The 144,179-nt window shown below is 33.9% G+C and overlaps 1 protein-coding gene across 2 annotated transcripts; it reads left to right on the top strand.

Moving 5' to 3' along the window:
• The first annotated feature begins 81,912 nt into the window (after nt 1-81,912).
• Nucleotides 81,913-142,460, top strand: LOC146997133 (uncharacterized). Of its 2 annotated transcripts, XM_085816742.1 has the most exons (10): nt 81,950-82,119; nt 106,529-106,571; nt 108,835-108,885; nt 111,970-112,036; nt 116,337-116,374; nt 118,927-118,981; nt 133,440-133,468; nt 134,268-134,300; nt 135,542-135,607; nt 140,610-142,460. In XM_085816742.1, exons 1-10 carry the CDS (start codon nt 82,070-82,072, stop codon nt 140,622-140,624), a joined length of 447 nt encoding a protein of 148 aa, XP_085672868.1. In that variant the 5' UTR covers nt 81,950-82,069; the 3' UTR covers nt 140,625-142,460. The 2 variants fall into 2 exon arrangements, with proteins under 2 accessions (XP_085672866.1, XP_085672868.1); XM_085816740.1 differs by lacking the exon at nt 140,610-142,460 and having other exon boundaries at nt 81,913-82,119; nt 135,542-135,805.
• The last annotated feature ends 1,719 nt before the right edge of the window (nt 142,461-144,179 follow it).

Here is a 144,179-nt window from a genome sequence, read left to right as displayed (position 1 = left end):
AATGAAGAATTTTCACTCTTACAATGGCTTTTACAACAATATACAATAGAATCTAATTTCTAAACTAAGTGTTCATTGTTACACCATATTTCATTTTTTGGGGAATCTTTCATGGTTGTTCAGTAATTCTAACTGTTTACTTGTTTAAATAGAATTATGATTTCATATATATGCACAGACTTATATATGTATATATTAATACGTATCTGTAGTAACATACATCCTATTATTATATGTAGGCGTATAATTCTAAATTAATTATACTAGTCAACAGAATTTATATATTGATAGCATCAGACTTTTAAAATTATTTATTACTCTCTGCTTGCTAACGATTAGATAATTACGTACAGTGGTACCTCGACATACGTGTTTAATTCGTTTCGTAACCTTGCTCGTATGTCAAATTGCTCGTATCTCAAAGCAATTTTCCACATTGAAATTAATCGAAATGCCATTAATCCGTTCCAGATCCCAAAACACGACCTCAGTTGTTTTTAAGTGTTTTTAAATAAGAATCAAAAACAAGAAGAAACATTTATTTATAAATAACAAATACATATTCTATAAAAACATAATTAAAAGAAAAAGTGAAGTGCCTACGGAAGAGCTTAATTTTTGTCACTGGTCTTCGCTTTTTTCGTCATGATCTGCTTATTTCCACCCGCAGATCGTTTAAAAAAACTTTCCAAGGAAGTTTGTTTCTTCCTCCGTGTCAAGGATGCACGACTAGTTGCAACGTTTTCGCGGCGATGTTTATCCACGAACTCTACAACTTTCTCCCACATTCCCAAGACCTGTTTTATATCTCTTGTAGGGATAACCTTGTCCACCTCTAGCTCCTCTTCAAAACTAATTTTTCGTTAACCCAACGTATGCTGCTGCAAATACAGATCGTGTAACTAATCGGTTGTCAGCTCCTGAGACTGTTGTTCGACGAGTTCGTTCATATCTCTCCCATCCACCTCCAGACTCATGGATTTTCCCAGAGAAACAAGCTCCACTACCTATGCGACTTTGGGTTCCAATCCTTCGAAGGCCCTTTCAGCAACAGCCTCAGGCCACAGCTTCTTCCGTGCAGAGGTTAAGGTCCTCGTTGTAACACCCAGCCAGGCCTGATCAATAATTCCTAGGCATATGACGATCTTAAAGTGGCCTTTCCAGAACTCTCGAAGGGTAAGGTTTGTGTTCTCCGTCACCTCAAAGCAGCCCCAAAAAATGTGCTTGGTGTACAATTTCTTAAAATTAGAAATCACCTGCTGATCCATCGTCTGCAGGATAGGAGTGGTGTTGGGTGGTAGGTAGGGAACTTTTATATACTTGAACTATTAGAGTAAATCAACTTCGTGATTTGGTGGGTGAGTAGGGGCATTGTCGAGGAAGAGAAGGGCTTGCATGGGTAGGTTGTTTTTCTGTGGGTATTTTTTAACAGAAGGGCCAAACACCAGGTTTATCCACTCCGCAAAGAATTTCCTGGTGACCCACGCCTTCGGATTTGTCCTCCACATAACTGGCAGATTTTCTTTTGAAATATTATATGACTTAAAGACTCTGGGATTTTCCGAATGGTATACTAGCAGAGGCTTGATTTTACAGTCGCCAATCTCATTGGCGCAAATTGCTAGAGTTAATCTATCCTTCATGGGTTTGAGACCTGGCATCGTCTTCTCCTCTGCCGTTATGTAAGTTCTATTCGCCATCCTTTTCCAGAAAAGCACTGTCTCGTCACAGTTGAAGACTTGCTGGGGGGATGTATCCTTTGGCTAGTATCAGTTCGGAAAACATTTTGATGTAAACCTCAGCTGCCTCACCATGTCTGACGACGGAGTGAATGCCGGTCCTTTTCCTAAAGATGTCAAGCCAGCCCTACTGGATTTAAACAAGTCTTCCGATTCCTCATTTTTAGAAGTGTGTGGGATCTTCTTTAGCAAATAACCGTAAATTGCTCGTGCCTTCTCACATATGATGCTTTATGTTAAGGTTCCTCCTTGAAGCTGCTTCTCTCTCACCCACCCCATCAGTAGTTTCTCCATCTATTCACGGAGAGAGGTCCAGAGTTTAGACATTATTTTATCGGCCTTAGATGGCGTTATACCCTTTATCAACTCCTTTTGTTTAAGCACAGTACATATCATTGATGTGCTACGACCGTACATCATCGCCAAGTCAATTACTTGCACTCCTTGCTCATGGTTTTCTATGATTTCACGCTGTAATTCAATAGACATCATCTTCTTCTTTGTACCCATGGTTGTAAAAATAAATATGATAATGTTTTCTAAATGTACAAAAAGCAAAAAGCGCCAACCCAGCTTATCAAAGATGCTTCCAAAACGAGGGAAACAAGCACACAGACTGAGATCTTGTCTGAGGTGGGAGAAACTGTTAGACGCTGCATCTAAATATAAATAACCATCGTCTTCACTGCCGAAACCCTCTAAACTATTCTATAAATCACTATCAAAAAAGTTATTACGTATAACAAAATTACCATGAAATAAGCAATATCCCTTAATTCAAATATTAATGATCCTAATAAATAAATTAACCAATTTCCCTTTGCAAAATCTTAAGAACTCAAATGATATAAAGGAGGTTAAGAACTTTGTTTCCAAAAAAATCACTCAAAACTTTTCAGTATCTTAAAATCAGTGAAATGAGCAACAAAGAACACAAAAGAATACAAAAAAAAAAAAATTCTGGAAAGCAAAGTATAATTAATGATAATGCAAAGTATAATTAATGATATCCCTTGTAATGTTGCGCGCTTCCAACCTGCACGCAACAATAGTGGTGACTGCAAAGAACTGGAAAGTAGACAAATTCTTGAGAAGGGTTTAAATCCCTTTTCATTCAACTTTAGAAATTACAAATGCGTGCTCTTGACGCTCGCAAACTACGCCGACCCGGAGGTAAAATAAAAATATGAAACTAAAAAAAGAATAATAACAAGTGACTAGCTACGAGGCTATCTAAACGTAACTAACCTCACCGCGTTCTAAGATACCGCTGATAATTCAGCAAACTTCTGAATATTACGTTGAAAAATTAACAATCTGCCGAGGCAAGCACACAGGCCTAAACGCGTGGTTCTTCAATTTCTAACTAGCCACCTCCACGCTCGTGCAGCAAGAAAGCACACTTTCGAACTCGTTTCCCTTCTATTTAACTCAGATTACTTCCGCTGACAATTCGAATCCTTTGCGCGTTCTACTAGAATTTACATACTCTGGCATTGGCAATTCCAGGGGAAAGTAAGGTTTAACAGAAAAGATAGTTTAAACTTAAAATAAATGTTAGTTAAAATAAATATAAACCCTACATTTGCCGCTGCCAGAATTTGGTAAACTTGGAAGCAGGTCCTAGAAACGACCTGTTGGAAAGTTTCCACAATTCTGATCTAAATTTTAAGAGCCTCGTTGACATAAAAAAAAAATCTGTTATCTCATAAAAGGTAGAACAAATTTCTGTAGATACTTATTTAATTCTCTCTTCTTACAGCAACCTTTCCTGGACTTCAGCAATCAATCTGTTCTCTTCCTTCCAGTATCTGGAAGGAATAAGTATCAGTATCTTTCTAAATACATTATAATTTATACTTTCTTGACACTGAATAAGTTTTTGTTTTTGAACGATTTATTTTCCTTAGTTACTGCTTAATGCACATACATTCAAGTATTCAAACATGAATTTAACTTTACCCTGGCTCTCCACCATGTGTGGTGTCAAACGAGAATATTCGTGTTTTAGTATTGCAACACTTCTCCTAACCACAATGATTTGTTAGAATTCAACGACCAAATAGACACACCTTACTCGACATTCTACAACTCGATGAGCTACTTTAACATTCTTAAAATTCAAGTCTAGGTGGAGAACCCTGCAAAGCACATTCATTCTAACTTCCCTCTCATTTATCCTTAGACATGCAGGCTTTCGCTCTAAAGCATGATTTTATCTACAGTTTAATACTTAAATTTGAATTCATTGCTATTGAGCCTTTACTTTTAGCATTTAAAGTTTTATGCTTCTAGACTAAATTCTACTTTTACATAACTTTCAAGCATTTACGTATCTTTACAAAATTCTAATAAATATGATTTTTACAATTTACCATAAAATGAATAAGAGAAAAATAAATTTTTACTTTACTCATTCTTCGCCAAGCTGGAGGCACTGAAACTAAAGTAGTTATTAATACAAGAATACGAAGTTATTTTTATCTTCGGCCAAATTTTGGCTTTAAAATAACAGAATTAGTCTTTCGACCAACAGAAACTACTTGTTCCTAGATTTTATACTTAAAGAAAATAATACTTTTGCCTTAGCTAAATAAAGAAAAGAAAACTAAATCTCAACCGAGACACATTGACTTCCGTCAAAACATAGAACTTTGTATTTACGCATAACAAAAGAAAAAAATGTTATAGAAGATTTTTAACTTATCTTTGATTTTTCGATGATTGTAACTCCGACATCCTCTTCTGGCAGAACTGCTCCCACGTTATAGATTTCATCGACGTCAGTCGTCTCCTTAGGGTCCTTCGAGTGTCGTCCACGTTGCTTCTTCTTTTTTGCCCTGAGCATGCTGGCCTCTTGGAGTGGTAGTCGTCGGGTTGCTGTCTTTTCCGTTCTGCCCCTGGACGGCTGGTCTTGGCGTCCTCCCGTCTGGAATCGTGCTTGGATTTCTTCTGTTGGTGGTGGTCTTTTCGTTCCTCCTGCTGTGTTTTTGTTCTCGGGAACGGCGGCCTTGTTTGCACCTGACTCTCTGGCCCTGGAAGCGTTCTACTCGATGTAGAATTTCTACTGCGATACGTTGTAAGTAGCATTTTCCTCTTTACCAAAGTGTCTTTACGCGGCGGCTTTGCTTTCTTGTATTTCTTAAATGCTGGAGTCTGACGTTTTCATTTCTTGTTTTCGGTACCGCCGCATGACTTATAGAAGGGCTAGGTTTCTCTTCAGTTCTCTGCTTCTTGGGTTGTGGAACGGGTGACGTTACTTCTGGACCTTCTACTTCATTTACGCTTGAGTCCTGCAAGAAACTTCTAAGGATTTCAAAATCATTTTGATTATAATATTTTTCACCTGGTCGGGACTTGCTTTACAGATTTCCCCTCTCTCGTTCTTAAGGTACAATACGACTCCCTTGATTTCCTGAATTACATATGGGCCTTCAAATTTTGGAGCTAACTTTGCAGTAAAATTATCTGGGGCACTTGATAAAGAAAATTTCCGCTTCAACACTTTATCTCCAACTTTAAAATCTGCTTCACGGCGTTTTCTATCATAGTATAACTTTTGCCTATTTCTTGCCGTATCCGATCTTTTAACCGCCTGGTCAATAAGTGTTTGCACATCTTTCTGTTTAAATTCTTGCTCTCTTTGTTGTACAAAGAATAATTTATCTAATGGCGAAATTAACTTTCGTCCTAAAAATAATTCTGCTGGGGTTTTCCCGTAGTATTGTGATTTGCCGTTTAGTTGCCTTGAACTAAAAAGCATCAGCTTTGTATAATAAACTTTATTCTTATTCTAAAACATAAAATTCTTTAAGAGAAATATTGCCTGCAGCGCAGTGCGGCTAAGAACGCTATTCTACTGAAACATAAACATGAACAACTGTTGCAATTCACACAAACTTTATAGTAAAATAAAGCACGTTGCCAGTAACAAGATTATTGCAAAAATCATAACATAAAATTAAGCAGTGAGGAAATAAAATATACAAAAAAAAAAGAAAAGCAAATATTAAATATGCATCCAACATTAACTCCCACCCTTGCCATTGCATTAACATAGATCATTCCCGATGCAATGGCAACGGTAAAAGTTTTACTACGGGTATTTTAAAATAACCATTAACAGTTTTCACTGTAACAACTCTAATATTGCCATTAATTGATTATTAGATGACAATTTATATCTGTGACAAACAATACATTTATGGATAAAGGACTGAATAAGTTTCTTACCATTTACAATCCAATAGCTTTGCTTTAAAATGTTAGCTAGTAAACTGGGCCCTGCATGCATATAAGTTACATGATATTGTTTAACAAGCAACAAAGCAATCCTGTGTTGACCTGGTATAATTATGGGATGCTTAGCATTGAATGACAAGTCAGAATTTTGCAGCCTACCTCCCACCCGTAAAACACCACCATCATCTAGAAAAGGAAAAAGTGAACTTAAAACACTTTTAGGACTTAAAGATGAATTATTTTTGAGATCCTTTATATCTTTATGGAAGTGCACAAACTGGATCCATTTAATGATCAACTTCATAGCTGCTTGCCTTTCATTAGATGAAGGTACTACTGCAGGACTTTTTAACCTATTATCTTCAGAACCAAAGACCCGTTCTTTGCACCTAGAAATAAATCTTAAACAAAAAGAAATTACATTAACTATTTTAGATAAAGAAGAACAGTTCTGAAATAAATTGTCCAGAGTGTCATTAGTCAAATAAGCTGTTGTACAAAAAAATGATTTTGTCCTTTGTTCAGTTAAGACAGTTGCATCGCTGTTAGTCTCATTACTGACAGAACATTGTAGAGGCCACTTTGAACTGTCGAACGCTAAGAATGATGGCCCATGCCACCATAGGGATATGTTCGGTAGAACTTTAGGATCGATTCCTCTAGAAGGAAGATCGGCAGGATTCTGTTTCGACGAAATATAGCTCCACTGTTGATAGGGAACAGCATCTAATATTTCTGAAGTCCTGTTTGCCACAAAAAGCTTCCATTTTAGAGGATGAGCTGCTAACCAACAGAGAACAACCTTAGAGTCAGTCCAAGCGTGAAAGGAAATTTCAGTGGTGGAGAAGGCTTTACGAACAGCTTTGATTAATCTGGCAAGGAGCAATGCACCTAGGAGTTCCAGTCTAGGTATGGACACTTGTTTAATGGGAGCAACTTTGGTTTTAGCAACCACCAAATTGACTTCATTTCTGTCGTGAGATGTTGGTTGAACACAGTAGATAACAGCAGCGTAAGCAGATTCTGACGCGTCACAAAAACCATGCAGATAGATGTGGTTAGACGTAGTTTGAAGCCACCTCGAAATTTTAACATTTTTGAGAGCCTTAAGATCTTTTTGAAGTCGCTGCAACTTCTCTTCCCATTCTTTAGGCAGTGGGGCATCCCAGTCAAGTTTTAAAAACCACAATTGCTGATAAAACATTTTCAACTTGACTGTACATGGTAATAGCAAGCCAAGAGGATCAAAGATTTTAGAAGATTGAGAAATGAACCTTCTTTTAGTAATTTCAGTCCCAAAATCCATAGAAATGTTAAATAAAAATACTTCTTCTGTAGAGTTCCAAAACAGCCCTAAAGCCTTGGCACATTCATCTGAGTGAACTTCCAGGTCATCTTCTTCATGATTATCAATGGATAAATTTTCGAGAAGCTTTGAGCAGTTTGACCTCCATTTCCTTAAATTAAATCCACGTTTCTGTAAAGCTGTGAAAGCTTAGAGCATAGGTCAACTGCTTCCTCTAAACTGTTTGCTCCAGATAAACAATCATCTACATAGAAATCATTTTTAAGAACGGAGGATACATGAGGATGATCCTGTTCTGCATCCAAAGCAATTTGCCACAAACAGCGTGTTGCTAAAAATGGTGCAGATGCAGTGCCATAACTAACTGTACATAATTTATATGTCTGCATTTTTGAATTAATAGATTCTCTCCAAACAATTCTTTGTAAATGTTGATCCTCATTATCTACTAAAATCTGGCGGTACATTTTTTCTATGTCAGCAGAAAAAGCTATTTTATGTATACAAAAGTTGAGCAATATTGAAAATATATCTCGTTGTAGTGTTGCACCTACCCCTAAAACAGAGTTCAAAGAAACTGAATTTTTAGGTTTACATGAACCGTCAAATACTACACGAAGTTTAGTGGTAGAGCTACTTGGTTTAACAACAGCATGATGCGGTAGATAATATACTTGCTTATTTTCTTCATTCTCAACAACTGGAACCAATATGATTTAAAGTTTCGTATTCTTGCATGAACTCCTATTATTGCCTACCAAGTTCTTTATCTAAATCAAATTTTCTTTCCATGGATAGAAGACGAGAAATAGCCAAAGGTTTGGAGTCGCCTAACTCTTCAGCATTACTGAAAACGGGCAGTCGGACAACAAATCTGCCATTTCCGTTTACTCGATAATTTTCTTTAAAATGCTTCTCACAAAACTCTTCTTCAATCGTTGATTTCTGATTTTGGAACGTTAATTCTTCCAACTCCCAAAAACGCTTAAGTGTTGCATCGACGTTATCCTCAATATGTAAACTAATGCGATTAACACTAATGGGATGCGGAGTATTGCCTTCTGTTTTAATTTTGCCTGATACAACCCAACCAAAAATAGTATTTTGCGCAATTACATTTTTATAGCCAAAAATCTGCCCTGGCTGAAGCAGAGAAAAGAAATAGTCAGCTCCAATTATCATGTCTATTTGTTTGGGCGTACTGAAATTTGGATCTGCAAGATTAATTGAATTCAAATAATCAAGGTCCTTGCTATCAATCTTTACTGAAAGCAAATGCGAAGTTAATTTTTTAAGAATATATGCTTGTATTAAAACACCATTTTTTTTCAACTCAGATTTGGGAAACATTTACATAACCACGAGTCAAAGCTGCTTCAGAATCACCAAGTCCCTTTACGCAAATACGGGCATTTTGTCTGCGTATATTTAATTGTCGAATAAATGATTCACTGATAAAAGAAGCTTCACTTCCACTGTCAAAAAGAATGATACATTCGTGACCTTGACCAGCAGAATCGTAAATTATTACTGCCGCCGTTGGTAAAAATGAAGTACTCTGACCCTGAATAGAAAAACTCGAAATATTATTTTGTTCGTCTGAATTAGAAATTTGTTCATCAGATGGAGATGAATTTGACACAACTACGTTAACACTTTTAATATCTTCATGCAGTAAAGTATGGTGTTTTGCTTTGCAAATAGAACACACATTCTGCGATGAACAAAATTTTAATTGATGATTTCCGAAACAATTGAAGCATAATAAATTCTTGCGAATGATATTTTTCCTAGTCGTAATATCTGCACCTTTAAATTTATAACACTTTGATAAAAAAATGAGAACCATTGCAATGCTGACATTTTAGAACAGAATTTTTATTATTATGTGAAACATTCTTCGAAACAGAGCACTGATTTTTATGCGATACTCGCTTTTCATTATTATGAGTGTTTAACATTTCAAGTGAAACACATCTTGAGTTTAAGAATTCCAAAAAACATTCTAAGGTAGGAAATTCTTCTTCACCATTTTTTTGTGACCATAAATGGCGCGTTTCTGGATCGACTTTTTCTAACAAAAAATAAATTAGCCAAACATCTCTAGACGAAGCCTTTTCGCCAAGAGATTTTAATCCACGGATAACTTCATCAGATGTATCAGATAGTTTTCTTAGATTAACAGAATCAGCGCTAGTAATTTTTGGTTGCTCAAGAAATGTTCTGACAAGCGACATTACAATTTGATTTTTTCTATCATAACGATTCATCAATTTGTCCCAAGCCTCATCGTATGTAGTTTCGGAAATCGGAATATGCTTAATAATAGCAGCTGGTTCGTCTTTTAAAAGTCCTATCAAATATTGGAATTTCTGAATTTTCGCTAATGACTGATTGGTATGAACTGTCGCCATGTACAGATCTTTAAAATTAAGCCAATCAGTATATTTACCATTGAAACTCGGAATGTTTAACCGCGGAAGTTTAACACCCCGAGCGTTACGGGTTTTTTCAGGAAACGACGTAAAAATAATCGTGTTTTGTTACCATGTCTGTCGCAAAAGCGGCAAGCATTTTTACTCAAACTGCTTCAAAAGCGGACCCCCTTACCATTGGGATATAATTAAGCTAATTCTCCCCTCCGTTGAATTTAGCGAGTGAAATTATTTTTTCTCCCTATGGTATCTTCGTCACGAGACTGGTTGCTAAAATAGTATTTTATCTCCTATTTGGCTACTTTATAATTTGCACACTAACACATATTACTGTATATTACTCGTACCTTAAAATCAAGATATGTGCCGAATACAGAAAGTTAGTCAATATACATCAGTAAGAGAAACTACGTAAAATGCTTTAAATTTCCAGTTTCTTTAAGGAATTGCTTCGATAATGGTGAAAAATTAATCTTGCATTTTTTTATCCTTATTTTCTGAGGAAATATTTTTTAATATACAAAGGGATTTTGTGAGAATTTTTTTCTCTCGTGTTCCAATTTTTCGAATACAAATTATTCGCAACTTATTTTAGTATTATGTTTGTATTTAATTTTCAAATATTATAAGTTTATTCCAGTTTAAAGTGTTAGATTTAAATAATTCTTTAGATTGCACCATAAATTTATTAGTAGTTAGTTATTTATGACACCGTTTTGACTTGTGAGAAATAAATAAAGTATTGTAATCGCGAAACATTTCGATTTTCATATTTCAAAGGAAATTTCCATTTTGAATAGTTCCATCATGACGTTTAAACGTACGTATGTCGCATAACTTAACATAAAATGTTGAAATTTTATATTTGGGACTTATGACTAGTTTTAGCGCGACGTATGTATGCATGTATATCGCATAACTCAACAGCAGAATAGATGAAGTGGCTGATGAATGAGATCAGGCAATTCGGCTTTCATAGAGTAAAATCACTTTGGGGGTAGAAAACAAGTAAACAGCTTGGACAAAGGAGCTTCTTGAGAAAATAAATGTATTTTCGAGTTACAATGCAATTTCCTTGTAATTAGCTATATATGAGTTACAATGCAAGTATTTATATACTACGTGCATTATCGAGATGTTAATAGAAACCAAAAAAAAAAAAAATTCTTTGTAGCAAAATTGTTAACGATATTATTTCTCCAAGACATTTACGCAGATGTGTATTCTTTTCATGAAGGATGAAAAATAAGTTAACAGTTTTTCGAGCAGATGCTCCAAATTATACAGCTTTGAAGATTAAGTAATGAAAACATAAACTCTTATTTCTGGTTATGTGCTGAAAAAGATATTACCCTTTTCAAAGAAAACACCTAATAGCGGAATCTCCAAGTTGACTTCAACGTAAATATACCTCCAGGGGTATATTTTAGTTTACTGAACTAAAAGCTTACCACCTTTGTACATTTTCTACTTTATATGGGAGACCATTACCTTTGTGCAAGGACAAAAAAGCATCCGCTATCTATTTTTCTCAGTTCTTTCATTTTGTTAACTATGACGAGAAATGGAGCTGCCGAAAATTCTAAATTTATTGCTTCTTCCAAAGACTCTGATTTCAAGTTGTGTATTTGCCGTCTGTTAGTAATTTAAGGCCTTAAATTCAGAAACATCCTTTCATCAGTAATTACAGTACATATAAACACAATATCATTATTTAAATTCAGACTTTAAAAACTTCATTTATGTTAATCTATGGAAAGCGCAATATATATATATATATATATATATATATATATGTAGTAAGCTCGCATAAAAGTTACCAAGAGCTGTTGCTCCAAAAATTGCACAAGATGTTTTCTAGACCAAAATTAGTTTTTCAAAATTGTAATTACTACCTTGCTTGATATATATATATAAATTTAAGCAGTTTATTTCGTGAAAATTTATCACACTTTTCGTAGGAATTATTAAAACTGTTTTGCTGTTAAAATTATTAAAACTGTTATATGTAAACTATATATATATATATATATATGTAAACACACAATACAAAACACTGTGTATACATATGGTGATGTAAGTTTGTGAGCATGTGTGCGCGTGTATGTTATATTTCCCTATTATATATCATATCAGTATTTTATTGAAAGTAGTTGTAGACAACATTTAATAGAAAAAACTGAAAAGTATAGTAAATCTCAAAATGATAGTGCAATTATGAAACTGAATATTACATAAAATCGAAAATTTATGTGAAGCAACTATGGAATGAAAATAAATTCTAGTTAGGTTTCACAGCATACAAAATAACACTTTACTCAAGTGGTTAACTTGAGTAAAACGAATGCCAAGAAAATATCCTGAAAATGTATATCGGGAAAAAAAATTCTCCGGAAAATGCCTCACGGAAAATATGCACCTGGTTAAAAATATCTCTAGAATAATAAACAATGTAAATATTTTTATCAGGTACATATACACATGCACCTTGAAAAATATTTGTAATTTTTATACTTTGTAGAGATATATAGAGGATTCTTTAATATTAAATATATTTTTCAATTATTTATTACAAAATATTCTTTCTTACTAAAAATATGCTTAATGATTACATCGTTTATATATCCTAATTAATTATGAATATTTTTTTTAGCTTTTTGTTATTTGTGTTTCGTTTCTGAGAATTATTAAAATTCAAGCAATCTGAATTTTACACAAAAATAAATTCTTTCCTTAGTGACAAGTATAACTTTTGCATTAGAAATTATTCATGATAAATGCAATCTTGCTTTTTTGCCAACAGAATGTTTTGGCTTATTTGACTACATCAAAGCATACTAGAGCTGTCTGCCTAAGAGGAGGGTCTCTTCGTGGAGGACTTTTTAAAGGTTAGGTTATTTAATTACGGCAAAGCCTCGAGGGCTATCTGCCTAAGGGGAGGGATGGCGTCGTGGAGGACTTTCTAAGGGAAACTGGCTCGTATACACGTTACACATGATGAAAACCACGAAAACACCCATGCAGCCAGCCCGTTCGCGGGATTCGAACCTCGGACCGAACTACCAGTGTTCAGCGACTTTATCGCTCGGCCGCTGGTGGGCCCCAGGACTTTTTAAAGAAACTGCTCGTATATATGTTATATATACGGAAAACTATGAAAACTCCCATGCAGCCAGCCCGGTCTCTTAGAATCGAACTTAAGTCAGAACTCGGTATTCTGCGACTATTCAGCGACTTTACCGTTCGGCTGACAGTGACAGAATGTCTGCTACCTATACATTAATATACTACATAGGTAGATTTGTTTCCGAGAAAGAGATGCGAAACAGAAAAGATATGAGAATCATATCCATCTCACTGAGATGAATATGATCATTTTCAATGTGCCATTTGGTAGTGCTCTATTTAAATGGTCAACGTGTAAGTTAAGTGGGTGGCCAAATACCAGACAAGACATTTTTTAAAGCATAAAGATAATTAAATGTATTTTAAAAATTGAGTTTGTAATCAAGCTTCGCTATCTAGGAATAAGACATAGCTTGCAGTTAAGTTATATTCTTTCTTAAAAAAATATTTCTTTTGTTCACCTATTAAAAATAACAATCAGCAGCGTGTGTTTTTGAAAATATCCCTAAATGCAACATAAATACACGGCAGATTTCTTTAGGGAATTCTTTACGAAGACATTTTACCACTTAGGTGGAAAACGTTTTGCTAAATTAAACTCTAAATTTACAAAGGCGATTTTATGAGAAAACAGAAGGAGGACTCTACATTGGACTAATAATTAGCAAGTTGCTCATCAGTGAAACATGATGACAATCTTGTATAAAATGAAAATCAGAACGATATTATTGCAAATTCTTCAATAAAGCATCTAACGTATTGCAAATTAAAAATTTATAAAAGCGTTCTTTATTTTGTGAGTTTATTTGTGAAACTATTTGAGAAATAACCTCATTTTATCTTGTAATATTGGAAAATATTTTCAGCTGTCATTATCTATCACAAATTAAATACTTTGAAAGTAGATTCATTTTAAGCTGTTTAAAATATGATTTGTGTTCGTGCTTAGGGTGAAGAAATGTTTGTGTGCTGTGTTCATTCATAAGTATATGTATTTCGCCAGGATTTTGATTTTGCACTTCCCAGTTTTTATCAAATAATATAAAATTAGCATTTCATGGGGAAAAAACAACATTTTTTGTTTATCTTTAATTTAAACTACAAAGGGATTAGAATTTTTGTTACTTTGCAAAAAGTACTTAGATAAAAGATAGATTTCGAATTTGAAATGTTTTTGCTATTTGGTTAGTAAATTAATTAATATAATGTAGTATACTACTCAGTTAACTATGTTTTTATTGGGAACCATTTAAGGACATATTATAACGGTGGAAATTACTTTTGTTCTGTTTTAAATTCCTCTATACATTATAAAATTAACCAATTGATAAAAATTTGCATTATACAATAAAATAAGTACTATAACACAACAACGATAAATAGCCTTCTTATATAACAGCCTCAATTAAAATTACTAACTAAAAACAACGAACGTGGAGACATTTCTATTATGTAGTAAAGTAAGCTTTAAAATATTTTGGAAGAACTGGTCAGAAATTATGTGAAAGAAAGTGAATCCAATTTTCATTTTAAAAAATTTTCTTATAATGTGTGAGCTTATTTTAAGCCATTTTACCTAGTAATAACAACTTGATATTGTTTCAGATTAAAAATAATGAATGCAATATCATCCATATTTCAAAATGGGCTTATTTAGTTATGCTGTTATAACTACTAATAACTGTTGATGAAACATTTCCACAGCAACATAATTTTGATCTGCTATGCAAGTTTATTTATGTGTTTATTTTTTAAACAAATATTGAATCGTCGAATGTAAAAAAAAAAAAAAAAAAAAAAAAAAGCATTAATAAAATCTTTAAATGCCCGTCTTTGAATTTGAGTTCGAATACAGCATATTTAAAACAAGAGACTATTACAAGACTTTGCTAGGATCCTGCTAGCCGCCCAAGACGCTTTGTTAGAAGGAAACAACTGATTGAAAGCATGTGTTCAAATTATCACATCTGTCATTTATCTGTCGAACAAAAGGTAGGACTTTTGTATGAGTATGTTTCAAAGCTTGTTTTTCCGTTCCGTAAGTACGCCAATCCCCAGGGGTGTAATTAGTCTTTTACAACAAATCTGAACTACTACAGTTCTTCCGAAACGTGAAGAGAATATACTTACGATGACCTTACTGAATGATCTGAAAACCATCTGCTATTCTGAACTATTTTGTACTTTCTTTAAAAATGCAGAAGTTTATAAGTACAGGTTTTTTTCGCATCTACAGTTATTGTTTTCTAATTACTGTCATGTAACATAAATGCAAAAGCATTTAATATTACTGTCATGTAATATTGTTGTGTTATAGTACTTATTAATCTTTCACATAATATGTCAAAACAAATTTCTCTTAAGTCATCTGTTTATGGCTGAAGTTGCTATGTGTATTTCTTTAATTTATGCTATGGAAGTTAAAAGTACAGCGATCAATAAAAAATATAAAAATTCTGCACATGTGAAAATAAAATTATGATGCTTGAACACCATCTCCAAAACAAGAGACTAAATTTTGAAAAAATCATGTTTGAGCTAAAATATTAATGTCTTGCAAAATCTTTCTAACATACGTGACAATTTTCGATAGAGGGACAGGCTTTCTTTTACTGCTTAGACCTAGAGTACTTTTTTTTACTTCTTACTAAACAATCATAGATCCTTTCCCAGATTTACTAATCAGGTCTTGCTGGCCTAAGATGTAATACTTTGATAAAAAAATTCTAAAAAGTTTAGCTTTTTTTATTTCAGTAACTCTGAATACTTATAAAAATTCGGACTACTACAAATTTTAGTAAAACTCATCCTATGATTCAAAAAGTTGCTTCAGACCGCTGGCGAAGTTTTTAAATTAAAAAGAAACTGTATTTGATATGGTAATGAAGTTAAAATATCATTGAACCTGCTTAGACAATATTCAATCTAAGAATGCTACTATTTTAGAGAATTCTATGCATTTCAAATAAAAAATAGCACAAATAATTATTATATATTCAAATTATACACGACTACTGCGTCATTCGCAAACAACATGCATTCAAAAAACAATAAAAATTTTTTAAAAAAAAATCTTACAGGTCTCAGATTTTAAATTACGTCCAAAAAGACATTTCTTTAACGTTTTGTGTGGTACCTTTATTTATCAAATATCATGTTCTTTGCACTTACGCCATAAAATTCAGTTCAATAGCAATGTCGATAATTAATTTTAAAATGAGCATATATTTAGAATTTCCGGTACACAATTCCGCGCGCTGGAGATAAAAAGGTTTCCACCCCCGTAGAGTGTTGCTATTGCTTGCTTTGAAATCGTTGAGTTTGTTACTCAAAAATTCGTTAAAGTTTCACAAAATATGAAATAGATAATATAAAATTTGATCTTCCACATGCCCATATTCGTAGGAGGATTACGGCATTCAAACTTGGATGGCCTTTTTTCAAACCTTTTTTTTATCACAATGCCAGAAATATACACACATTTACGCAGATTTTCATTATTTACTTACTTCAAATGTAATGCGGGACTCTAACATTTGGTGGCAACAGTCTGAAAAGTGATTCGCCGTTTATAGTGATTCAACGCAAAATCGCAAAAACGAAAACAGTATTATTGTAAACATAGTATTAAAACAATAGTCCTTGAGAGACTATTGTTTTAAATACTAATAAGCCCCTTTGAACTAATAAATAAAAATATGAAAGGTTTCAGATTTTAAACTGCGTCCAAAGGAGTGTTTTTAACGTTTTGTGTGTTACCTCATTAAATATCATGTTCTACGTACTCAAACCACAAAGTTCAGTTCAACAGCAATATCTCAAAATTATTTTAAAATGAGCGTATCTTAGAGTCTCTCGCGCTGGAGATAAAATCGCTTTGGAACTTGCTTTGAAATCGTTTAGTTTTTTAATCAAAAATTCGTTGAAGTGTTATAAAATATGAAATCGATAATAAAACAAATTTCAAATTCAAATTAGGGCTTCCATTTTTGAAATTTTGATAGCTCTAGGTACCGTTGTTTTATTACAATGCGAGAAACATACGTACATTCATGCAGATTCTTCATTATTTAATTTCTTTAAGTATAATACAGAGCGATAAAATTTAGTGGCAACAATTGGAAAAGTGATCCGCCGTTTATAGTTTCCAATGAAAAATGCCAAAGCGAAATTAAAAGTTCTTCAGGGCAAATTGCCCCTTTCAACTAAAAATAAAGTAAGCAAACATAAATAAAAAAAAAAAAAATCTGAAATTTTTCAGATTTTAAATTATGTCCAAAGGGGCGTTTTTTTAACGTTTTGAGTGTTACCTTTATTTATTAAATATCGTGTTCTTTGCACTTAAACCATAAAATTCAGTTCAAGAGCAATATCGCAAAATAATGTTAAATTAAGCATATCTTTAGAATTTCCGATATACACAGTCTCGCGAGCTGGAGATAAAAGTATTTTTTTTTCTATATAACGTTGCCATTTCTCGCTTTTAAAGCATTGAGTTTGTAAATCAAAAATTCGTTAAAGTTTTACAAAATATAAAATCTATACTAAAACAAATTCCAAATTTGGGATTTCAGATGCCCATATTCGCAGTAGGATTTCGTCATTCAAAATTCGATGGCTCTATGTACCATTGTTTTATCACAATGCGAGAAATAGACAATCATTTATGCAGATTTTTCACTATTTAATTTCTTCAAATATAATGCAGGACTCTAACATTTTGTGGCAACAGTTTGAAAAGTGAACCGACGTTTATGAGTCCGACGCAAAATGCCAAAACGAAAGCAATAGTCCTTCGGGACTGAAATCTCTTTGGACTAAAAAGTAAATTTTCGTGCTTCTTTTCTTAATAGTATTTCGTTTTATTTATTAACTGCGGTTTTTTTTAACTGAAATTTGTTACTTTTAGAAAAGTTGCGGGTTATATTTCGGACATTCAGTTGTTAGGCTGTAGGTTGGTTATTTTAATAATTTATATAGCAAAATACAGAAATTTTAACACACCTTTGCCTTTCTGCTTGTAGTTATTTTGCGTTGAACAATGTAATTACAATTATGTAAGAAAATCAAACTAATTGAATTTTTTTCTAATAAAAATCGCATTGAAATCAATGTACATATAAAGATTTGGAGTATTTGAAATGAATTTGAACAGAACTTCATCAAACCAGTATAAGCGACGAATATTGTTCCAAAATGAATAAATAATTCGCCATTATTATTTTTACTATAAAATTAGATTATGCTTCATAAACCCGTTCAAAATACGCTTATTATAAATTACTGTTGATGGCTAATTTTTATTTGAATTATTGCTTAATTATGTTATTCTTTACATGTAATTATATATAACTCATATTAAATGCAGTATTAAATTAAATGCAGTAATTAAATGCGCTATTCGTTCGCTCGAATAATTAAAACTTATAACTTGTCGGTTTTAATTATGTATCTATATATCCATAAGTAAATTTGTTTAAATATTTCCTAATGCTATTTTTTAATTGAATTCACGAGCATTTCGCATATTTCTGAACAATCAATTTAAAAACTAAAGGATATTTTATGAAAATGTTATCTGTTTAAAGAGACTATTGAAAAAACATGCTTACATGATACTTTTTCATTTCGCGAAGAATGCCCACGTTTGTTTGTTGTTTATAAACCATTACATGTTCAAGCGTTTTCTTGGCGATTAAACATAGCGGTCTAAAACGAAAAAGACAACCCTCTTTGCCTCCTACTGAGAACTGTCATTTAGAGATCTCCAGGGTTTCAGAAATAAGGAGGGCAGGAGATATCTGCACGGCCGCTTTAAAGCGGTCATAACGCTTTCGAGGTCTTCATCACTGACCGCCTAGAACCGTCAGTAACGCTTTCGAACACTTTTCCAGTGACCGCCTAGAAGCGTCCGTAACGCTTTCGAGGTAGGCCGTCTTGACCGCCTAAACCCGGTCATAACGCTCAGAGGGTTAAAAGAGCTTCAACGTTTTCATATGAACGTGTATTTCTGTTGAAATTCAACTAGTTGCATAAGCACAAATCTTCATAATTTATTTTGAGATGGTGGAAAAACAGTGCTGATGTGTTATCAAGCTAAAAAAAAAAAGGGAGGACTGTGCTATATCTCCCGTTCTACTGGCCCGATTGACAAAATTCAAACTGCGTTTTTCATGTCTCGAAAGCGCGACTTAGGAATATATTACATTTATACATAGCACTATTCTAACATAGGCATCTAACATAGGCATGTGTTGAAATCTTACTCCAGCTTTGGATTAGCGTGAAACGTGATTGTTTACAAGCTCTTTTGCGATTTCTAAATTTCTTTTGACTTTTTTGAAGGTGTTTTTATTATAACATTGCAGTTTTTGTTTAGTATTTTTATCACCTGATAATTATGGAAAATTGTGAGGAAGATGTAAAATATAAAAGATCTTATATTCATCGACCAAAGAAAAAAAGTTCCAGGGAAATCAGCATAATGATACAATGAATAAGAAGTGTGGTGTCAGTTCTTCGTTTAAAAAATTAAATAGTGACACTCATTTGCCACCAAGAGATAAAGATAACTTTAGAGCCTAATTTTAGTGGTTATAGACTATTTGATTTGGATATCCTATTTCAATTTATTGAAAATAATTTATGTTGTAAAATTTGTAATGTTCATTTAAGTGAACTATTTCATCATGGTTTAAGCTCAAAATTTGAGTTACTATGCTCAAAGTGTTCATGTAAAAGAACTTTCAGAAACTCTAATATGATAGGTGTCCGAAAAAATATATCAGAGCTAAACAGAAGATTTACGTATGCAATGCGAACTCTTGGTCAAGGGAAAGCTGCTATGGAGAAATTCTGCTGCGTTATGGATCTCCCTCCTGTGACTGCACATCGTTCTTTCAAATTCGTCGTTAAATGTGACTGTAAGTGGAGACGGTACATGGAAGACTCGAGGACATACGTCTTTGGTTGGAGTCTGTTCCATAATAGGGTCAGAAAGCAACACAGTAATCGATACAGAAATACTGTCTTATATTGCAAAGGTTGCGAGTCATTTCTAGGAAATGGCGTAAGTGAACACAAGGCCTGTTTGGAGAATAATGCTGGTTCTTCAGGAAAAATGGAAATGAATGGAAAGATAAACAATTTTTCATGTTCCATGGAAAAAAGAGGTGTAAAATATACTTCTTATATTGGTGACGGTATCAGGTTCAATGTTCTGTCTTACTTTTTTCGGGAACATGCAAGGACCTGACTCGGAACAGAGAGCTTACTAAAGCTATGTTCAATAACTGTGGGAAGTAGACAGGATACACAAGAAGGGTATACAAAACCCTTTGTTTTCCTCTCTTTACAATAATTTCCGTACTTCGGAATGCAAAGACCCACTACTTGTGGTCTAAACGTAAGAATATAAAAATATTTAACTAAACTCTAACTTAACTTTGGAATAATAAACGTGGAAGATTGGCCTTATATTAACAGGAAGCCGTATGTAGTACAGAGAACTGTTAACACTACAATACGTTTAAAAATTATCACGAGGATTAAACCTCTGGCCTGGAAGGCAACCAGCAACTGAGTAAAACTTCTAAGGTAAGCGGCCTGCTTCAACTAACTCCATCCTCTCTCTCGCTTGGCAAAAAGCCACAACTTAAGTACTTGGCGTTCACCAGACAAATTTTGCATAAATAAGTTAACGCTTTTAATTCTGGCCGGAAGTAGAAAATAAGAAGTGATAGTAAAGATTTAAAATAAAATAAACGTTAGTAAAACTTAAGATCCTTACATACTTCCCGCCAGAGTTAATTAGTTTTAAACTGAGGTCTAAAACGACCTTGTTGAAAACATTTAGCTCTAGAATCTAACGCGAGGCTAATCTTTTACAAACATTTCTCACTAGAAACTAGAAATTAAAAAAAAAGAAATTTGTTTTTATAATAGCAGCTCCAAGGACACGCAATTTTTCATCTGTACTGCATCTAAACAGGAGCTTTTATTCAAATCTGTTTCCTTCCAGAGATCTGGAAGGAAAACTAGTTTAATGAAATGTTACACAATGAAATGGCAAGTAACATGCATATTTATATTTCTCTTAACATTCTTATTTCATTCATGACTATTTTAATTATCTCTCCCCGTGCTCTCTGACATGTGTTGTAAAAGAACACCAAACACGAATGTGTTTATGTATACGTGTTCAACACTTCCTCCTACAATCAAAACACTAACGTGTTAAAAATTCAACATACCAAGCCCTCATAACACACCCTAACTTCAACTCTAAACCCTGAGGTACTATTCTGAAAGTGGCTAACTCTGAAGTGTAGCATCAGAGAGCCTAACTACATTCATTCAACCTTTAACACATATTCACCATGATTTGGTCTTTTTACAGTCACACGAATAAAAAAACATTTTAACATTACTTTCACTTTTACCATATCACGGTATTTCTTAACATTTAAAATAACAGTTCACATTGTATATAAGAACATATTAACATGCCGTTAATTTTACGCATTTGAAAACATACATTAGTAGTACATTGTTAACTTCTATTCTTTTCAAATCAAGTGCTAATTCTTCTACATTGAAATACTACATTTCAAAAAGTCTTTCAGACTAAAACTTCTTTCTTGCCAGGATGTTTTAAATAAAATTTATACAATAACTTTTACAATATTTAAGTCTTTACATATTCCTATTATACATCAACTTTTGTTTTACGCGCGAGTAATTGAAAAACATAATAGCAAAATCGGTAACAACTCATTTCTCGCCTTTTTGGCGATAAAGGTAGACCTCGCATGACGTAAAACTTCTTGAAATCTGCCACTTGCAGTAAGAATGAAAGATTAACTTACGTTTGCAAAGTAACATAAAATTTTACTTATCTTTGTTACATTCGGACATTCTTTTCTGAGCCCAGTCCTGGAAGGTAGCGCAGATTCTCGTTTGATTTATCCTCCTTCTTGTGCGGGCTCGCCCTTCAGGGCCTTCCTCTAGAAGCTTTCTTTTTTCTCCAGTTCGGTCACCCTTGAATACCTTCCTTTTCGCCGCTGCCTGTGGTCTTGGCCGTTTGATGGCAGCTGGTCTTGGCGGAACCGGGAGAATCCTTTCGCGTTCCTGCTTGGACCTCGTTGCTGGCCGTTCAAATTTTCCTTGTAACTTTTCCTCCGCCGCTGGTGGCCCTTCCGCAGTTCGGCGACATTTGCTGCGGAGAGTCCTGTCGGATGAGTAGATCTTCCGTTTTAGAGCCGGATTATAGTTGCCGTCATTTCTCCTGGCTCTCTTTGCATACGTCGTCCTTCTCCCTTCTTCATTCTGGGGGTGTTCGTGAGCTCTCTTTTCTGGACAGTGGAACGGTTTCTTTTTCTTGTAACCTTTAATTTTCCCGCGGGGAAACTTTCTTTTCACTTGCTCCTGCCTCTTAATGGCTTGCCCTTGTACTTGTCGTTGTTCCACCTCTGGAGCTTGTGCCCGCCGTGTCTGTCGTGCCGGATCCTGCAAAAGATCTGGAATTATTTGCATTTTATTACGATCATAGTAGGGTTTGATTTGATCAATGTTTGCGGAGCAGGTTTCACAATTCCTGGCTTTTAACACTACTACAGCGTGAGTTATATTTTCTATGACATATGGTCCTTCAAATCGTGGAAAAAATTTGGCAGTTTTATCTTCTGGTGCTGAAGATAGTGAATGCTTAATTTTTAACACTTCATCCCCTACTTTATAAGTTACTCCCCGTCGTTTCAAGTCATAATGCAGCTTTTGTTTTCTCTGTGCTACTTCAGTATTCTTTTTTGCTTCTTTAATTAGTTTTTCTATATCACCCATTTTAAATTCTGGGGCTCTTTGTTGCACATAAAATAATTTATCTAACGGCGTTATAATCTTTCTGCCTAAAAATAACTCAGCAGGAGTTTTGCCCGTTGTATCATGTTTTGCGGTCCTAAGGGCGAAAGCAAATTCATTGACATAGTTATCCCAGCTTTTATGAAAATTGTTAACATAACTACGGATAATTTTCACTATATTTCTATTCAGCCGTTCCGCTATATTTGATTGCGGCCGATACGGGACCATTTTTAAATGACATATGACCAGTTTTGGGCACATGTCTTCAAATACATTACTTACAAATTGAGGACCATTATATAACTTTTAGGGGCGCTCCGTATTTTAAAATATATTTATTTAAAATAGAATCAGTAACTAATTTCGCGGAGGCTCGTTTTAAGGGAACAATTTCGGTCCACTTACTAAAATGATCAACCATAACAAGGAGATAGCGACATTTATTTAACTGACTTTTTGTGAAAGGGCCCAATAAATCGATGCCAATTATTTCATTTGGAAATTCGGATTTAATACTATTTAGAAACCCGGCCGGGCGGAAATTAATATAATTAACTGCTTGACATGTTGGGCAGGACTGGACATACGCCCTTGTTAACTTTTGCAGTTCAGGAAAATAGACTGCCTCGCGTACGCTTTGGATAGGTTTTCGAATACCAGCATGAGAAGCTAAAGGGCTGTCATGGAGCTCCTGCAGGATATTTAATCTAAGACTAGCTGGGATAACAGGTCGAAATTCGTTGTTGGAATTCGTAGTTTTTGTATAAAATAATAGACCATCTATTAGTTCGTAATGGGCCGCCCTATTTCTTATCGCCACAATATATTGGTTGCTAAAATTTTCAGGATCCTTTAAATAATCATAAATATTTTTAAATTCAGGATCCTTACTCAGTTCGGTTATCACAGTTTCTCGGGAATGTAACTTACATGCTGTGAGCATTGCCACCTTTACAGTATTACCTTCTTCATCTATTTTAATTCTGGATAGGGCATCTGCTACGATATTTTCCTTTCCGGGGGTATGCTTGATTACCAGATCATATTCTTGTAGCTTGAGTGCCCATCTTATTAACCTTGGGGATAAGTTTTTCCCTGAGTACAATCTAGTTACCGCCGCATGATCAGAGTACACTGTTATTGGCGCCTTTCCAAAATAGACTCGGAACTTTTGCATTACTAACAGAACTGCAAGTGCCTCTCTCTCGGTCGCGGAATAGTTTCTTTGTGTTTGATTTAAAGTTCGGCTAAAAATGCCACGGGCTGCTGATTTTGCGAAAGTAGCGCTCCTACCGCATAATCCGAAGCATCCGCTGAAATTTCTAAATTCTCATCCTTTTCTGGAAATTTCAACACAGGGGCTTGCGTTAATGCTTGTTTTAATTTTTCGAAAGCACTATTGGCTTCGGCCGTCCATTAGAATCTCGCCTTTTTCCTTTTTAATTTTAACAATGGTTCAGCAATAGCTGCAAAATCTTTTATAAAGGACCTATAATATGAACAATGTCCTAGAAAAGAAGAGAACTTCTTCGCCGTGTTTGGAGTCGGATACTTTTGTACAGCGATTATTTTTGATTCGTCTGTCTCTATTCGTTTCTGAAATATTTTGTAACCTAAATATTTTAATTCAGGGGCTGCAAATTTGCACTTTTCGACATTAACTTTTAGACCGGCTTCATTTAATAAAGAAAACACCTGTCTTAAATCCTGTACATGTTGTTCGAGATTATCACTAGTAATAATGATATCCTCTAAATAGATAAATGTGGACTTTCCATGAACAGGCCTTAACACAATACATCGCTGAAATGTTGCCGGTGCCCCTGAAAGGCCAAACGGCATGCGCAGAAATGCATAAGTGCCAGACTTGGTTATAAAAGCAGTCTTAGGCACGTCCTCAGGCCTAACCCCTATTTGAAAATAACCAGTCGTTAAGTCTAAAGTCGTCATATGTTTGGTGGATGTTATGTTCCTTAGAATTTCTTCAATAATAGGTAACGGATATACCGGATATTTAGTTATGGAGTTTAATTTACGGTAGTCAATTGCGAATCTCCACCTTTTTGGATGTGTCAATGGATAGTCATTATTTTTCTTACATAAAACCACCGGGCTAGCAAAACTACTTGAGATGGGCGTTATGATCTTTTTACGTAGCATATCCGTGATATGCCATTCTATAATTTTTTCCTTATTCTTATCATACCGGTATGCTTTGTGGCGAACTGGCATTGAATCTCCGGTGTCAACACTATGGTTAGTAACCTGAGTAAATCCTGGAATATCACTAAATAACGAAGCAAATTCACTTACCACTTGTCGGATTCTTCGTTGCTCTTCATTAGGCAGGTGGTCAAGGTTTAACATCGGCGGTTCAGCCTTTTCTTCACGAACTGGTTTCATTGTCAGCTTAAGGGACGCTTCATTAAAATCTAGCGTTGCTTGTGCCTCTGAAAGAAAATCTATTCCTAAGATAATATGTGCTTGCAGATTCTTTACTATGAAAAACATAACCTTTACTTGTTCGTCCTTGATACGGACATACAGCGGTAATTTACCTATACACTTACATCTTTCTCCTTGCGCAGCTAACACTGTCGTATTATCCGAATTATATATACGATATTTACGAAAATACTTCCTAAAAAAATCTTCTGCCACACAGGAACACTGCGCGCCTGTATCCAGGAGTGCGGTGGCTGGGATATTATTCACCAACACTTCAATCTTCGGAAGAGTCAAATTTTTCACCATTACTGTATTTAACTTGAAGGAAGAGGGGTTTTCGTGGCCTTCGGATTTCCGCACCCTCCCGTCAGCAGAAATCCGTTTTAGTTTAAATTATTTTTCATTCCCGTGCTTTCCTTCTTTTTCCACTGGCCTTGAGACTTTTTTCCTGGATTGCTATTGAACTGTCGACGTTCGCCGGCTGTTTTTGAATGCTCGGGTTTCCTTGCCCACTGATTCGCTTTGCTTCCGTAGCAGTGTGCTTGAGTTTGCTGTAGTCTTGGCGCACCAAATTGGTTTCGCTGTTGATAATGGCGTCTTCTTTCAATGTCCGCCGTTCTTCTACTTTCAAACTGGATTGCTAGCTCAAATAACTTTTCCAGTGTAGTCGGATTTCTTAATTCAATAAAGTCTTGCACTTGGGGCAGTAACCTCGGCAAAATCACTTGAATTATCTCAGGATACGGACGGTTTCCATACAAGAGTTTAAAGACGTGAATTTTTCTTAAAATAAAGGTGGAAAGATTTTCGATTCGTTGCTGGTATATGCTGAAGAGTTCCATTTCTAAACTTGCACGATCTCTTACGACAGGGAAGGCTTTTACTAAGGCAGTCTTAAAATTTTCGTAAGTATAGGTGGGACTTCCCGCTTGACCCAAGAGGCTTCTGCCTATACATTTGAACCAATTAAGCGCTTGGCCCCTCAAAGCGCTGGTAGCTAAGGTGACTTTACGGAACTCATGGACTGGATACAGCATGAAGTGGTCATCCAATTTTCCCAAAAAACTGGTTACCGGTGAGTTTCCATTAAATGTTGCTTCTGGTTTCATCGAAGCGCGCATGGTCTGGACGATGTAACCAAATCTTTCCAGGGCGGCAGCTGGTATTTCTGGATTCTGAGCCGCTTCTGCAGGCAGCACAGGTTCTTCTTGAAACTCGGCCATGGTTATTCTTCTTCGTTGGGCGCCACTCTCAGGTTCAATGTTCCGTCTTACTTTCTTCGGGAATATGCAAGGACCTGACTCGGAACAGAGAGCTTACTAAAGCTATGTTCAATAACTGTGGGAAGTAGACAGGATACACAAGAAAGGTATACAAAACCCTTTATTTTTCTCTCTTTACAATAATTTCCGTACTTCGGAATACAAAGACCCACTACTTGTGGTCTAAACGTAAGAATATAAAAATATTTAACTAAACTCTAACTTAACTTTGGAATAATAAACGTGGAAGATTGGCCTTATATTAACAGGAAGCCGTATGTAGTACAGAGAACTGTTAACACTACAATACGTTTAAAAATTATCACGAGGATTAAACCTCTGGCCTGGAAGGCAACCAGCAACTGAGTAAAAATTCTAAGGTAAGCGGCCTGCTTCGACTAACTCCATCCTCTCTCTCGCTTGGCAAAAAGCCACATCTTAAGTACTTGGCGTTCGCCACACAAATTTTGCATAAATAAGTTAACGCTTTTAATTCTGGCCGGAAGTAGAAAATAAGAAGTGATAGTAAAGATTTAAAATAAAATAAACGTTAGTAAAACTTAAGATCCTTACATAGGTGATGCAAAACCATTTGCAGGTATAACTGACGCCAAACCATATGGTTCATTAAATATAGAAAAAATTGAGTGTGTTGGACATATTCAAAAACGAATGGGAATATGGCTACGCAAATTAAAACTTGAAGGAAAAAAAGTAAAATTAAATGACGGTAAAATTTGTCTGGGAAAGGGAGACTAACAGATAAGTTAATAAATGAAATAACTTCGTATTATGGTAATGCGATTAGAGAATATAATGAGTCTGTTAGTGATATCAGAAATGCCATTTGGGCAATTTACTACCACAAAATATCGAGTGATGAAAAGCCGATTCATGACGTTTGTCCTGCAAATGAAACCACATGGTGCAAATACAATATAGCTAAGCAAAATAAAGCTGATTATAAGCATATAAATTCTGAACCAGTCGCTGTAATGGAGGCAATAAAGCCAGTTTTTATAGATTTGTCACAACCTTCGTTATTGAGACGTTGCCTTGGCGGCAAAACACAAAATACTAATGAATCATTTAATTCCTTAATTTGGAAATTTTGTAAAAAGACATGTCGTGCTGGTAGTAGGATAGTTCAAATTGCTGGAAATGAAGCAGTAATTGCTTTTAACGAAAGGTCTGTTGGTAGACATTCTGTAATGAATGAGCTACAGCTTTTTAGAAGTAAGTTTTCTATTGAAGGATTTTTACAAATTCATAACAAGAGAATAGATAACGCCGAAAAGAAAGGCTTCTCAGAAACAAAACAACAGCGTAAACTTGAAAGGCAGCAAAAAATGTCAGAAGTTCAGGCCTCCATAAAAATGATGGGGATGTTTATTGTGCTGGTGCGTTTTAATTTGTAAATAAAATTTTAGCAGTTTAGCATACAATTTGAAGTAAGTCGTAAAAGATTTTTTCACCCATGTTAAATAATATGTATATTATACAATATAATACATATCATATGCTTAAATGCTTGAGTTTATTTAACTAAAGTGGTTATGTAAAAATAAATTTTTGTGCAAATATGCTACATGTATTTTAATATACGGCTATCATTCTGTCATGGTAATGTATATAGCAAGGTAAATTTAACGTGTTTCATACTAACAAAAGCTTCTGCAATTTATTAGGATTTATACTTTTTAAATGTATTTTCAAAATAAATATACTATGCACTTTATTATTAGAAAGTTATATACTGAAGTATTGGCATTAAAACTCAAATTTCTTAAAATACGGTTTTTCGCAGTTGTATACATAGCATTTAAAGTATGCTAAAGTTACATTGTGGAAGAACTATTAAATGTTTTATAAGTTTGATATACAGTAATATATTACAGAGAACTTGAGCTAAGACATTTGGCTATAAGTAAATTCTTATTTGTAAGGAAGTTTTAGTTTTATCATTCTTAGTCGATATGTTATACTTCGATGAATGTAGCAGTTTAGCATACAATTTCAAATAAGTCGTAAAGGATTTTTTCCCACCTATGTTTAAATAATATTGCATAATATGATACATATCATATGCTTAAATGCTTGAAAGTACTTAACTGATGTGGTTATGTAAAAATAAATTATTTGTTCAAATATGCTACACGTATTTTAATACACGGCTATCATTCTGTCATGGTATTTTATATAGTATGGTAATTTTAATGTGTTTCATATTGACAAAAGCTTATGCAATTTATTAGGATTTATACATTTTAAATATATCATTTCGAAAATAAATATACTATGCACTTTATTATTAGAAAGTTGTATACTGAAATATTTGCATCAAAACTCGATTTTCTTAAAATGCATTTTTTCCCAGTTGTATACATATCATTTAGAGTATGCTAAAGTTACTCTGTGGAAGAACTAATAAATGATTTATATGTTTGATATACAATAATACATTACAGAGAACTTTACCTGAAACATTTGCCTATAAGTAAGTTCCAATTTGTAAGAAAAATTTTAGTTGTATCATTGATAGCGTAGAAGTTTCAAATCATTTTTAGTTGATATGTTATACTTTGATGATGGCAGCTTATTTTACATTAATTATGCTTATACCAACTATTCGAAATTGTATAATATTACAATATCTCTCAGAAAATAAGCATTTTATATATTTTATAACAAGAGAAGTATTTAAAAAAATATTTACATTAAAACTTGATTATCTCAAAACATAAATTTTCACTGCTGCGCGCATGATATTTTAAAAACGGTTCTTGGTACACACTTTAAATTTAATGGACTTCTTTATATGAGTATTATCATCTAACAGAACCAAAAAATATATTGAATATTTTAATAGTCAAAAATTTTACGCATGGAAATATTAAAAATTCTTTATTAAAATGCATTGTATAAATTTAGTTCTAAATAAAATGAGAATTTAACATGAAATTCTTAAGATTTTTGGTTCACAGTAGTCTTTAGATGCTATACAAGCTGTATATTAACTATGAAGTTAAAATATATAACAGAATGTTTTAAATTGTGCACGCAAAGTGGGAGTATTGCGTGAACATATAAAAAATTACCTCACAAAGAAGATTAAATTATAAAAACATTTGTGGCAACACAAACTATTTGCTTACTAATTCAGCTGTGCTATGTAGTCAGCTGTAAAAAACTGGAAGTAATAGCTTTAAAAATAAATATGCTATCCCAATTCTTACAACAGGATCATATTCAGAGATTTTGAGGGTTTTAAGGTGTACGAGACCCCTTAACGTAGTTCAATGGAGAACGTGATGCAACCACTTCTCATTCCCCAATGACTTTAGCTTTGGCACTTACGTTTCAACCGTCACCGGAATGACGGCCTTGATAATTCAACGAAAGAACATATTATTAGTACTCATTTCGTGCTCTTACCGTTCTTAGCATATTTCATAATGCCTTACCGGAAATTTCTGTTTTCAGCTATAATCCTGGAAGGAAAAGTTCTGTTCATGCTGGTTCTATCATCTCGACTTGAGGTTTTGGATGATGGTAAATTACTCATGTATCGATTGTTATACAAAGGGAACTCTATTTGTATGCCTCATGATGGAAAAGTCCATTATTGCCACCAACCATAACCGAAATCTGAAAGGATTTTATGTGGGACTTCTCAATATCTGGCAATCTCTGGCAAATTCCGCTCAACATCCACGATTTGTTTTCGTGACTTCTTGCTGATTAGCAGCATTATCTTCTGTGTCCTAATGTGATCTGCAGTTCTTTCGTAAGTGTTCATCACCACTGCAGTTCTAGCATACTAAGGTCGCTTTCGTCTGACGTCTGTTCCGCCTTAAGGCACTTACTTAAGTGGGTAGACTGCCTGGACGAGCTGTCACTTGTCCACTAGCTTCTGGGTTGGATTAGTTCCGATTGGGCAATGGTGTGTGCAAGTTTCTGAAAGGACTGCCACGTTTTTCATGGAGTACACTCTAGGCATTTTTTAAATCCTTGAGATCCACTATTCGCAGTTGTTTCTATACCTCAGGTTCCCGTATGCCACCGAGGAAGTGTTTCATGGACTGTACTTCACGTATTTCTGTTGAGCAGTCAAAAAAGGAGAGATGGGAGAGCATTTCGATATCAGTGGCGAGCTTCTGGATTATTTTGGTGAGCTTCTGCTATCGAGATATTAACTGCAGCCTTCTGTAGCCTTTTAAACACTTCTTAGTAGAGCTTTCGCGTACCGGGTACAGCATCAAAATCTAGCCTCTGGGTTTCTAGAAGAGTGGGACCGATATCGTCTTCTTCAATTCTCAGAGAAGCTGCGAAATTACAGGTTTGTCTTCGGAATCCTACCCATTTCCATTTGGAGCTATACAGAACTGAGCCTTGTACATATGCCAAATGTTTTTTCCATCACACGTGGAAAGCATGAGAAATGGGTCGGAAAACATAGGTACCAATTTAAAGCTATCAGAACCGTCTCCAGTTGTCATTATGAATGTGTTAAAGCTGTCAGATTCTTTGGCGACAACAGCAGAAACTCTGTCATCTATTTGTTGTTCGACATCAGAAACTCTTCCTTTGATTTGTAGTTTGACAGCATTAACTCTTTCTTTGATTTGCTGTTTGACAGCAGAAACACGTTCTCCAGTTTCTCTAACTCTCCTTTCGACCATGTTATTTCTGCTTTCAAAATCCTCGAAAATCTTCTACTGTTGTCTTTTATTTCTTCTTGACAGGCTTAAGTATCAATTTTGGATAGATTCCATCTTTCCTTGAACTGGTATTATTTCCCCTTTCCCTCTTTTGTTGGACGCATTTATCTCTTCTGTAAAGGAATCAACCTCTCCTTTTATATCTTCTTGGAACGCAGCAAAGACTGTCACAAGCTGCCTCAGATGCTCCTCAATTGTTCTTGTCACTAGCATCTGTCCTACTTCTAACACCCAAAATTGTTCCTGGCATAAAGGTTCGTAAAGCATGCGGAAGAGCTGGTAGATTGTTAGAATTTATTTGTCTCGAAAAAACACTGAACAATTCTGGAGTTTTTCGAAAAGTACGAGTAAAAAAATATAATTCCAAAAATATACGAAATATAAAGGAACACTGCTAGTAGTTATCACTTTAAAGTGCTGAGAATGATGAACAAAATACGATGAAAAGCGCACGTAAAGAGCGAACATAAATCTGTCAATACTCCTTACTCTATGCTGAACTGCAAAGTTCAGAACTGAAGTTCATTCTGGTCTTATCTCATTTTCTAACTCTCCATACCAAAAGCCCGAAACTGACAAAACTGTTGGACGTTCGAAATTTTGGAAGAGAAAACAAATGAAGCCACAAGGAAAAATCTACATGGCTTATAATGATTGTCACATTAAAAAAACTATAAACTGTATTTACAGTGGTACCTCGATATACGAGTGCCCCAACATACGAGTGTTTTGAGACAGGAGCTACCGAGCGAGCGATGTTTTTGCTTTGAGACGAGAGCAAGATTTGAGATACGAGGAATCGCACACTACACCGCTGTACACGACCGCAACATGCGCGCGCATGTAGGTGTCGTGTGCAGCGTCTAACAGTTTCTCCCACCTCAGACTAGTCCTCAGTCTGAGTGCTTGTTTCCCTCGTTTTGGAAGCATTTTTGATAAGTTGGGTTCGCGTTTTTTGCTTTTTGTACATTTAGAAAACATTATCATATTTGTTTTTATAACCCTGGGTCCAAAGAAGATGATGATGTCTATTGAATTAAAGCGTTAAATAATAGAAAACCATGAGCAAGGTGTGCGAGTAATTGACTTGGGGACGATGTACGGGCGTAACACATCAATGATATTTACTGTGCTTAAACAAAAGGAGTTGATAAATTATAGCGCCAACAAAGGGCGTTACAATAATTTTTAAGCTCCGACCTCTCTCCGTCAAGACATGGAGAAACTACTGATGGTGTGAGTGAGAGAGAAGCAGCTTCAAGGAGCAACCTTAACACAAAGCATCATATGTGAGAAGGCACTATTACGAGTTATTTACGAGCGATATACGGTTATTTTCTACAGAAGATCCCACACACTTCTACAAAGGTGGAATCGGAAGACCCGTTTAAAGCCAGTCGGGGCTGGTTTGACAACTTTAGGGAAAGGACCGACCTTCACTCCGTCGTCAGGCATGGTGAGGCAGCAAATCCGGATGTAAAGGCAGCTGATGTTTACATCAAAATGATTTCCGAACAGATAGTAGCCAAAGGATACATCCCCCCCAGCAAGTCCTCAACTGTGACGAGACAGGGCTTTCTGGAAAAGGATGCCGAATAGAACTTACATAACGGCAGAGGAGAAGATGCCAGGTCACAAACCCATTAAAAATAGATTAAATCTAGCAATTTGCGTCAATGCGAGTGGCGACTGTAAAATCAAGCCACCGCTAGTATACCATTCGGAAAACCCCAGAGGCTTTAAGTCATATAATATTTTAAAAGAAAACCTGCCAGTTATAATTTTAAGAAGATATGTGGAGGGCAAATCCGAAGTCGTGGGACAGAATGAACTTCTTTGTGGAGTGGATAATTCTGGTGTTCTGTTCTGGTGTTGGCCTCGACAATGCCCCTACTCACCCATCAAATCTCGAAGATGATTTACTCGAAGAGTTCAAGTATATAAAATTTCCCTACCTACCACCCAACACCACTCCTATCCTGCAGCCCATGGATCAGCAGGAGATTTCTAATTTTAAGAATTTGTACACCAAGCACATTTTTCGCCGCTGCTTTGAGGTGACAGAGAACACAAACCTTACCATTCGAGAGTTCTGGAAAAACCACTTTAACATCGTGATGTGCCTAAGAATTATTGTTCAGGCCTGGCTGGGTGTTACAACGTCTGCATGGCCTGAGGCTGTAGCTGAAAGAGACCCAAAGTGTCAGTGGTAGTGGAGCTTGTTTCTCTCGGAAAATCCATGAGTCTGGAGGTGGAGGAGAGAGATGTGAACGAACTCGTAGAGGAAAAGTCTCAGGAGCTGACAACCGAGGAGTTACACGATCTGCATTTGCAGCAGCATACGGTGGTTCAACGAAAAATTAGTTTTGAAGAGGAGCCAGAGATGGAGGAGGTTATCCCTACAAGAGATATAAAACAGATCTTGAGAATGTGGGATAAAGTTGTAGAGTTCGTGGATAAAAATCACCGCGAAAAAGTTGCAACTAGTCCTAAATCGGAGTTGTTCAACAAAACTTGCCTAACTCGATTCCGCAATACCTTGACAGGTAGGAAGAAACAAACCTCCTTGGATAGTTTTTTTAAACGATCTGCGGGTGAAAATGAGCAGATCATGACAAAAAGAGCGAAGACCAGTGACAAAAATTAAGCGCTTCCGTAGGCACTTTTTCTTTTAATTATGTTTTTATAGAATATGTATTTGTTATTTATAAATAAATGTTTCTTCTTGTTTTTGAATAAGAAACTACATTTTTCTTATTCAAAAACACTTAAAAAAACAGCTGAGGTCGTGTTTTGGGAGCTGGAACGGATTAATGGCATTTCGATTACTTTGAATGCGGAAAATTGCTTTGAGATACGAGCAAGGTTACGAAACATATTAAACTCGTTTGTCGAGGTACCACTGTACTTAATTATATAATCGTTAGCAAGCAGATAGTAATAAATAATTTTAAAACTGTGCTGCTATCAATATACAAATTATGTTGACTAGTATAATTAATTTAGAATTATGCGAATACATATAATATAAGATGATGTATGTTACTATAGATACGTGTTAATATAATACATATATATGTCTGTGCATATATATGAAATCCTAATTCTTTTTATACCAGTTAACAGTTAGAATTACTGAACAACCATGAAAGGTTCCCCAAGAATGAAATATGGTGTAACAATGAACACTTAGTTTAGAAATTAGATTCTATTGTATATTGTTGTAAAAGCCATTGTAAGAGTGAAAATTCTTCATTCTGCCTTAATGCGATTTTTTGCGTTTAATGCGTTGTTTGGAGATTTTATGATCCAGAATTATATTAATGTGATATATTAATACTGCATTTGTAGATAAACGTTTTTGAGAAACGAGTCAAAGCGATTGACGTTTTGTGAAAATTTGGATTTATCCTTATTTTATTGACGTGCACCAGCACTGAATTGAGAATGGCTTGTGCTATGCTTCGATGGATGAAAAAGCGCTTGTAAGTAATGAATATTATGAATGTTTCAGCATATTTAAATGAGTAGTATTAAAAGTATATATTTACTAATACCATATATTAATAGTTTATGGTAAATTTTTCATTATAAATCTCATGACAGTTTCATTTCTCATTCTATTGCATTTCTATAGCAGTACATAAATTTTGTGGTTTACATATTGTAGATTGCATCAGTTTTACAGCGCAATTTATTCCTCGGTATGTTACTTGTAGTGTTATTAGAAATTCCATTATTTTTGTATTTTTTCTGCAATTGGTAGTATCTGATTAGGAAATTTATGTTTTATTTCAAGATATATATGAAGTTGGTAATATCAAGTGTTAAATAAACGTTGTTATTCGGGCAATAGCGTTAGCTTTATCGAGATAGATAAATGCAATTCCTATTTCTTAAATACTCAAGAGATAAAGACACACTCGAATAGTAGATTCACTCACTTTACGTTTTTTAAGGGTTATATATATACATTAAGGGCGTGTTCAAAACAACCATTGACGAGTAGTCTTGGCGTAATTCGTATTCATACCAAGATTATCCATTTCTCAAGGCAATAATTTTTGTTATTTTTGCTAAACCGTTTACGAAAATATAATTTTCCGAATCCTGAACTCTTATGCATGAAAAGGCAGATTTTAAGATATTTGTTTTGCAATTTGATGCAAAATTCGTATTTTTAAAACACTGATGTATATGTTCTTATTTTAAAACTCTGCCAGTATATAACATTAAATACCATTCTTGTGTTATCACCATTTATACATGTCGCTTGCTGTACAGCCTGCTGAATACATTTTACTTTCTAGCTATCTACAATTACATCGTGTTGTTTCGGTATGAACAGGGGCGAAGTTTTCATTACTTAGATACATTTAAAGATAATTAATTAAATTTTTCTGATTTTGATATCTATAATAGATAGACAGGATTACTGATAAAAAATTTAAGAAAATAGTAAATGAAGAAGTAAATAGAAAAATTTCGTTCAGGTATTGTGAGATACCAATATAAACTTCATACATTTTACTAGGGGGCTGTTGCCAAAGCAAAATCTTTACTATATATGTCTACCAGTTCTATGTATACAGTGTGTTGCTCAAAGTAAACTTCCTGCATTGTGAAGAGTACTACGTGTATGTCGTGATGCGTTCATGCGAAGCTTGTTTCCTCGTATGAGCTCTGCCTCTTCGAACCGAAATTGTCCGTAATCTGCAGCGTCTTGAGTTGTTTATGCAGCTTCTTGAGCTGTTCTGGTATTTCCTGTCGAATCTGACGATGACGCGGACAGTCTTGCATCCTTCGTTTACTTGCGACTTCTTCCCGTCATCGCGCATATTCTTTTGACGTTCCGCTTGCCTAATGGGCCTCCGTTTCGCTTCTGCTTACCTTTCCGGAGCACGCAGTGATTCTTGGTTTTCTGAATGTCTTTTGCGTCTGCTACTAGTTTCTGATACAGTTTGAGCAAGCGAAGTTTCTTGAGTTGTTGCTTGTCTGCTGGAACTCTTATTCGTTTCTTCTTCAGTTTCTTGAATGCGTAACCTTTCTTGTCACTATGCTTGCCTGCTGAGTTTCTAGTTGTATCTTCATTCATTTTTGAAGCATGCAAGTTTTCTTCTACTTGCCTGCTGAGTCTCCTAGTGCTTTTTACTTCATTTTTTCTGTAGCTCGCTGTAACATTTGTGCTGTCTTCTTGCGTTCAGACATTTTAGTAAATTGAAAAAAAATTATGTAACTGTAGTAATGTAACATTGCATCTAAAATATATAGACATTGTCAAACATTCGTTTCCTCCAGATGTAAACCACCTGTTTCTCGACCGGGCCCAAACAGCTTTTTACATATTGTTAACTGCAAACAATCATTCGATTTACTGCATAGTTAAATGGAATGTATTCTGAGAGCTGAAAAATGTCATCTAAGCAATTTGCAATTTGATTCGTTACTAGTAAACCTGAAATCAGTTTCGTTATTTTAACAAGAAAGGGCGTTTTTATGCATAGTGCTGGAAATAGATTAAAGATTTAATAAAAATTAAATTTTAGGTTCGAGTTCCATTTGACGAATATCAAAATGTTTACGTTGAAATATTAATAAAAGTATTTTGAAAATAGGAATGTAATTTTTAATTATTTTAAATCTATGTACTCTAAAGCAAAATGCCGTTACATTAAATATCAGAGGCACAAGTAGAAGATATAGAACTGGATATAAATGGCTAGAAGTAAGAAACAAACAGAAAAGAAAGAGAGAGATCAGAGTAAAATTATTCATGTTAAATTCAAATGGAAAGAATTTGAAAATGCTATATTTCAATAGCTAAGATTTAGTTAACTCTAACAGGGAGAAGTACCTCATATGGGCATAGTATACATCATAAGTGAAGTGGTGAAAGCATACGGTATCGTGTTTTTACTATTTGAACACTTTCGAAGATCTGAATGATGAGTTTATATATGTCAAATACTCTATTAATTACTTATATCTATCTATCTGTAATTATACACGTACTGTCCAGCAATGAATGCTCGATGTATAGGTCACAGCCACTATCCCACCAAAAGAGAAAACTTTCATTTATGAAACTTCCTAGTACGTCTGCCAGGGAAACGAAAACAGGCTTTACATCTAACATTATCCTGCACACTTTTATGAAACATTAACATTTTGATTCGACCCTTTTGTTTTATTTTGTTTTGAGTTTTGTTCAAGCAAACGTTTCGAAAATCATTCCTACTTGTAAATACCTGTTTGTTTCTTGTATGTTTGGGGCACCATTGGTCATGTGGTTAGGATTGCAGAATACTGAGAGTTTTATGGAACTGATCATCCCAATTGTAATTTCCATTATTTATATACAAAACAATATAGGAGCATGAAAAACACCAATATGGATAGTTTAATAAGACGAAACTTCAGCTCGTAAGTGCTGATAAAAAAACAATGTACAATAACTAAATGTTACTGTAGGATGTTTATTATAGCTTAATAAACAATATTCTGTTTTTGCTCAAACACAGCGTTAAAAATACCAAGTGGTTGACACGAAGCCACATAAATTTCATTTGACTAATTATTAATATATTATTATATCATAATATTAGTTAATAGTGGTAAATCTAGGTATTAAAAAACCGTAAACACGAATTTTTGAAAATTTTAATATTTCTCCTTTGGCCACGTTTGAATTATCCATTTGAAATTAGGCATCAAGAAGGTGGCAAGGGGCCTTCATTTTCAAGGAATGATTTCTACCGGCAGTAATTTTACAATAATATTATAAGATTAGACATAAGAAATCTGACAGCATGAATGCATTATATGAAAAAAACCAGGAATTTGCATTATTTTGCTGTAGAATGTTATACTAATTCTCGATTATCCGTGTGTGGAATAGCCGTCTTGCAATTTGGAACTAGGTACCGTTGAAGCAATTTTAAGCGACCAGCGAATATATTTTTCATTTAGTCAATTTGTCGAAATTTTAATCTTTTTAATTGCAGTTTTACATTATTTTGATTACCATTAAAAACGAACTTGAGTAACTCATCTGAAAATCTATAAGCTGTGAGAGAAATCATATTGAATGATCTGAGCATACAGAGGAGACTAATTATATGCCTTTGGCTTTACAATCCTTGTTAGAATATTTCATTTTCAGAGTAGTGTTTTTGTGTTTATTGCAGCTTGTAGGATGATGAGTGAAATTCCTTGGAACTCCGTGCATTAAATAAGTGCAAACATTGGTTACAGACCTTGTTAATTTAAAAAAATTAAACTTTACAAAAAATAATGTTACAGAATACATATATTTCTTTTACATTCCGAATCAATTTTTCGTACCTAGTTGAGTCACATAAATTATGACAAACTTTGAGAAATTAATTTAAAAGAATTAAATATGAAAAAAAAAAGAATTTAACAAAACAATTATAACTTGGCTGTGCGAGAAATCTCACAAATACTACGTTTATGTTTCTGAACAAATGCATAATATTCCCGCCATTTCTATCTATCAATTTTATCATTTATCTCTCACACCCTTTTTTTATGAAAATCTGTGATAACACTTTACAAACATTTAAACAAATAAATGAAACTTATACAGATTGGACTGTCAAATACCTCGAAAAATTAGTTGTTAAATTTCAAAAAATTTCAGATTTCATTACGAGATATATCTGACATCGAAACAGGTCTCAATTCGATAATGTCATGGATTTTTAGAATTATGTTTACAGTTTGAAATTATCCTTATTATATGAAAAATATTAAATAAATTTGTTATATATCAGTTTCCTTGCACACTCTTGTCCTATATGTACTTTAACGTACAAAGAACGTTATAGAATAATACGTTATAGAACGTTATAGAATAGTGTTATCAATGGTTATTTAAACCAAACTGCTGTGCGTTTTTAAGGCCGAGCGGTAGCTTTCTAATTAACACGCTGAGTTCGGCGCCGAATTTGCTGTCCTTTCCGTTCAGCCGGCAGCGAGCTAAGCCTTAAAGCTATGCCGTATTTTTGTTTAGAATGTTTCAATACATTTCATTAATGCTAAATTTGATCACATTTCATTGAGACTATATTTATTTTTTAACTTATACTGTCGGTTCCGTGGAACGACGCCAGGCAAACGAAAATTCCAGTGTCGGTTCCCAGGGACCGACGCCGGCCACACGGAAAGTTCACTGTCGGTCCCCAGAGACCGGCGCCGCGCTCAACGTGTTAAGAAAGTTTCGGGCCGGTAAGTAAATATGTATTTAATTCAAGTATATGAATTGATATGTAATCTATATATATGATTGATTGTATTTGAGTTCCATTTCGAATACTCAAAACTTAAACACAAAGAACTAGAGGCAGCAGATACATAAATCAGTTTATTGAACGCAATTTAACAGAATCGTTACAGGTGATGAGATGTGGGTAGCTCACTTCACCACAGAAAACAGCAACTCACGATTGATTGGCGTCACAGGGATCCACGCGCCGGACGATCCTCAGTCTATGCACGGAAATTGAAGTCCACGGTATTCTGGGATAGTAAAGGCATTCTGCTCATTGACGTATTGGCGAGTGGTGCTCCGGTGAAAGCTGATCTTTATTGCGCTTTACTAGAGAACATCTGAAGAGCCATTCAGAACAAATGGTTTGGGATGCTCAGTGCTGGTGTTGTGGTGTCCTACGACAACATCGGACGCATACGGGGAATTCCACAAAATATATGTTGCAGACGTTTCGCTGGGAGATGTCTGACCATCCATTCTGTGGCTCCGATCTTGCTGTTAAATACTTCCACGTGTTATTGCACCTGAAGACGTTCTTGTCTGGGCACACTTTCCTACAGGTGAAATGTTGCAGACAAATGTGACGGGATGCCTTTCTTCCCAGGCGACAGACTTCTATGACACTCTAATGGAAATAGGTAACCGACGCTATGACAATTGGTATAGTTCCGATGTTTCTTATGCTGAGAAGTAGCAGAAATATAGCTGTATCTTTTGCAATAAGTTTTTCCAGGTAATAAGACTTTGTTTTTTATGGTTTACGGCAAAGTAATTTTTCGGACGACCCTCTTATTGTTTAAATAATCATTATCAAATGAATATACCTTCATCTAAATCAATATCTAACTCATTAAAATCATCATCTATATAAATTTCCTTCTAAATCCAATCAACTTCATCTGCTAATCTAAGACATCTAACTAAGCATAACTACCCAAAACACATCTTCATGTTAAACCATCATATATATATTATCATCATCATCGTCATTGAAAATATCGCCAAATTAAGATAAATCATCATAGCTCAAATCAACTAAATAAAAAGCAGTATCATCTAAATCACCACCATCAACAATATGATTCTCATTTGATCATCGTCTTCATCACCTCAACCTTCTAATTCACCATCAAAATTGTTCTCTGAATAACCAAGAAAGAAATTATAAAATTATCACCAGATAATTCAAAACCATCATTTAAATAATCATCATCATCGAAATCATACCTTCAGTTTAAACCGTCGTATATGTCATCATCACCATTATCATCGTCGAGATAGATAAATCATAATCTTCCAGATCATCTAAATAGAAAGCAATATCAACCAAATCATCATCTTCTTCATCCTCATTTAATCATCGTCTTCATTGTCTAACTCCTCTAAATTATTGTATAAATCACTCTCACATCATGTATAAAATCGTCATCAGTCAAAACTATGTCACCATCAAATTCATCTAAATATTTATTATCACTTAATACACATCGTCATTTTAACCATCATGTATATCGCGTCACCATGATCATCGTCAGAATAAGATAAACCATCATCACCCAAATCACATCAGTCATTCTAAACCATCCTATGTATCATCTTCATCATCATCATTGAAGCCGTCGTCAGAATAAAAGAACTTCACCTAGATACAAAGCCCGATCACCTAAAGTTTTATTATCATCCTACTCAATTATTCATACTCTTCATCACTAAACCATATACTCACGATCACCTAAATAAAAAATCATCAGCAGTTAATCTAAATTGTCGTCCTCAAAATTCCAGTTAAATTATTCAAATCATCGTCGTTTAAATCATGACTTTTTAGTGTTTCGCTAGTGTGCCGTCAAATAGAGCCAGTTTCATTCAGGTACAGACAGAAGGATATCACTGGAAGTTCACTATCGTTGGTACAGGTGTAGTAACCAACCGCCCTCAGGAGATGCCAGAGGCTTGGTGACGTAGCCGAAACCTATGCCATCTTAGATAACGTGACACTCGGAAGTGACGTAAGAGTTTGAATAACGTAATGTTTCAAAAAGTTTGATTTTTGTGACAACGAAAATATTTTTTAAAGTTTCATTTCTTCCGGAAACGACGAATTGTTTTCTTTTTTTTTAGGCAACGGCCTCTTGAACCCCTTGAAATCTTGTTTGTAATGACATTAAAAATTTCCCTTTTATCATTAAATCTGTATTTGTTTTTAATTGAGCATCTCATTATTTACTGTTTGTTCATTTCGCATAATTTTAATATAATAATAATAAGCCAAATGCAAAATGTTAATCGTTAAAGAAAAATGCGACCAGAGATATAAAATTAAAAATTAAAATACAATGAATTAAATTTATATATCAAGTTTTACCAGAATAGAAAAAAAGAGAAAGGACTTTAAAGAATAGAATAGTTGAAGGGGTGTTGAAAGCCAAAACATTTCATAAAATGAGGATTTCTGATATTTGCATTTTCAAATTCTCTACAATTTTAGCTTTCTTAAAACACCGTTCTTTAATCTCTATGAAAATTAGGACTGTACAAAATCTAGCTTTAATTTGTCATTGAATACTTTGATAATTGAGAATTTTTATATAAAATCGCGTTTTTCCCCCGAACGTTATTTTTTATACTCGATGTAGTACCTGTTCTCAAGAACTACTGCTCACAGGTATCTGAAATTTTTATACCTTATTTACTACGCTTCCAAATATTTGCCGAAATGAGCTTTTGATTATAATCAGTGCTAAATTTTACTATGCGTAACAAAATATACTGTAAAATACTCTAAAATTTAAAATGATAAAAAAGCTCGTTTCAGGATATTCAGCTAGGTATTGTGATGTTCCTTCCCTTAGCGAAAGACGTTTCCAGAACATTTTATCCGCGAGGCGCGAAAGACGGTTAAAGGAAGGGACGTAGTTACGCCGGAAAACAGAGTGGGGGCAAGCTGGTGGGAAGAATAAGAGACTTGTGACTTTTGCGGTTGGACCGGCTGTCATGCCGTGTGCAAAGAGATAACTTAAGCTAAATGTATAGTAGTGGTATTTGTTTTATTGTGTATTGTTTAATAAATTAGTGGATAAAATTTCAAAGCTGATGGAGATTACTTTCCTATTATAGCGAGTGCATGAGAAATGACCGAACCCGCCTCGGAGTTGAAACGGCGCGAGGTGCAAATCGGCGCAGTCAATAGGATAAGATTGTGAAAAACAAAATCACTAAATAGTGAAAATAATAAATAAATATGGTTGTAAAAAGTTACTGAAAGTTATAAAATGAAATTCGGTGATAGTTCACGAATGGATCTACGATGAGAGAAGATTTTTATGACGAAAGAAAATGGCGCGTTTAGGGCCATGTGTTCGAATAAATTCATCCGATTTGTGAAAGCGTGATGTGCTAAAAAGTTAACAGCCAGTGAGTGGTAAAATGGGATCATCAGTGTTCATCATCCTAGTGAAATCGTGAAAAGTTAAATCAGGGGTAATGTGAATTACCGTGTTGTAATCATGTCAAGTTACGTGCCACTGCAATGTGCTCATGATTAAAGTTAACAGCGTCAAGTTGTGCTCTTCGTTCGATATTTTCACTATCGGGATCAAAAGTAAGTCCTTCTTAATTTATATATTAACCATATGAACTTAGAAAATTATAATTGTTTTTATGTCTGTTAATAACATGATTCGAATGTCAGGCGTTAAAGCCAGTAGACACCGAGGAAGTATATTTTATATGGAAATGAGAAATTAAGGTTCTTATTTTTATCAAGATATAGGAGATTCTTAGAGTTTCTTAGAGCAAGGAAAACGATTATTGAAACATTTGAAAATAATAAAAGAGTTATGTTTGACCCACCATCGAAAGCTGAGAAATGGCTGTTCTTTTTACATCATGCTGAAGTGATTCTTAATCTCTATAAAATATCTGAAGAAGGGAAAATTATTTTGCAGAGTTTAAAAACAAAAGTTAAAAGTTTGATCGCGACTCTCGATGAAATGGATTGAAATAACAATATTATATTATGTATATAATTAAATGTATACTATACTAGTGATATTTGTTTTATTGTATATTGTGTACCGTTATGTGTAATAAATTAGAGGATAAAATTTCAAAGATAGAGATTATTTTCCTACTATGGCGAGTGCATAGACGAAGCTGCCTCGTGCTTGAAAGAGCGCGAGGTGATAGATGTACTTTAATTACGTAAAAACCTTCAAACCTGTAAGAACAGCAGATTTTCAGAAAAGGTAATCCAAAAATGGCCAATTCAACATTGTTGCTATAGGGTTTCCAACACCCCTTAATAAAAAGGAGTAAAATATTTTTAAAAAATGGCATTTATGGAAATACGAAATAGAAATATGTTTAGCTTTAAGAGTATATAATATTTCTGTAAAATAAATAATGTGAGCATTTAAAAGCAATTTTTAAAATAAAAAACCAAAAGGAAATATTTATAGTTTTTAAAATCAGCATTACTTTTGTAAAATGAAAGAACTTAAAATCTTTTTAAAGTAAAAATTGCGAAAAGAAAAATTTAAATTAAAGTTTCACGTTATTAAACTAAATATTGAAGAGAAAAACATTTTTGACACGAGAAAGGGAAAATAAAAGAATTTAAAAGTCAAAATTGCATTTACACAAGCTGCAACTTTGATAGAGATTCGCGTTGCTTTAAGACTCGGGCGTCTCCCTACGACGGTCGGTTACTATTAAGCTTGTTATTGTAAACTGGCTATTGAAATTACAGTCGGTATGCGCAAAGGGGGCCTGAATCTTCATCCTGAAAAATAAACAAAATTATTGTTACACATCACATAAAAATATCAGTTAAAATGATAATTCAATTCTTAGTCACAAGCATGAGAATATTTGAGAAGGTTATATGGCATACGCAAATAACCAAAATGAAAGGTACTCGAAACGCATGTCTGTGCACTGTCTGCAAAAGTTCAGACCGGATCTTGGTCGTTTGTGGTAGGCATTGACTTGCAAGTACAAATGTGTTCTGAAAAACGTAAATGTTTGCGCTTTGGTACTTTTAAATTTAAAGTCATTTGTTTTGTAAAAATTACGAAGCCTAGCTCTTCATATGTTTCTCCGACACTCATAATTTTATGAGGAAAAAGTTTGCACTCGTTATGAAATAATTTTGAACATAAGTATCTCCGTCTGATTTCGATTGACATCAGTCAATTGTTTTGTGATTTATTTCTTATAACCAAAAGGAAAGTTTCCGAAATGAAGTCTAGGTATTGGAGGAAAGAATAATTAGTAAAATTTAGAAAACTGATACATTTATTTTCAGTTTTTTTGAAATGAACTCATTATGCAGCTTGCCAAAAAAATTAAAAAGACTTCTCTCAAAATTTAATTTTCAACCTTCTATTTTGGAAATGAAAATACCAATTAACAATAGACAGAACTCGTCCTTGACTTTGTAAATTATTCTAGAAATCCTTGACTTCCTATAGCTAGTAAAAACCTGAAATCTCTTAGTAAATTTGTCATGGAATATGCCAGTAAATTTCAAACGTAAAAATGTGCGCCATTTGTTTTTACATAAAATTTCTCATATAAATAATTCTTGGATTAGACTTTTTTTGAAAAGTATCTTGACCCAAAACGTTTAAACTGTTTTCTTAAAACATTCGTTTGCTATTGAAAATTTTATAAATATAACTAGACTGAGTTTTGAATAAATGAAATTACAACGCATAAGCACATTGTTGGAACATTTTGTATAAGAAAACGTAATCGCATATAAATCAAGTTCTTATATCGCTTAATTACAATGCATCAGATCTTTAGTAAATAAAGAAAGCAATAAAATACACATGGTGGTTTGGCAATACCAAAAACATCATATCCCGCAACAGCTCTTCTTGATTATTTCATACCTTAGGAAACACGAGCAAATATGTCAATTGCGGAAACATTGCAGTTTGGCAAGCGATAAGGGGCTGCGCAGGAGAATTGATTATCGGGGAAAATATTTCTGCAAGGTAGGAGGTAATTTGTATTCATTCTGGATGTGGAAGAGAATGTTATTCTAGGACTTCGAGAAATAAGGAACATAATTTGGATAAGAGTGCACTTTCGACCAAAGTGAATTTGCGGAATTAGGAGTCATGTTTCTTCTTTCTGTAGTCATTTGAAGTTGTGGTTCAGATGTCAACATCAAAGACTTAACGATATCACATTTGATTTTAGTGAAGTGTAGTTCATCCAGTGCTTTCTTCAGCAGTAGTTATGGCTTTCGCCGAACGAAACAAACACAATGCAAGTTTCAAATGTTAAGTCATTCAGTTTGCGAAAGAAAATGGAAATCATGCAGGTTGGTTTTCGTGAATGCTTCGTACACGAGTGGAAGAGGCATGAAATTTTACAATGATTATTGCGCCAAAGAATAAATGTGTATTGCATAAAGAAGTAATGAAATAGCTTACCGTCGGCGAAAGTGTTGGAAACTGCATTGTAGAAAATCCCCATCATCACTAGAATGGATTAATTGTAACAAGAAACAGCGTACGTTTCTTTGCCTTAAAAATAGAAAAATGGTGTGCAAATGGAAGTGAAAACTTTAAAGCAAACTGAGGTTGTGTATTCGATTTACTTCACGGAATAATTCAGTTCTCCGAGAAAAAGAGATAAAATTTTTTCAAAGGCTTCGAAAATATAGAGATAAAACTTTGATGAGCTTTTAAAAATATGTAAAAATTTATTTACTATCACGTGTTGCAAATATGGATGTCATTCCTGTAGTTTTGATATAGTAGGAGATAAAGAAACAATGATATGAAAGAAAAATAACGGTTAACATAAAATCAATAGGCCAACGAGAAATCTCACCTCACCGTACTGATCTCCTGCTTAGCCGACCGTGCGAAATTAAAAGCTCATCGATATCTTGAAAAGAAAGACTTTGCTGAAGTGCAGTTTCCCGAAAGTGTTTTCATCCGTATTCACGAGAAATGATCGGAGAAAAATGTTGTGAAACTGTGGATAAGAAATATTTGGCAAAAGCTTCCTTTTGCCTCAGATAATCAAGAAGGTCTAATACTTTGGGAACATGCTCAGCCTCCATCTAACGGATAACACAAATATGTTGTTGAAAGAGTGTTATACAGATATGACAGTTTATCCAGGCGGATTATTGCCATTAGTTCAGATATTAGACATATATGTCAATAAATCATCGATAGAATATTTTAAACGTTAGTGGAATACTCGAACAAAAGTGAAGGTGAAAAAAACATATACAAATGGAGACCAAATACGTCATGCCAGTCCATAAATAGTGTGTCAGTAGATAATAAAATCACGGAATAAAATTAAACCCGTTTAATTTATGTGGTATATCTGACGGTCTAGATGCAACGAAAGATGATTATTTATGTGTGGATCAGAGTAAAAGTAACGGCAAAACTGAAACAGAATTCGATGATGTGCTTGAAGTTATAGCTTGAGACGTATATGAGGACCTTGGATCTGTCTATGCAAGTATGGATCAGAGGTGAAGGTGAAAATGAAACAGAATCCGATAACGAAAATTTTTAAATACATAAACTATGTTATTTCTCTTAAATAAAAAGCATTTAATTACACGCAGAAATCTAATTTTATCTAATTCTAATAACTTTTTCCATATTTCTAAACATAACATTTTTATAGCTGGCGTACAGCGCGTACCCATAAATTTCCATCTTGCATTTTCTTTTAAAAGTGCGCCTTATACGCCTGAATATACTATAACAAACATAGCTGAAACTTAAGTGATAGAGATATTTACATGCTTGCTGAAGCATTATATTCTGTTTTTTTTTCCTTCTATTAGTGTATAAATGTTTTCAAAATTTCGATGTTACGTTTTTCAATCTTTGTGTTTAGAAAAGGGATAGAGAATTCAAACTTTTATCTCCGAAAACAAAATTCTAAATCAGATTTCTAATGAAGAAGGGAAATTCTCTATAGCTTTACTTTCCGGACTAATTAAAATTAAGAAAAAGAAGAGAGGAAAAAAATAACTGATTTGGGTAAGCAGAATATTTAGCCATTCAGTATCTATTGATGGGAATGTATATAACTCTAATGAATAGTACAGAAATAAGATAAAGTTGAATTTAAGTTTGTAGGCCTTACATTTCAAAATGGTTTTAATACAGCTTAAAGCGCATAGCCAAAGATTATGCTCTCAACCGCTTTTTCAGTAATAACGTCAGAGAATAATTCTTACAGTTACAATGTTTTCAAATAATCCATTCCTTCAAAAGTAATCTATTGTACTAAGATATGTGTTTTCGAGGGCGGAAAATGAAACAGAACGGCGAGATCCATCAGAGTATGATCCTGTAATGCTTTAACAAATCTTTCGCAGTCTTAAGTAATAGAGAAATGTGGTAGAGCTTCATCTTACACTATATTCTTGTATTCATATTATTTGTATTATGTGACTATGTGTCTCTATTCGATGTGTGGGAAAAAAACGTCTCCAACAGGTTTATATATACGATACCATTCAGATAAACGCAAAGGAAACCAACATTTCCATCTAATAATATTCATTTTATTTTAATTATACCATTTTCTAGTTAGATAACCAATTTGTGAGCAAGAATTTGCATCGTAACAGTGAATCATATTGCTGCCAAATTTCAAATATAAAAAACTAAAGCTCACGAATCACAAACCGAGAGTTTCTGTGAGATTTGTGAGGTGCGAAGGAATCTCTATTTTGAAAGAAATCGAAATTGATATAAATTCGCTTTATAACATATTATTCAGTTTATTTATCTAATTATATTATGATTCTGATGTAATGTATACACACATTTTAAAAGTTATTTCTTTCGCTCATTTCAATTTGTAATCTTGAATTTTTACACTGAAAAAATCCTGAGTAGAGACGGAAACTGTGGTATGTCAAACTGAATTTAAACAAGGTGAAAGCAAATGAAAAGCTAATGTACATACTACAACAGCTTTTAATTTGTTTAGAATTACAATCTTAGTAATGCAAATCATGCTGATTAACACATAATTAAAAGTGGATAAACATTCCTTTTTGAACGTTTCTTTGAACCTTGATATAAAGTTCTATGAATATCTGCAGTTGGATAAGACAGCTCAGGGTCAAACAAATTTTAAAATGAAATTTGTATAAATTAATTTCATGAGTTCAATTATGAAAGATATGCCGTGCAATATTTATTTGCACAATTTAAAGCCAGTAGCACAACTTAAATTTATTGTTGAAAAATATTGTCATGTGTAAAGCTATGTGTTAAAAAAGTCAATAAACTGTGACTTTCCAGGTAAAACCGGAAGACCTCGCAGCTATGAAAGGCACTGAAAACATAGATCTGAACTACGAAAGAGTGTACTTAGTTGCTACTAAAATAATACTGGTATCTTTAAGTTAGCATGACTAATTACTAGCTAATAATATATCAGTAGTTACACTTACCGAGCAAAATATTATCAAATGCCGTCCATATACTAAGAATACCATAAAGTTCTTGATAATAAAAATGTTGTTGATAATAAATTTTGGTAAAATGAAGCAGGTATATGATTTATTTGTTCTATTTTTCTTTTCCGGGTCTTGCTTCGTTTGGTCATTAAATCAATCGTTCTACAGTCGGAATCCAGTTCTGGCTCTTTTCGCAGTTCAACCGGTTTCCTTTTCGGGTTTGACAGTTCTTTTCCGGTTCCAGCTTGTCTTTCAGATTTGGAATCTTTCCCGTTTTTTGCTTCTTTTCCAGGTATTGCGTCTTTTCAGACTCCTCTATATTTTCCATTTCTGGCATCTTTTCCGGCTCTTGCTTCTTTTCCAGTTTTTGCATTTTTTCCAGTTTCTTCTTCATTTTCAGGTCTCTCTTTTTTGGTTTTTGCAATTTTTCCCTCAACTTTTGCCTTTCCAGTTCATTTTTGTGTGCTTGTTTTAGCATCTCTTCAATATGTTTCTCCATTTTCAGTTCTTCTTTCTTTTCTAGTTTTTGTATTCTTTCCCGTATTTTCTTCTTTTTCAGTTCTTCTTTCTTTTCTAGTTTTTGAATCCATTCCAGTAATTGCTTCTTTTCCAGTTCTTTCTTCTTTTCTAGTTTCTGTTGCTTTTCCAGTTTTTGTTTGTTTTTCAGTTCTTCCTTCTTTTCCAGTTTTTGCTTCTTTTTCTGCTCTTGTTTCATTTTCAGTTCTTGCTTCTTTTCCAATTTTTGCTTCTTTTTCAGTTCTTGCTTCTGTTCTAATTCTTGTATCTTTTCCTGTTCTTGCTTCTTTTCTAGTTTTTGTATCTTTTCCAGCTTTTGTGTCTTTTTCAGTTCTTGCTTCTTTTCTAGTTTTTGTGTCAATTCCAGTTTTCTCTTGTTTTTGAGTTCTTGCTTCTTTTCCAGTTTCTCCTTCTTTTCCTGTTCTTCCTTTTTATTCAGTTTTTGATTCTTTTCCAGTTTCTCCTTCTTTTCCTGTTCTTCCTTTTTATTCAGTTTTTGATTCTTTTCCAGTTTTTGCATCTTTTCCGGTTCTCGCTTCTTTTCCAGTTCCTTCTCGTTTTCCAGTTCTTTCTCATTTTCCAGTTTTTGCTCCTTTTCATGATCACAAGGAGGATTTTCCAATCTACAAAAAAATCGGTATATCTTTATTTCAGTAGTAAAATAGTGAAGGTAATGCAATGACGATCACGTTTAACATGTACAACACTTCCATATTTAGATACTATATAACACTTTTGGCTCAGTTTCATAGGGAAAAAACTCCCCGTAGATTATTGCCTGGCAGAATTGTTTTCTACAAAGGGTGAATTTGTTGTTTTCGTTGTTCTGACCTAAAGCCAAGCAGATAAGTTAAAGTATTTTGCGTTATTTGTATGCAATAAGCGGCCTCCATGAATCTCACGTAGAGCGTAATAATTTGCAAAGTTTCAGTGCCTTACTTTTCCTTACTTAATTTTTACATAAGTTGCAATAATAATAACAGAAATAATAAACAGGTGGCTTAAAAACAGAGGGAAACAATGACGAAAATTGCAAAATAGGAGGAAAAAAGGAAACTGAAATGAAAAGGGAAACAACTACAAACAAAGGATGGAAAAAGCATTTTAGAAGATATACACGTAACGTTCTTTCTGAATCAGCAAAACCTGTATTTTAACGAGTCTCTTTGCATCATCTCTGCACAGATTTCAAATTTTCTCTCGTTATTCCAAATTCGGATCATATTACTGGTCTTTTTCGTAGTCCAGCAGAGCCGCACTAGGATTTTTGCCACCATTTGTTTTCAATTGAAACTTTTATTCTCATTCTTCAGTTGCATTCTTAAAGTTTAATTATTTATACAGGAAGAAAGAAAGAAATCAATCAAATCAAAGTAAATTAGGAAAAGATATACCTGTTTTCTCCTATATTTATTGTTCCCTGTAATTTCTTTTTCCTGTTTCATTAAATTTATTGAAGGAAAATTTACAAAATCTTTCAAAATTTATTTCCTAAATCCTTATGCGAATTTAGCCCTTCTGATCATCTCGGCCACACTTTAATGGCTTTTACAATTTGATGTTTGAATATTGACAGCTGCCTATAATGAAATATGTTCTCCATTGTCCTCGAAAAAAGAAAAATTAAAGTTCCAGGTAATTTTGCAATGAAGGACACATATATCTTATTTGAAGGACAAGAGGAAAAGAAAAATATATTTTCGGATGGGAATATGTAGCATTTTAAACACCGTGTTTGTAAATGTCATCATATAGTAGCAACACTTGAGTCATAAGTAGATATACACATATATGAGAGAGACTACGATGACGAAAAATTAAATGGCAAAATATGGCCGAAAACACTTTCCTGGCCGGTGCAAACAACACAAAACACACGAAAGATCGGACACCAGTTATGCTTAGCACAAGATAAATTAAAAAGTAGGAACAAAATTAGATACTTATGGACCTCAAAAAAGGTGTTCGAAATTACGACCTGCACCCTGTTACAGGTATTCCATCTCTCGCACATCGAACATGAGATGTTCTGGAAAATACCGTGCATCCCCAGGACTTTCCCAGCACCTGCCACAATATGTGCCACAAGTTCCTGTTGGACTTCTAACTGGGGTTTCGTGCACTTATGTGTTGAAGTACCCCGAGACGAACTGATAATGCAAGTTAGGTCTCGTGATCTTGCTGAACAATGCACTGGACTATCCCTACCAAACCCATGTTTAGGATACGTTCCGAAGGAACTTTCGAATACTTTCTTTGATGGCGATCCCCTGCTTTTGTTCTTATTCCTTGGTTTCTGCTGCGCTAAGGAAAATAAACAAATATCTTTACAATGTTCGTACCCTATTTTTCTTGTGTTGTCTCTCGTCACTATGGGCCAGGAAAGCGTTTCCGACAATGCATTGCAATAAACAATTATATATATATATATAATCTTATAAACATATGTTACCGTGAAAGACCGAAATTGGAGAATATCGACATTCACCGGAGAATGTCAACATTCACCAAATACGTCGGTGAAAGATCAAATATTGCATTACATTCTTCTACATTCGGACCCTCACCGGTGTATGTCGATAATCACAGATATGCTCTGGTGTAGATTGAAAAGAGCGGAGTATATGTACACACTGTTATTGCAAAAGGAAGTGTTCCACAAATAAATGCAGTTGTAAAAGCAAGGGCCTCTTGTGCAATTGAAAGTGTTAGATATTATATATATATATATATATATATAAAATCGTATAAACATATGTTACTGTGAAAGACCGAAATTGGAGAATGTCGACTTTCGGTAGATTGAAAACAGAAGAGTATATGTACACACTGTTATTGCAAAAGGAAGTGTTCCACAAATAAATGCAATTGTAAATGCAAGGGCCTATTGCGCAATTGAAAGTGTTATATATATTATATGTATATAATCGTATAAAAATATGTTACCTTGAAAGACCGAAATTAAAGAATGTCGACTTTCACCGGAGAATGTTAACATTCACCAAATACGTCGGTGAAAGATCGAATATTGCATTACATTCTTCTACATTCGGACCCTCACTGGTGTATGTCGACAATCACAGATATGCTCTGGTGTATATTGAAAAGAGAGGAGTATATGTACACACTGTTATTGCAAAAGGAAGTGTTCCGCAAATAAATGCAGTTGTAAAAGCAAGGGCCTCTTGTGCAATTGAAAGTGTCATAACAGTTTAAGTTGTTGCAATAAATAAGATTTGAATCACGTAATTTAGTAAACATAGCTTGAGTAAGCTCCCTGTTCCGAGTCAGGATAGTTTATGTTTCCAAAGCAAGTAAAGAGGAATACAAGTCCTGATAGTGGCGCCCGACGAAGAAGAATAACCATGGCCGAGTTTCAAGAAGAACCTGTGGTGCCTGCAGAAGCGGCTCAGAATCCAGAAATGCCAGCTGCCGCCCTGGAAGGATTTGGGTACATCGTACAGACCACGCGCGCATCGATGAAACCAGAAGCAACATTTAATGGAAACTCACCGGTAACCAGTTTTTTGGGAAAATTGGATGACCACTTCATGCTGTATCCAGTCCATGAGTTCCGTAAAGTCACCTTAGCTACCAGCGCTTTGAGGGGCCAAGCGCTTAATTGGTTCAAATGTATAGGCAGAAGCCTCTTGGGTCAAGCGGGAAGTCCCACCTATAATTACGAAAATTTTAAGACTGCCTTAGTAAAAGCCTTCCCTGTCGTAAGAGATCGTGCAAGTTTAGAAACGGAACTCTTCAGCATATACCAGCAACAAATCGAAAATCTTTCCACCTTTATTTTAAAAAAAATTCACGTCTTTAAACTCTTGTATGGAAACCGTCCGGATCCTGAGATAATCCAAGTGATTTTGCCGAGTTTAGTTCCCCAAGTACAAGACTTTATTTAATTAAGGAATTCGACTACACTGGAAAAGTTATTTGAGCTAACAATCCAGTTTGAAAATAGAAGAACGGCGGACATCGAATGAAGACGCCAGTATGAGCAACGAAGCCAATTTGGTGCGCCAAGCCCACAGCAAAGGCAAGAACACGGCTACGGAAGCAAATCGAATCAGAGGGCAAGGAAACCTGAGTATCCAAAAACAACCGGCGAACGTCGACAGTTCAATAGTAAGCCAGAAAAAAAGTCTGAAGGCCAGCGGAAAAACAAGGAAGGCATGGAAAGGAAGAAAGAAAATTTAAACTAAAACGGATTTCTGCTGACGGGAGGGTGCGGAAATCCGAAGGCCAAGAAAAGCCCTCTTTCTTCAAGTTAAATACAGTTATTGTGAAAAATTTGACTCTTCCAAAGATTGAAGTTAGAGTTTTATAAAAGATTTTGCAGCTATTGTTGAACCATTGTTAAAATTAAAAAGGAAAAAGGTAAGATTCTCGTGGACGGCCGAAGCCAATAGTGCTTTCGAAAAATTAAAGCAAGCATTAACGCAAGCCCCTGTTTTGAAATTTCCTGAAAACGATGAGAATTTAGAAATTTCAGTGGATGCTTCGGATTATGCGCTAGGAGCGGTACTTTCGCCAAATCAGCCGCCCGTGGCATTTTTTAGTAGAACTTTAAATCAAACACAAAGAAATTATTCCGCGACTGAGAGAGAGGCACTTGCAGTTCTGTTAACAGTGCAAAAGTTCCGAGTCTATTTTGGAAAGGTCCAATAACATTGTATTCTGATCATGCGGCGGGAACTAGATTGTACTCAGGGAAAAACTTATCCCCAAGGTTAATAAAATGGGCACTAAAGTTACAAGAGTATAATCTGGTAATTAAGCACACGCCCCGGAAAGGAAAATATCGTAGCAGATGCCCTATCCAGAATAAAAATAGATGAAGAAGGTAATACTGTAAAGGTGGCAATGCTCACAGCATGTAAGTTACATTCCCGAGAAACTGTGATAACCGAACTGAGTAAGGATCCTGAATTTAAAAATATTTATGATTATTTAAAGGATCCTGAAAATTTTAGCCACCAATATATTGTGGCGATAAGAAATAGGGCGGCCCATTACGAACTAATAGATGGTCTATTATTTTATACAAAAACTACGAATTCCAACAACGAATTTCGACCTGTTATCCCAGCTAGTCTTAGATTAAATATACTGCAGGAGTTACACGACTCCCCTTTAGCTTCTCATGCTGGTATTCAAAAAACCATCCAACGCGTACGCGAAGCAGTTTATTTTCCTGAGCTGCAAAAGTTAACAAGGGCGTATGTCCAGTCCTGCCCAACATGTCAAGCAGTTAATTATATTAATTTACGCCCGGCCGGGTTTCTAAATAGTATTAAATCGGAATTTCCAAATGAAATAATTGACATCGATTTATTGGGCCCTTTCCCAAAAAGTCAGTTAAATAAAAGTGGCTATCTCCTTGTTATGGTTGATCATTTTAGTAAGTGGATCGAAATTGTTCCCTTAAAACGAGCCTCCTCGAAATTAGTTACTGATTCTATTTTAAATAAATATATTTTAAAATACGGGGCGCCCCTAAAAGTAATATCGGATAATGGTCCTCAATTTGTAAGTAATATAGTTGAAGACATGTGCCAAAAACTGGGCATACGTCATTTAAAAATGGTCCCGTATCGGCCGCAATCAAATATAGCGGAACGGGTCAATAGAAATATAATGAAAATTGTCCGTAGTTATGTTAAAAATTTTCATAAAAGCTGGGTTAACCATGTCAATGAATTAGGTTTCGCCCTTAGGACCGCAAAACATGATACGACGGGCAAAACTCCTGCTGAGTTATTTTTAGGCAGAAAGATTATAACGCCGTTAGATAAATTATTTTATGTTCAACAAAGAGCCCCAGAATTTAAAATGGGCAATATAGAAAAATAAATTAAAGAAGCAAAAAAGAACACTGAAGTAGCACAGAGAAAACAGAAGCTTTATTATGATATGAAACGACGGGGAGTAACTTATAAAGTAGGAGATGAAGTGTTAAAAATTAAGCATTAACTTTCTTCAGCACCAGAAGATAAAACTGCCAAATTTTATCCACGATTTGAAGGACCATATGTCATAGAAAAAGTAACTCAGGCTTAGTGGTGTTAAAAGCCAGGAATGATGAAACCTGCACCGCAAACGTAGACCAGATAAAACCATTTTATAACCGTAATAAAATGCCAATATTTCAAGATCTTTTGCAGGATCCGACACGGCAGGCACAAGCTCCAGAGGTGGAACAACGACAATCCCAAGGGCAAGCCATTAGTAGACAGGAGCAATTGAAAAGAAAGTTCCCCCGTTGGAAAACTGAAGGTAACAAGAAAAAGAAGTCGTTCCACCGACCAGAGAAGAGAGGGCACGACCACCCCCAGAATGAAGAATGGAGAAGTACGACTAATGCAAAGAAAGCCAGGAGAAATGACAGCAACTATAACACGGCTCCAAAACAGAAGATCTACCCATCGGATAGGAGTCTACGCAGCAAATGTCGAAGAATTGATGAAGGAAGACCAGCTGCAGATGCAAAGACGCAAGAAAAATTTGAACAGCCAGCAACGAGATCCAGGCAACAACGAGAGACAGTTGTCCCGGTTCCGCCAAGACCAGCTGCCATCAAACGGCCGAGACCACAGGCAGATGCTAAAAAAAAGGTCTTCAAGGGTGACCGAACTGGAAGAAAAAGAAAGCTCATGGAGGAAGGAACCGAAGGGCGAACCCGCACAAGAAGGAAGATCAACCAGACCGTAGTCTTCGCCACCTTCCAGGACTGGGCAGAAAAAAGGATGTCTGAATATCACAAAGATAAGTAAAACTTTATGTTACTTTGAAACCATAAGTTAATTTTTCAATCTTACTGCAAGTGGCAGAATTCAAGAATTTTTACCTCATGTGAGTCCTACCTTTATCGCCAAAAAGGCGAGAAAGGAGTTGTTACCTATTTTAGTATTGTTTTTCAATTACTCGCGAGTAAAACTAAAATTAATGTATAATAGGAATGTGTAAATACTTGAATATTGAAAAAGCATTGATAATCTTTGAGAAAGGTACCTTAAGAAAATTGTAAAAATTATTGTATAAAATTTTATTTAAAATATTCTGGCAAGAAAGAAGTTTTAATCTGAAAGACTTTTGAAATGTAGAATTTCAATGCAGAAGAATTGGCACTTGCTTGGAAAAGAATAGAAGTTAACAATGTACTACTTACTAATGTATGTTTTAAAATGCGTAAAATTAACGGCATGTTAATATGTCCTTATATACAATGTGAACTGTTATCTTAAAAGTTAAGAAATATTGTGATATGTTAAAAGTAAAAATATTAGAGTAATGCCAAAAATTTTAACTTATTCGTGTGACTGTAAAAAGAGCAAATTATTGTGAATATGTGATAAAGGTTGAATGAATGTAGTTAGGCTCTCTGACGCTACACTTCAGAGTTAGCCACTTTTCAGAATAGTACCTCAGGGTTTAGAGATGAATATAAGGTGTGTTCTGAGGTTTTGTTATGTTGAATTTTAAGACGTTAGTGTTTTGATTGCAGGCGGTAGTGTTGAACACTTGTACATAGACACGCTCGTGTTTGGTGTTTTTCTTTACAACACAAGTCAGAGAGCACGGGGAGATAATTAAATAACGTCATGAATGAAATAAGAATTTTAAAGGAGAAATATAAATATTCATGTTACTTGCCTTTTGATTGTGTAACATTTCATTAAACTAGTTTTCCTTCCATAAGGAACCATATTTCAACTAAGAAACTCCTGTTTATAGATGCAGTACAGATGAAAATACTTGTCCATTGAGATGATAATGTAAAAACGACTTTTTAATATCTAGTTTCTAGAGAGAAATGTTTGTAAAAGATTGGCCTCGCGTTAGATTCTAGAGCTAAAAGTTTTCAACAAGGTCGTTTTAGACCTCAGTTTCAAACTAATTAACTCTGGCGGGTAGTATGTAAGGATCCTAAGTTTTACTAACGTTTTTGATGTCATTTAAAACGCTTAATTACAGGGCCGTAGTACAATACACAACACCCCCCAACCCCAGAAGTATAGCGATATACAATAGTGACGTGATCGAAGACATGCATATTCTATTTAAGTAATCGTAGTCATCGGCTTTTAATATTCTTTGCAAATGATCATTGTCATCAAATAATCATTGTAAAGAATCATTCTCATCGGATAATCATTGAAAATAATTCTTGTCGTTACATAAAAGGGCATAGTAGCTGATGTATAAAGAATTGTACTCAAATTCTAATCAAAAGAATCGCATATGTATGCAATTTATCATATGATGATTATTTACAGCAATGATTCTTATATGTTTTCGACCTACGGCTCCTAATGACGTCGCGGAAAACTTGCGCAAGAGTGACAAAAAGAATATTTAAAAATACAATAAAAGCTTGAAAGCTAGGGAAAATGTGTGAATTTATTTTCCTTTTATTTAAATGAAGCTTAATGTTTTTAAAGGAAATTGAATATTGTAAACAGGAATCAGCAGTTTAAATATATGTGGGATTTTGCCTCTTTGTTTTTTTTTCTTCGTAACATCATATCCTCCGGAACGGGGGGGGGAGATTTGAGTTTAGAAGAAGGTACCCTCGGATTTCAAAAATTCTTGGTAAAACGTTTCGACTATTGTTATCTTCCTACGACTATCACTCGAGATGTCATATGAAATTTCGGAAAGCGCTGGAGATCAAATTGCTTTATTTAGAAAAATGATGGCTCTTCTCACTCTCAAATCGTATTGTTTAAGAGAAATTTTTAAGTTAAAAAAATATGAAATAAATAGTATTGCCAAACTCGAAACTTATTGTTATTATTTACGGTTATATTCTAAGTTGAAGAAAGCACGTGATTCCATATAACGTCACTGTATGTCGAAAAATATTTCGTTAATTTCAGTATTTTAAATGAATAGCTGCTTTTGGCAACTTTTATGTTTCACCTTTAGATACGTGACACGATATGCTATCGCTACGTTAATTCTTTTATTGAGATTTTGCAAATTTGTTATATTAAAATAAATTTAAATCATAATTTCAAATGTATTACCCCAAGTGTCAAAGTTCTTTGTTTCCTGACTTGGCAAGAAAAATTTATTTACGAATCGCTGGTTGCTTGGAGAGAATAAATACATTTTCTTCATAATGAAATGTTTCTATGCATTTTATGCTATTCTAATTTTATTTATAAAAATTTAATTTCTTTTATTGTATACTTCCTTTCTGAGTAGAAGTTTAAACTTCTGTAGGTATTTAACATATTTTAGATGCAATGTTACTTTACTACAGTTACATAATTTTTTTTTTTCAATTTACTAAAATGTCTGAACGCAAGAAGACAGCACAAATGTTACAGCGAGCTACAGAAAAAATGAAGTAAAAAGCACTAGGAGACTCAGCAGGCAAGTAGAAGAAAACTTGCATGCTTCAAAAATGAATGAAGATACAACTAGAAACCCAGAAGGCAAGCATAGTGACAAGAAAGGTTACGCATTCAAGAAACTGAAGAAGAAACGAATAGGAGTTCCAGCAGACAAGCAACAACTCAAGAAACTTCGCTTGCTCAAACTGTATCAGAAACTAGTAGCAGACGCAAAAGACATTCAGAAAACCAAGAATCACTGCGTGCTCCGGAAAGGTAAGCAGAAGCGAAACGGAGGCCCATTAGGCAAGCGGAACGTCAAAAGAATATGCGCGATGACGGGAAGAAGTCGCAAGTAAACGAAGGATGCAAGACTGTCCGCGTCATCGTCAGATTCGACAGGAAATACCAGAACAGCTCAAGATGCTGCATAAACAACTCAAGACGCTGCAGATTACGGACAATTTCGGTTCGAAGAGGCAGAGCTCATACGAGGAAACAAGCTTCGCATGAACGCATCACGACATACACGTAGTACTCTTCACAATGCAGGAAGTTTACTTTGAGCAACACACTGTATATGTAGAGCTCGTAGACTTATATAGTAAAGATTTTGCTTTGTCAACAGTCCCCTAGTAAAATGTATGAAGTTTATATTGACATCTCACAATACCTGAAAGAAATTTTTCTATTTACTTCTTCATTTACTATTTTCTTAAATTTCTTATCAGTAATCCTGTCTATATATTATAGATATCAAAATCAGAAAAAATTAATTAATTATCTTTAAATGTATCTAAGTGATGAATACTTCGCCCCTGTTCGTACCGAAACAACACGATGTAATTGTAGATACCTAGAAAGTAAAATGTATTCAGCAGGCTGTACAGCAAGCGACAACTATAAATGGTGATAACAAAAGAATTTTATATAATGTTATATACTGGCAGAATTTTAAAAAAAGAACATATACATCAGTGTTTTAAAAATACGAATTTTGCATAAAATAAATTTTTAAAAATACGAATTTTGAATTTTGCAAAACAAATATCTTAAAATCTGCCTTTCCAGGCATAAGAGTTCAGGATTCGGAAAATTATATTTTCGTAAACGGTTTAGCAAAAATAACAAAAATTATTGCCTTGAGAAATGGATAATCTTGGTATGAATACGAATTACGCCAAGACTACTCGTCAATGGTTGTTTTGAACACGCCCTTAATGTATATATATAACCCTTAAAAAACGTAAAGTGAGTGAATCTACTATTCGAGTGTGTCTTTATCTCTTGAGTATTTAAGAAATAGGAATTGCATTTATCTATCTCGATAAAGCTAACGCTATTGCCCGAATAACAACGTTTATTTAACACTTGATATTACCAACTTCATATATATCTTGAAATAAAACATAAATTTCCTAATCAGATACTACCAATTGCAGAAAAAATACAAAAATAATGGAATTTCTAATAACACTACAAGTAACATACCGAGGAATAAATTGCGCTGTAAAACTGATGCAATCTACAATATGTAAACCACAAAATTTATGTACTGCTATAGAAATGCAATAGAATGAGAAATGAAACTGTCATGAGATTTATAATGAAAACTTTACCATAAACTATTAGTATATGATATAAGTAAATATATACTTTTAATACTATTCATTTAAATATGTTCAAACGTTCATAATATTCATTACTTACAAACGCTTCTTCATCCATCGAAGCATAGCACAAGCCATTCTCAATTCAGTGCTGGTGCACGTCAATAAAATAAGGATAAATCCAAATTTTTACAAAAAATCAATCGCCTTGACTCGTTTCTCAAAAAACGTATATCTACAAATGCAGTATTAATATATCACATCAATATAATTCGGGATCATAAAATCACCAAACAACGCATTAAACGCAAGAAATCATATTAAGGCAGAATGAAGAATTTTCACTCTTACAATGACTTTTACAACAATATATAATAGAATCGAATTTCTAAACTAAGTGTTCACTGTTACACCATATTTCATTCTTGGGGAACCTTTCATGGTTGTTCAGTAATTCTAACTGTTAACTGGTATAAAAAGAATTAGGATTTCATATATATGCACAGACTTATATATGTATTATATTAACACGTATCTATAGTAACATACATCATCTTATATTATATGTATTCGCATAATTCTAAATTAATTATACTAGTCAACATAATTTGTATATTGATAGCAGCACAGTTTTAAAATTATTTATTACTATCTGCTTGCTAACGATTATATAATTAAGTACAGTGGTACCTCGACAAACGAGTTTAATATGTTTCGTAACCTTGCTCGTATCTCAAAGCAATTTTCCGCATTGAAAGTAATCGAAATGCCATTAATCCGTTCCAGCTCCCAAAACACGACCTCAGCTGTTTTTTTAAGTGTTTTTGAATAAGAAAAATGTAGTTTCTTATTCAAAAACAAGAAGAAACATTTATTTATAAATAACAAATACATATTCTATAAAAAAATAATTAAAAGAAAAAGTGCCTACGGAAGCGCTTAATTTTTGTCACTGGTCTTCGCTCTTTTTGTCATGATCTGCTCATTTTCACCCGCAGATCGTTTAAAAAAATTGTCCAAGGAGGTTTGTTTCTTCCTACCTGTCAAGGTATTGCGGAATCGAGTTAGGCAAGTTTCGTTGAACAACTCCGATTTAGGACTAGTTGCAACTTTTTCGCGGTGATTTTTATCCACGAACTCTACAACTTTATCCCACATTCTCAAGATCTCTTTTATATCTCTTGTAGGGATAACCTCCTCCATCTCTGGCTCCTCTTGGAAAATTATTTTTCGTTGAACCACCGTATGCTGCTGCAAATGCAGATCGTGTAACTCCTCGGTTGTCAGCTCCTGAGACTTTTCCTCTACGAGTTCGTTCACGTCTCTCTCCTTCACCTCCAGACTCATGGATTTTCCGAGAGAAACAAGCTCCTCTACCACTGACACTTTGGTTTCCAATCCTTCGAATTCTCTTTCAGCTACAGCCTCAGGCCACAGCTTCTTCCATGCAGACGTTGTAACACCCAGCCAGGCCTGAACAATAATTCTTAGGCACATCACGATGTTAAAGTGGTTTTTCCAGAACTCTCGAATGGTAAGGTTTGTGTTCTCTGTCACCTCAAAGCAGCGGCGAAAAATGTGCTTGGTGTACAAATTCTTAAAATTAGAAATCTCCTGCTGATCCATGGGCTGCAGGATAGGAGTGGTGTTGGGTGGTAGGTAGGGAAATTTTATATACTTGAACTCTTCGAGTAAATCATCTTCGAGATTTGATGGGTGAGTAGGGGCATTGTCGAGGCCAACACCAGAACAGAACACCAGAATTATCCACTCCACAAAGAAGTTCATTCTGTCCCACGACTTCGGATTTGCCCTCCACATATCTTCTTAAAATTATAACTGGCAGGTTTTCTTTTAAAATATTATATGACTTAAAGCCTCTGGGGTTTTCCGAATGGTATACTAGCGGAGGCTTGATTTTACAGTCGCCACTCGCATTGACGCAAATTGCTAGATTTAATCTATTTTTAATGGGTTTGTGACCTGGCATCTTCTCCTCTGCCGTTATGTAAGTTCTATTCGGCATCCTTTTCCAGAAAGCCCTGTCTCGTCACAGTTGAGGACTTGCTGGGGGGGATGTATCCTTTGGCTACTATCTGTTCGGAAATCATTTTGATGTAAACATCAGCTGCCTTTACATCCGGATTTGCTGCCTCACCATGCCTGACGACGGAGTGAAGGTCGGTCCTTTCCCTAAAGTTGTCAAACCAGCCCCGACTGGCTTTAAACGGGTCTTCCGATTCCACGTTTGTAGAAGTGTGTGGGATCTTCTGTAGAAAATAACCGTAAATCGCTCGTAAATAACTCGTAATAGTGCCTTCTCACATATGATGCTTTGTGTTAAGGTTCCTCCTTGAAGCTGCTTCTCTCTCACTCACACCATCAGTAGTTTCTCCATGTCTTGACGGAGAGAGGTCGGAGCTTAAAAATTATTGTAACGCCCTTAGTTGGCGTTATACTTTATCAACTCCTTTTGTTTAAGCACAGTAAATATCATTGATGTGTTACGCCCGTACATCCTCCCCAAGTCAATTACTCGCACACCTTGCTCATGGTTTTCTATTATTTAACGCTTTAATTCAATAGACATCATCATCTTCTTTGGACCCAGGGTTATAAAAATAAATATGATAATGTTTTCTAAATGTACAAAAAGCAAAAAACGCGAACCCAACTTATCAAAAATGCTTCCAAAACGAGAGAAACAAGCACTCAGACTGAGGACTAGTCTGAGGTGGGAGAAACTGTTAGACGCTGCACACGACACCTACATGCGCGCGCATGTTGCGGTCGTGTACAGCGGTGTAGTGTGCGATTCCTCGTATCTCAAATCTTGCTCTCGTCTCAAAGCAAAAACATCGCTCGCTCGGTAGCTCCTGTCTCAAAACACTCGTATGTTGGGGCACTCGTATATCGAGGTACCACTGTAAATACAGTTTATAGTTTTTTTAATGTGACAATCATTATAAGCCATGTAGATTTTTCCTTGTGGCTTCATTTGTTTTCTCTTCCAAAATTTCGAACGTCCAACAGTTTTGTCAGTTTCGGGCTTTTGGTATGGAGAGTTAGAAAATGAGATAAGACCAGAATGAACTTCAGTTCTGAACTTTGCAGTTCAGCATAGAGTAAGGAGTATTGACAGATTTATGTTCGCTCTTTACGTGCGCTTTTCATCGTATTTTGTTCATCATTCTCAGCACTTTAAAGTGATAACTACTAGCAGTGTTCCTTTATATTTCGTATATTTTTGGAATTATATTTTTTTACTCGTACTTTTCGAAAAACTCCAGAATTGTTCAGTGTTTTTTCGAGACAAATAAATTCTAACAAGCTACCAGCTCTTCCGTATGCTTTACGAACCTTTATGCCAGGAACAATTTTGGGTGTTAGAAGTAGGACAGATGCTAGAGACAAGAACAATTGAGGAGCATCTGAGGCAGCTTGTGACAGTCTTTGCTGCGTTCCAAGAAGATATAAAAGGAGAGGTTGATTCCTTTACAGAAGAGATAAATGCGTCCAACAAAAGAGGGAAAGGGGAAATAATACCAGTTCAAGGAAAGATGGAATCTATCCAAAATTGATACTTAAGCCTGTCAAGAAGAAATAAAAGACAACAGTAGAAGATTTTCGAGGATTTTGAAAGCAGAAATAACATGGTCGAAAGGAGAGTTAGAGAAACTGGAGAACGTGTTTCTGCTGTCAAACAGCAAATCAAAGAAAGAGTTAATGCTGTCAAACTACAAATCAAAGGAAGAGTTTCTGATGTCGAACAACAAATCGATGACAGAGTTTCTGCTGTTGTCGCCAAAGAATCTGACAGCTTTAACACATTCACAATGACAACTGGAGACGATTCTGATACCTTTAAATTGGTACCTATGTTTTCCGACCCATTTCTCATGCTTTCCACGTGTGATGGAAAAAACATTTGGCATATGTACAAGGCTCAGTTCTGTATAGCTCCAAATGGAAATGGGTAGGATTCCGAAGACAAACCTGTAATTTCGCAGCTTCTCTGAGAATAGAAGAAGACGATATCGGTCCCACTCTTCTAGAAACCCAGAGGCTAGATTTTGATGCTGTACCCGGTACGCGAAAGCTCTACTAAGAAGTGTTTAAAAGGCTACAGAAGGCTGCAGTTAATATCTCGATAGCAGAAGCTCACCAAAATAATCCAGAAGCTCGCCACTGATATCGAAATGCTCTCCCATCTCTCCTTTTTTGACTGCTCAACAGAAATACGTGAAGTACAATCCATGAAATACTTCCTCGGTGGCATACGGGAACCTGAGGTATAGAAACAACTGCGAATAGTGGATTTAAAAAATGCCTAGAGTGTACGCCATGAAACACGTAGCAGTCCTTTCAGAAACTTGCACACACCATTGCCCAATCGGAACTACTCCAACCCAGAAGCTAGTGGACAAGTGACAGCTCGTCCAGGCAGTCTACCCACTTAAGTAAGTGCCTTAAGGCGGAACAGACGTCAGACGAAAGCGACCTTAGTATGCTAGAACTGCAGTGGTGATGAACACTTACGAAAGAACTGCAGATCACATTAGGACACAGAAGATAATGCTGCTAATCAGCAAGAAGTCACGAAAACAAATCGTGGATGTTGAGCGGAATTTGCCAGAGATTGCCAGATATTGAGAAGTCCCACATAAAATCCTTTCAGATTTCGGTTATGGTTGGTGGCAATAATGGACTTTTCAATCATGAGGCATACAAATAGAGTTCCCTTTGTATAACAATCGATACATGAGTAATTTACCATCATCCAAAACCTCAAGTCGAGATGATAGAACCAGCATGAACAGAACTTTTCCTTCCAGGATTATAGCTGAAAACAGAAATTTCCGGTAAGGCATTATGAAATATGCTAAGAACGTTAAGAGCACGAAATGAGTACTAATAATATGTTCTTTCGTTGAATTATCAAGGCCGTCATTCCGGTGATGGTTGAAACGTAAGTGCCAAAGCTAAAGTCATTGGGGAATGAGAAGTGGTTGCATCACGTTCTCCATTGAACTACGTTAAGGGGTCTCGTACACCTTAAAACCCTCAAAATCTCTGAATATGATCCTGTTGTAAGAATTGGGATAGCATATTTATTTTTAAAGCTATTACTTCCAGTTTTTTACAGCTGACTACATAGCACAGCTGAATTAGTAAGCAAATAGTTTGTGTTGCCACAAATGTTTTTATAATTTAATCTTCTTTGTGAGGTAATTTTTTATATGTTCACGCAATACTCCCACTTTGCGTGCACAATTTAAAACATTCTGTTATATATTTTAACTTCATAGCTAATATACAGCTTGTATAGCATCTAAAGACTACTGTGAACCAAAAATCTTAAGAATTTCATGTTAAATTCTCATTTTATTTAGAACTAAATTTATACAATGCATTTTAATAAAGAATTTTTAATATTTCCATGCGTAAAATTTCTGACTATTAAAATATTCAATATATTTTTTGGTTCAGTTAGATGATAATACTCATATAAAGAAGTCCATTAAATTTAAAGTGTGTACCAAGAACCGTTTTTAAAATATCATGCGCGCAGCAGTGAAAATTTATGTTTTGAGATAATCAAGTTTTAATGTAAATATTTTTTTAAATACTTCTCTTGTTATAAAATATATAAAATGCTTATTTTCTGAGAGATATTTTAATATTATACAATTTCGAATAGTTGGTATAAGCATAATTAATGTAAAATAAGCTGCCATCATCAAAGTATAACATATCAACTAAAAATGATTTGAAACTTCTACGCTATCAATGATACAACTAAAATTTTTCTTACAAATTGGAACTTACTTATAGGCAAATGTTTCAGGTAAAGTTCTCTGTAATGTATTATTGTATATCAAACATATAAATCATTTAATAGTTCTTCCACAGAGTAACTTTAGCATACTCTAAATGATATGTATACAACTGGGAAAAAATGCATTTTAAGAAAATCGAGTTTTGATGCAAATATTTCAGTATACAACTTTCTAATAATAAAGTGCATAGTATATTTATTTTCGAAATGATATATTTAAAATGTATAAATCCTAATAAATTGCATAAGCTTTTGTCAATATGAAACACATTAAAATTACCATACTATATAAAATACCATGACAGAATGATAGCCGTGTATTAAAATACGTGTAGCATATTTGAACAAATAATTTATTTTTACATAACCACATCAGTTAAGTACTTTCAAGCATTTAAGCATATGATATGTATCATATTATGCAATATTATTTAAACATAGGTGGGAAAAAATCCTTTACGACTTATTTGAAATTGTATGCTAAACTGCTACATTCATCGAAGTATAACATATCGACTAAGAATGATAAAACTAAAACTTCCTTACAAATAAGAATTTACTTATAGCCAAATGTCTTAGCTCAAGTTCTCTGTAATATATTACTGTATATCAAACTTATAAAACATTTAATAGTTCTTCCACAATGTAACTTTAGCATACTTTAAATGCTATGTATACAACTGCGAAAAACCGTATTTTAAGAAATTTGAGTTTTAATGCCAATACTTCAGTATATAACTTTCTAATAATAAAGTGCATAGTATATTTATTTTGAAAATACATTTAAAAAGTATAAATCCTAATAAATTGCAGAAGCTTTTGTTAGTATGAAACACGTTAAATTTACCTTGCTATATACATTACCATGACAGAATGATAGCCGTATATTAAAATACATGTAGCATATTTGCACAAAAATTTATTTTTACATAACCACTTTCTTTTCTGCGTTATCTATTCTCTTGTTATCAATTTGTAAAAATCCTTCAATAGAAAACTTACTTCTAAAAAGCTGTAGCTCATTCATTGCAGAATGTCTACCAACAGACCTTTCGTTAAAAGCAATTACTGCTTCATTTCCAGCAATTTGAACTATCCTACTACCAGCACGACATGTCTTTGTACAAAATTTCCAAATTAAGGAATTAAATGATTCATTAGTATTTTGTGTTTTGCCGCCAAGGCAACGTCTCAATAACGAAGGTTGTGACAAATCTATAAAAACTGGCTTTATTGCCTCCATTACAGCGACTGGTTCAGAATTTATATGCTTATAATCAGCTTTATTTTGCTTAGCTATATTGTATTTGCACCATGTGGTTTCATTTGCAGGACAAACGTCATGAATCGGCTTTTCATCACTCGATATTTTGTGGTAGTAAATTGCCCAAATGGCATTTCTGATATCACTAACAGACTCATTATATTCTCTAATCGCATTACCATAATACGAAGTTATTTCATTTATTAACTTATCTGTTAGTCTCCCTTTCCCAGACAGATTTTACCGTCATTTAATTTTACTTTTTTTCTTTCATGTTTTAATTTGCGTAGCCATATTCCCATTCGTTTTTGAATATGTCCAACACACTCAATTTTTTCTATATTTAATGAACCATATGGTTTGGCGTCAGATATACCTGCAAATGGTTTTGCATCACCTATGTAAGGATCTTAAGTTTTACTAACGTTTATTTTATTTTAAATCTTTACTATCACTTCTTATTTTCTACTTCCGGCCAGAATTAAAAGCGTTAACTTATTTATGCAAAATTTGTGTGGCGAACGCCAAGTACTTAAGATGTGGCTTTTTGCCAAGCGAGAGAGAGGATGGAGTTAGTCGAAGCAGGCCGCTTACCTTAGAAGTTTTACTCAGTTGCTGGTTGCCTTCCAGGCCAGAGGTTTAATCCTCGTGATAATTTTTAAACGCATTGTAGTGTTAACAGTTATCTGTACTACATACGGCTTCCTGTTAATATAAGGCCAATCTTCCACGTTTATTATTCCAAAGTTAAGTTAGAGTTTAGTTAAATATTTTTATATTCTTACGTTTAGACCACAAGTAGTGGGTCTTTGTATTCCGAAGTACGGAAATTATTGTAAAGAGAGAAAAATAAAGGGTTTTGTATACCTTTCTTGTGTATCCTGTCTACTTCCCACAGTTATTGAACATAGCTTTAGTAAGCTCTCTGTTCCGAGTCAGGTCCTTGCATATTCCCGAAGAAAGTAAGACGGAACATTGAACCTGAGAGTGGCGCCCAACGAAGAAGAATAACCATGGCCGAGTTTCAAGAAGAACCTGTGCTGCCTGCAGAAGCGGCTCAGAATCCAGAAATGCCAGCTGCCGCCCTGGAAAGATTTGGTTACATCGTCCAGACCATGCGCGCTTCGATGAAACCAGAAGCAACATTTAATGGAAACTCACCGGTAACCAGTTTTTTGGGAAAATTGGATGACCACTTCATGCTGTATCCAGTCCATGAGTTCCGTAAAGTCACCTTAGCTACCAGCGCTTTGAGGGGCCAAGCGCTTAATTGGTTCAAATGTATAGGCAGAAGCCTCTTGGGTCAAGCGGGAAGTCCCACCTATACTTACGAAAATTTTAAGACTGCCTTAGTAAAAGCCTTCCCTGTCGTAAGAGATCGTGCAAGTTTAGAAATGGAACTCTTCAGCATATACCAGCAACGAATCGAAAATCTTTCCACCTTTATTTTAAGAAAAATTCACGTCTTTAAACTCTTGTATAGAAACCGTCCTTATCCTGAGATAATTCAAGTGATTTTGCCGAGGTTACTGCCCCAAGTGCAAGACTTTATTGAATTAAGAAATCCGACTACACTGGAAAAGTTATTTGAGCTAGCAATCCAGTTTGAAAGTAGAAGAACGGCGGACATTGAAAGAAGACGCCATTATCAACAGCGAAACCAATTTGGTGCGCCAAGACTACAGCAAACTCAAGCACACGGCTACGGAAGCAAAGCGAATCAGTGGGCAAGAAAACCCGAGCATTCAAAAACAGCCGGCGAACGTCGACAGTTCAATAGCAATCCAGGAAAAAAGTCTCAAGGCCAGTGGAAAAAGAAGGAAAGCACGGAAATGAAAAATAATTTAAACTAAAACGGATTTCTGCTGACGGGAGGGTGCGGAAATCCGAAGGCCACGAAAACCCCTCTTCCTTCAAGTTAAATACAGTAATGGTGAAAAATTTGACTCTTCCGAAGATTGAAGTGTTGGTGAATAATATCCCAGCCACCGCACTCCTGGATACAGGCGCGCAGTGTTCCTGTGTGGCAGAAGATTTTTTTAGGAAGTATTTTCGTAAATATCGTATATATAATTCGGATAATACGACAGTGTTAGCTGCGCAAGGAGAAAGATGTAAGTGTATAGGTAAATTACCGCTGTATGTCCGTATCAAGGACGAACAAGTAAAGGTTATGTTTTTCATAGTAAAGAATCTGCAAGCACATATTATCTTAGGAATAGATTTTCTTTCAGAGGCACAAGCAACGCTAGATTTTAATGAAGCGTCCCTTAAGCTGACAATGAAACTAGTTCGTGAAGAAAAGGCTGAACCGCCGATATTAAACCTTGACCACCTGCCTAATGAAGAGCAACGAAGAATCCGACAAGTGGTAAGTGAATTTGCTTCGTTATTTAGTGATATTCCAGGATTTACTCAGGTTACTAACCATAGTGTTGACACCGGAGATTCAATGCCAGTTCGCCACAAAGCATACCGGTATGATAAGAATAAGGAAAAAATTATAGAATGGCATATCACGGATATGCTACGTAAAAAGATCATAACGCCCATCTCAAGTAGTTTTGCTAGTCCGGTGGTTTTATGTAAGAAAAATAATGACTATCCATTGACACATCCAAAAAGGTGGAGATTCGCAATTGACTACCGTAAATTAAACTCCATAACTAAATATCCGGTATATCCGTTACCTATTATTGAAGAAATTCTAAGGAACATAACATCCACCAAATATATGACGACTTTAGACTTAACGACTAGTTATTTTCAAATAGGGGTTAGGCCTGAGGACGTGCGTAAGACTGCTTTTATAACCAAGTCTGGGACTTATGCATTTCTGCGTATGCCGTTTGGCCTTTCAGGGGCACCGGCAACATTTCAGCGATGTATTGTGTTAAGGCCTGTTCATGGAAAGTCCACATTTATCTATTTAGAGGATATCATTATTACTAGTGATAATCTCGACCAACATGTACAGGATTTAAGACAGGTGTTTTCTTTATTAAATGAAGCCGGTCTAAAAGTTAATGTCGAAAAGTGCAAATTTGCAGCCCCTGAATTAAAATATTTAGGTTACAAAATATCTCAGAAAGGAATAGAGACAGACGAATCAAAAATAATCGCTGTACAAAAGTATCCGACTCCAAACACGGCGAGGAAGCTCTCTTCTTTTCTAGGACATTGTTCATATTATAGGTCCTTTATAAAAGATTTTGCAGCTATTGCTGAACCATTGTTAAAATTAAAAAGGAAAAAGGCGAGATTCTAATGGACGGCCGAAGCCAATAGTGCTTTCGAAAAATTAAAACAAGCATTAACGCAAGCCCCTGTGTTGAAATTTCCTGAAAAGGATGAGAATTTAGAAATTTCAGCGGATGCTTCGGATTATGCGGTAGGAGCGCTACTTTCGCAAAATCAGCAGCCCGTGGCATTTTTAGCCGAATTTTAAATCAAACACAAAGAAACTATTCCGCGACCGAGAGAGAGGCACTTGCAGTTCTGTTAGTATAAATCACTATCATATCCGCTATAAAATCGTCATTAGCCAAATCTATATCATCATCAAAATCATCTAAATATTCCTCACCACACAAAACACATCATGATTTTAAACCATCGTATCTCTATCACCATCGTCAGAATAAAATAAACCACCATCACACAAATCACATCATCATTCCATACTAATCAATCGAAAGTATATATCATATACACCATCATCATTGAAGTCGTCAAATAATAAAATCACCTGTGATCTAATGTAACTTGGAATTATTTTTACAAAGTACTATCACCTAAAGCTTTATTACCATCATACTCATTTAATCACATTCTTCATCACTATAACATATAATCACGATAACTTAAATAAAAAATCATCAGCAGTTAGTATAAATCCTCATCCTTAAAATACCAGCTAAATTATTTAAATCATCATCATTTAAATCAAGATTTTTTTTTTTTGGTGTTTCGCTAGTATAACATCAAAACGAACCAGTTTCATTTAGGTACAGACATGTACAGGTAAAAGTGTTGGAGCTTCATTAAAGATTGCACAGGTATACATCCCAATAACTAACCGAATACAGCACGGAGGGAAGGCCAGAAGAATAAGAATCCTACTGGTAGTTCTTTAAAGAGAGATTTAGAAGTTAGTTTTTAAGTGAGGAGGACAAAAAGGGAGAACGGGTTATAGAAGAAATGAAGAAATCTAGAAAAAGGTTCATTAGAAAGTAGTAATAATATTGTAGTGGCTAAATCAGTTATTAGCCCAATGGATGAGTCCAGATCTCGAAACTTTGTGCTGTTGGAAAAGGAGGGAAATCTAATAAAACAAGTTTTATATCAAGCTTGTACAGAATACTAGCAGCTTAGCTGCCAGCCTTCGTCTGGCTTTTAAATGTACCGGGAAAATGGCTGAAAGAAACACCAAACTTGCAACTTTAAAACAGCGTAGAATCTTACTCTGCAGAACAACTTCATAAAAAAAAGTTATTACGTATAACAAAATTACCATGAAATAAGCAATATCCCTTAATACAAATATTAATGATCTTAATAAATAAATTAACCAACTTCCCTTTGCAAAATCTTAAGAACTCAAATGGTATAAAGGAGGTTAAGAACTTTGTTTCCTAAAAAAATCACTCAAAACTTTTCAGTATCTTAAAATCAGTGAAATGAGCAACAAAGAACACAAAAGAAAACAAAAAAATTCTGGAAAGCAAAGTATAAATAATGATAATGCAAAGTATAATTAATGATATCCCTTGTAATGTTGCGCGCTTCCAACCTGCACGCAACAATAGTGGTGACTGCTAACAACTGGAAAGTAGACAAATTCTTGAGAAGGGTTTAAATCCCTTTTTATTCAACTTTAGAAATTACAAATGCGTGCTCTTGACGCTCGCAAACTACGCCGACCCGGCGGTAAAATAAAAATAAAAAACTAAAAAAAGAATAATAACATGTGACTAACTACGAGGCTCTCTATACGTAACTAACCTCACCGCGTTCTAAGATACCGCTGATAATTCACCAAACTTCTGAATATTACGTTGAAAAATTAACAACAAGAACTTAAACGCGTGGTTCTTCAATTTCTAACTAGCCACCTCCACGCTCGTGCAGCAAGAAACACACTTTCGAACTCGTTTCCCTTCTATTTAACTCAGATTACTTCCGCTGACAATTTGAATCCTTTGCGCGTTCTACTAAAATTTACATACTCTGGCATTGGCAATTCCAGGGGAAAGTAAGGCTTAACAGGAAAGATAGTTTAAACTTAAAATAAATATTAGTTAAAATAAATATAAACCCTACATTTGCCGCTGCCAGAATTTGGAAAACTTGGAAGCAGGTCCTAGAAACGACCTATTGGAAAGTTTCCACAATTCTGATCTAAATTTTAAGAGCCTCGTTGACATAAAAAAAATCTGTTATCTCACAAAAGGTAGAACAAATTTCTGTAGATACTTATTTAATTCTCTCTTCTTACAGCAACCTTTCCCGGACTTCAGCAATCAATCTGTTCTCTTGCTTCCAGTATCTGGAAGGAATAAGTATCAGTATCTTTCTAAATACATTATAATTTACACTTTCTTGACACTGAATAAGTTTTTGTTTTTGAACGATTTATTTTCCTTAGTTACTGCTTAATTCACATTCATTCAAGTATTCAAACATGAATTTAACTTTACCCTGGCTCTCCACCATGTGTGGTGTCAAACGGGAATATTCGTGTTTTAGTATTGCAACACTTCTCCTAACCACAATGATTTGTTAGAATTCAACGACCAAATAGACACACCTTACTCGACATTATACAACTCGATGAGCTACTTTAACATTCTTAAAATTCAAGTGTAGGTGGAGAACCCTACAAAACACATTCATTCTAAATTCCCCCTCATTTATCTTTAGACATGCAGGCTTTCGCTCTAAAGCATGATTTTATCTACAGTTTAATACTTAAATTTGAATTCATTGCTTTTGAGCATTTACTTTTAGCATCTAAAATTTTATGCTTCTAGACTAAATTCTACTTTTACATAACTTTCAAGCAGTTACGTATATTTACAAAATTCTAATACATATGATTTTTACAATTTACCATAAAATGAATAAGAGAAAAATAAATTTTTACTTTACTCATTCTTCGCCAAGCTGGAGGCACTGAAACTAAAGTTGTTATTAATACAAGAATACGAAGTTATTTTTATCTTCGGCCAAATTTTGGCTTTAACATAAAAAAATTAGTCTTTCGACCAACAGAAACTGCTTCTTCCTAGATTTTATACTTAAAGAAAATAATACTTTTGCCTTAGCTAAATAAAGTAAAATAAAACTAAATCTCAACCGAGACACATTGACTTCCGTCAAAACATAGAACTTTGTATTTACGCATAACATTTCGGAACAAAAGAAAAAAAATGTTATAGAAGATTTTAACTTATCTTTGAGTTTTCGATGATTGTAACTCCGACATCCTCTTCTGGCAGAACTGCTCCCATGTTATAGATTTCATCGACGTCAGTCGTCTCCTTAGGGTCCTTCGAGTGCCGTCCACGTTGCTTCTTCTTTTTCGCCCTCTGCATGCTGGCCTCTTGGAGTGGTAGTCGTCGGGTTGCTGTCTTTTCCGTTTTGCCCCTGGACGGCTGGTCTTGGCGTCCTCCGGTCTGGAATCGTGCTTGGATTTCTTCTGTTGGTGGTGGTCTTTTCGTTCCTCCTGCCGTCTTTTCGTCCTCGGGAACGGCGGCCTTGTTTGCACCTGACTCTCTGGCCCTGGAAGCGTTCTCCTCGATGCAGAATTTCTACTGCGATAAGTTGTAAGTGGTGTTTTCCTCTTTACCAAAGTGTCTTTACGCGGCGGCTTTGCTTTCTTGTATTTCTTAAATGCTGGAGTCTGATGTTTTCATTTCTTCTTTTCGGTACCGTCGCATGACTTATAGAACGGCTAGGTTTCTCTTCTTGTTCTCTGCTTCTTGGGTTGTGGAACGGGTGACGTTATTTCTGGACCTTCTACTTCTTTTACGCTTGAGTCCTGCAAGAAACTTTCAAGGATTTCAAAATCATTTTGATTATAATATTTTTCACCTGGTCGGGACTTGCTTTACAGATTTCCCCTCTCTCGTTGTTAAGGTACAATACGACTCCCTTGATTTCCTGAATTACATAGGGCCTTCAAATTTTGGAGCTAACTTTGCAGTAAAATTGTCTGGGGCACTTGATAAAGAAAATTTCCGCTTCAACACTTTATCTCCAACTTTAAAATCTGCTTCACGGCGTTTTCTATCATAGTATAACTTTTGCCTATTTCTTTCCGTATCCGATCTTTTAACCGCCTGGTCAATAAGTGTTTGCACATCTTTCTGTTTAAATTCTTGGTCTCTTTGTTGCACAAAGAATAATTTATCTAATGGCGTAATTAACTTTCGTCCTAAAAATAATTCTGCTGGGGTTTTCCCGTAGTATCTTGATTTGCCGTTCTTAAAGCATAAGCTAACATATTTATGTAGCCATCCCAGCGCTTGTGATGTGTGCTAACATAACTTGGAATTATTTTTACAATGTTTTTATTAACTCCTGCTATGTTTGCCTGTGGTCTATACGGAACCATTTTGATATCGCGTATGCCAAGTCCAGTGCATATGTTTTCAAATATTTGGCTAACGAATTGTTTACCGTTATCGCTATGTACTTTTTTCGGTGCACCGTATTTATGTATCTGTGTAATGTATCTGTGTAAGAATGCATCTGCGACTGTTTTGGCTGACGCGCGTTTAAGTGGAAGAATTTCTGGCCATTTTGAAAAATGATCTACAATTACTAAAAGAAAACGATTTTTATTTAACTCACTGGAGGAAAGGACCAAGAAGATCTTTGCCTAAAATTTCATTCGGAAATGTAGCGCGAATGTACCGGCCGGGCTGTAATTAATATCATTTATTAACTGACATTTATTGCAGGACCTGACATACGCAGTTACTATTTTGTATATTTGCGGGAAATATACCGCTTCGCGTACCCTTTTTAAAGCCTTTCTGACCCCTAAATGACCCGCTGTTTTCGCGTCGTGTAATTCCAACAAAATGCTTATACGAAGCGAGGCTGGGATGACTGGTTTGTATTCCAGATTTTCGTTTGTTGTTTTCGTATAAAATAATAAATTATCTATTATTTCATAGTTTTCTGCTCTATTTCTTATCTCATCGATATCTGTGTGTTCAAAGCTTTCGGGGTCTTTCAAATACGCATAGATAGTTCCAAATTCAGGATCAGCTTTCAATTCAGCAATAATTGTATCTCTAGAATCTAAAATTTTTGAAGTCAACACAGCGCATTTAAGTTCATTGCCTTCATCGTCCAGTTTTATACGAGAAAGTGCGTCAGCTACATTGTTTTCCTTACCCGGTTTATATTTGATTATGAGATTATATTCTTGGAGTTTTAAAGCCCATCTTATTAACCTGGGCGTTAGGTTTTTCCCCGAGTAAAGTCTACCAACAGCCGCATGATTCGAAAAGACTGTTACAGGCGCTTTGCCGAAATAAACTCGAAATTTGTGTACAGCCATTAATACGGCTAATGTTTCTCTCTCTGTAGCTGTATAATTCCTTTGTGTATGATTCAACGTTTTACTAAAAATTGCCAAAGGATGGCCATTTTGCATAAGAACCACACCCACACCATAGTCCGACGCATCTGCTGCAATTTCCAGGTTTTCGTCCCCTCCGGGAATTTCAAAACAGGGGCATTGATAAGCGCTTCTTTTAACCTTTCGAATGCGGTATTTGCTTCTGCTGTCCACATGAATTTACTTTTCTTTCTTTTAATTACTAACAAGGGTTCAACAATATTAGCAAAATCTTTTATGAATGGCCGATAATAAGAACATAACCCAAGGAAAGAAGAAATTTTCTTGGCGGTGTTGGTAGGTGGGAAATTCTTGATTGCTTTTATTTTTGAATCTTGAGTTTCTATACTCTTTTGCGAAATTTTTAACACAGATATTTAAGTCTTTAGTTGCGAACTTGCATTTTAAGGCGTTAATTGTAAGACCGGCCTCTTTTAATAATTTAAAAACTTCTTCTAGATCTTTAATATGTTGTTCCAAGATACTACTCTTTATAATTATATCATCTAGATAGATTAAAGTCGATTTTCCTAGGACAAGCTTTAGAACAATGTCCATAGCTCTCTGGAATGTTGATGGGGCCCTACACAACCCAAAGGACATGCGTAAAAATGCATAAGTGCCCGATTTTGTTATAAACGCGGTTTTATGTATGTCTTCGGGTCTAGATAACTAGTTGGGGCAATTTTTTCCCACCCCAGTTGGGGCAATTTTTTCCCACCCTAGTTGGGGCAATTTTTTCCCACCCCAGTTGGGGCAATTTTTTCCCACCCCAGTTGGGGCAATTTTTCCCACCCCCCAGTTGGGGAAATTTTTTCCCACCCTAGTTGGGGCAATTTTTTCCCCACCCCCAGTTGGACAATTTTTTTCCACCCCAGTTGGGGCAATTTTTTTCCACCCCAGTTCGGGCAATTTTTTCCACCTTACTTGGGGCAATTTTTTGCACCCTTTTTTGCACCCTAGTTTCGGCAATTTTTTCCCACCCCAGCAATTTTTTTTGCACTCTAGTTGGGGCAATTTTTTTGCACTCAGTTGGGGTAATTTTTTTACATTTACATTAATAATTTATTTATCATTTATTTAATTATCCGTTTTAATTCTAAAAATAAAATTGAAAAGCAAAAGAGAAAAACATATAAAAATAATCTTATTATTATATTTAACTATCCGTTTTAATCTTCTTTTATTGAAACTCCAATTCCGAACAATATATGTAAGAATAATTAATCTTGTTATTATATTTAATTATCCGTTTTTATCTTCTTGTATTGAAACTCCAATTCCGAACAATGTATGTATTAGAATTCGTCTATTTGCATTAATAATTTAGCATTTATTTAATTATCCGTTTTAATTCGCATTTAACATTATTATTTATTAGTAGCGTCTCGCCCTAGCAGTGAACTTGCTTCACGCATGCGCAGTGACAAGCTTCGGTGGCGTTATTGGCTGCTGTCCGTTATACATGATTGGCGATGCATCATCAGATCAGCTGAAGACATGTTATTCCACTAAATTCCACGTTGCAGAAGTTAAGCCTGAATAAGAAGTTTGAAGTTAGTTATGGTGTTACTGATTTTTTTATATTTAGCGTCATTAGTATGGAAGGTAACATCTACAAAGGCAGAATTGCGTTTACGCGTGCGCGTAAGACCTTTACGGCTACGAATATGAGTGTGCGCATGCGCGTTTAATGTATAACGGACGGTATAAATTATCTAATTCAGTTAATGTTGCAGATTGCGTTGTTCCTTAATCTTCGAATTGGATCCGGCTTATTATTTTTTGCAGACTATTAGAGCAATTTTATAAAAGTAAGCTTGAACTTTCGATTATGTCAAATAGAATTTCCGATATATATTTACTAATATGTAAAGAATCTACAAAGCGAAAGTACGTTTCGAAATCCATTAACAGAAGTGGAACAGAAAGTGGAATTGCTGCAAAAAATGGATAAAGGCATATCCTTTGATTATCTAATCATTCCGAAATATGTTTATCAATTTCACTCTACTCTGCTGTGGGAGGGAAACGACGCGGCGCGCAATGAATTGGAAGTTGATCTGTCAGCACTATCCTTATCTTCAGGGCAGATGTTTTTATTTTATTTGGCTTATAATTCCCTACTAAATGTAGTATTTCATCTCGATGTACTCCGTCTTTGATATGATTTAAATAAAGTTCGACGTCATTATAATTCGTTTCCGATAGTGAAGAAAGTGACGCAGAGTTTATTGAAAACGAAAATTATAGACAGCAATTATTGACAGCAATTATAGGACTTGAACAGCGGAACTTTGTAACTAAACAAGAAATTATGTCTGTTTAATAGAATTAAAGAGAAAGTATAGTCACATGAAACGAAGCAACTTAAACAACTTACATTGAAAGAAATGTTTAATAAAGTAAACAAATGTATTTCCACATTTGTATGGTTTGAGTCACTATAACTAAAGAGTTCTGCGAATTTGTAGATGTAGAATGTGAAAAAGGATCTTCAACATAACAACAACCGTTTTCTTTTACTACTTCCAACTATTGCAAAATTCTTGAAATCTAGAAAGGACTGAAATCTTATTTTATTTCACAAGAACACCTTGCAGAGATGACAATGATTGTAGTGAAATGTACTATTTGTGGTTTGTGCAAAGGCAACTTAAATTATTTAACAAAATTATCTATTAAGGAAAGTACAAAAGCAACTGCAACTGATATTGCCAATGAAATTGAAATGTAGAATTTTAGAATACTACAAAATGATGAATTATTAATCGTACAAAAGTTTACATTTTATGATAGATGTTTTGCTTACACTGAGCTATGAGACAACAGTTTTGGCGGAGCTGACTCTTTTATTTATATAAACAACAGTGAATTAACACGATATCAAACTGAAGCTTCAGATTAAAAAAAATTAATGAAAATGTCGCACATTATACAATTAACACGGATCTATTTTTCGAAGAATTAATGATTTCAAAAGCTTTTTGGTGAGCCAATTATAAAATGCATATTTATGGATACATGTTTTCAGTCGTTTCATTGAAAAATACACTTCATTGCTCAGTTCCATTCAAATAATAGAATACATTTCCAAGGATGCCAAACACATCCACACCAGTCCAAAGAGTATTCTCATTAATGAACGTGATATGGTTTGCAGAAAGAAGTAAAATGGCTGAACCAAAGGTTGTAGTAAGCTGCAACATTAATAGTGAACAAAAACTGCAGTGAATTTTTCGATGCCATTAAAAATAACAAAGAATTTTTAAAGAAATTTCACACTAGTGAAAAACACGACTGAATGAGGTATGTTGAATCACCAGAAATTTATTTTAACTCATTGCTAATTTTTTGTTAACAACTTCTTTACCTGAAAGTAATACCTATACTTTTTGAATTACTACTAAGGTAAGATAATGTAATCAATATGAAAAGAAAGGACCACAGTATGTTATTTTGCTGAATGCCTGTTAAAAGATGAACTTTTATGATAAATGAGATTAAATTAATTATGTTAAGCTCTCAAGAATTATTTGCCAAGATCTTTTATGATACCTGTAAATATGAAATAAAAAAATTGTAAAATGAGGTTAAATTAATTGATTATGTCAAAGGACTGGAGAGTTATTTGCTTAGGATGAGACATGCCTTTAAGGAAAGCATGAATTTAAAAAAAAAATGTTGATAACGGTATAATATAAGATGAAATATAAAACAAATAATATAAGATGAAATATAAAACAAAAATACATTTGGAAATAAATGTAAAATACGGTTAACTGATTATTGCATGATACAAAAACACATGTAATTGCTACAACATTAATTTAGGCAACTCGAAAACATCATCAACACGAGCGAAAAAAAGATAACGTCTATTTCCCTATACGGTTTTTAAGTCCCCAGTAAATAAATTCTCATATATTTGTGCACAATGCGCACCCCGTATGTTTTTTTAAGCACCTAGCACCTAGCAAAGAAATGCTCGCATAATTGGGCACAAAGTGACGGAATTTCACGCATTCCACAACACTTCACTCAATTCTTTGACTTGACTTACGAATCATAGAAATCTCAAATCATCGCCAAGCCAAACATACATAGATGTTCTTCGTTCGGCCAAGCGACGAAGGTTACCATGCTGAAAATATGCCTATTGCGCATATGGTAAAATGGTCACGTTATCCACGCAGCAGAAGCGAAGTAAAATGGTCACGTGACCTTCAATATGAGCCCTCAGAAGTTTTCCCTAAATCCCTCCCGTTACTCCGGATTCTACAGTAACCTAAGGCTCCTATAGAGCCTTACAGTAACCTAAACGTCAGCAGAAAGTTGTCGGGGTCGGTAGCCGGGTTTGGCGGTGATCTCCCCCACCGGCCGCCGTAGCCAGGTCGCCAAGAGCGAAAACTGCCAAATATTCCAAATATCCGAAAACTGCCAAATATTCTTACACATATATATATTTTTTAGACCAAAGGGGCAATTTGCCCAGAAGGGCTATTAATTTCATTTTGGCATTTTGCGTTGGTTCACTATAAACGGTGTTTCACTTTTCGAATTTTTGCCTCAAAATTTGCCCAAGGCCTTGTATTACATTCAAAGAAATTAAATAATGAGGAATCTGCATGTTTCTCGTACTGTGAAAAAAGAATGGTACCTACAGACATCAAATTTTGAATAGCGTAGTCCTCCACTCGAATATGGACATCTGGAGGCCCAAATTTGGAATTTTTTTATTATCTACTTCATATTTTGTAAAACTTTAACGGATTTTTGATTCACAAACTCAATGATTTCAAAGAAAGCAATGGCAATACTCTATACGGGGGGGGGGACATTTTGATCTCCAGCGTACAAGATTGTATATTGGAAATTCTGAATATATGCTCTTTTTGCCTTACTCCATCTATCTAACCTCCGTGTTCGCACCTAAACTTGATTTTTCCTCCTGTGGCCAGAAAGACTTATAGTGGGTGCCAAACAACACGTCTGTCTGTCTACGCTCTCAGTTTTTCATTATATCGTCAGCTTTCAGCTATATCTGAATTCGGTCCTGATAACAGAACAACACCAAATAGAGGTGCTGATTTCCGTCGTAGCTACTGTATGACCTTAGGACCTGCTGTATGTAGGGTTTAAGTTGTTAAGTTGCTAAAATAGTTGTTATGTTACTCCAATGTCGGGTCCAATCCGTCATTAGACGTTGACCACTGCTAAAACCAGAAGCGGTGGTTAATTTATTATGGAGGCAACAAATAAGTGGGCTCCCGCCTTTGTTCCTGTTTCAAATTAATCAATTTCTGAACTTATTTTAATAACTTCGGACGAATGGAAATATATTTCGCAAAGAAAACCTTTTTAATTAACAACAAACCTCTTTATTTAGAATTCTAAACATATATATATATATATATATATAAAGGAATAGCCCGTGCGTTATCACGCTCAGACAGAAAAGCATATGTAAACAAAACATCACTGTTGCCATAAAAATTCTACCTTATAATGAACTTATTAAATTATTAATCCAAATGGGCTTAAGGACAATTGTTTTCGTTTTGCGATTTTGCGTTGAATCACTATAAATGTCCGTTTCACTTTTCAAACTGTTGCCACCAAATGTTAGAGTCTTGCATTATATTTGAAGAAATTAAATAATGAAAAATTCGAGTGGCTCCTAAACACTATACCATCTGGGGGGGGCAAAATCTTTTTATTATAAATTAATTTTAATAGAAAAGTTATTTTAACATATGTGGGTTTAAGAAAGAGCAGCGAAAATTTCCCAAAAACCCAAGAACATGAATTTTGGCAGCATAGTTTTGTCAAAAATTGCGCGATTTGGCAACACTGCGTTGCAACGTAAAGCTGATTCGCTGGTTGTGGTAGCGCCAAAGAACAAATGCGTAGTCTACTGTGTGCTTTGGTTTTTAAAAGTTCCGAGACTTGAATGGATATGGAAGCGGTTGATGAAGAAGAACGCTTCAAAAGGCTTGCTTTGTATGTATTCACTTATATATATTTTTTTCATACATTTAAATAAAATCAGGAAGCTAAAACAAAGTTAAAACTATCATGGTAACCAGAAGTGAGGTTTCATCGCCAAAATTTTTAAAAAATTGTCGCGAAGCGAAGGGGCACTCAATTCTACACTAGAGCGAAAATATTTATATTCGTGATCCATTTGTACATAGAAATTCAGTATACAAGTAAAGTAAAATGTTTGATATCCAAATGTAATCTAATATGTGTAGTTTCCTAAAAAAGTGCCAGAATATTTAAATGTGCGAAACTAAAAGTATAAAATGTTAGTTTCCTTGAATTATGCGTTTTCTTAGTCTTCATTTTATAATAAATCCAGATGTAAAGTATAAGTTCAAAAATAGGCTGATCGTATTTTCTTTATATCACAGTTAAGTTGACCATTATTCGGCTGATCTTTAGAATATGGTAACTGGTAGTTTGGCGACATTTTGCAGGTGATAAAGGTTACTACCTGGGACTTTGGTAATAATGTGAGCAGTACTCAGTTCCGATTACGCATTATTTTGTCTGAGGGAAATGAGAGATCATGGGATATGTCATGTGATATTAATGGACGAATTACGGTTCTTTAATCGGAAAAGGGGGGAAAAAATCTGGAAATTTTGTATTTGGCTTTATTCTGTGTTGTGTTAAACAGTGTTCCTTAATTTAGAGGTAAAAGTTTTTGGATATTTTATTTATTTTATACGTGGAAATGTTCATGTTTGGAAAGGGTATATACTTTTTCGCTATCAGGTAATTTCATATATGTTCTTTTTACCGGGTTTAAAGATTCAGAAAATTGTCATGTATTTTTGTGAAATTTTTCTAATTTATGAGAAAAAAGTAGTGTACATGGATATAGTTAAGAGTGTGCACAATGCCATTTTTGTGTAATTCTGGGATGTTTTTTTAAGTAAAAATAAGTCGACGTGTACATGGTTTATGTGTATGTGTTATTTTGAAAAACGCGTAAGGAGTATGGTATTGTGCACTTTTTCCCAATTTTGCAGTGAATATTTGTCATGATTAAGCAGTTTTGTTAGATAAAATTTCTAGCATAAGTGTAATTTGGCTATTAGATTGTTGGAAGAACTGTTCAGTAGATAAAAAGAAAAGAAACATGGGTATCCATGTACCACCAAGTTTCGCCAAGGGGTACCCTAAACTATACTTTTACTGCATTGTCATCACAATGAAAAACGGCTGATCTTTGAAATATGGTAACAGGTAGTTTGGCGACATTTTGGAGGCGATAAAGGTTACTACCTAGGACTTTGGGAATAATGTGAAAAGTTTTCAGTTCCGATTACGCATTATTTTGTGTGAGGGAAATGAGAGATCATGAGATATGTCATGTGACATTAATGGACGAATGACTGTGTCTTTAATCGGAGAAGGGGGTATATTGTAAAAATATCTGCTGTACTTTATAGTAGTTTCATTCTATGTTCTGTGAAACAGTGTTGTTTAATATTTGGATTCCATGGCCGTATATAAAGTAAATCCGAAATTTTTATTACGTTTATGTGTAATTGAAAAGAATTGCTTAATTGCGGAAAAGAATTGCTTAATTGCGGATAAGTATGAATGTCCAATATGTGGGAATGAAATGAGATTGTGTGAAAGGAAGGATATTACAGATAGTTTGAATGGCGGTGCAAGAAACCTGGTGAAAATGGACATTTTGTGATCCGCCATGCACTCAAGATTCTGTAGAAGATTAGGTAAGGTAGTATTTTTTATTATTTGAAGTTATTATTTTTATGCATTGTTCTAACTGTAAGGAGTAAATAAATTAATATGGTATTATTGGAAAATTGTTATTAGCACTGATTTAGTTTAAAGTAATTAGGATTGTAAGCTAACTTTTATTAATTTAATGTATGTGCTTATTTATATTTCAAGTAGTGTTTTTTAATTTAATTATATTTTAATTTAATGATCGTGATTTTGAGAGTTATATGTTTGAGTAGAAGTAAATGTGCATGGAAAGAATTTAAGTATTTGACACTAACTATTTGTAATCATTTTTAATGTTTTGTTATAAATTCATTGGTGATGTTTATAATAGATAATTTAGAGGTAAAAGTTTTTGGATATTTTATTTATTTTATACGTGCAAATGTCCATCCTTGGTATATACTTTTTCGCGATCAGGTAATTTCATATATGTCCTTTTTACCAAATTTAAAGATTCACAAAATTTTCATGCATTTTCGTGAAATTTTTCTAATTTATGAGAAAAAAGCAGTGTACGTCGATATAGTGAAGGGTGTGCGCAATGCCATTTTTGTGCAATTCTGGGATTTTTTTTAAGTAAAAATAAGTCGACGTGTACATGGTTTAGTTATATTTTAATTAAATGATAGTTATTTTGTGACTTTTATGTTTGTAGGAATTTGGTATACGTTTCAGTTGAAGTAAACGTGTATGAAAATAATTTAAATATTTGACACTAAGTATTTGTAACTATTTTTAATGTTTGCGTATAAATTCGTTGGTGACGTTTATAATATAATAGATAATTTAGAGGTAAAAGCTTTTGGATATTTTATTTATTTTATACGTGGAAATGTTCATTCTTGGAAAGGGTATATACTTTTTCGCGATCAGGTAATTTCATATATGTGCTTTTTACCGGATTTAAAGATTCACAAAATTTTAATGTATTTTCGTGAAATTTTCTAATTTATGACAAAAAAGCAGTGTACATGGATATAGTGAAGAGTGTGCGCAATGCCATTTTTGTGCAATTCTGGGATGTTTTTTTAAGTAAAAATAAGTCGACGTGTAAATGGTTTATATGTATGTGCTATTCTGAAAAACGCGCAAGGAGTTTGCGATTGTGCACGTTTTCCCAATTTTGCAGTTAATATTTGTCATGATTAAGCAGTTTTGTTACATAAAATTTCTAGCATAAGTGTAATTCGGCTAGTAGATTGTTGGAAAAAGTGTTGAGTAAATAATAAGAAAAGAAACATGTCTTTACTTCGTGAAGACAAAATGGCGGCGGGAAAAAAAAAAATAGAGGGTTGCTGTAGCAGAGTTGGTCGCCAAATTTTCGCCAAGTTACCATAATCCGAAGATCAACCTGAAAAACTTCTTTTATATCATCCTCATTTTTTACACCTTATCCACATTTCTTTATAAAATCCGTTAATTGGAAAATTTTACCTTTGTTTTCCTGGCTCTAGTGTAGAATTGGGTGCCCCTTCGATTGGCGACAATTTTTTTAAAATTTTGGCCGTGAAACCTCACTTCTGGTTACCACGATAGTTTAAACTTTGTTTTAACTTCCCGATTTTATTTAAATGAAAATAGATTGATGTGTACATGGACATATTTAAGGCAGTGCGCAATGTTTAGTTTGTGCAATTTTAGGATGTTTTTTCAAGTAAAAACAGATCGATGTGTACATGGACACAGATCTTGTGCAGCTCTTTGACTTCTTATTTTGGTTTTGGCCAACCAGCGGCCGAGCGGTAGAGTCGCTGAACACTGGTAGTTCGATCCGAGGTTCAAATCCCACGAACGGGCTGGCTGCATGTGTGTTTTCGTCGTTTTCCCCATGTGTAACGTGTATACGAGCCAGTTTTCCTTAGAAAGTCCTCCATGAAGGCATCCCTCCCTTTAGGCAGATAGCCCTCGAGACTTTGCCATAATTAAATTACTTAACCAAACCTAACCTTATCATGGTTTTTGTAGCGGCCATCTTGAAATTGTGTCTTCCTGGCGTTGATCTTGGCGTCAAGAAAGAATCACCAATAAACAAGGGGCACCCAATTGTAAACTTTTACCGTTTTGCTATATCTGAAAACCTTTAAAATTAGTGGCTATCATCATCAAATTTAGCTATCCTTCACTGTACATATTTGGCTATGCATCATGAGCTTGGCGACTAACGACAAATTGTTCCGTTAAATTTTATCTTTCTTCTATTGCGCGCTGAGACAATTATGCCTGAATTATATTAGTTTTGTTATATATTATACTTATGTCTATTTCTTGCACGTCCTTAAGGCTTATTATAGTTCTGAATAAATAAATTCCCACATGCATTTAAGCCTTACTGAGGGCCAGCGCCGGATATCTTACTGCCTTGATGCAGTCTCTGTGGGTCCTAAATTCTCCAAGTCTGTGTGGCCATCCGACCCCTGGCGCTGGTTTTGGGTTTATGTGAATAACAAATCAGGGTACTTTTCCGTTTCGCCGGCGCAAATCTCGCCAAGTAGTCTTTATTGGCGACAACATACAGTATACACATAAAAAATGTTAAAAAAATGTTAGTTCTGAGAATTCTTTTTTGAAGACATAAACATTTTAATATCGCTTAAAATTTTATAAAAAGCCAATAAATAAAGACAATAAATTTGTAAAAACACATTAATTTAAGAATTTACTATGCTTTCACGGTTCAACATTCTGATTCGCCGGTTTATATCACGTGACCCCAAGCGATCTCATCTCACGTAAACTACTCTACAAAAATCTAATGCTCTCAGTAATTATCTACATTAATTTCAAGTTAAATCTTAATTTGGAACACAAGTTTAAATGCAAGAAATATTTCAATTCGTGCGAATAGCTTACTCAGAAATTATGTAAAACTGCAGTGCTTTACTTCGCTAATGCATTCTCGTTAGAATTGATGAATTTAACCCTTGACTTTACCTTTTCTATATTTTCGGCTTCGGGTAAGCACTGTGATTGCATCCTAATTAACTTTATTACCGAAAATGGCCTTAGACATAAAACTGAACTATCTGATAAAAATTCTATGTAATTATATGCCAGTATTGAAAGAAACAATCAATCTGATAAGAAAAAGCTGCGACTTGTTTTGAAAATGAGGCTTAAAAGGTTACCAGCGAGAATGTTCCGTTTGGCATCGGTTGTACCATTATTGGCGACTTTATCGCTTGCGCCGGCAAAACGGAAAAGTACCCAAATCAGTTATTCTTAATTCAAATAGCCATAAATTTAATCTTTGGGTCTATGAGTATCATCAACGAAATCTAATGGAAAGAAATGTTTGGTAAATGTTTCCTCGTAAACGTTTTTTAGCACATTTAACTTAAATCTGTAATCATCGTCAAGCGTAATGTCAACATATAAGGTTACCATACTCCTTTATTATTCAATTACTAACAAAAAAAATTGTTTAGGCATCCCTACATGAGTCATTACTGAAGTTGTCATGTTTTGATAAACATGCGGTGATGAGAGGAAAGTATAATAAATAATGATTCCTCAGGTTGGCGTCAGATCAACGATGTATCTATGTGGAATGTTTTGGTTTGAGATGTGTACCAAAAAGCAGATACGCAGCAATGAAACCAAATTACTGATCCTGATCGTACATATTTATGCTAAAAGGTTTGTTTCTTCAATAACAAGGTATTTCATTTAGTGTCAAAGTGAAGTTAAGAATTGACACTCTCCAGATATTTTATTATGTGCGGAAGGGGGGTGGAATCAAATGTGCATGCGTAAAACCTAGGAGAAAAAGGCTATTGGTGGTTTTGAGGTCCGGATTTTAGATAATTTCGGATAATGGACGTCCAGATTTCTGACTTTGTACTGAATTTCTTATTTATTTTGATTAATATAGCAATTGGATTATATGGATGATCTTTAACTTTGTTAGAGATTTCTTACTCGTAACTTTATGCTTTCTTGACTACTGTTATTATAATGACTTTTGAAATTGCTTGTTTTCATGAATGTGTTTGATTTATTTAGAAATTTTGGGTTTTCATCCGCAGAGAACCCGTTGGCGCCATTTGCTGTTTTACTCGCCAAGTTCACCTATGGTTGATCGGCGTCAGTTATGAGATATTAAAACACATGGAAGTAAGCCGCGTAAATGTGATATTTAATGAATATAATCAAACTAATTAAAGAATAAGTAACATAAATTCACGTTAGCCGAGAAAACAATATATTAAGCATATGGAAGTGAAAATTCAAAATTAACCGGTTAAACACAATATACGAAAATAAATTTGTATTGAATTCAAGTTAGCACAGAAAACAATATATAAAGCCTAACGGAAGTAGAATAATCATGTAATATTGAGCTTTGTAATAATGACCCTTTTTCTTGGCAATTTCTTGGGAAACTTGATACCTGTCTTTGAATATCTTTCAGTATTATAAAATTCCAAAATATTTATGTTTTTTAACAGTGCAGTTTCTAAAGAAATTGTGAATTTACAATTAATATCTTCATTGCATAATTTTAAAGTACTTCCAAAACTATGATTGAAATTCCATTATTATCACATAAATGAAATCAATACGTATTCTCATTTAAATAGAAACTTAATTGCAACTGATTACATAAAAGGTTTTTTAGTAATAAATTATATTCTGCTCTGACTCATTTTTTAAATTTTATGCATATGCTCATGTATTGCACAAAAAAAAAAAAAAAAACACCCAACATATTCACTTTAAATTTGGCATATTCATTTTTATTAAGACTTGCTTTTTTGCATGTAACTCGTAACAGGAACCAAAGAATATATTATTTTTTGTTCGCTGCTTTGCAATTGATATACACCTCATCAGCAGCCAAACAGTAAAGTGTCTGGTAGTTTGGTTAACCAACTAATGGGCAAGTTGTATGATTGTTTTCATGGTATTCTCAATATGTAACGTGGATTCAAACCAGTTCCCTTCAGAAAGACCTCCTTGAAGGCATCTTTCCTCTTAGGCAGATATCTCTCCCATGTTTTTCCATAATTTAAACAAACCCAAATGATGTATGCTGCTAAAAATTTTATTTAAAGTCCACATTTAACAACATTATAAAACTTGCAAATATGGTCCAAGTTAAGATCATTTGTAAATGCATATTAATTACACTAATTGTATATATTTATTATATGAATATTTTGAATGTCTATTTTATCATTAATTATTATTAATATATTTATGGACAACATTTCTTTTCTGATTGTTCTGTTCAATGTATCTGATTTTAATTTCACTTTTAAATTTTCACACCATAATTTTATCAAAGTCTTCTGAAATTTAGTCACAATTTCACTCAGTCAAATTTAACTGTGTAATTCACAGATGCAGCATAAAAACTATGTTAAATATCAGTCACCAAGGATGTATGGATTAGGTTTTTCATGCCATCTGTTTTGTTTATTTCATGCATATGATTGCATAAGAAGACTTACGTGAAATAAATGTGTCACAAGCAGTGACACTGAGATGTTATTTCACATATAACTGAGAAGTACAGCACTAATTAGCACTGTAATTGTTAAAGAAAGTATCCTAGCTTTTAAAAAGCTTCGTTGCATGTAATGTGAACTTAATAACTTTATCATTTTAAAAATAAGAAGGGTTTGTGTGTTTATTTAATTCAATGTGCAAAGCATGCGAGGGCTAGCTGAAAAAGGCATGCTTTTGTGAATTTTTTCTAGGGTAAATAGGCTCATATTTACACCACTTGAGGAAAACCACGAAAATGTCACAAAATACATGCAAAAAAAAAAAAAAAATAACCTGCCCAGCCAGCTCGTTTTTCAGGATTTGAGACGAGATTGAACTACCACTATTCAGCCCTCTTAACCACTGGTAGGACTAAATATGTAATACAGTCAAAAGTCTAATCCGGACTCGTCGGGACTTCGGCGATTCCGGATTATCGGTTTTTCCGGATTATAGATCATCAATTTAAATCTGGTAAGAGGGCATGCAGAAATTATAAAATTAAAAATATGAAACCGTAATTTATGAAATAAAGAGCAATTATGATCTAATGGGTATCAAAATATAAACAAAAATAGCTTTATACTTATTTGTTTACTTTATTAAACATTTCTTTAAACTCGCGCATGCGTAAAGCATACATTACACATAGTCGAAATTAGAAAATTGCAACCAGAAAACTATTTGATGTGTATTCGTGATATTTATAATGACGAGGAATTTGATTTATATCATATCAAAGACGGAGTACATCGAGATGAAATACTACATTTAGTAAGGAATTATAAGCCGAATAAAATAAAAACATCTGCTCTGAAGATAAGTATAGTGCTGACAGATCAACTTCCAGTTCATTGCACGCCACGTCGTCCCCCCCCCACGTGCGCAGGGCAGCGTGAAATTGATAAACAGATTTCAGAATGGTTAGGGAAACAAAGGATATGTTTTTATCCTTTTTTTTTTTTTTTTTTGCGGCGATTCCACTTTTTGTTTGAAAATACTTTCGCAGTCTTATGATACATTGCCAAAACAAAACATGCTTTCGCTTTGTAGATCCTTCACCAGCTCCAGAATCGGAAATTCCTTTTGACATAATCGAAAGTTCAAGCTTACTTTTATAAAATTGTTTTAACAGTCTGCAAAAAATAGTAAGCCGGATCCAATTAGATGATTAAGGAACAACGCAATCTGCAACATTAACTGAAATGGATAATTTTAGCTTATACCCTCCATTATACATTAAACGCGCATGCGCACATGCATGTGCGTACGCGTAAAGGTATTACGCGCATGCGTAAACACCTATGCGCATGTGTGAACGCATTGACGCCTGCGCAGAAATTTTGTAGCTTTGAGGTCCGGATTAACGACTTTTGACTATCATGTAATCAAAAGTTAACTATGTGTTGTGTGGCAGGATTGCTTTCTGAAGTATCGAGGTAGGAAACACTTAATCTATTCTTTTTTTTAAGTGTTTGGTCACGGTATTATTCATTACATGTACTTTCCATAATTCATATAGAATACTAATATTTCTACTACAAATGTCTTTTTTTTTTTTTTTTTTTCATTTTTTAGTATAATAGGTATAAATACAGTAGACGTATATAATCGATCGGGAGTGGCCAAACTTTAGGTCAGTGAGAGCCACAACTGCATGTTTACATCATTCTAAAATAGGTGAAGTAGGTTTCAGACAGCAAGAAATGTCGATTCCAAACAATCATTCAGTGACAGTCTTAGTTCAGTAAGAGCCATGTGCCTGTAATAAATTAATGAATGCTTGACTTTTAATACATCCATTTTACATAAACAGTTTTTCAGTGTTATTTTTTTAATGTACTTGTAAACAGTTTAAAGCATTTTATGTTGAAACAACTGCCTGTCTTTCATAGTATATTTGACAGTACCAATAATTTTCAGTACTGAAATTCTGTTCAGTAGCATTGTTAATAAAACTAGAAAATTGTACATTTTATTACTTTTGAAGAGTCATTTGCACTAGGATTCATTACACAAGTAGTGGTTTGCTAATTTTGATGACTTTGGGTATCCGTAAAACTATTCCGTCATTTTAGAGAATCAATAATACTTTTTTATTTCAGTTGAATCATCTAATTGTGCATTAACAATATATTATCTGGTTGAAGTTTTAAGCCATAAATATTGTTTTTCTCATTATGACCATAACCAATAATAAAAACATTACTTAATTAATTATTTTAAATGCATATTTTGGTGGCCCATGAAGTCAAAATATTTTATCGTTTGGAAACCTCATGATTCTGCGTGCTTAACGCTACGTTAACAGCCATGTTACCAATTACCATTAACCCCCTTCCACCATATTTTCTTCCACGAACTAGCATCTGTCACCGAAAACTTCCTTAATTATATGAAAATATTTCTATGTATTTATTAAAAGTTCATAAATAATAACGGGAAAATACAAAAAAATAATAATAAATAAGTGAAGAATAATTTAAATCGGCAAATGCGAACAACGACGGGGATAATTCAACAAAATGAACGTTAGAGTAATGATTGCAACCTTCGTACAAGCGAATAGGTTGAATCTGCCGGATTACCAGGTTTGAACTATTATCGGCAAAGTTGGGGATGTTTGCATTTGCCGGGTTCTTTGCGGAAGTGTATCAAAATTCTAATTAGATGTAAACAAATTTAATTTAATAATAATTGAATGCCCTGGAAAGCTTCAAACTTCTTTTTTTTTTTTTTTACTAGTACTTAAAAGATCTAACATTGTGGTTCTCAACCTATTTTGCCCTATTCCACACCTTTCACCATTGCTAGAAGATCATTCCAATCATGCCCTTCCTTGGTACTTGGAAAAATGCATATATGTTTTTATTTAGATTGCTTTTTAACTTACTTTATAAATTAAACAAAAAAAAAAAAAAAAAAGAGTACAGAAATGTTGGTATATACCAGGATTCGAATAAAAATAGTTTTTTATATTCATAAACCACAGCTGCCAACTCTGGTTTTTCTTCTTGTCTCTTGGTAGATCAAATCTTCCAGTTTTCAATTTTTAGCCTTTATTAAGGAAAATGTTTCCCAGAAATAAATAAATTTCATTGAGTGAATTAAACTTAAATTGTGCTAATTCCATCTTTTCACCTTTAGTGATTTTCAAAATAATTTTTCTTATTAAGTTTTATTACACCTGAATTGTATTTTTTATTAATTTTATTAAACACCATCTGATCTGAATTATCTTAATCTAATGGAGATATTTGTAGATGTTTACATCAGGGTTCAAGCTGTGTTTAATCAATTAATATTTACGTCTAATTTAATTTTATTTCGATCTACGGTACATTACCGAGTTTATCCGGATTTAAAGTACTTTGATCAGTAAAAGCTTTTATTCACTACTTAAAAATTTCTCAATTCATACTCTATTTCGATTCTATTTTTACCATCAGTTCGTACTCTATATCGATATGTTGTTTAATGAGTAAGCTACAGTTGAACACATTTTATAAAACTTTCATTATTTTTTCTGTGGATGACAAAAGATATCTTAATTCAGAAAAACTGTAAATTTTAACATTACACTGATCATTACATTATGTAAGTATAATCAGACATCAGGCTGATCTTAACTGTAGGGTAACTCTTGGTTTCTGCTTGAAAAAAATCGGCAAGTAGTATTGGTTGTTTCTGAAATCTAAAAGCCCTAATGTTGGCGAAACTAGCCTTTGGGAAAATTGTGGGTTTTTTTTAAGATTTTAATAACTTAAAATAACGTAACCTACCTTTGTCATATTATTTAATAATGTGTTACTGCAGTTGGTTTATGTTTTAAAGGTTATAAAATATATTGTTTAGGCATCATTTAATGCACACAGTACAAGCTTAGCATACAGAACATTACTCACCTTTTTAAAACGTTGTAGTAGATGATGAAATCAGGCTTGTGTAGACACGTCACGTTCAAAACCATAACATTTTATTCCCCTTTAGGTGATAGGGTACTCTTTAAAATGTTTTGGTTCTGCACTTTATATAATGTAGGACATAATGGCTGTACAAGCTTTATCCATTAAGATCACTTCTGTAATTGTAAATGTAAGCAGGATCATTTAGTTTGAAATATTTGTATCTTCATTTTTCATAATTGACTGGCAGAGTCAGAATCAGTAATCCTAAGAGTGTGTTAAGTATGTAAATGATGATGCTTATCTTGTCTTAACCGTAAATTAGAACTACCACATGTTAACACAATAAGTCTGATATAATTCTTTTCCGTCTATATGTTTGGTTAATGATGTTTTTGAACTTGTTTTATTTAACAGTATTTAATTTAGCATACAAATTCTTGACTTGAACTTTTTAATATTTTTTTGAGGGTTCTTGAGATTTAAATGGTTGTCCTGTTCCCCATGAATAATTCAGAACTCAAATCCACTATTATGATGATGTGACTGAGTTTGGGTCTAAAGTTAATTTTATGCTTCTTAAGATGTGACTAAAATTGCTACAGAAAATTCCAAGTTTGAGTTAAGTGACTACATGACAAGTGTTTATTTCTGGGAAATGCTGCTGATTTTTGAAAGAAGCTGCCGCAAGAAGGTTCATTGTATATTAAATGTTTAAATCCAAATCACGTGGCTATAGGATCCATTAGATTTTTTTAATTTAATATAATTTTTAAGTAAACCTCTTAATTTTTACTAGTTATAATTTTTGTGTTTTCCTATTCAGAGTTAAATACAAAATTAAACAATTGTTTCCTGTGCAAATACCGATACCTTTAATTGAAATCAAATGAGGAAAAAAAATTATGCGACATGTAATTAGCTAAAAATTGAGTAATATTCTAATTGAATAATAATCGCAAACCCTGACTTTAAATTGCATCTACAATGGTGAATCGAAATCTTTTTCCTTGGGGTCAGGCCTCGATTTCAAAAATCATTACCTGTCATGATTCAGCCCTCTATTTTTACTAATGGATAAGGCCAGCAGCTAGCATATCTTCTTGCAGTGGGCGCAGTGAGTGGATCTCCAGAGAAGTGAAAAGGGGGGGCAATGTAGCATCCTGGGTCTGGGGCCCATCATAAGATATAATATTTCTTTCCTCAAGTAGTTTTGAAAGTGGACTCTCGTTTATTTGCTTTTTCTGTTCCGAAGAGGCAGTTTGAGAATATCTGATAGGGGGTTGAACTGGCCATTTATATCGCAGGGGTCTTAATTACAAACATAGTCATAAATTACAAACAAACTTAAAGATGGAAAGTGCCGAAAAAGGACGTGACACAGCTCGCTTTGGAGGCATGGGAAAATGTAGGTGTCGTTTAAAACATCTAACTTCTCCGCATTCAATTTTATGGAGAGGAAAACAAGTTTAATTCTATGTATGAATGCAATTTTGTACAATAGGAATGGATTATTCAATGATAAACTGTAAGGCAAATAACATCTTTTTTTTTTTAAAGGCATGGGAGTAGAAAGGTGCATATTTGTTACATCAATAAATCTATAGTGTAAATACCCAGATTTGCATTTTGAATGCTATGTTACATGTGTACGAAGTATCTGAGAAGTCTAAACACAAGTGGCTTTCGACCTTTTCACGTCTAAGGATCGTTTACCAAATTGCAAATACATTGCGGTCACTGCACTTTTAGTTAATTTTCTAACGCTGCGTAAACACTTAATTGATTTTGATTAGGGACTTATGAATAAAATAACGCAAACTAGACTGCAGAAAATTCTTAAGAGTGCAGTTAATCTTACTGAACTGTGCATTATTGATGCAGTTTTTGGTTATATTCGTGTTAGTTAATGTGGAATTCTTAATTATATATATATGAACTTATAGCATCTAATTAATTTTTATATTTTTCCTTTTCGCATTTTTATTTTTTGAGTTTGTTCTACTAATAAATTCTTATTTTAATTTTCAAATGTTTAGATATTAAGTTAAACCTCTTATATGCAGTTGCAATTATTAATATTGGCGAGGAATTGCCTTGCTTTGATTCCAATTTAATTCTAACTTTAGATGCTTTAAGTTTATTTTACTTCAATCCTGCAGCTATAGCACAGGACGGGTTTAAAAATTTTGTTTTTAATTTTTAGCCTATTGTTATTTTTTTTTATATGTATGTATATAGGCATAAATAAATGCAACAAAATATGGAACAAGGTTATAAGGTATTTCTCCTGCCTTCGTAGTGTAGTGGTTCTGCACGCTGAGCCGGTATTGTCAGAGGTCCGTGGTTCGATTCCTGGCAAAGGCGTTGTTAATTTTTCATCTTGCCTGCTTCCAGAAAAAAATACCTAATGTCTCTACAAGGTATAAAATATCAAAGAAAAAAATTTTAAATATACAATGTTCATTAATGTATATATATGTATATAATATCTATATAAATGTTAGGTTCTGAAGCAATTAGAAAATTTTTAATTACATATATATACCATTTTGTAAGCATATATAAAATATAGCGATTTTTAAATTACTTATATGGTTTGTTGTGGTTTATTTAAATATAGCAAAGCACTCGACGGCTATCTGCCTAAGGGTAAGGATGCCTCTGTGGAGCACTTTCTAAGCAAAACTGGATCGTATATGCGTCACACATGGGGAAAACCATGTAAACGCCCATACAGCCAATCTGTTCACCGGAATGTGAACTCCGGACCAAACTATCAATGTTCAGCAGCTTTACCGCTCAGCCACTAATGAACCTTCTCCTCACATATACATGCATATATATATTATAATATTTACATGTAGAACATACGTTACGGTGAAACACTGAAATCTGGAGAATGTCGACTTTCACCGGTGAATGTTGAACATATAAGAATATGATATTTTCTTTACCGTAATTCAGTCGCGAAAAAACGCACTTGAGACTTAAAATAAGAACATAAGAATTTAAAACACACAATACATTCAAAATGAGAAAGGAAAATAATAGAAGTCAAAAACTTACTTGATTATACAGTGCGTTCTGAATGAGAAAATAAAATAATAGTAATAAAAAACTTACTAAATTATGTGACTCAAATCTTATTTATTGCAACAACTTAAACTTTTATGACTTTTTTTTTAACTCTCTTTTCGACCTACACCAGAGCATATCTGTGATTGTCGACATACACCGATGAGGGTCCGAATGTACAAGAATGTAATGCAATATTCGATCTTTCACCGATGTATTTGGTAAATGTTGTCATTCTCCGGTGAAAGTCGATATTCTCCAATTTCGGTCTTTCACGGTAACATATACATACACGTTAAATTATTAAATTATATTTGCATGTCGATTAATTATATTTACAGGTTGATCATTGATAAAAAATTATAAAATATGGTATGGAATTACTTCGCTTCCTAGATTTTTCGTAAGCTTCATCATATTTCTAAAACAGAATCTCAGTGGTGATCCCATTTCCAAGCTGTTTATATGTCTTATTTTGTCTGCACTGAATTATATTTAGAGAATTATTTCACATGATTATAGCTGAAAATGCAGTTTTACAAATGAAGAATTTAAGGGCAAGAAGAGAATTAGGTCCTTTTCTAATTATTCTTGAAGCATTTAAATTAAGAAAAACAAATGGCAAATTAATAGAGATCACTGAAGTAAAGTCTTCACAGAGGACAGATTAATTAGCAAATAAATTTTAGTTTTCATTAAGTAAAACAGAATTCATCCGCATTCTATGAGAAAGGAAACAATCCAAGAAAATATTTTTCTATTTTCGCAGTCATAATTTTTTTCTTAAATATTCAAAGAATTCATATTCAAATATTGCAATCTATTATAATCAGTAATAACTACCTAAAATGCAATTTTAATCTATATTAATTCTCATTTTCTCTCTGATAACCCCTCCTTAGAGTTAAATAGCAGTCGCAGCAGTTTTCGGCTACATTTTCCTTTATAATAATACGCTTACGTTTTCATTTACAACTTTTAATACTCTGGGAAAATTTCAATATGAGAACCCAGAAAATTATTCTTAACGATGCTAAGATTATTAAACATTGTCATGTCGCAGTGCTTCAAAAGAAATCCCGTTGTTTAAATTTAATATCCTTAACCCTCCGACATTCATATTCTGGCCTAAAAATAAAAGCTGCGAGTCAGAATTAAAGGGGTTGCTCATAGGCAACCTTAATTAAAAGTTAGAGGAAATGTTAATCAGTGCATAATATTATCTTTTGAATTAAACACTAACACACTATTTGATCAAGTTCAAATAGAAAACAGATATTCGGCATTTGATTTGAAAACAGATTGAACTTGCAAACAGATATTCGGCATTTGTAAAGAAAAAAAAGGATGAATCAATATGAGTTTGTTTTCCAACTGCAAAACCATCTTAAGATACTATCAAATTTGATCTTTAAATTTTTCCAATAATATTCAGAATAGAGGGGGGCACTATTATTAACTAAAATTCACTAATGCAAATTCTATTTTGGGTTGAAATGATTTTCATTAATTACATTTTAGAACCTATTAGGTTACTTTTTTATAATACGCCGAGAGATATTTTTGAAAATGAGCGATGCCTTTTGCCAGGACTCGAACCTGAACCTTTCGAATACGCGCCGAGTATGCTGACCATCACACCACAAAGACATGCTGGAAGGAAAGAGAAAATACATTATCCCTTATAAAGGGCGAATGGAGATTAGGGAACCCGATCGTTAAATCCTGGTTGTGAAGAATCAACGCTCACCACGTTTTAGTTCGGGCACCACTGTAGAGTCATTAGGTTATTTTAAGGCAGGAGGTGTGAAGAATGTGCAAAGGCGTCGCCGGGACTCGAACCTACACCTCTCGAATACGCGCCGAGTGAGCTATGGTTACATTATGAAGGCATGCAGAAAGGAGGGAGAAAATACCTTATAACATTAATGAAAAAATACTAAAAATATCTAAAAAGTTAAATTTTTAATTACCTCAGTTTTTGTACTGATAAATGATAAACTATTATAATATGAAAGAACAAAAGGACTAAAATTAATTATTTGCTGATTATTTGAGAAAATTAGGATATTTGGGAACTCACTTTTTTACTTCCTTGTACGAAGTAAGTTGTAAATAATGAGACGGTCAATGAACGAAGTTGTTGTACGAAGTAAGTTGCACTTTTGTAAGAAGTGTCGCAATCATAAAAATTTTCGAGTATGATATTTCAATGAAAATACCCAAATATTAACTGCTATCGGATACAATGAAGGATGTTTTTGCGTGACATCTGTAGGTAAGAACAGAATAAAGGACTCTTTTTTCCAAAACGGGTTGCAAAAAGGATTTAAAATGGATTCAGGACAGATTTTTTTGCGATGTCTGGACGTACGTACGTATGTATGTAACTCGCATAAATCAAAAATGAGTAGACTCAAAACGTTGAAATTTTGTATATGATATAACATGTAGTTGTGCACCTACCTTTTTGGTTGAATTCGGCTGCACCAAACATATATAAATATGCAAATATACCCACTTTGTTACTCAGCTGCGTGAGCTCATTTTTTAAAAAATTATTTTTATATGTTGGTAAATTGTGCATATTTTGCTTTAAAAATGGTTGAATTATGTTGTTCTTATCTTCCAGTTAAAGTTCTTATGCCTTTAGTTAATCTGCATGCAATAGTTGTAGAATTATTAGCTATATAAAAGTTTTTTAAGTGCGGTTAAACCTAATTTTTTTTTTACTATAGCTGCCATATTTGTTTGCATTTGAAACTTAGCAAAATAGTGAGTTAAGTCCGTTTCTGCACCTTTAGTGTCTTTTTGCCGAGTGGGACCCAAAGTAAACTCAGTTTTGTGCACCGAAAAATCTGCCTTCTTGCTTGCTGGTGTAACTACTTGTTTTTGCATAGAAACAATAATTTTAATTGTAAAAATTGTTTTTTTGTTTTAATTGTATTTGGTGTTTTAAGTTTCTCTATATTTTGCAATTTTTAATAAAGCTATTTTGAGGTTTTCTGTATTTTTGTCTTGTTGCGAAGTGAGAACTGAATTAATTTAAAGAGAAATCTATTTAATTTAAAAAGATTCGAGGAAATAAGTTTCAATGAAATGCAGCCAAAAAAGTGCTCATAATTTAATATTCCGTGCAAGGGAAGTCATGTGGTCTACACATCAGACTTTTTAATGCTGTGCCTACAACAATTGTTTAAAATAGATTTTGACAACTAAATATAGCAGGACAAAATCGGGTGTGTTTCATTCACTATATGCGCGAAGTTCTTGATATAATCTATATCCATGACATTTAGGAGCTCACTTTCAGTTATATTAATACCAAGTAATTCAGTGAAATACTTAAACCAGCTAATTTAATAAAAGAAATTCACACTTGTATATCCACACACTGAAAATTTTCTTATCCGTAATATAAAACACAGCACAAGAAATAAATATTTTGCAAAACGTAAAAAAAAATAAAAAATTAAAAAAATAAATAAATAAATAAATAAATAAAATATTAACATTAAATAAGAATAAATCAGATCATGCAGATTTGAAAGGTAGTTCTGAATATTTTTAATTAGCTGTTACGTTGGCGGACGGCACGTCCAACTGTGTGACTGGAAAAAGTAGTGGTGCTGTCTGTTACAAAAGCAACTGTAAACACTTAAAAAACAGTTCATTTTAATTTACCGTAATTATTTATATACAAAAACTTTGAATGAAGCAAATTTAAACAGCATTTAGAAAGCAAGGGGAAAACCACGAAAGTGCCCATGCTGTCAGCCTTTCCATCGGAATGTGAACCCCGGACCGAGCTAACGGTGTTTAGCCTTTTTACCACTTGGCCGCTGTTGAGCCTTTGTGCCTACATGAAAAGCTTAACCCCTTCCGGTAAAATGACGAGTCAAGCTCGTCATTGGTTTTTCATGCCATATCGCACAATGACGAGCTACACTCGTCATGCATACTGTTGAATATGATAATTAATTTAGTTTAAAATTTCTAGTGTACTGAATTTGGCAACACCTTTTTTACTTGTGGAAATATCACAGATCCTATCACATGTTGTTACATAGAATTTCTTGGTACAAGTCACGCCCAAATTGTTGTTAGTCTGTAAGATTTCATTCTTGTAAAAATTTAGTGTGAGCATCGGTCAATATATATTTCTGTAAAGGAAAAATGGTACTTTTCCGTTTGGCTGGCGCAAATTTCCATTTCGCTGGCACAAGCGATAAAGTCGCGGAGTGTTGAGTTTCATGAAGTGTGTAAGATTTATTTATGGTTGGTGTGAAGAATTAACTTCAGTTAAATGGTATGAAAAGTTCTTTCAATATTGTTCCAAAATTCAATATTTAAATATTTTTTATTTATGCATTCAAGATAAAAAAACATCTTAGAACTAACATTTGCTGACATTTTTTATGTGTATACTGTGTGTTGTTGCCAATAAAGCAATAAAGTCTGCTTGGCGAGGTTTGCGCCGGTGAAACGGAAAAATAACGCAAAAATGTGTTGTATAGTAAATACCATAATAGATAAGAGTTTTGCAGACTATGAAGGTAAAGGTGATTGGAGCGATTATGAAGAATCAGAAGAAATAAGTGTACACTTACCTGATACTGATAATGAAGATAATAATAGTGAAATATTACCAAGAAAGCGAAAACGTGTTAGGCGACTAATAAGTGATGATGATTGTGAACCTTCTGGAATCGCAGACAAATCATCGGAAGAATGGTGTTGGAAGGAAATAGATAATGTGCCTGAAATAAAAAAATTTACAGGAATACCTGGTGTAAACCCTCTGATTATGCAAAACTAGGTGCTAATCCAAACCATTAGAGGTTTTTGAAGAAGTATTGAATGTGAACTTTTGGGAAATACTATCAATAGAAACTGACAGGTATGCGGAACAAGTAATAAAGAAAGAACATTGTCCAAGCAAGAAAATAGATGTAGAATGGTTTTTAATCTAGTAAATATTTCATACATCGGTTAATCTTTATTTCATACAGTATTTCGCAAGTTCATTTCTTGTATTATTGTAGACTCTAATATTTTACCTATATGTATTTAAAATTATGAGTTCATTTGTTTAATTAGTTTTGTGATTTAGAGACATGTTTTCCATGCCATTCTTTTAGAAAAAGAAACTCAGTTTTGGGAAATAACAATACAGATGTGTGATTTGATGATCGGTGGATAGTTACCATTATGACATCAAAATGCTTTTTTTTTAATTTGAGAGAAAATAATAAAGACTTTGAAATAAATTTTATTTACTTTTGAATAGAAGCTCAATATAGCAATATGCACGTAAATGGCACATAAGGTATCATTTTTGTTTTGAATCTGAAATCTTAGGGGATAAACTAGGGAATAAAGTTAGGGGAGTCTACTGAGAGGATGATAGAGGAAAAGATTTGCTTTCATATTATTCTATCATACACCAAGAAGAGCTATGCGCGAAAGAACTAGGATTTGACCGCCTAATGAAAGTAGTGAGCGATACAATAAATTTTATTCACTGGCATGCTTTAAACCACAAGCAATTTAAGGAAATCCTAGAACATACAGATGCACCACATAGTGATCTCATATATTACTCTGAAGTATGATGGTTGAGCCGTAGAGAGCTTTGAAAAGGATTGCTGATTTGATTGATGAAATAATACTATCCCTTGATGAAAATGGGAAACAAACTAGGTTTTTAAAGGAAAAGGGCGTAGCTAGGGTTTCCAGCGCCCGGGGAACTCTAAAGTATGATGGTTGAGCCGTAGAGAGGCTTTGAAAAGGGTTGCTGATTTGATTGATGAAATAATACTATCCCTTGATGAAAATGGGAAACAAACTAGGTTTTTAAAGGAACAGGGGCGTAGCTAGGGTTTCCAGCGCCTGGGGAAAATTGAAGAATTTGCGCCCCTTTCTGTGTGCCAAGAATGGAAAACATTTCATTAGAAAATTTCATAGCATCAATTTGGCGCCCCTTGGATGTTGCGCCCGGGGACAGATGTCTCCCCTTGCACCACCCTAGCTACGCCACTGTAAAGGAACCATCTTTCAAGTGCGACTTAGCATTTTTAGTTGATGCGAGAGCCCATCTGAATGACCTAAACACAAAATTGATGGGAAAAAAACTAGTTCATCAATCACCTAACAAGCAGTATCTGCTTTCAAACTAAAACTCCAGCTGTTCTCAAAGCAGCTTGGCTGTCAAAATTTTGTCAATTTTCTGTACCTGAAGAAGCTAAAAGAAAATTTTCCTGATAAACAACTGGAAAGGCTGCTTATTTTTTTTGTAAAGTGATTTACAGACTTTGAATTGCATAAGATTAAATTTAAACTGTTCAGGGCTCCGTTGTAGTCGAAGAAGCTCCAGAAGATGTTCAATCAGAACTTATCGATGTACAAACTTCTGACTTACGCAAATCCAGATTCCATGATTTAGATATTCTGGACTTTTGTAGAACTCCACCTGCCGAATTTTTGCACTTAAAAAATAATGCAAGCAGATGTGCTATCATGTTTGGTAGCATATATATATGTGTGAACAAACATTTTCTCTTATGAATCTAATGAAGTCAAAATTAAGAAATAAAGTGACAGATCAACACTTGCAATCTGTGTTATGAATATCAACAACTAACTTTAACCAAATATATCAAAAATTTTCATATAAAATTCAGTCTCAACCATCACACTAATGTATTTAATTATGGCTAACTTTACACATTTTTATTAAAATATTTGTATGCAAGTATTAAATTATCATGCAAAAGCATAAACTGTATTTTTCCCCCCAAACTGAACTGGGTGTTTTGGGTCCAGTAGTACATGCAAGGGAAACCGCATCCCTCTTAGCTTAGTATAACAATGGGCCCCCTTTTCCCTGAAGATGTGCAAATAAGTAAATCCTAATGGAGTTTCTGCCACACCTGAGTGGTATCGTACAAAGTTCAAAATCTGGACGTCCATTATCTGGAATGAGCTAAAATCCGGACCTCAAAGCCACAAACCATCAAGAAAATCAAAACCATCAACCATCAATAAAATTTTTCTCGTAGGCTTTACGCATGCGCATTTGATTTCCCCCTCCGTGTATAATAAAACATCTGGAGAGTCCCAATTCTTAATTTCACTTCCACACCAAATAAAATACCTTGTTACTGAAGAAACAATCAATTTAGCATAAATTTGTATGATCAGTAATTTGGCTCCGTTGCTGCGTATTTGCTTGGCACGCATCTCAAACCGAAACATTCTGCATAGGTACATCATAGATCTGATGCACACCTGGCAAATCATTATTTATTATACTTTCCTTTCATTACCACATGTTTATCTAAACATCTACTTGACTAATGACTCGCAGTACTCGTTATCTACTTGAGTAATGACTCATAGCAATACCTAAAAAAAATATTTTTTTTAGTATTTGAATAATAAAAGAGTGTGGTGACCTTATATGTTGACATTACGCTTGATTTCAGTTGTACTAAAAATTGTTGATGAGGAAAAAATTACCAAAAATTTCTTTCCATATGCTAAAAATAGATTTTGTTAACCCAAAGATTACATTTAGGGCTCTTTGAATTAAGAATAACTGATTTGGTATTCACATAAACCCGGAACCAGCGCAGGACTCGTATGGTCACACTGGGTTGCAAAATTTAGGACATATTTATTCAGAACTCTGATAATGTGCATGTGCAAGAAATAGACATAAGTATAATAGATAACTAAACTAATACAATGCAGGCTTAATTGTCTCAGTGCATGATAGAAGCAAGATAAAATTTAATGGAACGACGTGTCATTAGTCGCCAAGCTCATGATGCATAGCCAAATATGTATAGTGAAGGATAGCTAAATTTAATGATAATAGCCGCGAATTTTAAAGGTTTTCAGATATAGCAAAGCAAAGGTGAAATTTTCGAATTAACAGATTTTGTAAAGAAATGTGGAAAAGCGGTAATAAATGAAGATGATATAAAAGAAGTTTCTTATTGTGATGACAATGCTTCTCAATCATCAATCAATTAATGAATAGCGAAATCTGTAGTATGGTTCTAGATCCAGAAATTACCGCTACCGATAGTGAAGAAAGGGACAGATAAGTTACTGAAAACGAGAAAATTTCGATTGACAAGTTAGTTGGAAGTCTCAAAACAGCAGTTACAGGACTTCAACAATGTAACTGAACAAGAGATTATGTCTGTCTACAGAATTAAAAAGAAAGTACAGTCAAAAGTCGTTAATTCGGACACCCATAATCCGGAATGATCTATAATCCGGACCTCAAAGCTACAAACTTTTTGCGCATGCGTCTTAGTGACGCATGCGTGTAAGACCTTTACGGCGGCGAATACGCGCGTGCACAAAATACGTTTACGAATGTGCGTTTAATGTATAACGGACGGTATAAGCTAAGCTAAAATTATCTAATTCAGTTAATGTTGCAGATTACGTTGTTCCTTAATCTTTGAATTGGATTCGGCTTATTATTTTTTGCAGACTATTAGAGCAATTTTATAAAAGTAAGCTTGAATTTTTGATTATGTCAAATAGAATTTCTGATATATATTTACTAATATGTAAAGGATCTACAAAGCGAAAGTATGTTTCGAAGTCCATTAAACAAAAAGTGGAATTGCTGCAAAAAATGGATAAATGCATATCCTTTGTTTATCTTTAACGCCGAAAAAATTGAAAACAAAAAAATTTCGATTGACAAATTAGTCGGTATTCTCGACACAGCAATTATAGGACTTATACAGCAGAACTTTGTAAGTGAACAAGAAATTATGTCTGTTTATAGAATTAAAGAGAATGTATTATCACATAAAAAAAGAAGCAACTTAAACGACTTACATTGAAAGAAATGTTTAATAAAGTAAACAAATAAATAATAAGCTTTTTTTTTTTTTTTTTTTTTTTTTTTTTTTTTTTTTTTTTTTTTTTTGTAAATTTTGATACCTTTTAGATCATAATTGTTCTTTATTTCATAAATTACGGTTTCGTATTTTTAATTTTATAATTTCTGCATGCCATCTTACCAGATTTATTTAAACTGATGATCTATAATCCGGAAAAATCGATAATCCAGAATCGCTCAAGTCCCGACGAGTACGGATTAATTACTGATATTTATTTAAAATTGTGAATTTCTTTATTTTATTTAGTTTTGGGATTTAGAGATGTATTTTGCATGCCATTCTTTTAGTAAGAGAGTCTTTTAGTAAAGTCTGCTGTCACTACAATAAATGGTACATGTATACAGGTTTAAAAGAAACACTCATTTTAGGAGACTTTCATCTCACATTAAAAAAAGTGTCTTCATTGTTAATCTGCATTTGAAACAGCCTTCTGTGCCTGCCTTTTTGTTATCCAGAATAATTAATTTTATTTCAAGGCAGTTTAGTAAACAACGCTTTAGTGAACTGGTTTGAAATAAAATATAATTTGAAAAATTCTCTTCTGTTGACCAACATCTCCAGTATGTAAGTGTCCAGTTTTTGTGGCCCATAGGCTCTACTTGCATTGTGTGATGCTGTGCAGAAGCCCTGGTGTAAGTGAAGCTCTTTTTCGGATTTCTTCTAGTAAGCAAAGTCAAATAAAAGTGAAGCTTTTGGTAAAAGCAAACTGGTGTAAACTATTTCAAAGCAAACAATATGTGTATAAGAAGTTATATGAAGTGCAATATATTGCACATATCTAGTATAATAATGTATAAGAATTTCATGTTCTTTTGAATAGAATCTCAATATTGGAATATGCAAATGAATGATACATAAGGTATCAATTTCGTATGAAATTTGAAATTTTAGGGGATAAATTTTGGAAATATTAAATGTATTTATAGTAAATTCTCTTTAATTCATAATTCTGGGGTCTTAAGTTCTTCGTAATGTAGGATAGTATAACAAAATCTGACATACATGGCTCACCATAAATGTGCACGAAACTGTTGAACTCGAAAAATTCATTTCCAGCAACTCATAATTTTTTCATAGTTTATATTAGTTTTACTTGATGTCAGTGCACTCTTAAAACTTGCATGCAGCATTCTCTAGGTTTTGATATGTGATTGTAAATATAGGAAATGTTTGTAATATGCACACTAACTATTCTGTTAGTTGTTTCTAAATACATTTGTTACTTTTATATGGCAGCATGAAAAGGAAGAGAACAGAAGCTGCTGCTCCATTGCCTCAAGTAAGTTATTTTTTTGCAACAGAACTAGAAGTAAATAATGGTTCTAATCTGGTAGCATTTTAGACATCTTGTATTTAATGATAACGATATTTTTTTTACATATTTCACAACACACTATTAATGCCAAAAATTGTTTGACAAAATACATTAAACACACCAATGTGAATTGGAATTTATAACACTAAAACTACATTAATCTTCAATACTATTCCATTTTTTGTATAAATATCTCTCTGGGTGACCACAAAAGTAGAGTTGTAACTGTAAATGTTATTTATAAACTTGAAGCATCATTAATGGGAATTTCTACAAATCTGTGTGCTTTGACTCTAAAATGCTAAATGATAATTTTTTTCTATAGAATCCATACAGCATCTCATTTTATCCAAAATATGTTTCCACAGTATTTATTCTGCTCATACGAGGGCTATCCAGAAAGTAGATTACGTTTTGGAATAAAAAAATAAACAAAGTATAGGAAACAAATTTTATTATATACAGATGAAAGCCACACTCAAATACTACTTTTCTACATAGTCACCATACAAATTAAGGGATTTATCGTAGCGATGTACGAGCTTGGAAATTCCTTCGTCGAAAAATTCGGCCGCCTGCGCCTTCAACCACTTCGTTACCTCTTCTTGCAGCTGTGCGTCGTCATCAAAACGCTGCATAGCCAGCCACTTCTTCATTGCTGGGAATAGGTGGAAGTCGCTCGGTGCCAGGTCGGGACTGTACGGCGGATGAGGAAACAACTCCCACTTAAAAGATTCAAGAACTTTACGAGTGACATTTGCCGTGTGGGGCCGGGCGTTGTCGTGAATCAACAAGATCTTAGAGCTCAACATTCCTCTGCGCTTGTTTTGAATTGCTCTTCTGAGTTTTTGGAGAGTTTGGCAATACCTTTGAGAGTTTATTGTAGTGCCTCTTTCCAGGAAGTCCACCAAAATTACACCTTTTCTGTCCCAAAAAACAGTCGCCATCATCTTCCTTGCCGACATTGTTTGCATGCATTTCTTGGGTTTTTGGGGAGAACTTGTGTGCCCCCACTGCATTGATTGCAATTTCGTTTCACAGTTCACATGTTTCACCCATGTTTCGTCACCAGTAACGATGCGATCGAGTAAAGAGTCACCATCCTTATGGTAAGCGTCCAAAAAGTTCAACGCTGCAGCCATTCGCTGATTTTTGTGGTCCTCTGTCAAGATTTTTGGAATCCATCTTGCACAAAACTTGTGGTAACCAAGCTTTTCGCTGATGATTTCGTGCAACAAACTTCGCGAAATTTGTGGAAAACTCAAAGAAAGTTCCGTTATTGTGAAATTTCGATTTTCACGGACTTTAGCATCGACTTTTTCGAGAAGTTCGGCGGTCACTATGCTGGGTCTCCCACTTCGATCTTCGTCGTGAACATTGGTTCGGCCATTTTGAAATCTTATGACCCACTGACGCACTCCACCTTCAGTGATAATGTTGTCCCCATACACTTCACGAAGCTGCCGATAGATTTCTATCGGTTTACAGTTTTTTGCAGTCAGAAACCTTATTACTGAGCGCACCTCGCAGCTCGCGGGATTTTCAATTAACGCAGACATTTCAAACCGTCACAGTATCTGAACGGAGCACAGCACGAACCTCTCACTAGCATGGCTAGATGCAGACTGAGCTGCGCAACGCTCTGACCCCAAGATGGCCGCGCTAGCCCCGCCCCTAGCGGACACAGACGGAAACGTAATCTACTTCCTGGATGGCCCTCGTATTTCTTACATTGTAAAAGGTTCTATATATGGGACACAACATATTTTGAAGACTGATGTTGATTATATGAAACTAAATCTTCAGAATTTCCATCATATCTTGTTTATACATATCTCGAAGATTATGCAATGATGTTTTTAACTGCAGTTAGGTTTTCTGTAACTGCAATGAAAAACTGCAGGATTCTATCTGGTGAGAGTTTTTAAAATGTTGCTTTTATATATTTAAATAGTTTACTGATATTTATTTAAAATTATGAATTCCTTTGTTTTATTTAGTTTTGTGATTTAGAGATGTGTTTTATTAGTAAGAGAAACTCAGTTTTTGAAATGGCAATACAATTGTGTGATTTTATGAATGTGTGATCTCAATATAGCAGCATAAACATAAATGTCATGTTGTAATCTCAAGGTTTTGATATGTGATTGTAAATATAAGAATTATTTGTAATTTATGCACTAACTATTGTAATAGTTGTTTCTAAATATATTTGTTACTTTTATAGGGCAACAGGAAAAAGAGAAAAAGGGCAGAGTCTCCTGCCTCAGTGCTCCAAGTAAGTTATTTTTTGCAACAGAATTGGAAGTAAATGATGGTTCTAATCTGATAGCATTTTAGACACCTTGTATTTAATGATAACAATATTTTTTTACATATTTCACAACACACTCTTAATGCCAAAAATTGTTTGACAAAATATATTAAACACACCAGTGTGAATTGGAATTTTTAACACTAAAACTGCATTAATCTTCAACACTATTCCATTTTTTGTATAAATATCTCTCTGGGTGACCGCAAAAGTAGAATTGTAACTGTAAATTGTTTATAAACCTTCAGCATCACTAATGGGGATTTCTACAAATCTGTGTGTTTTGAGTCTAAAATGCTAAATGAAAATTTTTTTCTATAGAATCCATACAGCATCTCATTTTATCCAAAATAAGTGCATTTCTACCGTATGTTAATATGTAGTAAGGTTCTGCAAGTATATGCAGATCCTTAAGAAGAAAGTATTTTTCCACAATATTTATTCTGGGTTGAGAGGAAATTTTCAGAAAGGTGCCTTTTGATGCCATTTCCCTCTAGGCGTCAAAAAATTCCTCCCAAGGATATAACGATTCAAGATGGCAGAAAAAATTGCGCGAAGTGCCGCTTATCTGAGTTTTCCTGATTTTTAAATTCATAATTCAACTAAAGATTTTCTTAAAATTTAATTTAACTTGGTTAGTAGCTCGAGCGGCGCTGCTGCGGCACCCAAGTGATTTGAAGTCATAAATCGAACGACGCTGCTACGACACTATGGTCTTTTGTAACGCAATCTCCTTATTTACGATGTGAGATAAGATATTTTTCTTGGAAGTCTTTTCATGGACTAGGCTCCACTGACATTGTTGCCAAATCTTAGCTCAGTTTAGTTAGTCTCAGCATAGCATTCGCTTGAAACAGTCTTGGTAGTAAATATAGTAATTAAATAGTGTTTTACCCTAAAAATATGGAGGAAGATCAGATCAGCTCGAGTTCGGACAAATTCGATTTTGCTGCTTTGGATGACCAACTTGCAGCGATTTCCGACAGAGTCCGCCGCGAAACGAACGAATCCAGTGGAGAAGACAGTGATGCAGTAAGAGGTGTGAGAGGACGGAAAATTAGAATTATAGAGAGTGACAGGGAAGTTGAGAGTGATGTTAAAAGAGAAGTTGAAAGTGAACCTGTGGAAGGTGCAAGTAGTTCAACATGAGTACTTTGTGGAGACTATGACGAAGTGCCTCCAAGCGTACAATTTATACCTGGCCAAAGCGTACAATTTATGCTTATTTATACCAAATTCATGGCCACAGAAACATGAATAGTTTCTAACATAAAACAACCAATAGATTTTTTTAAACTGTTTTTCACTAATGACCGCGTGAAAATTGTGAAACCAATACATATGCAAAAAGAAAATTGGAAGGGAAGACGCTATCTGCAAATTCAATTTGGCAAAGCTGAAATCGTGCTCGAGTTGCTGGTGAGTGCAAAGGGTTAACAAAATAAGCTATATAAAAGCAGTAGATGCAGTTCGTAAGAATATTATTCTTTAATTTTCTGATGGATTCTGATCTGAGCACCATTACATATGTCCTGTTATTTGCTCCGTATGTATTGAAGTTCATGAACTTGGCCAGTTTCATGTATAAAAAAGATGGAATCACTGTTGGCAGCAGTGCAGGGCATTATCAAAGTTTTAAGAATTTCTGTTTTGCACATTTGGACCATCAGGGAGGAGATTCATTCTGAATGAAGTAGAAATCAGTACATCCGTATATCCTGAAACAAACATGCTACTTTCAGCTAAACAAGTTGTTTTTTAGATTGTGTTTGAGTGTTGCCTTCTCTCCATGTCAGCAGTCATGGATTAGCTGTCTCTGGGCTAAATCTGGATTTCTTGGGGAAGAAAGCTTGACTGTGCATTTGTCCAGTCTCAGAGTTTTTAAGTCCAGTATCTTCAATCCTACTCCACACATGGAAAAGACCTATGTAAATTCTTTGCATAAGCTTCTTGTTATAGCCATTGGAAGCTTTCTTTGCAATGTGGCAGTTTATTACCTGTTCAGAGGTACCATTATTAGCAAATAAGGGTCATTCTTTTGAAGTTTGAACTTGTTAATGATGTTGATCAATATGTCTATAAATGCGTTCTATCTCTTGGAACCAATTCAGCCAAATTCGGAGGCTACCTCTTTAGTTTACTTGAATGTTGGATGGTATTATCAGTTGATACTGGCTTTCCATCTTGGTGGTGTGGTGTGTTGAGAATACGGCAAAGCACACTAGGGTTATCTGCCTAAGGGGAGGGATGCCTTCGTGGAGGACTTTCTAAGGGGAACTGGCTCATATACACGTTACACATGGGGAAAACCACGAAAATGCCCATGCAGCCAGCTCATTCGCGGGATTCGGACCTCGGATCGAACTACCAGTGTTCAGCGATTTTACCGCTCGGCTGCTGGTGAGCCTTCCATCTTGGTATGGCTCATCATATGAGGTTTTAATGCAAAATACTTTTGACCCTGGATTCTGCGATGAAAGACTAAAAAATCTGCTGTTACTACAATAAATAATAGAAGTGTGCAGGTTTTTGTAAGAATCATTCATTTTATGAGATAATTTGTATTTTAATCAGCTTCCTATGCCTGTCTTTCCATTATCTGGAGTAATGAATTTTATTTCAGAACTGCTCAGGAAACAACGCTTTAATGAATTGGTTTGAAATGCAGTTTGTTTTGAAAAATTATCTTCTGTTGATCAGAATCTGTACTATATAAGTTTCCAGTTTCTTTGGCCTGCAAGCTATTACTAGCATTGTCTAATGCTGTACAGAAGCCCTGGTATGAGCAAAACTCTTTTTAGGATTGCTTTTTGGTAAGCAAACACAAATACATGTACAGGTTTTCCATAAAAGTGCAGTGGTGTAAACTATTACAAAGCAAAGAATATATGTGTTAGAAATCATATGAAGTATAATAAAATGCTTTCAAATTCACTGAAGTTTTTATTTAAATGTAAAAAAAAATTTATTTAAATGTATATGTTTATTTAAATGTAAATATATAGTATGTATATGCAGCGCTCTAATTCTGATTTTAATCCTTTTCAGAATCTTGGAAAGATTAAAACTCTCTGTAAAGAGGCGGAGGGCATGCTCCAATGTGCAGCCTCCCTAGGTAATTAATAGTAATTTTTTTGGCATATGTAGTAATTTAATGTTTTATATATATTTAGTTTGATTTTCTTCTTTTTTATCACAATCAAGGTGCATTATTTTCTGTTTGGCTTTTGTTAATCTTGTAATGATTATAAATGTTTGAATATAATGATGTTTGAAATGCACTGAAACCATCTGTTAATGAATTTATACAATTTTTGATTATTTCCCTCTTCTGAGGATGTATTTGTCCTAGAGACAAGCAAGTTATTGCCTCATTTATGAAATAAGAACTGAGGTTCAAGAAAATTTAAGCAAACTTATTTTTCTAAAAAATTCTAATTTCTGTGAACAAAAGGCATGTCTAGTGTTCGTGTTTTAAAATTCTGTGGCTTCTTGGCTATCAGCAGAAATTTTATCTTTTGATTTAAGTTCATGTAATACTGGAGACTAGCAATGTGAAATAAATTAGGCTAGCAAAATAAATTCATAGTTCTTTGTGGTGCACTACACTTTAAAATCGGTATTTCAACAAGAAAATTTGTATGCAGTCTATCTACGCCTAAAGGAGTATACAGATAAAATTTTGTAAAAATTGTACTTACCGTTTCAATTCTGTGGGTGTTCCATGAGGTGGAACACTGCGCCACCAGAGCTCTTAAAAGAGCGACTAAGCGAGAATTGCAGTGAAGCACGGAAATTAGTAGAAGCTTATGTATAGTAATAATAAAAAAAAAAAAACACTGTATTATAGCTGTATACATGGTTTTCTGGATATACACAACTTTCTTGAATATATATGGATAAATGAGATAAATATATGTATATACACAGGTCCTATATGCAAAAATATTTACACATTTTTCGATTTCGTAGCTTCATGAAATTTTCAAAGCATGTCGCATCTTTTTGATAAAAGTACAAAACCAACTTTGCAGGTTTTGAACAATAAACTTGTTTTGTGTGGCTTCTGTTCCATGCAACAATATGTTTAGAATTCCAAGTAAAAAGAAAGAGAAAAAGAAATTCTTTCCTCTTCGGAAAGAGTTTTCCTGCCATTTATGGAAAATTAATAATAAAAAAAAATTAACTGCAATTAATATTAACAATAAAAAAATAAGCTAAAAATTATACACACACAAAAAATATCTACACAATTATTATAAATAAACGGGAATGAGACTAAAAAGCGATAGCAAAATAATTCGTGCAGCTTCCCTAAGTAAAGATGACTCAAGCTGCTGATAAAATTCCCACCTGAAAACTACTCACAAAATTTTCCCCCAAAACAATGTAAATAGAAAACATATACAACAGATGTTTTCTCCTAAGATGGATGTTCTGATGCGTAATAGCATGAGATCGCTAAAGGCGCAGTGTTGCCACTAATGGAACACCCCATTATATTTAATGATTCTGCACATGCTTTTTGTATGAAAAATGTAAAAAAATATATAACAAGTGATATAGAGTACAGCCATCAAAATTATACAGAATTTTTTTTTAAACAATTTTTTCTTTTTTTTTTTTTTTTTTTTTTGCGTCTCCAAAAAATATAGAAAATAAGTGGATTTTAATAACACATCATAAATGAAAATTCTGGGTCTCCTTGTGATATGCTGCCATCTACTATTTAAAAAGAGAAGTTTGAAGTATATTATAAAGGCATTTCAGCAATAAGTTGCCTCCCCCCCTGATTATTTTCAATCAAAAAACGTTACCCATATGAGAAGATATGATGTAGTCTATCAAAGTAAAGATAATGCTGTGATAAATCGTGAGATGAAATTTATGATGATTCACTAATGACTGAAAAAGAATTTCTGGATTTATTGGCAGATTCTGAATTGAATCAGTATTTGAAGGATTAGAATGAAATTCTTTAAAAACTTTGTACATATTTAAAAATTTTTTGGATTGGATTGAATTATTTAATTATGGCAAATCACACAAGGGCTATCTGCCAAAAGGGAGGAATGCCTTCATGGAAGACTTTCTAAGGGAAACTGGCTCGTATACCATTACACATGGGGAAAACCACGAAATCGACCATACAGCCAGCACGTTCTGAAGCAAATGCGCATTTAGGAAGGTTGCTAGTCAAATTAGGCTTTTTTAATCTCTTGAAAAACTCTTTATGAATGACATATTCGTTGAGAGATGAGGAAGCAGTCAAAATATCCTATACATATATATAGAAAATAGTAACTGAAATCTGACAAAATTTGCATAGTTTGCGCAGCATTACCTAAAGCAAATGCCATGGACTTAAAATAACTATTGCCAGTTTGGGTATGCCGTCTTTATTCATTGGCATCTGGTCATACGCTTGAGGCATAAAGCCAGAAAATTTTCTTTATTGTTTAAATTTGAGCGTAAAATCATATTGATGCCTAATTGGATAGTTGTCTGGAATAGTGACAGAATTTAATTTAATGGTAGTTGTCGCAAGGTCACCAAAGACCCATCCGATTTGTTTTACCATATGCTGAGAGCTACTCCAGCAGCTTTTAGAAGGACTAAAATGCCTTTTTGTACTAAAGTGAAATCTGGTTTTGGAGCAGCGAATTTATAAGGCACTAAGGCTTCTAAACTTAGCAGCTACTGGAGAATCTTTAGTTTTGATTACGTGTGTATTTCATGGATATCCGTATCCAAAACCTGTTTTAAAACATCCTCAAAGAGAGAATCCTATTTTAAGTAAGTATATAAATACATGTAAATTTTATAAAACTGTAATTTTGGTTGCAATATCTGGAGATATCTCACCATCTGATGCAGCATCAGCTGTCAGTTGTTTTTGAGATTTAAAATTAACAGCTTCATTAATTCATTTTCTTCAAATTAATCATTTCTAGATTATTATTAAACACCAATTTGTAAAGAATAAGCAGTTTTTTTTTTTTTTTTTTTTTTTTTTTTTTTTTTTTTTGGGTGGTGCAGTTAAAATCATGCAGCTTCTTTACCTTCCAAATCTTCTATTTTCTATTCCATTTAGCATTTATGTTTTGAGAATGCCCAGAAAATCATTTATGTCTTGCTGACTATGAGTTATGAAAGTGATGGCTTCTATGTATGATTTCCACTGCAGTTTTGCCCACCTGTCATTTTACACGGGAAATTCAAAATATCCAGACCGATCACATCCATGCTTTCCTTTATACGTTATTCTCTGAAGATCAACTACGTAGCAAGATCACTGTCCCCTTTTTTAGGTTTGGTTTTTCAAGCAGGCCTTTGAAGTATATAATTATGAAATAGAATATTGTATCTGCCCTCCTTCATCCTCTGGCATGAGCATTTAATAAAGATTTGAGAGGCTATTGGGTGTTCAAGCTTTGTGCTTGAAATTTGCCTACAGTTATGCTTTCGAAATTAGGTACTGCTTCACAAGAGGGCTTGATATTCCATCAAATGCTTCTGCTCTATGTTGCATACAGTGTGTCAAAAAGAGGGATCCATCCTCCTATTAATAAAGATGTTCTATGTCAGAGGTGTTCTTCACATGCATTCTTATTTTGTACCCCTCCTGATTTTATACTCCATAGGCTGCAATAATAAAAAGTAAATTTTTTAACAGATAGTGGTGGATACACCATATTTATAACATTCACAAGAATATACAGTATTTATTTAAGCACAGGCAGCAAAACTCACAGCAAAAATCTATTTATTTGAGACTAAGTTTTGAGAAGCTTCAAGCAGATTTTGGGAATTCCGGAAGGCCTGAGTATCGGAGCGAGAAATTTCTGGTATGGTGTGATTCCGAGGAACAGCCGAGCATTATTTTCCTGGATTGATTAAGGAGCCTCTGGGAAGTACATAACATAGATTGGGAACCACTGCTTTAGAGATTAGAATTTGCTATCAAAATTGTGTTTCTATTTATCAGAATTTTACATAATGTAAGGTATATACTTCTAACATAGAAAACAGCTGTTATCTGGCTTTCCACAATATTAGGCTTGTTTCTCTACCCCCCCCCCAAAAAAAAAAATTTAAGATGTTTGTAATTGGTTTTAAGTCGCAGTAATATTAATATAATGATATATTTTTCAGTTAGTCTCCCAAAAATAAAACTTAAAATCATATTGATAACTAATTCTTTAACGCAGCAGTTGTCATTCCTTTAAAGAAAAGAGTGTTTATTGTTGTTTCTGCAGCTTTGAATTTTATTATGTCACCAATTGCTCTTGCCTGAAAATATATGTATACAAATAAACAAATAATTTCAGTAGCAAAAAGAGCTTTTTTTTTCGCTCAAAATCAGTACATCTTCCTTTAAAATGTCAAATAATATCTTTTTTTTTTTTTTTAAGCTTACTGGGACCAAGCCCTCCAAAAACAGATAAAAGGAGTATGTATAATTTTCATGAAACTTTTCTAAATATTATCCATTTGATTTTTTGTTGATGTTGTCATCTGAGAGCAGTGGCCTCAAACATAGCATCAAACAAACACAAACATCTTTCTTATTCCAAATAATTGTAGTATGTTGAATCAGTGATTAACTTACATAAGCTAAAAATAAATTAGTTCCATTGTGAATTTTTTTCCGATTCTTGTACTTATTTTTAATGATAAGTAAAATAATGTAAAACTGCACGCTGAAAAATTTAAATATTGAACTTTGTCTTCAAAGTAATGGTAATTAAATTGCTGGAAATATTTCTGCAAGCCGTGTGAAACTGCTTCTACATGCAGCCTGCAGGTCACCAGTTTGAGACAACTGCTGTAGAAAAGTTTTCTTTTTTGTCAATATACTTCATTTTGAATTTTATTAAAATTAATCAGATTGGAACATTAAATATTTTTGTACAATTATATAACATATTTTTTCACTTTTTAAATGTACAGAAAATACATAATATTTCTCATGTCAGTCTAAATGAATATTCATCTAATTTCCTATAAAAAGTTTTGCTTTTCTACCTGGGCTATGTCTATAGACCAGTGATGGCGAACCTGTAGCATGCGTGCCACAGTCAGCATGCAGAACCTCATCAGCCGGCATGCGACTAAAATATTACTTCCTTAATCAATAACCACAATAAAATGATACTATGTAATTTAAATGAGTATTTTAGTTTGTTTAGTTAGTTTAAATAAGTATTTAGTCTTGAACGTTTCACTTACTAACTGATCGCATAATGCCACTGACACAGGGCCGAAGCCTATATATAAGCTTTTCATTTATCGCCACAGAAATGATATACATATCTATTGACCCAATTTATGACATTTCAATTGTTTGGGCCAGTCATATTACTCGTTACACAGCAAAGAATATGCCAAAGTTGAAGCAGCTAATGTTTGCTAAACGAATTCAAATTTATTGCAGACTGCCAGTGAGTTTTAATACTTTCATTGTTAAATAGATTCCACTTTTCACATCTCAGCATCCTGTTATGAATAATTCTAATGTAATATATAAACAGAATACACAAATATAACGGAAAAACATGCGATCTGATAATATAACAAAACACGAAAGCTTAGTAGAGAAGCCAAGCTTATTCACATGCGATGAGCCAGAATAAGCCCGATAAAGCCGAAAAGGAGCACATGAGGTCTAAAGTTAGAAGTTTAGCAAAGAGATGTCTGGGTTAATGGTTACTGCTATCCTCTGTTCCCATTTGGTAGCCATAGATTGTTGATTCGTGAAAATCCAATTCCTTGCTATTGGTTAATAATGTTGCCTCATTTTAGTATATGATCAATTTATATTTAATGCATCATTTTAAAATTTTGTGCTTTTCTCTACTCCATGTCTTGAAACCCTCGCAAATGAATCTAGCATAAAAGGAAAAATTCAACATTGATAGTGCAAGATCATTTCAAGAGACCTGGGCAGATTGACAAATCAGCATCTTTGACAAATCAGCTTCTTGTATGTCATTAGCACTGCGCTTAGATTTTTTGGAAGGCCTTTTTGGCTCAGGGTTCTCAACATTCCCAACACAATGAGTATTAGATACACAATTTACATCAGTTTTAACATTGCATTTATCTGATTTAGCACTTTTAGCACATAGAGAAATAACATTATTAGCAATATTAGTAAAAAAAAAAATTCCTCAGAATTGAGCACACCAAAAGATTCATGCTTACCTTTGAACAGTTGTACGAGTCCTTGGGGGATTCCTTTTTCTTATGAAAACAACTAAGTTTCATTTGTTTTTCATCTTCAGTCTTAGCACTAGCCAGTATCTCATCAATATCCCAATTCCTCTGACTAATGGCATTTTGTAGTATGCTAATTTGTTGAGCAACAGTGACATAATCATTTAAAGATTGAGTATTTCATTTAGTAATTCAATCCAGTTATCATCAAGCAATGCATTTGCATATTTATGTATTTCATCAGGTAGCCCTACCACGTGATTACGAACAGCAGCAGCAGCATCCATTTTGTTGAGCGGAGGGAATTCATTCTCCTCCATCACATATGTTAATAACCAAAGTCACAGCTGAAAATTAGCACACACAGCACAAAATTAACTGCACACTCATTCGGTTTAATCCACGGGAGACTGAGAACACTGAGATAGCACAGCCATAAAAAGAGCTTGAAAACAGCATAGAGTAGCTTGCTCTGCTCAGAACAGCAAGCACTTAAAGACTCTCTTCTCTTGACCAGCATCTATACTATACATGTTTCCACTTTTGTGGCCCATAGGCTGTTACTTGCATTGTGTAAAGCTGTACAGAAGCTCTGGTGTAAGAGAGAATTTTTTCCGGTAAGCAAACATCAATACAAGTGCAGATTTCTCATAAAAGCACACTGGTGTGAACTGTGATAAAGAGAAGAATATTTATGTTAGAGATTATACGAAGTGCAATAAACTGCTCTTAAACTGTTTTTATTTCAATGCAAAAATAATTTATACAGCATTCTAATTGTGACAGGCACTAAAAAGTGTGACAGCAGTGAAGGCTTCTGCGGAAGTTGTTCTTAACTCAGGTAATTGATAGCATTTTTTTTTTTTTTTTTTTAGCATATACAGTAGTTTAATGTTTTATATATGTGGGATTTTAAATCCATAGCTTATTATTTTTTCTCGTGCGCTGTCTAAATTTTAGCTGTTGACTGCACGAGTGAAATTGATAGAACTCTCGCCCCTTTGTTTTATGAGAGGATATGCAAGATGATATAGATGGGGTATTAAGAGATGTAAGACGTTATAGCTGCCATGTTAATAAATATAAGATGTTATAGATATCGTGGTAATAGATAAACGATGTTATATATTTTGTATTAATAGATGAACTATATTATAGATGTATTAATGTTTTATTAAATGTGTTTTGTTTGAATATGAATTGTGATTTCGAAACTAAAGAACCCACATATATATTTAGTGTCATTTCCATCTGTTTTTAACTCAATGGTTAGTGCAGTATTTTCTGTTCGACTTTTGTTAATATTGTAATGGTTATAAAAGTTTGTGTAAAATAAGCTCTCTTGTTTCCACTTCCAAATTAATAATTATTAATGGCCAAGAAACATGGAGTTAATAAAAGTAAGTGAAATTACTTATAAAATACAAATTACATGTAATGTCAAATCCCACAGATAGTATGAAAAAGTTACTCATAATATAAGAAAATAAACAATGGCAGTAAATGCTTTATTCCATGAAAATAAAACTAAAAATGACTGAAACAATGACACTTCATATTTCCAATCAAATTCCATTGTTCTGAAAGTGACGATTTTGATACCTTAAGGGTCTTGAGAGAATGTTGATGTCATGAAGCGAGTCTTACTAAACGTATATTCTGAATATCTCTAACATGTTCTGTATTACAGTGCCATCACTAGCCATAGCAAATATTTTCTAGGCCCACCGGCAGCCGAGCGTTAAAAATCGCTGAACTTTGGTAGTTCGGTCCGAGGTTCAAATCCCGCAAACGGTCTGGCTGCATGGGCGTTTTCGGGGTTTTCCCCGATGTTTAGCGTGTATAAGAGCCAGTTTCCCTTAGAAAGTCCTCAATGAAGTTATCCCTCGCCTTAGGCAGATAGCCCTAGTGTGCTTTTTCGTATTCTCAATACACCAAGCATTTTCTTCCTCTAGGAAATCATGGTTCATTTGATGTGTCTTCATTGTCAGCAATAAAAATAAAATCCTCTCAATACCTCCACGGGAAAATTTCATATAAGGTTAAAAGGCCCATTTTCGTAATGTTGGCTTATCACAGTGCTTGCATCGGAGACAGACACGAGATGAGAGTGGTCCTTGGGCTCTCTCGTGACCTTCGTGTACCTCGACACTTAGAAGACATAGCACGAAACTGCTATAACTGGTTCTAAAGATAGCAATGATTATAATCAGTATTTAACTAAGTGCTTAATTTATTTGCATTTCATAGTGGAAAAACCTAAGTTCCAACATTCTTATTTAAAATGAGATAATGATCTAACAAATAACATATATGACTGTAATATTTATAAAACTTGAATTATGTAGTGTTTGGAAGTATAAATACCAAAAGAAAAGCAATAGAACTGTAGTTGGCAATTAATAAAAATCTATCTTTTTTTTTTTTTTTTAAATATTAAACAATCAAAATGCAATTATTGTGGATTACGGATATTTAGTAGTAGTGCTGAAGTCTTAAAATGTGACTAGATCTACCCAAATGTTGTTACCTGCGAATTCTCTCACGTGATTGAAGATGAACACAGCCAGGGAAGGGTATAAAAGACCCATTTATTGTTCACAAAATATTTAACATTTGGCTCGGAATTGCGTGATTACAAGAAATATTGGCCACTTGCAGTGAGAACTTAAAACAGGAAGTAACAATAAATTTAAAGTAAAGAGAAGTGCCAGATTACACGATTCAATTTAAGCTAACAGGTAGACTCAGAAATCTACACAGGCAGAATACTAACTCAACCGCAAGAATGCGTAGCCACTTTTAAGTTTAACTACAGGTAGAAACCATTAACCTTCCAGCACATGCACTTGGCAATTTTACATGAGCACGTGTGTGCCATATTTTTTACGACATCTGTTATTATACCATTTTTGACACGAAAAAGGACAGAAATGAGTGAATATTGGTAATAAGTTTGTTAAAACATAAAATATTAACCTTATTATTGCAGAATACAAATGATGTCACATTTAAATGATAGTAAATTCTTTTTAAACACTTATATTAGTCAGGTGGAAAAGCAATGATGTATTTTACTATAGAAATTTTAAAAGGTATTATTTAATAACTGTATTTTAAAATCCAAGCTAGTTTTAATATTCGTCTGTCCTGTTGATTTATCGTCGGATCGAAGATAACTTCTCAGAAAGAATAAATCTCTTGTAGTACATCTCAGTTAGCTATTTCAATTCCAGTGCCATCACTTGAGAACAATTCTTTCGCATTTACATGGTATCCTTTTTTTATTTCCATCATATGTAACAATCTCTGTCTTTCGAGTATTTTATCTTTTAGCAAACTTATATATTTATTTGTACATTCTAAAATTTCATCAAGCATATTTATATCAACTATTTTAAAAAATGTTTCTATTTCATCCTTTACATTGTAATGTATTTTGCAGTAATTTACAAAACAGACAATCTTCTTAATAGAACATAAATTTTATTTCTAGTTCACAGTGATAGACAAATTTTATACAATTCTTAAGTGGCAAAATTTTCATCCTACTCCTTCTTCAGAATACTAATCTTTTTTTAACAATATCTCTCATTGTTGAGTAACGGTTTGATACAAATATGTCGTTGCCACTTCAACAATAATTATACTTATTTATTAAATAACAAGATATTACAACCTCTCCCCCCTCCTTACTTTTTTTTTTTTTTTTTTTTTTTTTCAAAACAACAATATCAGCACAATACAGAATTGAAATACAAGATGTAACATAATAAGATACACTAAGGAAGAGAGGAAGGAACAAAATATTTTTTTTATCTACATAGAGAAACAAATTATTTAATCAGGCCAGGGAGTACGACTTAATGCGTCTACATTTTTATGGTTTTTACCACTTCGATGAACGATCGTGTAATTGTAGGGTTGTAGTACCAGTGCTCATCTCATAAGTCGTGGATTTAGACTCGCATTATTTTTGAGCCAAACTAAGGGATTATGATCGGTCATGATGAGGAATTTAGTATGCCCGTCTAAATAACATTGAAGTTTCTTTACAGCAAATATTATGGCGGCGCATTCCTTTTCTGTGGTGCAGTACTTTTTTTCAGTTTCTGTAAACTTCTTACTGAGGTATAATACTGGATGTTGATTGTCTCGTTCATCTTTTTGAGCTAAAATGACACCCATACCAGAGTTTGACGCATCAGTTTGCAAAATAAACTCCTTATTGAAATCAGGTGCATGTAGTACAGGCCTTTGAACTTTAGCTCTTCAAATGCTTTTGTGCACTCTTCTGTCCAATTTATTTTCCCTTTCTTTAAGTTTCCTTTCAAAGTTTCTGTTAAAGGTGCTGCGATAGATGAGAACATGGGAATGTAATGATTAGAATATCCCGCTAATCCTAAAAATGCTCTGACTTGACTTTTTGTAGATGGCACTGGAAAATCAAGAATAGCTTTTACTTTCACTTCACTTGGCATTCTTATACCACGACCTACAATATGTCCTAGATATTTTACTCTATCTTGAGCAAATTTACATTTTATTGGTTTAATAGTTAAACCAGCGTCCTTTATTTTGGACAAAACGGCTTTCAGGTGACTTAGATGTTCTTCCCAGGTGTTTGAAAAGATTGCCACGTCATCTAAATGTGGAACAGCAAAGTTTTCACAACCGTGAAGGATTTCGGCATCATTTTACTAAATGAAAATGGTGCATTTTTAAGTCCGAAAGGCATCTGTAGAGGTCTAAATGTGCCAAAACTTGTAACAAAAGTGGCTAATCTTTGAACATTAGGTGTTAAAGGTATTTGCCAGTATCCCTTTGTTAAATCCAAAAGAGTTATATATTTTGCGCCTGCTACCGTTTCTACTCGTTGTTCGATGTAAGGCAAGGGGAAGAATTGTGTTTTAGTCAATTTATTCAATTTTCTATAGTCGATACAAGGTCTTGGATCCCTCCTTGCTACTTCTACTAAAATCATAGGAAAAGTGTAATCTGAATCTCCTATTTAAATTATTTTATGCTGAAGCATTTTATCAATTTCTGTTTTTAATATATCTGTTTGTCTAGGAGACATTCTGCATGGTTTACAGTGGATTGGGGTGTTTTCTGTCAATTGAATATCATGCGTTATTAAATGAGTTTTTCCAGGTTTATTAGAAAAGATTTTTTAAAACTTCAGCAGCATATCATGCAATTCTTGAATCTGTTGTTCATTTAGCTTATCACTTAAGGAGCTGTTTTCTTTGATGTCCTCAAAATCGAACAATGTTGGTTCAGAGTCAATTGTTGGGAAATTTTCCTCCATATCATCAATTTCAGACTGATCTTCTGTAATCATAAGGTTAACCGATTCTGCTCATCTATGATAGGGTTTTAGCATGTTAACATGGTAGACTTGGTTAAAGTCATTTTTTTCTTCGAAACTCACAACATAATTAGTTTCGGATAATTTCTTCTCAACCTTCCCAGGACCTTTCCATTCAACTGCTAGTCTGTTTGGTTTATTCGTTGATACAACTAATACTAAATCCCCTTCAGAGAATTCTCTTTTTATAGCTTTACGATCGTACCACACCTTTCTTTTGGTTTGCATTTCCAGCATTTTATCTGTAGCCAGCTCTTTGCATCTTTTTAACCGATTTATCAATTGAAAAACGTTTTCAACAACATTAATTACCTATGTCTTTAGGATTCATCCATTGTTCATATAATAATGTTACAGGTGTTCTAAGATTTCGACCATATACTAATTCTGCACGTGTAAATCCCGTACTCTCGTGCGTTATTGTTCTTAAAGCAAATAGAGCTGCGGGAACTTGCTTCTCCCACTCAGGGGCTGCTTTGATACATAAAACTTTTAAAATTTGTTTGATTGTTCGGTGAAATCTTTCAACAGGGTTGCTCTGCGGATGGTGTACTGAGCTTCTAGTTTCTTTTATTCCAAATTTTTCTACAAATTTTATGGCTAGATTGCTCATAAAGGAGGTACCTTGATCAGTTTGTATTTCTTTCAGGAAACCCATTCTACTAAATATTTGTAACACGGCTTCAATTACTGACGTTGTGCCAATATTAGGAACAGGTACAGCATCCGGATATTTTGAAGCTAAACAAATAGCTGTAATTAAATATCTATTGCCATTCGGTGTTATTGGTAAAGGACCGCATGCGTCAAAGTTAATTTTTGAAAATACTTCTGCAATAATTGGTACTAAAGTCAAAGGTGCTTTGGCTTTATCATTAGATTTTCCCACTCTTTGACGTGTATCGCAAGTTTTAACATACTCTTCTATTTCTTTATAGCAATTAGCCCAGTAAAAGTATCTTGTTAATCTATCTTTAGTTTTCACAACGCCTAAATGTCCAGATGTGCTATCATGACATAATGACTTTATTTGATCCCTATATTTTTCAGGAATAACAATTAATTCCCTTTCATTTCCATTTTTATCTATTTTCCTTTTCACCAACAATCCGTTTTCTTTTACTTTGAAATCATTTGTCTTGCTGGAATTTTCATTTTTAGCTTCGTTAAGCAATGACGCTAGATCTCTGCTTTGATGCTGAGATTCAATTAATTCCTTTGAATTAACATTAATCACTTTCTTAATTTCCTTGTCTTCCTCATCAGCTTGCGGTAAAATATCTTCGTCAGTGTCAATAAACGTCAATTCTTCTAGTTTCTCCATTTCAATTTATCTGCTTCGATCATCTTCAGGAGATCCTTTTACTTGAGATCGTGTCAAAACCGCATTTATTTTTCCTAAATTTAAGAATGATTTACTTTTGAACAATTGGGCAGTTTTGTTACCCAATACATATCTGCCTGGATCATTTGTAACAACAGCTGCCTTTGTCTTTATATGACCAAGTTCGCAATTAATTTCAACTTCCGCTAACGGTAGACACACTAAATGGTCATTTAAAAGATATTGTACCCAGACATGTTCTCCAGTCATTTTTGCGTTATCTATGTAGTTCCGAGAAATAACATCAACGGTGGCTCCTGTGTCTCGAAGAATAGGCATTTCATACTCATTCACTAAACCGTTAATTGTATATGTCTCTAACAAATCATCATTTGAAGATACGCAATTTACCTTTTCATTTGGTTTTAAGCGAGGACACTGAGGCTTAAAATGTTCATATGATCCACACTCGAAACATCGTGGTTGATATCTTTTGTCATATAAATTTTCTTGGTTTTTTTTTTTTTTTTTTTTTATTTTTTTTTGGAACTGATACCTTTGCTGATGATCTTTCTTGTATTTTGAATCATCCCATCTATCAGAATGCTTAAAATGAGGTGGATGCTCTATTTTTTTCACAAAATTATCATAACGCGATTTAAATGATCCTTTGTTAAATTTCTCAGTCTGATTGGTAGAAAATTTCGGTTTTATTGTTTTTCTCACATCTTCAAAATTTTCTTAACCATTTCAGTAGGTGAAATGATGGTTGTCCATTGATCCATAAAATGTTCTTTGAAATCAGGAGAAGTACGCTTTTTTATTTGATCAACCAGCATGAGATCTTTTAGCTGTTCAAAAGTTTTAATGTTTAATCTGTTAAGCCATCCTTCTAAATAATTTTTTAATTCATAGTAGAAATCATACCAAGTACTTTCAGTAGATTTTTGGTGTTTATTAAATAGTTGTCGAAATTTTTTCGCAGTCAATTTAAATCGTTGTAACAGTAAAGTTTTTACATATTCATACTTTTTCGCTTCCTCTTCTGGTTCTCTAGCAATAAGCTGAACAATGTCAGGAGGCAGTAATGAAATAAGTTGAGTCACTTGATTTTCAGCAGGTATATTCATTATTTTAGCTTGATGCTCAAATAACACCAGGAATAAACTTATTTCATCTTCTTTAGGGTTGAAACGTGGCATGACATCGTGAATTCTGATTTTTAAAGGCTGCTCAGGTAACTGCGTAGTTTCTGCCGGCTGTGCTGTGGCAGCCATTGCTTCCAGCTGAAGTTTGTAGCTCAAAGGCTCTAATTCGCTCTTCTCTTTCAAGCTCTTCTTTTCTTTTTTCTCTTTCGCGTTCCCTTTCTCTTTCTTCTCTTTTGCATTCCTTTTCTCTTTCTTCTCTTTCGCGTTCTTCTCTTCTTTCTTCTCTTTCGCGTTCTTCTCTTCTTTCTCTTTCTTCCCTTTTGCGTTCCTTTTCTCTTTCTTCTCTTTCGTGTTCTTCTCTTCTTTCTCTTTCTTCTCTTTTGCGTTCCTTTTCTCTTTCTCTTTCTTCTCTTTCGCATTCTTCTTTTCGTTCCCTTTCTCCTCTAATTGCAGCCAGTAGTTCTCAAGTAAACTCCTCATCATAATCGGGACTTTCAGTAATCAGTTTATGCAACTGAGCAATCTTAAATTCAGGTTTCACGGTTAAACCTAACTCTTCTGCTAGTGCTTTTAAATCCTGTTTTTTACTCCTAGCTAAGAATGACATGTTGACACAAGTTACTTTTAATAGGCTTCCTTTTGAAATTCAATCTAAAAGCTCGTACTTGTATTAAAAATATATAATTTCTGGCGAGATTTAATTTCTCGAATACGAAATTCACACTAACCAATTGGAGAGAATTATTTAAACAACTTTGCCAGGTTGGCACAAAATAATTTAATACTATGTCGGGTTGACATTTTAACTCACTATTCACAAGCCTCGTTAGCTATAACTATATAAACACCTTTGCCAGTTCGGCAATACAATGGAATTTTACCAACGTCAGTTTGACGATTTTACTATCTATCTCCACGCCTGGTTGGCAATAACAAAAACAATTTTTGCCAGTTTGGCAATACAACTTTTAGAATATACAATCTGTAATACGTCGGGATGACGTTACTATCTACCACACGCCTGGATGGCGAGAACTTAGACTTTGCCAATTCTGCAGTATAATCAATTCACTCTACGTCAGTTTGACGTTACTACCTATTTTCACGCGCCTGCTTGGCAACAAATTCAAAAACTCAGCAGTTTATATATATATATATATAAATGCCGGGATGGCTTACACATATCAATTATCAACATAAAATTTCAATACAAATAAAAGTAAAGCATAAATAATAATTTCAAAATACTTCTTTACCACGAATATCAATTATAAATTTAAGCTGAATAATTTGTGGGTCAGTTATTTTAAACAAAATCTTACACGATAAACTATAATTCTGAAATAAAGTATTAAAATTCAATAAAAGCTTTTTTTAAGAAAACCAAAAGTTAATCTTATCTTCAGAGATCAGCAGTATCCTATTTTTGACAGTTTTTGCTCAGACGCAAGTTACAGAAGATAACCTTTGAATGATCCGCTTAAAATCTGGCTTTATAACGGCAGACTTCTTACATCCATTTCTCCTTGAAATAAAAAAAAAAAACTTGGCAATTGGTATTAGCAAACTTGTTCTAAAAAATTCAGTAAATTTCTGGGATTAGGAGACCAGCACCATCGAAATTGATAATTGCACTCCTTATTTCCAGTATCTCGGTGGAACCTCCAATTTATTAAGACTGTAATGTATTTTGCAGTAATTTACAAAACAGACAATCTTCTTAGTAGAACATAAATTTTATTTCTAGTTCACGGTGCTAGACAAATTTTATACAATTCTTAAGTGGCAAAATTTTCATCCTACTCCTAGCTGTAAAATCTTCAGAATACTAATCTTTTTTTAACAATATCTCTCGTTGCTGAGTAATGGTTTGATACAAATATGCCGTTGCCACTTCAACAATAATTATACTTATTTATTAAATAACAAGATATTACAACCTCCTTGGCATAGTGTTTTAGACCAGATAACGCTCACAATATTCATCTTGTTTGTCTTTGAGCAGTTTGTCTACTTCTGATTTTGCCACTTAGAAGATTTATCCTCCCTAACATAGAATATATCAGGGTTGGCCAAGCTTTATGTCAGTAAGAGCCGCACGTTTGATTTCAGGAATGTTCGAGAGCCGCATCTAGATTTTCTAAAAGCCACAAGTTCATATTTACATCATTATAGAATTAGTGGAGGAGGTTCTAAATAGAAAGAGATCCATGATAACTTTGTAAAAAGAGTCTAAACTAATTAATTACTTCTTTTTGGACACATCTAGATTTTCTAAAAGTTTGTTTACCATATTTCATACATATGTTTTATATGCACGAGCCACACAAATTGTCTGCAAGTGCCATATCAGGCTCGCGAGCCGCACTTTGGCCATCCGTGGAATATATCATCATCCTTCCATTTTTCTATATCATTATTACTATCATCATCTGAAATATAATGTTCAGATTTACAGCTGATATTATTTATCTCTATATTTTCCTTACACCTATCGCTATTATTCTCGCATCCAAAGGTTTCTTTTTCTTCATCAGATAATTCTTGAAGAATGCAAGCAAAATCAGCTGGTTGCACTTTTTTTTTTTTTTTTTTCCTGTGAAAACCGATATAAAAATTATAGAGTCAAATTTATACAAATTAAAATAATACACGTCAATTAATAACAAAATTACAAAATATTTGAGAAAAAAATACTTTCCTAATTTTCAGCCACAACCATGCGCATGTCGTAACTTTTACGAAGAAGCTGCCACATAGCGCAAAAGCCCAGTAATAAAACAAAAATGTCATATGACTTCCTGTTGGCGTATTCCATGATGTGGGGAAGGGTTGAAAGGAGAAATAGGAATGACATTCAGACGTCTCAGCCGCCATATGCGAGAAGTATGCATTAAAAACCGAATTTGTCGTAAACTTTGTGCATAGTGCGCATGCTGGAAGGTTAAACATGCATTCACAATAGCAAAAACACCATCTAACCTTTTATCCTAAATACTCTCGTTCACCCTACTTTGTTTGCAATGTGGGGGAAAGCTAAGGGAATTCAGGAAAGGTTCACAATGTAAAATAAGTATTAGTAAAAATAAACAGAACCCCACAATATGTAGTCTACATTTTAGTTTAATGGTAGATTACTGTGATTATTTCATATGGTTTTTGAAACCAATACGTGGTACTAAGTTTTGTACATTAAAACCTGCACTTGTTAATGTTCATTGTTGCACAATGAAACTTTTTTTATCATTTACAGTACAAAGTCCGAAATCTGGACGTCCGTTATCCGGAATGATCTAAAAGCCAGATTTCAAAGCCACAAACATTTTATTATTATTATTATTATTATTTATTAATGCTTTACACATGTGCATTTGATTTTTCCTTCCATAATAAAAGGTGTGGAGATTTTCGCTTAAAAATTCCAATTCTTAATTTCACTTAGGCAATAAATAAAATACCTCGTTATGGAAAAACAATCATGTAAGCATAAATTTGTGAGATTGATTAATTGGCTCCGTAGCTGAGTATCTGCTTGGCATACATCTCAAACTGAAACATTCACCTATTTTATATCCCTGATGCCGACCTGGCGAGTCATTATTTATTATATTTTGCTTTCATCACTGCATGTTTATCAATAAATGACAGTTTCAGTAATAACTCATGCTGTGATGTGTAAACTTTTTTTTGTATTAATAATTGAATAATAACAAGAGTACGGCAAACGTTTATGCTAACATTATGCTTGGCAGTGATTATAGATTTTTAAATGCTCTAAGAAATGTTGACGAGAAAAAATTCAATGAAAATTTCTTTTCATATGCTAAAAATAGATTTTATTAATGAAACTCATAGGCCAAAAGATTACATTTAGTGCTATTTTAATTAAGAATAACTGATGTGTTATTCACCATAAGCCCAGAAGCATCGACAGAATTTAGGGAAGACTAAATTTTTGGAATTTGGGGAAGCACCAAGGGGCAAAATTAAGGGATGAGAAGTTTTTATGATTTAGGGAAGGCACTGGGATCCAAAGTTTACGCATGGTGAAAATTTAGAACTTAGGAAAGTGCTTTGTAGCAGAATTTAGAACCCATAGAGACTGTACCAGGTGGTATCCAGCCCCAGCCCTAGATAAAGCCTTAACATTTATTCAGGACTCGGATTAGTTTGAAACATGTGCAAGAAATAAACATAGGTGTAGTAAATAGCTAAACTAATACAATTCAGGCTTAATTCAATATGCAATAGGAGCTAGACAAAATTTAGCGAAACAACTTGGCTTTCGTTGCCAATCTTGTGATACATAGCCAATAATCTATAATGGACGCTATTAAGCTAGGCTAAAATTATCTTTATTGATTCTAATTAATAAAGATAATCATTCAATTAATGTAGCAGACTGCACTGCTCCCTGATCTTCTAATTTGATCCAGCTTATTATTTTTTGCAGACTGTTATTATTACGGCAATTTTATAAAAACTAAGCTTGAACTGTCGATTATGTCGAAAAGAGTTTCCAATTCTGGATTTGCCAAAGGATCTACAAAGCAAAGCATGTTTTGATGTCCATTAAACATAAATTTAAACAACTTACATTGAAAGAAATGTTTAATAAAGCAAACAAATAAATATTGAGCTTTTTTTGTAAATTTTGATACCCTTTAGATCATAATTATTCTTTATTTCATAAATTATGATTTCATATTTTTAATTGTATAATTTTTGCATGCCATCTTACCAGATTTAAATTGATGATCTGTTGTCCAGAAAAATCCCAAATCCGGAATCGCTGAAGTCCCGACCATTCCGGATTTCGGACTTTGTACTGCATTATGAATTTCATTGCACTCAAATATAATGAAATCATGAATTTTTATTCTGTTTTCTTAATATCGCTTTTTATTATATATTAACTAATGTACACCTTCCCCCCCCCCGAAAAGGGAGGGGGGACAGTTCTATATCTTCTGCTCTATTGGACCGATGGTCGAAATTTAACTTATGTTTTCCATGTCTCAAAAGCGCGACTTGACATGTATTAGATTTATATATAGCATTCTTCTAGCATAAATATTTTGAGACAAAATTGGAATACCTGCAAAAAATGAAAGTTTTTATTCAAAATTTCCTAATATATACGTGACTTTTTTGAAATTTTGGCGCGTTTTGAAGTTTGGCATATTCATTAACCCTTTCCAGCACGCTACCTTTTAAAGTTGGAGTTTTGATTAAAAAAAATAAAAGATCGGCAGTCTAGGCCTAGAGAGTTGTGAAGATAGCACTTATTGTTTAATTCTGTGGGTGTGCCCAAAGTAGGCACACTGATTGAATAGAGTTTCAAAAAGAATTCTGAAACGAACATTGTTGTCTATGAACTGACCGATGAGATGCAGAGAAACAAAGAATACAGACTCTCAGTTGTCCTAGATTATCGGTGAGCTCGGTCTGGGCACACCTAGGGTTTACCGTTTGATTTTATTTCAGATTTCAAGGTTAAACATTAAAACTAATATAGAATAAGGAGATTACCATACAGCCAAAAGAATAACAGAAATTTATTTTCAAACAATTCCTTTTATACCCTAAAAAAAAAAATTGGAAGATCTCTTTGAAAAATGAGGGTCTTAAAACTAAACATGGCTAAGATATATGGGCTGGTTTGTGTTGAGCTGCCATCTACTATAAATAAAGAAGGTTCAGAGTAACCTATAAATCCTTTTTCATTCAATTTTTCTGTGCATACAGAAGGAAGTTTTTAGGTGTGTCCACACCGGACACACTGTGCCGCAAAGCGTTAAAGACATTAAATAATGAATAATATGCATGAATGTATGCATGTTTCTCAGTAACCTAGAGTCATCCAATTTTGAATATCATAGTCCTTCGCCCGAAAAACCAGGCACACGAACATTTGCATTTTCCGTTACTTAAATATGCATTTTCTAAACATGGAGAAAATCTTTCAAAAACTGCTATTCATTCAGTAGCATAATGAAGCTTTGTTTTTTCATTTAACGTTGGTATCCCAAATATGAAAAAATAAAGCCATGAAAACTTAATAATAAATAACATAAGTTCAAACATTCCTATTTATAATAGGTTTTGGGTATAACGCATGAACACGTTTAACTGATTTTTGAATGGTAATAAAGAAGCAGTGCTGTGAGTTGTGAATACTATTAAGAAAGTTGTAAAACTTCATTTTGGGATTAATGTTATAAAAATACTTTGTTGTGCTCTTTAAATTTTTGGTTAATTTGAAGCAGAAAACTTGCTTTCAGTTAAAACTTTGGTATAACTGTTGAAATGAATGTTTGAAAATATATTTAATATTCTTACAAAATGTTCAGCTGCAGTAAGATAGGGCAAGGCGGATTTAGGGTTGCCAGAAAGTGGCAAGGGAAAGCAGGTTAGTTGCCTTGGCACAAAATCTTCCACATGCCGACAAAGTTGGCAATATGCCATGGACTGACGGAGAACATTCTAGAACAAATTCTTACCGGTTTGACATGAATGTTCTTGAAGGCAACCCAAAAGCTATATAACCCTGCTGGTATGCGAAGTAGGAGTGTCTCGTAGTCTATCGAGTTGATGTATTCTAACGTCGAGGTGTCTAGTCCGAGTATTGTGAGTTGATGCATCAAGTGCATCACGATTCGTAGCTCGGATAGTCTCGATAGTACGTAGAGTTCCGAGAACGAACCGAGTCGGGAGCCATTCTCCGGTGTTTCACCGTGAGGCTTTCTTCACCTTTATAGCCTGAAGTCTGTGTTGCTGATTGTTTTAGCGTTATTTGTCGTAGTTTTTCAATGACTGTAAACGTGTTTTTGGAGCTGTCCTAAGTAATACTGTCTAATAAATTGTGTTTCCATTCTTCATCAAATGTTGTTATTCGAAATCCAAATCTACGAACTCGTAAGTACCCCACAATATTTTGATGACAATATTGGAAGAAATTAAAAGGTCGATAGATTTCATTGCCAAATAGTCAACTATTAATTAGATGCATTTTAAGAAATAAGGACTAAATGCTGATTTTCTCCTTTATATTATGCTTTTCGTATTGTTTTGTTATAAATATTCTAAAAATGCAGTAACAACAGATATTATTAAAGGGAAGGTCTCTCAATACCATTTCTGTTTGAAATGGAAATGAATGGAATTAGGAGAAAAATCTGTGTCAAAGTAAGAGTGAACTGATGATACAGAGGAAGTACTGTTAATTTAAAATAAATTTACCCTTTGATTTGTTTACAATTTTGGTTTTTATTTATTTATTTACTTTTTAAATGAAGTGTTTTTCCCCCAAATCCATTTCATTGTTAGATTCTATGTTAATGTTAATTTTTTATTGAATATGCATTTTTGTTATTCATGCACTGTATACATACAATTCAATTCTCTCTCTCTCTCTTTTTTTTTTTTTTTTTTTTCTTTCTTTCTTTTTTTAAAGTTAGGGCAAGTCTCTGGGGGCCAGAAGAGGTAAGAACAATTTCCCCCCTCAACATTTCTCTAAAGCATGTCTTTAAAAAAAATTCATGAATTTTGATTTATTTTTATTTTAAACATTCAAAATATATTTTCATTGTTACGGCAGTATTTTTAACAGTGGAATTTAGTATTTTTCTTGAGTATTGTGTTTAGGAAATTCCTAGCAGATTTATTATTCTTTTTAGTATGGAGATTTAAAACTCGGAAAAGTTTCTATTTTTATAAAACAGGAATATCATCAGTGGTTCTTTGAACATCATAATACTATCTAAGCAGTTTCTCTTTTCAAATTTTAAAGAAAATTTACCGTATACACTCGTGTAATACTCGCACCCCAACTTTACAGATATAATTTATGTTAAAAAAAGTGACCCACACAATGTCTGCTCCCCAAAAACTAAAGCATTTCTTACTTTAAAATATATATTTTTTAACATTCCCTTTTTCCCTTCAGTCAATATCATTTGTTGATAAACATCTTTAGAGAAAGAATATGCATTTGTTTTGTCTTTGGTTGATGCCAGGATGGAAAGCAGAGACTTTCCTGGCTTTCTGGTATCCAGTCATAACATGGGTGCAAACACGATAATAAATGAAGGCATTCCAAACAAATTTAGTAATACTTTGTAGTGGTGATACTAAAGGTTTTCAATTTTTGTTTAGATGGCACAATTAGGTAAAAGGTTGAGAACCACTGCTGTAAATGTTTGACATCTGATTGTAAATTTAAGAACTATTTGAATATGTGCGTTAACTATTGAAAGTTTAAATATATTTGTTACTTTTACAGAGTGTGAAATCACCTCCACCCCCACCACTTAAAGTAAGTTTTGTATATTATACTTCATATATATTATAATGAGAATAAGTATCTCTCAATTAAGAGTATGAATGTAAAATTTTATGTAACTTGGTTATTAGCTTTTTTGTCAGTAGTCAACTTAGTGTAGGAGCTTTTATTAGACATCGGTCCTCAGTTTTAACTTGCCAGTTGAAGTTAAGTCTTGCTTTTTGAGAGCATTATTTATGTTAATGTTTAAATAATGTAAAATAATGTCCTTTATGGTTATTGCAAGAAATCTTCTTTTTCTTTTTTTTAATAGAAGATAATTTTGAGGTGTGTATGGATAAGTTCTTCATAGTATATCGAAATGAAGCAGTAAAGAAACATAAAATAATAGCCGAAGATTTTCCTATAAAGCTGTGTGAGAAAGTCAGTTCAAAGATCTTAAAATATCTTACACTGTTGTAAAGCTGTGAGCAGCTTGGAAAATGATTTACTTTATTCTGTATCCTAACGGAGTTTAAGCCTCATCTGAGACTTTAAGTAATGACCGACATAATGCGTCGTTTGTGCAACTGCCTTTCTCATCCTCTACAGCTATAACATCTAAAGAGTAGAAAGATTAAACACAAAAGACATGAAAGGTATTTTCTTGATTATTTATTGTTACTAAGAAGATCTTTGTAGGTTTTTTTTATGTAATATCTTAGCGGCACATTATTGCTGCACTGATCTCGTAGATATATATATATCTGGTACTTCTTTAACACAATGTCTTTCAATTTTAAGCATATAGAATTACAGATCTGTAAAACTATTTGAATGCTTAATTAATACAGAATAACAAAATAATATCAAGAGTCATGTTCCATTCATTAAAGCTCCAGTTTTCATTTTCCTTTCAAAATCGAAGAGACATAGCTCATAAAAAATGCGCACAAAGTTTATTAAAAAACTCGGATACATTTGTAGCAGCTGATAATGTTTTTGTAATTCATTTTGTTTTTAGTTTAACTTGATGTTAATATTTTATATAAACCGGCATATAGCTAATTCAGAAGTCAAACAACAAAAATCAGCGTTATATTTACAAAATTTTCACAGGACTAGTTTCGATGGTTTTACCGAACCACCATCCTCAGCTGCAAAATGCATACAGCTATTTAAGATTTTTTATATGTAATTGCAAATATAAAATATTTGCAATATGTGTTGTAACTATTGAAAGTTTCTATTTATATACTATTTGTATATTTATATACTATATACTATTTTTAAAGGACTCCTCATCAACGACGAGAAGCCGAAGGCAGCGCCGCCGGCTCCGTCCACGACGTCCGAAGCCTGTAAGTTTTGTACATCATCGTGTATATTATAAAGAGAACTGTTAATCATTTTCAGTTAAGATTTTGAATGTTTTTTAATTCATAATTTAACTATTCTTTTAATATTTCAATTAACTTGGTTATTAGAATTTTTATTAGACTTTATTTTTGGAGCTTTTATTAGACATCAGTTCTTTGTCTTAATTTCCAAGTTGAAGTTAACTCTTGTTTCTTAGAGCATTGTTTTGTTGTGTACATGTTTAAATAATGTAATTATAAATAATTTGTAATCATTTACTTGCAATTTTTATTTGTAATAATTAAATATCAGGAAATTTAATGTTTCTTCATGTGTCGTATACTTACCAAAAATAAATTAATTTTGAAATTTCAGTTGTCTGTTTAAGAACTTCAGATAAGAACAACTTTAAAAACGTTTTTCAAATACAGAACATTTCTGTGCAAGCCAAGAATTTTTAATATACTGTCTGTTACTGATGTTGATTCTATTCTGTACACAAATTCAATATGATTTGCAAATAATTTGAGTACGAAAGGTATATTTCAGATTAACCATTTGAAAAATGTTTTCATTTTTTATTTAGTTCTAAACTACATACTAGTCATATTTCTTATTATGAGTGTCTGAGTCAGAATCTGTTAGGAATTCCCCAAAGAAAGATTTTAATTTTTTTTTTTCGTATTAACATTATACTGCAAATCCTCAGCTAGATGGGAAAACCAGCAAATTTATTTAAATCCATTGAAGACAGTAGGGCTGGAAGAGTGACAGGGGCCAAGTCCCTTTGGTATGTGGAATCTGAAATTTTAGCATAAATTTTATATACTAGCATAATTTTTATATACATGAAATTTTAGACATATGTGGAATCTGAAATTTTAGCAGATAAATTTCAAAAGTAATAAAAAGATAGTCGATTCTATTTAATATATAATTTTGGGGTCTTAAGTTCTTCATAATATAGGATAGTAGGCTTATTTCTAATTTATAAATTTTTATTCCAGCGCCGGCCAATAACAAGGTCTAAATCGCAGGATTCAAATAATCTAAATCGCAGGGTCCTGGGACGGGGACGTTTCAGTAAAACAAATTTAGTTTAATTTTATGTTTTTTCATATATTTAAATTTTTAATGAAGATATTATGAGTTTTTATGTATTTTTGCCTTGCCATGAAGTGAGAACTGAATGAATGAGAAATATATCCCAAATTCGAGGAAATAAGTATAAATGGAAATGCAGCAAAAAATGTGTATTATGTACCCCATACAAGAAAGTCATATTTTGTTCACATCAGATTTTTTTTTTAATAAGGAATGCTAAATTTTCCTAAATAAAAATGCAAAGAAATATATAAAATGATTTATTTTGAAATTTAGAATATCTCACGTTTAAAAATGACAACACATGAATATTTGGTTTCATTTAAAATACTTTTTTAAGTGGAAGACTGTATATCTGTGACATAAGTAAACAGACAAACAGTTATATAAGTGAAGGCCGGGAGAGGAACTTTGCTGGATTTGATGCAATTTGCACATATGTGTCTTCGATTTTGACTGAATTTTTGCAACAAAGTCTTGGATTGTATGCAGGTTCTCTTATATTTATATATAGCATTGTTCTAATGCAGGTATTTTGACACAAAATCAGATTTTTTCTGAAATGACAAGCCAATTGTTTTCCATATTTCGGTTCTGGGACTCAAATTATGCCTAAATATTAAATTTTGCAATTTTTGGTGAGAAATTTAAAAATTTATCTTGGCACATTTTTTTCAGTTTGCTCCAACAGTAACTCACTTGGCAAACTTCTTAATTTATAGTAATCTATTTTTTCCCTTTTTTCATTGTACACGAGCGGGGAAAAAAGTCATCATTCATACTTTATAATAATTGTAACAAAGTCTTAACCCAAATTTGGTGTTATTATCGCTTATAACAAATATGCCAAATTTCAAAACGCGCCAATATATAAATTCGCGTATGTTTTAGGAAATTTTGAATAAAAAACTCTAATTTTTTGCATGTATGCTTAAAAATACATCTTCTTTATGAAGGTATTAAAAATTTTATAGGTTATAATTAAAAATGTTTTTGAAAAATTTATAAAAAATATTTAAAAATAAATCATAAAAAATGAGCGAATTTTATTTGGAATGAAACAAAATTTCGAATTGTTGAAAACTTGCCAGTTTGGCATAATTTGAGTCGTTGAATCGAAATATGAAAACGAATTGGCATGTCATTTGAGAGAAAGTCCGATTTTGTTTCAGGATAGCTATATAAGAACAATGCTAAATATAAATCTAATGCGTATCCTTAGTGGAGCTTGTGATACATGAAAAACGCAAGTTGAATTTCCTCAATCGGCCCATAGAACGGGAGATGTAGAACTGTGCCCCCTCTTTTTTGAGCAGTTTACTTCGTGCATATTTTTCGATTGTGCTAAGCAATGTAATTTGCATTCACTTTGTTAATTGTAATATGGCTGCCTATTTGCCTGCCTTCACTTCACATCTTTTTGTGCTGCATTCAGGAGTGAGCAATGTATTCCATTAGTTGAATAAGCAATGTGCATGAACTCTGCTCACCATGGTTATTTCAATTGTATTTTTGAATGTTTAATATTTCTTGTTATTTGCAGCAGAATAGTGCTTGTTTGAATGTAGAGCAGTCAGATGAATTCTGTAGCTCCCTTTTTTTGTTTTCTATTAGTCGTCTTTCAAAATGGTTCGAAAAATTATTTAGTATCCTCTTACATAAAATTTTTGCCTTATAAATAAACGTCTTTTCACATAATATGATGCATGTGCATTGAGTTACAAATATATATATTTTTTAGTTTGCATATTTTATATCTAATTCTTGAAGCTGATTCGTGAAATATCAATCCGTAGTTCTACAAAAATGAAACTCGTATCTTACATTTTCATGTTACCGGCAAAGTATAAAATCCAGCATTCTGTAAAATGCCTAGGCAGTTGTATACAATACCTATAACTAGCCGGCAATGAACTATTCATATTTCCTGGCTAGCCGGCAATGAACTATTCATATTTCCTGACTAGCCGGCAATGTACTATTCATATTTCCTGGCTAGCCGGCAATGAACTATTCGTATTTCCTGGCTAGCCGGCAATGTACTATTCATATTTCCTGGCTAGCCAGCAATGAACTGTTCATATTTTCTGGCTAGCTGGCAATGCCAGCAATGAACTATATTCGTATTTCCTGGCTAGCCAGCAATGAACTATTCATATTTCCTGACTAGCCGGCAATGAACTATTCATATTTCCTGGCTAGCCAGCAGTGACCTATTCATATTTCCTGGCTAGCCGGCAATGACCTATTCGTATTTCCTGGCTAGCCAGCAATGAACTATTCATATTTCCTGACTAGCCGGCAATGAACTATTTGTATTTCCTGTCTAGCCGGCAATGAACTATTCATATTTCCAGGCTAGCCGGCAATGAACTATTCATATTATACTATGAAACTATTCATATTTCATACACTTCCTAGGCATTCTATGGAATGCTAAATGACAAAACGGCAAAGTAGGAAATACATTTTCGTTTTCGTTTCAAAGAATCGAAACTACTTACCAGAAGTTAATAAATGATGTGAACTAGCCAATACGACCACTCGGAAGGAACCACCGGACTACTGGCCCCTGAATCGCTAGAATGGGTTGTTTGTGGAAAGCAAAAGTACATTCATTTATCCTGTTAAAGAAAGCATCAGTACTATGTCACAGACGCCGAGTTATTTCCCATTCTTCATAAAAACACATTTGAGTACTGGACACGGACGAGGCGACAGAATGTTGAAAGAACTTTCCACCAAATACAAAAATGTTACGCGTAATGAACACTAGGGAAATTATGCAGTTCTTCAGATGCTATAATTTTTGTGCATTCTGAGTTATAAAATGAATGAGACGTAACGCTGTTAAGCAAACCTAGAGCCAGAGTTTTGCTATGGTAAATAAATACAGTGAATTTTAAAGAATGCATTTATTATATTTTGCTTTATGCACTATCAATGAAGTAGATTTAATTTAATTTTAGGTTAAGTATAAATGGAATGCAGGAAAAATGTGCATAATTTAATATTTACAAGGAAGCCATGTGGTGTGCACATCAAATGTTTCCTTTGAAATGCCCATAAAATATCCATCCATCTTCTCAGTGTTTATTTTTCCAAATAATCCCGTTCCAAATTTTCAAACTAGCTAGCCCAAAAAGCCTTTACAATCATCAACTTCATCAAAAGGATGATCTATGCTTACTGCATTATTTGCAAGAACTTCATTAATAATTTCACCCGAAGCTTCAATTTCAGACCCTGTTCATTCACTGCTGTATATCCAAATAAAAGTTTCTGTTTCATCAAAACTTCTTTCCCATGCCTCAGTGTCAGAAAGAATGTGTCGTAAAATGTTGTCAGCTCTTGTGGGCTCGTATTAATATCATTTATGTGTATTCTGGACTTTTAAAATTTGAACACATAAGCGGGAAAATCTGAATGACTGGCTGGGACGTAGGTACCACATCATCAGATGGGGTCAATTCCGGTCAAAAGAGGATGTCTGGTAAGCCTAATGATATTCCAAGTTTTCTGTCAATTTAGCTAATATCTTAATTTTCATAAGGAAAACTAATATTTAAATAACAATGTTCTGTTATGTAACAATGTTACGCTAACTGTGTTCTGTTAATAGCATTTTGATCTTTGTGTTTAAATGAATAAATGCTTATTTAAATATTGACTTAGTCAATATCTCTGTATTTAGCTTCTCAGCTAATATCTTAATTTACAGCTAATATTTAAATTTTGTTAATGTTTGTTTAGCTTTCGGGATAGCTAATATTTAAATAACAATGTTCCGTTAACAGTGTTCTTTCAATAATATTATGTTTTATGTGTTTAAATGAATGAATAAATATTTATTTAAATATTGACTAAATAAATATGTATTTAAATATCTTTTGAATTTAGGTGAACTTTTGTTAGAATAGGTAGGTCGTCAAGCTCGTATCATCCACCCAGATGAGCAAACTGTCAATGGCGCCATACATGTGATCCATCGTGTAATGATGATAAGGCGTGATCTTACCAAATCGGGTGCTCCCATTGGTTCATTTAGCAATGGCTTCTTATCCATCATTCCAGCTTTTTTTCGGTCGCCATATTTTTCTGAAGACCAACACATAGTAGAAAGAATAAAGGAACACATAATAAGGCAATAAAAACTGCTGTCAAACACTTACTGTGTTTAAGTAAAAAAAGAAAGATTTTTGTAAAAAACTGTGAAATGTGCATTTTAGAAGAAGAGGCTATTTCTGTGCAATCTTGTGTTCTTTTATTGTGTACAAACGTTAAACATCTTCAGACCAATGCCAGAAAATGTATTACAAATTCACGAACTGAAGTGTAAAAAAATGTATGTTTTGTAATAGAGTATGAATAATTCAGAAATTTGCTTATATTTCATAGAAAGCCAGTGAAGTGACACCATGGAAAAATTTTTGAGCCCTTTTGGGTAGAATTAATCAAAACGCGTTAAATGGAGAAGAGTAAAATTTATTACAATGTCCAAACTCATTTTTTAATTACAGTTCTGATTGAAAAATTTGCTGTCAATGTACAGCTTTTGTTAGTATTATCTATAAGAGGAGAAAGTTACCATTCCAGAATACTTGGAATTTTGTAGGAATATTCTATGAATCCTCTACTACGATTCTTCAGTACTTTACAAAATTTTAAATTTGTTATTATTGTATATTAACACAAAAATTGTTTGTTTAAGAAATGTTAAGCAATTATTCATGGCAAAGCAGATTGAAGTGTGTCGAAAACTATTTAAAGTACATTTATTTTATTAATGACAAATTCTATGTTTTGTAGAATGCAATCATTAGAGTCATAGTTTGCTTATTAAAAATGGCATCATGCAGCTGCTTCAAAAATTATCATTAGCTGTAGATCGAAAATGATTTAAAAACAAAGGGATTGTATATATTATAGTATGCCCATGTTATACTTATAAATTATAACTCGGATGTTAATTGAGTTAAAAGTACACGAGATTATTACTTCTTGAGTTCTATTTTCAAAAGCTTTGCTAGTGAAACTAATTAAAATTAATGAATTAGATCTGTTATGTGAGACCATGTTGTTTAATGTAGTTTCTTACTTGCATATTGTAGTAAATTGTTCCCCCCAAAATGACTGCTATTCTTGTGATACTAAATCATATTATTTGCAATAATGTTATTATTACTTGTGTAGCGAGATATTTTTTTTGTATACATGTAACGAAGAAACACACCCTTGCTGAAATCCTTCATAGCACACTCTGCTGTTTTGTCAGTTTGCAGTAATATATGCTTGAATGTTTATGTTTGACCAATTTATGGAAATGTTGTAAATTTTACTGTAAATGGATATAAATGAAAGGACCACTTCGGTTCACGAAATACTACAGCAAGGAAAAATAGTGACTTGCTTTAGTTTTTCGTATTTCTGTGCGCAGTTGGAATAGGTGGCACTATGATTTCGTAGTATATCGTATTGTTATGATTACTATTTAATTACAAAAATTGTTCGTGAATATTATCGCAGCAGCACACAATGAACCATTTGCTGTAGGTATTAGATGTGAACGAAACTTTGTTCGTTATGGTCCTCGTCCCCCCTCCCTTACTGTGAATTAATAAGATTGTAAATCCGGTATTTTAGAGAAGGAATTATTTGGAAAAAGACTTTTCCTTAATTTTTTGAACTTGTATTATAGTTGCAAATTTTATGATTGATATGACTTTTTTTCTATTAAATGATTTAGAGAGATTCTGATTTAAATTACTTGTTTTTAAACTATTCACTGTTATGTAATAAATACGAGGGCCATCCAGGAAGTAGATTACGTTTCCGTCTGTGTCCGCTAGGGGCGGGGCTAGCGCGGCCATCTTGGGGTCAGAGCGTTGCGCAGCTCAGTCTGCATCTAGCCATGCTAGTGAGAGGTTCGTGCTGTGCTCCGTTCAGATACTGTGACGGTTTGAAATGTCTGCGTTAATTGAAAATCCCGCGAGGTGCGCTCAGTAATAAGGTTTCTGACTGCAAAAAACTGTAAACCGATAGAAATCTATCGGCAGCTTCGTGAAGTGTATGGGGACAACATTATCACTGAAGGTGGAGTGCGTCAGTGGGTCATAAGATTTCAAAATGGCCGAACCAATGTTCACGACGAAGATCGAAGTGGGAGACCCAGCATAGTGACCGCCGAACTTCTCGAAAAAGTCGATGCTAAAGTCCGTGAAAATCGAAATTTCACAATAACGGAACTTTCTTTGAGTTTTCCACAAATTTCGCGAAGTTTGTTGCACGAAATCATCAGCGAAAAGCTTGGTTACCACAAGTTTTGTGCAAGATGGAAGGCAAGAAGAGGTAACGAAGTGGTTGAAGGCGCAGGCGGCCGAATTTTTCGACGAAGGAATTTCCAAGCTCGTACATCGCTACGATAAATGCCTTAATTTGTATGGTGACTATGTAGAAAAGTAGTATTTGAGTGTGGCTTTCATCTGTATATAATAAAATTTGTTTCCTATACTTTGTTTATTTTTTTATTCCAAAACGTAATCTACTTTCTGGATAGCCCTCGTATATGATTCTTTTCTATCTAATTGCAAAACTTCTAAGGTTTTTAAATTGCAAAACTTATATAAATTAGTAATTTTTAAGTAGTTTTTTAAAGCTGAAATTGAGATTTTTTTCAAACAAAAATAAATAAATAAAAAGTGAAATGAATATTTAAAAACAAAAATGGCAAAAGACGTTACTAGAAAGAGTTAAAGTCCAAATTATGTAACTTTAAGCATTTAACTTTTAGAATTTTAAGATAAAATATTATATATGCATACTCTAATTTTTAAATTGTGTAAATTTACTCGCTTGAATTTTCCCTTTTTAAGTTAAACAAAAATAAAAACACATAAAAATATAAACAAACACATTAATGAATAAACAAACACCTACAAAAAAATCTGATGTGTACACCACATAAATTCCTTGTAGGGAATATTAAATTATATGCATTTTTTCTTGCATTTTATTTAAACTTATTAGATTGAATTAAACCTACTTCGCCGACAGCGCATAAACCACAATAGAATAAATGCATTCTTTAAAATTCACTTTGTTTACCACAGCGACACTCTGGTGCTAGGTTTACTTAACAGTATTATATTTCATTCATATTATAACTCAGAATGCACAAAATGTATATATCATTTAAAGAATTATCTAATCGTTGCCACATGTTCTATTCAAATACTATATTAAAGCTAGAACTATGTATAAAAGAAATTAAGCAAACAAAACAAAAAAGAAACAGTTTTTCACAGACGATTGAGTATTTCTCATTTAATTAATTCAGTTCTCACTTTGCAAGAAGGCAAAAATACATAAAAACTCAAAATATCTATATTAAAAATTACAAAGTAAATCTCAAACGCTTATTTCCTCGAAAAAATTCCAGAAAGAATTAAGCATGATTTAATTGGCAATAAT

Source organism: Stegodyphus dumicola, chromosome 5 (assembly GCF_044657685.1).
Source record: "Stegodyphus dumicola isolate Sdum_Otavi_A_Nest chromosome 5, ASM4465768v1".
Classification (NCBI taxonomy): domain Eukaryota; kingdom Metazoa; phylum Arthropoda; class Arachnida; order Araneae; family Eresidae; genus Stegodyphus; species Stegodyphus dumicola.
Note: the sequence above shows the minus strand (reverse complement) of the source record. Positions and strands in the feature narration are given on the sequence as shown.

What these genes read in the sequence shown, in the direction of transcription:
- LOC146997133 (XM_085816740.1), top strand. Translation starts at nt 82,070, where the DNA reads ATGGATATGGAAGCGGTTGATGAAGAAGAACGCTTCAAAAGGCTTGCT. An exon ending in CTGCTGCTCCATTGCCTCAA is followed by an intron (nt 106,572 to 108,834) that starts GTAAGTTATTTT and finishes TTACTTTTATAG; the next exon opens with GGCAACAGGAAAAAGAGAAA. An exon ending in TCCAAAAACAGATAAAAGGA is followed by an intron (nt 116,375 to 118,926) that starts GTATGTATAATT and finishes TAATTGTGACAG; the next exon opens with GCACTAAAAAGTGTGACAGC.